The sequence below is a fragment of the Canis aureus genome, chromosome 13 (assembly GCF_053574225.1).
Source record: "Canis aureus isolate CA01 chromosome 13, VMU_Caureus_v.1.0, whole genome shotgun sequence".
Taxonomy (NCBI): domain Eukaryota; kingdom Metazoa; phylum Chordata; class Mammalia; order Carnivora; family Canidae; genus Canis; species Canis aureus.
Window position 1 is genome coordinate 59,518,302 of NC_135623.1, and position 144,179 is coordinate 59,662,480.

Consider the following 144,179-nt stretch of genomic DNA (forward strand, 5'->3'; position numbering starts at 1 on the left):
AAAAACTACACAGGACAAATTAAAAGGCAAGGAAGACTTTATTAGAGACTATTGCAATAAAAAAAAGACCATTGCAATAGAGAAGAGAGACTGAACTCAACTCTATAATATATGGTGGGAGAGGTGTTAAGAATTGGAATGAGCTAGTGGGAAAGTACTGGAGGATGTTAGGGGGGTCAATGTGATTAGTCATTTTTAAGGAAACTCTATGGTTAATGCGGGGCTCAATTTCAAGACCTCAAGATCAAGGGTGATATGCTCTACTGATTGAACCAGTCAGGTACCCCATAAGTCATTTTATTTTTTAATTGATACTTGTCAAAGTTAGGCTCCTACTCTCCCACAGACTAGGAAATAGGGTGTAATCTTTCTTGATAATTATATTTCAAAGAGATAGTTTATAGCTCCTTGAGAAAGACATTTCTGGGTTGTAAAACTGGCAGGAGGTTGGGGAAAAAAAAAACTAATCTCAAAGGGAGATAGAATTTCCAATAGTAAGTATTCTAAAGTAAATGCTTTAAGAAACAAGATTTCAAAAGTTTGGGAGAAACCACTCTAAAGTTTAGTCAAGCTAAGAGGAACATTAAGTTCATCTTGATCAGGGATAAGTAACATACACAGTAAATGTAATATCAAGCAAAATAAGAGTGCTCAGGTGGGGATGCTATTTTGCGTAATTTATAATATTTTCTTCCAGTTTATTCCTAGAATAAAGGTCTTAACCCCCCCAGTTCCTAACTTATTAGAGGAACTAGTTGGCATTAGGGAGAAATATCTTCTAATGACAGGAAATGTCACAACTGACTGACTTGATAGTTATTGGAAAACATGGCGCCAGTCTGGGTCTTTCTTCTGGTCTAGCTCTTGATCTCAGGACTTTTCTAGCCATTATTCCTAATGTGCGTCATTAATTCCAGGCATATAATTTGGCATCAGCAAATAGGCTATTATCTTCTTCCACTCCAAGTTGCCAGACCCTCTAACCCAAAGGCCTATAACCATATGCTGGGTAATGGGGCCATCCTAATTTTTCCTGAGGGAACACTTCCTTAGTAACTTAAGTCTGTTCCCTTTTACCTCTTCTAAATCTGGCACATTGCCTAATAATTCTAAACATGAAGTTTCCCCCCCCCCCCGCCCCGGTCAATAGCATTATACATGTAATCTTCAAGAACAAAGAAGTCACCTCAGCACTTCAAGAGTCATCCAGCCCATACCCCCGCCTCCTGCCCTGACTCCTTGGATAACCAAGGAGCCAAGGAGACTTTTCAGCAGGTCACTACCTGAGGCAGGAAAAGCAAGTGGTTAAAAAAACAGATTTAGGGCAGCCCGGGTGGCTCAGAGCTTTAGCACCGCCTTCAGCCCAGGGCGTGACACTGGAGACCATGGATCGAGTCCCACATTGGACTCCCTGCATGGAGCCTGCTTCTCCCTCTGCCTGTGTCTCGGCCTCTCTCTCCCTCTCCTCTCTGTCTGTGTTTCTCATGAATAAATAAATAAAATCTTAAAAAAAAACAAAAACAGATTTAATCTCCAGCAGGACACCTCTACTCCATTATATGTCCACTAGTATTTTTATGTTCTTGAAAAAGTGTGACAGTGACATTTTGTAGATAAGAAGACTGAGGCTTAGAGATTCTTCTTCAAGCCACATGAATGTTAAACAGAAGAGCTGAGATATAAACATAGGTTTTTCTAACTCCAAAGTCTGTGTTCTTTGGTATTTTTAATTCCATTATTACAAGCTACTACTAATTAAGTTTTCTTCTTGGGGATAGGGGAGAAAAAACTGAGTCCTATAAATTTTTCCCCCATGGAAAATGTAGGTATCTATAGGGATATTGGAATGAAACATGTAAGAAATATTATTTTAGCCTGTTGTAGAGTTTCTCATGAAATTCAATAATTATTACTAAGTTTTCTATTCAAGTGTTCTTCTCAGGAATAGATAATTAGGGAAAAGGCTAAATGGTATGGATGATTCATATTTATTTCAACATTAAGAGGAGCTGTTTTACTAGCTTATTACTTCCCTTTGTGGATTCATAAGCTCAATTAGTTTCATCCTTTTTAAAGATAAGAATATTGCAGAAAACAATGAGTATCACAGGGAAAATTCCAGTTAATTTGTAGAATTCGTAGAGTTCCTTGTGTTGGTTGTTTGCTTAAGAGGTTTCTTTTCTGATTAAAGAACTGTAAGTTAAAGTGCAGGAGTAGATTTTCCATTCACATTTTTTTCACAGTTTATCTCTTTTCTCTATCACTTAATATCAGAAAGCTTATTATAACCTTGGCTTAGGGAATAATAGTTGGTGCATCCCTTTGAAACACTAAGCTATGCCTTTCCATCCTCCAACTTCTCAGCCTAGGATTTCTTCTGAATATCTCAGAAAATTCAGACCACGTCTACTATAGAAAAGTGGGTTTGAAAGATGAAAATCCCAGAATCAGGTGCCGGTGCCAACGTGCATTCTTTTTTTTTTTTTTTTTTGCATTTTCTTTTTTTTTTTTTTTAATTTATTTTTTATTGGTGTTCAATTTACTAACATACAGAATAACCCCCAGTGCCCGTCTGCATTCTTGAAGATGGCACTGTGGCTGCTGTGTTTCTGATGATGCTCTCATGTTCCTGAGGCCATAAGCCCTTCTCTTTTTCCCTGGCTCATTCCTACTCAAATGGGAGGTCAGAGACATGAGAATCTGACATCCTTCCTGTGGCACTGCCACCTAACGGTACTATTCTCCATCACGTACCAGTTAGAGGAAAGGTGTGAAAACCCCTTATCTTAGGAACTATTTAAACATAGGTATTAATGCTGTATATTTGAAAGGGTGTCCTGTGGGTTGTAGAATTACATAGTCTTGCAGGAAGAAGGGGGCATAAAAGACCACTGAGTACACTCCTTGTCATTCTCAGAATTACTTAGGAACCACACAGGGATGATTGTTAGACACTGTTTTAGATTGTTAGATTCCTGTGTCATATCCCAGTAACGTTAAGGTTCTCTGAGTTGCTAACAAGGTTCCTAAATATTTCTTAGTTAGCTCTGAAACTCGAAAAGGATATGAGTAAGTGGTTAAATGATGTGATGCACCCCTAAAACCATGGAATTAAAACATGATAACAAATAACTCCTGAATGATAATTCTCATCATAATAGTCTGGGTAAAGCCTGGCCGGCCTCTAACTCTTTTACAGATTAAAAACCTATTCTGTTTTCTCCTAAATGGATGGGTTGCAACTTGATTTGATTTTGCCTCTTGCAGACATTCTGTGTCTGTGTCCCCGGGGAGAGACAAAAGAGCATGAAACAGGGGTCATTGCTGAGGACAGCTTCTGTTGCGAAAGGTACCTTCATCACTCGGACTTGAGGCAGATATCGGTCTTTAGGAGGCAATGAAAGACCTGCTCCTAGAGCCACTATTGCCTTGTCCTTCCCAATTCATGACAGAGTGCATCTTAAAGTGAAAGAAATGTTTCCCTCATGAATCCGGTATAGATGAAATGAAAAAGGATGGCTTTCTCCCAACTCCTGGGTAATTAATTTAGTCTCATGTGTCTGTTCTAGCATCCAAGTTCTGCAGTAATAGGCGCCATGTAAATATACAGATAGCTGGAGAGAGACCACTGTATTTAGACAATCGAATTACTGCTTGGTCCACCCAAAGTTAACAATGACTTAAAACTCTCATTCATTTAGTCTAACAGTATCTTACATGTTATAACAATTTTTAGCATTTAATGTATTTTTACATACACTTTGAAGAAGCTAGTGCTTAATGAACTTATTACTCTTGTTTTCATGATCTTAACATGTAGGATGGGTCAGAGTCAGGATTCAGATGTAAGCCTAGAGACGTCAAGTCTAGTTTTCTTTAAAAAACGTGAGGGCATATGTAATCAGTGTTTCCAAATTCCTGTTGTAGGGAAAATCTAAAGCTCTGGTTATGATAAAAAGGTTATTTGGCTCAAACTCTCACCCAGATCTGATGGGACTATAAAGTCACTCCTACCTCTCAACAGGGCTTGACTCTTCCTGAAAAACACTCCACAGTCTCCTTTATCTGGTTAGAATTCAGGGGCAAATTATATGATGTAGCACTAAACCCCAGCATCTTCATATGATTTATTCTCTGTAGTAAGTCTCCCATTCAACAAATATGTATTGAGCATGTGCTAGGGGGTGGGCATGGTGCTGAGAACAAAGAATATAATCAAGGGCAGCCCTGGTGGCTCAGTGGTTTAGAGCCGCCTTCAACCCAGGGCGGGATCTTGGAGACCCGGGATCGAGTCCCACGTCGGGCTCCCTGCATGGAGCCTGCTTCTCCCTCTGCCTGTGTCTCTGCCTCTCTCTCTCTCTGTGTGTGACTATCATAAATAAATAAAAATTTAAAAAAAAAAGAAAGGATACAGTCAACAAAACTAAAAGACAACCTACAGAAGACCAATTTATTGAGTCAGGTAGTTGGGAAAGGGGGAAAGGCGCTTCACTGAGCAGGCAACAGATGGGTATCTACCGGAAGCTAGTGGAATTATAAGAATTCGTGGCCAAGTACCATTTCGAATAGAACTAAAGGATGGAGCTGTCCCTAAAAGCAACAATGCTTATCAGGCCATGGAAGAATAATGATAAAATGCATGAAAAATATTTAGCCATGTGCTTAAAGTGAGCACCTAGTGGGTGCGAAAGTCTAATAGAGATATATACAGAGACACATGTAATTATAAATATTTGGCAAAAGAAGGTACAGATTTGACAGACACACATCAAACTTTATTTGTTCCTCGTGGCAGAGGCTGGCTGAGGACTGACCAAATGTCCCCCTTTCCTCCTGGGTCTACAGCAAGCTTACCTGTACAACCTCCCCCGGAGGAATGTGATGCCAGGTCGTGAGTTCCCACCCCTGGAATAGGTAGAAGGGATGCGAGTCACCACTTCCAAGCCTGGCATATAGATCATTCCATGAATTTCTCCACATCTTCTTTTCCCATCTGCCAGCTGCATGTTGGGGCTCACTCGCTAAAGGATGGAAGAACCTGGATCTCTGACTTCAGGGACCGATTGGCCACCACCATCACCATCTCCTCTCCCCGATGCTGTCTCTCAGAGTGTGAAGTGCATAAAGAATAAACTTCTACTGCATTAAGGACCCTGAAATTCAGGACTCCATCTAGTGGAGCAACTAGCATTACTTTGACTAATACACCAATGCACTAACAAATATTAAATGCAAATATTATATAAATTATGGAACACTGGTGTTACCTGTTGCTGTGTGTATAAATGGCACAAGAGTGTATCAGTCAGAATTTTGTTTGGTTCCAATCATAAAAAAACAGCAACAATAACAACAAAAATAAAAAACAAAAAACCTGTTCCCAGCAGCTTTAAATACCTAGGGGTTTAATTTCCTTACAAGGACATAGGTAAAAAAAAAAAAAGAAAGAAAGAAAGAAAGAAAGAAAGAAAGAAAGAAAGAAAGAAAGAAAGAAAGAAAGAGAAAGAAGAAAGAAAGAAAGAAAGAAAGAAAGAAAGAAAGAAAGAAAGAAAGAAAGAAAGAAAGAAAGAAAGAAAGAAAGAAAAAGAACACAGATTCAGAAGTAGCAGTTATTGCCTTATTTCGGCAGCCAACGTGTCTGGGAACCTCTTGCTTTTCCTGCAACATGACTGAGGCAGCTCACGTGCTATGATCAAGGCAGGAAGGAAGTAGAAAAGCCCAGTGCATCTGGCTCCTTCTTTCAGAAAAGTCGGAGCTTATCTGGATTTCTCAGCAGACATCAACTCAAATCTCACAGGCTTCTCTGCCAAGGTGTCATGTGTCACCACGAGCCATAGGAAGGTTGGAAAGTTTCTACTTAACCAGATACCTTGCTGTCCCAGACGTAATTATGGCCCTGTTACCAAAGGAGAACTGGAGAATAAATATTAAGTAAGTGACAATGTCTGTAATTCATAGGGATAATCATGAACTACAACCTGTTAAGTTTTAATTCTGTGTATTTGTCTAAATGAGGATTAAAAGACCCAGAAAAAAATCAGGAAGTAGTCTATTTTTACCAAATGCCAAAAGTTAACAGAAATAATCGTATCTATGCAAGGGCTATATATAACTTCTGCTTCCATGTGGAAGACCATTTGCCACATGAAAACCCAGATGTGCTCAAGTGATTGGCTCTTATTCATGACATGATAAGAAAAAGATAAAAACATATATGTGTAAAAATACTTTTAAAATAATGTGGGGAGAGAAACGAGAAAGGACTTACAAAAGTTCTCCGGGTTAAACCCTGAAAGTCTCCCATATACTGGTTTATTCAATCAAATTTTTACATTTCAATTTAAGTTAGTTTTAATTTTTAATCAAACTAAACGTCTTGTTTAGTTTGAGTGCGTGATGGCAGTGAGGAGTATATTAGCTTCTTTTTTATTTATCTTGCCAGGAGTTTCTAATTAAGTAAGTCTCCTATATGACTCATAAGTAAACCTTTCACCGGTCCTAAACATCTGGAAGTCGCATTTATGTATTTATGACAGATTTCACTTGCTGTCATGACTCATGGATGATAATAATCATTTATTTGAAGATTCACATTTCCTTCCTTTTCTTGATGTGGGGGTAGTTTCAGCTGAGACATTCAGCAACTAAAGATTTTGATGTACTAGACATGAATGCACAGTATTTATATATTCTGCTACTTTTCCTTGCAAATGTTTCCTTCAACATAAAAAATAATTGTGTGTGCATGTATTTACTTAATATATTTTCTGTAACTACATGTTAATATATGAATTATAATTATTTAAATGGATTTCCAAATAGATGTATTTGTTACTTAGGGAATTTTATCCGAAGGCATGCTTCATAAATATTTTTTTGTCCATAAATATTCCAAATAAACATTCACGTTGCCAGCTTTTATGACTGGTTAATACTTTTTTTTTTCTTTTTTTAAAACAGGGCAGAAATGTGTAACATACCTGAAAACTTTGATGGGTACCAAATATTTACGGTATGTAGGCATTGAATTTTAATTTTATTACTCAGGACATTTTTTCCTTATTAGATTGTGCTTGCTGAGGAGGAAAATACTAATATCGTGTGAATGGCATAGATAATTCTCATCTACATTAGTTGATTCCTGTACTGTCTAAAAGCACACGAGGCATAATTCTTTTTCATTTTTTGTTAAATAATTATTGCAAATAGGCTATAAATTCTCCATCTTAAAAACAAATAAACCCAGCCTTGACCCCATGTCCCCTTCAGCAATGATACCCACTCTCATTTCTCTGTTTCTAGTTACAGCAAAGCATATTATAGACAGAGTGGTTTATACTTATAATTTTATTTCTTTGCTTCCTTCTTTCTCCTAACCAGGTCTTCACCCCCTCACCCTGTTGACATCTTATTTTCAGTTTACACGGATTTCTGTTTTACCAAACAGGTCCACAGTTTGTCTCCTGATCACTTGATCGATCAGAAAGATTTGACACATCATTCCTCTCCGGAAACACTTTATTCTGTTGACTTCCTGGGAATCCACTTCTCCTGGGTTTTCTCTTACTACACTGGCTCATGTTTGTCAGTCTCATGGGCCATGTCCTTTGCCTTTCAGACCACATGTTAGGTCACCCTAGGTGTTAGTCAGTCTGAGATCCCCCTTCCTTCTTTGTTACATGGTCACTCTCTAGATGATCTTATCTAATCCCATGACGTTATACTATACGTCTGTATACTGATAACACCCAAATGTATATTTCTGGAGCTTCCCTCCTTTGATTTGAATATTCAAACTGCGTGATTTCTCCTTTTGGAATTAGTATTTACAGAAAAAACTCTTTGCTTCCTTCCCACACTTGATTTCTGAGTGTCTTCAATTTGATAAATGGCACCACCATTTGATAAGGGACACCGAGTTTGATAAATGGCATTGATTCTGTTGTTCAGCTGATTTCTTACTCTTCTATTTCTTCCCACACCCTCCTCCAGACGGTGAGTAAATTGTGCAGCTTCTCCCTCCAAACACATCTGGAATTTGATGATGCAGCACCTGCTTCAACCACTATCCATCTTTCTCCTGAACAGCTGTAATAGCTTCCCACTTCTGTGCTCCTGCCCCTAAGGTGTATTATCCATCCAACCACCTAAGGAAACTTCCTATATAATAAGATCCTATGAGGTCACTGTTCTTAATTCTCCAATTCTGTAGTATGATACTCAGAATGAAATCAAAGTCTGCAAAAAAAAAAAAAAAAAAAGAAATCAAAGTCTGCATTGTGCCCCATGACATCTGACAGGTCCAAATGCTGGTCTACAGGACTAACATGGTTTCTCATTCACTCTTTTTAGGTGTTTGCTTAGAATTATTCTCTTTAGATAGACCTCTGATAATCCTTCATAGCTTCTATGAGCTTCTATTATCCTATCTCTTTAACCTACTTAGATATTATTATACTAAAAACTGATGGGCATTACATTAAATATGTAAAAATATAAATTCTGTTGCTGAGAAAGCTATGTTCTGTATCCCTATCAGTTTCCAATTATATACATCCCTCCATTTTTGCCTGTTCAGTACAGAGGTGATGTGACAATGGCACTTAACCAGCATACCTGTAGAGTTCAACAGAAAGCCAAATGTTGCTTTGAATCACATCTGTTAAAATGGGAAGTCTGAAGATAGAAATGGCTTTATGCTTTAAGAAAAACAGAAGCAGTCACATTTCTTGGCAAGTGAAATACACCTGTGTGTTCAAAGCCATGTCAGTGTGTATTGAAAAACTGGAAATTAAATGTGATTTAGACCTAAAGAAGAAAAGGTTGATATCACATTGCATAGGCAAGGGTGTCCTGCTCCTTCCCACTGCAGGTGCAACCCCTCTGCAGGGCACTATGGTAATACCTTTCATAGTTAAATGCATGAATCCTTCGATCCAGCAATTCCAGTTGTCAGTGTTGTTGCTTGGATGGTACTTATGCGTGTATAAAATGTGCACAAGAGTCTTCTCTATATTGTGTGTAAGAAATGTGGATGCCCACCAAAGACACTGAGAGACATTACTTAGCAGGTGTATTTTATGGTTAAAAACTCAAAGTTTTTCAAAGATTCCATAACAACTGAGGTTGTTTCCTTCAATGACCTATCCGGCTGTCCAACGCAGAGTACCCCAACCGGCCCCAGCTAATCAGCAGTTTATCCAAGGACAGGAAAACATAGGTTACATATCCACGTGGTTGGTGTTATTTCCTTTTTCCTTTTTTTTTCTTTATTTTTCCTTTTATATAAATCTTGTTAGTTTATAACTTGTTAGTATATAAACTAAGATAAAATTAGTTTCTTGATTGGCTTCCCTTGTATACAAATAAATAGTGTGTTAATGTTAATGTAACTGTGTGTCTGATTTACCATTTGACGCTGTAATATCTCCAAAAGATTGGAAACAAATCCTTTGGATTTGTCTTTTAAACAAATCCTTTGTCTTTTCAAAGGCAACTATTTTTTAGTATATTATCAAATAGCCATGTAATGTGAAGGCACAGAACTCTAAATAAGAACACAATATCTCTATATACGTTAGTCTGGAAGGTTTTCCAAGGTATAAGCCCTGTGCAGCAGAGTACATGCCATATACTATTATTTGAGAGTGACACGGAGAACAAATAATTACATGCTTTTAATATAGATAATATCTCTGGAAGGACAAACAAAAAACTGTTAATAACAGTCGCCTTTTGGGAAAGGACCTTGGTGGCCCAAAACAGCAAAGGGAGACATTTTTTACTGTCTACTCCTTCCTTTCTTGTTAAAGGGAGTCTGTACCTTAATTCCAACGTGAGGAAGGTCCTGCACACCATCAACAAGAAATTCTGCAACGCCAGCTGGGTGTCCTACAGTCCAACTCCGATCTGACGCTCTGTACTCTGAGAGCCTCGGATTCCATGGGTGAAGAGCTTCATCCCACATGACTCCCCACCCCCCCCAGCCTCCAACCCCCACCACCATCACTTCAAATGCCAGTTGCAAACTCAGATTATTTATCACTTGTGCTTCTGATTGGAAGGTCCCACAGCTCCCTCCTTGGGTTCAATTAATTTGCCAGCCTGGCTCATGGAGCTCAGAGAAACATTACACTTACTAGATTACTGGTTTATTATAAAAGGATGTAGTTCAGGAACATCCTGAGGATTCAGAAAGAAATCCCTAGGGCAGAGTATGGGAAAAGGGTGCTGAGTTCCATGCTCTTTCCCGGTGTGCTATCCTCCCCAAATCTCTGCATGTTGTCCAACCTGGAAGCTCTCCAAACCTCACTCATTTGGGTTTGTATGGAGGCTTCATTACCTAAGACAGGATTGATGAAATCATCAGCCACAGGCAACTGGTTCAACCCCTCCTCTCCCAGGAGTAGGGCTGCAAGCTCCACCCCTTTAATCACTTGGTTGGGTCTCCCAGTTCCTAAAGTACAGTCACTTTATTAACATAACAAAAGACACTTCTATTGCTTTCATCACTTAAGAAATTCCAAGAGTTTTAGGAGCTCTGTGTCAGAAGCGAATATCAAATATTTGTTTCTTCTTACAGCAATATCACGTCGTGAATCTACTACTTTGTGAACCTATCCAGCGATTGGCTCTGGGGTGCAAAATTAAGTTTGCATTTGTCATTTGCTTGACAAACAGTGATCTTCAACGTGCTTATTATTATGCAGAATTGGAGAATTATTGGAAATAAAGTGAGGAAAGTGGCAGAGGGGCCACGTGGCTTCCTGAAGTAAAAACACAGAGATACTTCTCTTTCATTATGCTTTGTCCTCATGTACTGAAGAGGCTCCTGCTGAATGTGGTGAGAGAAGGCAGGAAAAAGTCTTTCCTAACAGCAAGAGAAGTGGTGATTTGCCTTGTGACTGGGCTCAACACCAGGCATGGGTTGTTTGGGGATAGGACTGCTTCCTGGTACAGATCATGGCCCATGCTTCAAGTGTCCCTTGAACTAAATAAACCTTCTGGAAATATGAGTGTGCCATGGGGTTCTGCATGGTACATGTTAAGTAAAGGGCATGCAGGAGCAAACACAAATTTGGGTCTGTCGGCTTCTCCATTCCTAATCTCTTCACTAGGCTCTGAGAGTGTTGACGTCCAGCCCTGCAGACTCATGATCCACCTCCATATCCTGCATCCTCAAATCTGTGTCCTTCATGCCTATCTGGATAAAGGGCTTCACCATCCATCCACTCACCCAGGCTATGATGAAACTCTGGTGCCATTGTTGATTTTCCCCCCTCGTATTTCATATTCTATCCACTAGCAAGGTCTATTTTTCTACCTTCTGAACGTATACCAACTCCGACCACTTTTTATTACCTCCACTGCTACAACCCCAGACCACATCTCTATCAATCCTTGCCTGGGCCTACTAAAGGAGCCTCCCAGTGTGTTTCCCCTCACATAGTAGCTTGAGAGAACTTTTAAAATTATATGTCATGCCACTTCACCTCAACTAAAACTCTTCCATTCCACTTGGAATAAAATACAGACTTTTAAATGACTCAGACTCTCTACATAACCAGAGCCTTCCTTCCTCTCTGTCCTCGTTTCCTCCCTCTCTGCTTCTTGTTTACCATCCACCATGTTGGCATTTGCCCTCCTCGAAGCCTCTGCACTCAATGTCCCTGATGCTTGGACTGTTCTTCCAACAGGTCCTCCCAGGGCTCCCTTCTCATTTCAGGTTGTCACATGTTTTTTCTTCAGAGATGCCTCCTCTTACTGCTGAAAAGCAATTGTCTACGACCTGGTCATGCTCTATCATGTTAAGCTATTTTATCTTCACAGTTTATCAGTGAGTGAAATTATTTTATTTGTATATTTGCTCAGGTGATTTTTGTTTGCTTCCTCCTGACTTAATCATAAGTTCCTTGATAGCAGGGGCTGTCTGTTATTGCCAAAGCCCTGATGTTCATGCAAGAGTCTCACAGATGGCAGATTGTTCACTGCTTGATGAACTGTTTTTGTTTTGTTTTTTTTTTAAGATTTTATTTATTTATTCATGAGAGATACAGAGAGAGAGGCAGAGACACAGGCAGAGGGAGAAGCAGGCTCCAATGCAGGGAGACTGATGCAGGGACTCGATTCCAGGACTCTAGGATCAGGCCCTGGGCTGAAGGCAGCACTAAACCACTGAGCCACCAGGGCTGCCCCTGAACTAGCAGTTTTGATATGGGACAATCAGCCTCTGGTAACCTTGTGGAGATCACAATCACACCTTTAAAGGTCTAACTCTGAGTTCCAAATCTAGTAATGAGATAAAAGTAGCCACAGAGTGACCAGGGACTCCATTCACCAGGAATGGGGGTTAACTTTTGAGTCTAGTTTCATCTTCCACACTTGGGATATCTGACTCTAAACTTTAGCTAATGGATTATTCTACCCAGATTCATGCTTTAGACTGAATGAGCAAGTGAGCCCTACACTTGCTACCTTTCCCCCTCCCTCCCTTCCTTCATTTCTTCCTTTTCATTGTTGCTGCTTAATATTATCATAGGAAGGATACCGAGAAAGAAAGAATTCTCTTGGTAGGGCTCAATCTATTTAATTGTAAATGTTAGAATATATGTGAGCTTTTCCAACTTAATGAAGTCACGTGCCCACATACAGTTTTCCATTTTTTAAATTTTTGTTTCGTTTTGGGTTGAAAATGATGTAATATTTAAAATAAAATTTTACACTATTTGCAATACTTATTATAAGACTCATTTTAAGCCATTTAATTATATATAAAACAATTTATATAATTTCATCAAATATAGGATCCTTGTTCATATATGAACTATACAGTCATTATAAACACATATGCAGTTCTTTTATATTCTATTTTTAACTTTATCAGCCAAGAAAGCTTTCCTCTTTTATCAGCCAGGAAATAATTCATCCAGACCCCACTAATAAAGTAGAAATACCAAGATGTATAAGATACTGTGCCTGCCCTCATAGAGCTCTTATTTCAGTTGGGGAAATACATTCACTTACAAAGATGAGACCTTTAATAACAATTATTTAAGGCAAGGAAATAGTGTAGAAAGTAAAGTAACTAAGTTACTCTGGATGTATGCAGGATGGGTAGAGATCACAGTGTATTTTTTCCCAAATGGAATCCATGAGCACCATAGGTTAATTTTGGGAGTTAAATAGCTCTATGTACAAAAATACAAGTGAATATTTTTAAGATTTTGTTTTTATTCACGAGTGACACAGGGAGAGAGACACACAGGCAGAGGGAGAAGGAGGCTCCCTGCAGGGATCCCGATGCAGGACTCAATCCCCGGACCCCAGGATCACAATGCCCCACCCGTTCCATGTCTTATAGTTTTGGTGATATAAAAAGATTTCTAGTTATGTTTATGAAATAACTTTTATCTATAGTGCTGATGGGATCTGACAAAGTGATCTAGGACACCTTAGTTATCTTGCAAATGCACTGCAGCAAGTTTAATCCTTAGAGTGAAACCTCCTGAATGACTATCTCAAAACCTTTATTCCACAACCTGCTGGCTTTCCTGACTTTTTTTTTTTTTAGAGAGACTGAGCAAGCAGCAGTGTGGGAGGGCCAGAGGGAGAGAGAGAATCTTAAGCAGGCTCCAGGTTCAGTAGGGAACCCAATGCAGGGCTCCTCACGATGCTGACATCAAGACCTGAGCCACAATCAAGAGTCCAATGCTTAACTGACAAGAGCCACCCAGATGCCCCGCCTGACATTCTAATATCAGATACAAAGCATTTGACTAACTCCTTAAATATTCTTTTTTCATTTTAAAGATTTAATGAGGTCCACATCTTAATAACAAGGATAGATTACATGAATGTTGACTGTATTATTTACTATAGTGAACATTTATAATGAAACAAATTGCCCAGAATAGGTTGAATTGTAGTTGCAGCATCAAAGATTATTAGAAAGGCATAATAGCATGGAAATATGTTCATTATATATTGTTGGGTGGAAAACTCTGGTAACCAAAAATGCAGTTTGACCTCATTTTCTATTTAAAATAATAAAAAGTTTGAATATATGCATATGTATTGTATTTCTATATATGGAGAGAGAGAGATATATAGAAATCTAACACATACGTATACACACATAGGTAGCATGGGAGAAAGATGCAGAAAAACAGAAAGAGAGAGGGAATAGACTCTACTTTCTTCACTCTTTGCTCAATTCCAACTACAAGAAAAAGTGCACTAGAAATTAAAGCTGGAAGAGGACAAAATATATTCATTATGATTATTTTGGGGAGATGGGAATGAGTTATTTTTGCTATTCGCACTAAGTATTTGATAATTTTATAATTACATTACCTTTGTAATTTGTGTAGTATTTCAAGTAAAAGAAGTTGAATCCAAATTTCAGTCATTTTTTGAAAAGATTTTCAGTTATTTCTAATAGAAGGTTTATCAGCATAATGATTATTTCATCTTTAAAAAATTCTGGTATAGTTAACATAGTGCTAATGTCAGGTGTAGAGCTAGTGGTCCTATAATTTTTTTTTTTTTTTTTAGGATTTTATTTACTTGAGAGAGAGAGTGCAGGTGCGCACAAGGATGGGAGCGGCAGAAGGAGGAACAGAGCAGGAAGTCAGACTCAGACTCCATCTAGGGACTCTGGGATCATGACCTCAGCCAAAGGCCAATGCTCAACCAACTGAGCCACCCAGGTGCCCAGTGATTCAACAATTTTATACATTACTCAGTGCTCATCGTGATCGGTGGACTCTTAATTCCCTTCACCTATTTCACCCGTCCCCTCACCCACCTCCCCTCTGGTAACCCTCTGTTTGTTCTCATAGTTAAGAGTCTGGTGTTTTGGTTTATCCTTTTTTTTCTTTGTTTTAGTAAGTTCTGTATGTGAGTGAAGTCACAGGGTATTTGTCTTTCTCTGACTGGGTTATTTTGCTTAACATTATACTCTCCATCCATGTTGCTGCAAATGGCAATGATTCTTTCATTGTTAGCCCACAAATAAGACTCATACCACATTCTCCAAAATCATGAAATGAAATCTGGCGCAATCAATAAATAATATCACCCAATAACTCTTGAATGGCTAACTTTAATTAAGCGTAACATGAAGTATGCTACTAAAAAGCAGACATTAAATACATCTCCTCAAGTAATTCTTAAAACAACATCCTAAATTTAATAACAATAATTTAGTTAACATTAAACAATTACATGTAACATGTTTCAAAATAATCAAATCACATAAAATTTTAAGACAACAAGAATTCAGGGCAGTCACCAGTGAAGCATTTACATAGCTTTCATTATTCCGTCAGCCAAGGTACCTAGGAAGTCGGGCAACTGATGTAGATTCTGGAAGCTCACAGGTTGGAATACATGCTAATATATCACTACTGGAATTAGAGCCAAGATGACATCGGCAAAATCTGTTTTCTGTACTAGTTTTTCATTGGGAACTACTTTGACTAACATGCAATTTCCCCCATTTTGTGAAATTCTTGTTTCCCATTGTGTGGGAAAGCCTTGTGACTCAGGGCTTGAGAACCTTCAGTACTCTCCCACCCATGAAGTAGTAACAAAGGTGCCCAGAGAGGTGCCCCAACCCTTGACCTGATGGGGTTATGGGAAGGCACTGAAGAATAAGGGACCATCTGAGAGGATCAAAATGAACTAAGTCGATAATGACCATGGTTATGGAAGTTAGAGTGACATCTTTTACCAGGTTCTCAGAACTACGTGGAGTGGTGGGCAGGTTACAACTAGAAAACTGGACACCTGATTTCTAACTCCAGATTCTTATGATTAGTGGTATGGGTTCCGGCATGTCAGTTGTCTGGTTCAACTTAGAAAGAGCATTTGAGGCAGTTTTATTAAACTATTAAACCTTCCAGATGCACTAGAGTTTTATCACTCTAAGTTAATACAACTCTGGACCTTAGCTATTATCAGCTAGTGCTTTGGCCACAGTGAAAAATAGCAGTTTCAATATCACTGAAAACAATAACATTTTCAAAATGTGATGCGATACAAACCCCTGGAATGTTATTGTCCCTGAACAACTCTTATCTTAAGAGAACTGCCTCTTCCTTCTGATCTAAAATGCCATATAGTTTCTCTTCATTTATGTAACACTGCTTTCTCAGTTGTTATGGAAAATACGTTATTCATAAAATTTGATTTCTTGTCTTGAAATGTAAATTTCTAGGCAAATTGTCTTCAGCTTTGTTTTAAAATATTCATTAACTTCCTACTTTCTTTACTCTGAAGTGTCAGCATTCAAGTGATTAATACAATTTACAAAACTAGAAGTTTAATCTGTAAATCTATAGGCTTTTAATATCCTTAATTTGAATTTTAATTCCTCCATATTATGAATTAATGAGAACTTGATGAGCAAATATATATATATAGATATTTGATACTTTTAAGGATATATGGGGACCCTTTAAACAGATACCCCTTAACAGATAAACCCTTAAACAGATAAGCACATCGAGAGAATATTACCAGGCTGGATTTGTGCCTTTAGATCTCAGAAAGTAAGTAGTACTTTACTTTCACCCAGCTCCCAAAGCCCAGTTTTATTTCTGCTGCAGAAAAGAGGATTTCATTCAACTAGACAACTGACCAGCATGGTTGCTATAAACAGGAAATAATAAGATTAATTACCATAATGAGACAAAGTTCGCCATTTGAGGGAAATGACTTGCTGGGTCTTTGCAAACACCTCAGTTTCCCTTTTCATCCTACTTTACAAGCAGTGCTAAGAAATTAGAATTTAGATATCCTTTTAGGAACTGCCTAATACGGGTCATCTCCACATTCTCTTTTGAGTGCTGGGCTGGCAAGGAAATCACAGATTTCTTCTTGTATGCTAAAAATATATGTCAAAAAACCCACCCATGTTAACGTATTCACATCCATGAAGTGGGGAAATGCAGGGCTCTTGACAGTAAAGAAATGAAAACAATGCCATGTGCTTTACATTAATTAGTAATTTCACCCAGTGCTCACAAGAATTGAGAACTGATAACAGCAGGCCACTAAACAGGATAACAGAGCAGAAAATAATTGGGAAGTTTAAATATTTAACGTGAAATTTATGACACATACATTTATGATCTCACAATCTTTTTTCCTTTTACTTCCCTGGAATCTGCAAATACCTTTTTAGCTGTGAATAGCTAATTCGATATCATAAACAACGATTCATTTGGGTGGGCACTATATACATATTTGGTGAAAAAAAAGGAGCAGCTAAATCCCATGTGGATAATACACACTGAGTATTGAGAATTTCAATTTCATGAAGTATTCTCCTGGTTCCTGGAGGTATAAAGCAGCTTTGGTTTTGTTCATAATTTTAAAACAAATTTATCTGTTGCAGTGATGTGATCTTAGAAAGTCACCCATGACACGTTTATCCTGCACACAAAGCACAAGGAAGTTAATCCTCACAGTGGAACCTCCTGAATGACTATCTCAAAGCCTACGTTCCACAGCCTGCTGGCTTTCCTGATATTCTAATACTAGATACAAGGCATTTGATGAATTCTTTAAATATTATGGGCTCTTCTTTCATTTTACAGATCTAATAAAGTTGACCATCTCTAATAATAAACAAATACTTCGTAAAGGAAAGATAATCTCCAGATAACAATATATGACTTCAAGATCTGAGAGGTAAAATGTGTTTGGAAATACAGAGCATAAAAATGAGCATATGGATTCTGGGAGGGAGAAAGACTTAATTCTAATCCCAACTCAGTCACATGCTAAATATATGGCACGTTATTTGTCCGAGTCTCAGTATTTTTTATCTGCAAAATAACACCTACAGTGAATAAGTATTAGAATGATAAGAATTCACATTTGTAAAGATCCAGCAGAGAGCATACATTAGGTGCTTAATAAATAGGAATTATTCTCATCCATCGTTGCATCACATCATTGGCTAAAGTAGTCTTTCAGCTCTGAGCGCATACATTTGGCCTGTGATAAAGTAGCTGACCAGTTCAAGTAGGAGTCCAATTAAGCAGTGATCAAATAAATAAAGGTTCTTTGGGAATTTTCTACAAATTGCCTTTCTATACAGCTATCTTCTAAATATAAACTAGAAGACTCTGGAATAAGCTAAGAGATCAAAAATTGCCTTTATCACCTTTATGGCTTTAGTCTGGAGAAAATTATTAACAGTGATAATGACCTTGAACTCTTAAGGAATTGCCATAACTTTCCTGGAAGTCTATCACTACCAAGAAATGGATATTTTTTGGTACCACTGAAATAATAAAGTGAGCTAGAATTTAGAAGACAAATTTCAGAGGTCTACTCACTATAAAGTGCCTATGATTGTCACGTTAAGTCTGGGACAGATAAAACTCATCTTAAAATAGAAGGCAAACTTCTTAAATAAAATGCCTTGATTTGAGTTCTACTGAACTACTGCCTCAACTGACCAAAACTTTTAACTTGCACAGTGCAAGGGCAACTGCTCAAGGCAAAGCTAAAGATCAGTTTTAGAAATAAAAAATATATGTGTGTGTCTATATATATATTTATATATTTATATGCATACCCCTAGTGACGATTCCCCTTGAAACCTGAATCTAGGTGCACAATCATTCACAGATTCAATTTTTTCTATGACTGTAGTACCCAGATGGCTTCCTTTTTATTCTGGGGAATAAATACACTTAAATACCATGCAAAGCTTAGTGAAAGTGATCATGGATCATCTGATTGTAAGGACTCTGAGGACATGATGAAGGGTCATTTGAATGGTAAGAGCAATCAGGTTATTAGCTTCTCATTTGAGGTAGTTTTTACCTTAGTTCAAAAAATGCTTGCAATTATTTTACCGATTAAACCTCAGATCATCTTCTCCATTGTCAGTGGAAACAGCCGGCATTTAATTAAAATAGAGTCTTTTAACTATAACTAATTGAATAAATAGTTACTAAAATGGTGAATTGATAAATAATTAAATAGTGTAAAATGAGAATTATCAAAACACTCTTGAGAACACAGTTCTGCTTGGAGGGCTCCAGGGAGGAAGTGCCTCATTTTCAAGAAAGGAATGACGCTTCTTTTGTTTTCGTTCAATTCTTTCCTGCCTTTCTTTCTTTTCCTAAAGAGAAAAATAGAAAACTGAAAATTTATATACACATGTGAACATTATTTTCAAAACAGGTTGCTTGCTGAAGAACAAAGAAATCTATTATAAGACATTTAAATGTCATTTCCTACTTAATTGAAAGGAATAACGGCTAGAGAACATTGCTCACTTATAAGTATACCACCAACAGGTATTAATGCACCACTTAATCACTTATTTTTGGATATTAAAAGTGAAAATATTTAAACAAAATTATGAAAAAATGAGAAAAGACCTATAACTGCATAACCCAAAGAGAATAATTATGAGAAGTTACTGATGACTTTCTGAGAACAGATTCTCAGAACTCAATTTCCTGCCAAGGTTGACTATGTCATGATAACTGGGATACGTCAAAATTTTTACAAATAGTCGAAAATTAAATCTCATGTTTCTTATCATTAAGCTTGAGCACATTTTTACTTCTTCAGCCCTTTTGTGGATTTTTTTGCTCAATTATCTGGCTCATCCAACTCTACGGGTATCAATGCTGTTAATGTTTAGCACTTTGTATATTTTCATGTGATAAATATTATCCTTGCAGCAAACATTTTATCTACATTCCTTTTAGTCCTTTTTAGAAAAAAAATTCAGAAATATTTCAGCCAATTGTTTGTCAAAACCTGTGTGCCCACCATCTGCCTTATGAAAAAAAAAAATCACAACCAATATTTTCAAAGTTCTCTGTGTTCTTTCCTTCATCACACTCCTTCCTCTCCACCCCACTGAGGTAGCCATTACTCTCAATTTGATGCTAATTAGTCCAGTGCATCTCTTAATACTTGTGTTATAAATGTATTAATCCCCAAACAAACCATTTTTCTTTGCATGTTTTTACAAGAGTAAAAGGTAAGAGGCTACATATTTTTTCAACTTCCTTTTTTATTCGTCTCAATATTTCTAAGATCTACCTATGCAAATTATAGCTCAAATTCAGTGATATCCCATGGAATAGTCATAGAATTCCAGCAGATCAACTTACCACCATTTGTTAACCTATTTTTGTTGCTGTCGAAAACATGATGGGGTTTTTCCCCCGCACAAAGACAATACTATACACATTCCTGTTTGATTCCTTGTACTTACAAGTCAAGATTTTCTCTCCATGTATATGCCTAGGAGTGAAACTGCTGGTTTGCATATACGAATATGTTCAACTTTCCTGGGAAATGACTGATTTTTCAAAGCAGCTGTAGGAATCCACCCTCCAAACAGCCCTGCACTGACTTTTTATGTTAATGCATTAATGATTTTAAATTCCGTTTCTATTCCTGTTTTCCTTTATTACTTCTACAGTACTTTTCAGGTTACAAAAGTAAAGTGTCTTATCTCCATGAGACTTGATAGTGTTTTATTCTTTTTTAAGATTTTATTTATTCATTCATGAGGCACACAGAGAGAGAGGCAGAGACACAGGCAGAGGAAGCAGCAGCTCCTCGCAAGAAGCCCAATGTGGGAGTCGTTCCTGGGACCCCAGGATCACGCCAGGAGCTGAGGGCAGAGGCTCAACTGCTGAGCCAGCCAGGTGTCCTGATAGGGTTTTATTTTCTTTCAGTTCTTCTATTGTTTGGCATTTTCTATTTAATGCTTTAGGGCTTTTGGCATTTCTATTGCTGTAGGGTAATTCTTTGAAGTGATTTCATGTCCAAATGTCACTCAGATAACCCAAGTTATAATTTCCTTGCTTCTAATAATTTGTGTTACTTTATTATATAGCTCATCCTTACTTGTAACCGGTTCTGAAAAGTCCTGGCGGGGGGGGGGGGGGTCTATTATTTTATGGGTATTATACCGCTTTGATTTGTGTTAATTTACTCAACTGTTAAGCCCTGAGATCCTACTCTGGGTCAAGCAGTATACTGGGGGCCACGCATAAAGTGATTCTAAAATGCAAACACATAGATTCTGTCCTTGCCCCTCAGGTTATTTTCAAAATGGGCAGTTAAGAAATAAACAACAAATGATTTCAAATTGTGAGAATTTCTATGGAATATATAACAAAATTGTTGTGATTGTTAAGGAACAAAAACACTTTCAAAGAAGAGAGGATTCAGGGGGGATCCCTGGGTGGCTCAGAGGTTTGGCGCCTGCCTTTGGCCCGGGGTGCAGTCCTGGGGTCCCAGGATCGAGTCCCACGTCGGGCTCCCTGCATGGAGCCTGCTTCTCCCTCTGCCTGTGTCTCTGCCTCTCTCTGTGTCTCTGTTTCTCTCTCTCTCTATCATGAATAAATGAATAAAATTTTTTAAAAAAAGTGGATTCAGAGAAAGTCACTTTAAAGTGAGAAAAGATGGATAAGACAAGCCCCTTGTGGTAGGCATCGAGGAGAGAATGGTTCAGTCAAGCAAACAGCATGTGTGAGGACTCGGACAAGTGGGAGAGACGTGGGGTGTGAGAGGCCACGACAGAGCCAGCGTGAGCCACCGAGACTCCAAGTGGGCAGAAGACAAGAGGGGGGACCAGAGGAGAATAAAGAGGCGGTGAGAGAGGTGCTGTGGGCGTCGCAGGCCTTGGCCGCACCTGGAACACAGGTAAGAGAAGAGAAGTCAACAAGTGACGCTGAGAAGGCAGGTTGAGAAGTGAGAGAAACCAGGACCGCGGGGTCCCCAGGGGAGAGGACAGTGCCAGAGGGTGAAAGTGACTGAATGGCTGAGAGGTCTGGGGGTGCAGCCCAAAGCAACACACGGGGTGGCTGGATGGTTTGGCAAAACTAACTTTCAAAGACGAGGCCACAGTGTGTTGAGGGTGTAAAGGGTATGGAGAACCAAGAAGTGTAAATAAAACTTTTTTCAGAAGTTCAGCTATTAAAAAAAAAAAAAAAAAAAAAAGAGCAGTGAAATGTGGAACCATCCCTGGAGGCAAATGAGGAATTACGAATTATACCTCCTGGAAAGTGATGGGAATAATCCGACACAGAAGAATGCTGGTTCCGGGACAGTGGAATGGTAAACTGATATTTTACTGCTTGATGGGAACAGTCCTACACTTTATCTCATTTTGAAAATATTATCTACCATATTCTCACATTTTTATACCAGATAAATTTTGGAACCATTGTGCTTCCCTGCACACACTCCCTTCCAAGAAATGACTATGTGAGGATTACTAAGAGACTTAAACACTAATCTAGGAATGCTTGAGATGTTAGTAAGATGTTAGTAACACTTGCTCATCTCATCCTGCAGCTCAGATGGTCTCTCCATTTCTCCAAGTCTCTGCTAACACTATAAAGTTTGGTGGTTTCCTCATTTCCTCATATTGGTGATTTTTCTCAAAGAGCAGCAGGATCTAGAAACCCTTAGACAATGTTACCTGTGGGGGCTGGATGACTTGGGAGGGGCAGCATTTTGGTAAATTGTGAGGGGTCTATGATTGTTTTACCAGCACGTGTACGAATTAATCAGTGTCACAAACAGAATACGATAATGCAATGTTTCCATTAGCATATAGTTTTCACATAGAACAAAAGGAAAGAAAAGAGGTATGAAATTCATTTTTTCTGTCTTAACATTTTGTTTCATACTTGCTACTCCTACTAAAGCAAGGACAGAATCTCCTTTTAGAATCCTGAGAAACAAACCCTCAAAACTGTAATTGGGCCACTGTCATTCATTTTAGTATCTTAGTGGCAGACCCTCCAGCGAGGGAGCAGAAAAGTAGCCACTAGGCTGTGTCCACAGAAACTGGCTGAACAAGCCTCTTTTTGTCCATTCCATTCACCATGGGGAGAGAGAGGGAAACATGAAACAAGTCTGCTTTTACTAGAAGGTGCTAAGAAAGAATAGGAGATAAGCAAGTAATTATCAACATTAATTAAGATGATCAATAAGGTTGTCTCAAATAATACTTAAAATAATCTTGGTAAATGGTCCTTCTGACTGTTGTCTGTTGGGGAGTGAATTTTTTATTCATTTTCTTATTGACTGTAACTATTAATTAATCTGGGAACCAGCATGATAAAGAGAGTCTTACTGATCTTTGGCTGTAGCTTTTCCCTGAAAGAATAACCCATCCAATGCTCATTACTCAAGCCAGATTTTATAAAGAAATTTTGAGATGTAACTGTACATTAAAATTGAAGTTCTTAAACTGCCATATAGGGGTATTTTCTTTTTTTCTTTTTTTTTTTAGGGGTATTTTTCCATTCTTTCTGCAAACAAGTTGCGATAAGAAATTGGTAAGTTGGAGAACTAGATCTGTCACATATTGTGTATGGATTTTTTATAAGTAGCATTGTATTTGTCAAAGTTCTACTACATATCAAAACAAGTTATTTTCATCTTAAGCCTTTGACTGATGAGTTTTTGTTCTCCAAAGGACTGATTAGAATGAGAAAGTGACTAAATACTGTAAAAAAACATAATGTACTTAGTGACTTAGTCATTTAGAAAATTCTATTCCATTTCAAAGAGTATGTGAAAATAAAACTGAAAGACACGTACATTTAGTTGCCCTAAGTGATCTAGCACAGTTGGTATGTGTCTCCTTGATAGAAGAGTTTTAATTTTTTTTAAAAGCAAACACTATTTGAGAGTTTAATGAAGCCATCATGAAACACTACCTTCCTCATTCAAATCTACCAACTGATTTTGATCACTTATTTTCTTACTGTTTTTCTGCATGGAATTTGCATAAAGCCGGCCTACAGTCAATACGTAAACAAGAAGAAATTCTGTTGGTATTTTTATTACGATTGCATTAAATCTGTAAATTACTTCAGGGAGCACTGACATCTATAACATCATTATAAGATTGAGTGTTCCTATCCAAGAGCAGTTTTAATCCATGTTCTCAAGTCTTCATTTGTGTCCTGCAGGAGTGTTCTAAAATTTTCTCCATGGTGGTCTTGCACATTTCTTAAGTTTATTCCTAAGTGCTTCATCTTTTTATCCTATCTTCAAATAGCCTGCTTTGTATCCTGCATGCCTATCTAGCTACTGTTGGGTTCTAAAGTTTATGTGAAAAAGTAAACAGTAACAGAAATACTTTGAAAAAAGTACTATGAGGGAAGATTATTTAAAACAGATGTGAAAACATATAAAGCCCTGATAATGAAATAGTATGATACCGGAATATGTACTGTGAGATTTGAGATTGACCAATGGAAGAGAAACGTCAAGTAACTGACCCTAAAATCTGGAAGTGGACCATATAACAAAGGCAGTACCTCAAACCAGCGAGTAAAAGAAAGGTTATTTGGAAATGCATTTGGAAAAAATAAAGTCAGAATCATATATCCCACCATTATCAAGGTAAATTACAAGCTGATCAAATGTTAATGTTCAAGATATTGGGTCATAAAGTTATTAGAAGAAAAATGGGAGCACTTCATTTAACCTCAAGTTACAAAGAAAGTCTTTTCAACTACACTTAAAAATCAGAACCCAAAAGACTGAAAGATTTGACACCAGTAAATAAATACAATTTTTCATGCCTTAACATACTATTGATGCAAAGTTGAGAGACAACAAGCAACGGGAGAAAGTCCTTGTAACTTGTACCAGTAACAGTAGGCTAATTTCCCTAGTATATAAACAAGCTTCAAAAAATCAAGAAGAAAAGGACCAACAGAAAAATGTGCAAAGTCTAAGATTAACAGTTTACAAAGAAAATTCCAAATGACCTTTACACAAATGAAAAGCTGCTCAAGCTCAGTCCCCACCAGAGAAACACAACCACAAAATACCCTGGACAGTATTTTTAACTAGCAGATTGATGGGAATTCAAAAACAGTTTGACAGGAAATCCTACTGGAAAGAAATCCTACTGGATTCTAAACCCAATGGAGCAATTGTACACGTTTTGATTCCCGCGGCACGTGATGTGCTAAGCATTCATAGGAATGCACCACCTACTCGAGTAAAATACTTATTCATATGAATGCATTACTTAGTCAAAACTTGATAATCGTGCATATTTATGATGAAATTTAAAGACAGAAAACAGTACTTTGCTTAACATTAACGAAAAGAAACTATCAACCTAAGTACACTGAAACAAAAAACATAAAAAACAAAATAATGTTAAGTCCGCCTTGACATTTCCTCCCAAACTTCCTACTGACTTTTTTTCACTTAAAAATACCAAAATGAGACCTTTTCCTTGAGGTCATCAGAAAGATCAAAAGACAACTTAGAGGATGGAACAACCTTCTCACCATTCAATTCAGCATTACTGTGTGTCGTGACCAGTCCCACCTAAAACCGTCTGGCAGACCGGCAGCATGCACTTGGCAGCGTCCCATGATTTCTGACATGACGGTCATTGCGAAGTCATTGCAAGAGTCAGTGTTTGGTAAGTGACTGCATGTGGGGATGTGGGGATGCGGTTAAGGAAGAGTATGATGCCTGAATTTTTAATTCTGACCGTTTGAGGGTAGAGTAGAGGCGTCAACAGAAAAGAGGAAATCAAAGACAATATGACAGACTTGGGGAGAGAACAGATTCCACAAGGCAGCTTCAGGTAAGAATGGCCAGTAGGCAAGGGGCACAGAGAACTGGAATTAGGGACAGAAAAGTCACAAATAAAGTGCATTCACAAGCCACAAGTGCGTTCACAGACAACACCTACCAGCCATTTTTCATATTCATCAATAGCTTGCTTATCTTTATCTTTTTTCTCTGCTCTTTTCAGTTCTCGTCTCTTCTCACTTATTTTCACTTTCTCCTTTTCTTTGAAAAAAGCATCCTTCCTTTCATTCCTGTGTAGGATAATATAAAACACTGGACAGTTAAAGGGGAGAATGAAGTTTCTCTAATATATCTTTGCAGCAATGAGATGGCAATGCATTAGTAAGTGTCAAGCATGTAATCTTTTTAGGAGCCTCAAGTGTTATTCACTTGAAATCTATCAAAATAGCTCTCACTTGACCTCTTACCATTTCTCAATGGCTGTTAGCTTATCTTTCCTTTTCTCAGCAATTGTTTCCTCCTCTTTCTGCTTCTTTGCTCTTTCATATTCTCTCTCCTTTTTATTTTTCTCTCTAAGATATTCCATCTTTTTCTCTTTCCATTGTTCAAAGGCCTGAAAAAGTTCATAATGATTCTCTTATTTACTGCGAAAAACCAATCAAGTAAAGAGAGAAACAGCTAGACACAAATGCAGGTGTCTGATATGGTGAAATGATGACTGCGGGGACTCCAAGCCACTGAGTACCTGCAGCGCCTCCCCCTTTCTGGCAGCATTTTCTTTCTCTGTTTTCTTCTTGCTTTTTTCCTCAAGCCTTTTTCGGGCAGCTATTTTCTTTGCTTCCTTTTCTTTCATAGCCTTCCAGGCCTCAAAGGATGCTAATGCTTCTTTTCTCTTAGCAGCTCTTTTCTGTTTCAAAAAAATAAGAGACAGTGAGACGTGTGTGTATAAACAGACGGAGACAGGTAGATACAACACACATGTATGGATTGTGCTGAATTCCCTTCATAGTCATCATTTCGAGACATTGTTTTGCAGAGCAGGTGACTCATTTAGAATAGTTTAGACAAGCTGATTTGGAAAAAAAATGTTACCGGAACTATTCATTGCATTTTAAAATATCCTTTTCTAAAACCATTTATCAGATATTGATCTGTTATGAGAAAGACCTCTTTTTTGGAAGCGTACTAAAATGTTATCTAAATAAACTATAAAGGCTGAGTGCTCCTGCAAAATGCTCATAATAAAACATTCCATCACAAGAAAAGGATCAGGAAAGTTACAGGTTTATAAAGTAAGTCAGAGTGGGGTAACCTGGCCAAGCCACTTAGGAAGCCAAAATAGATCTTTGCTTGAACCCGAGTTTTGGTGGACATTAAACCATAAGATTGTGACAACATAAGCGGAGCCCAAATTTTGAACCTGTATGTTGGTGAGCATACGGTAGGTATGTTATTACTTGACTTACCTCCATCTAATCCCATACTATCCTTTGCCTAATAATTCTGTGTAATGTTACACGACATAAAGCCTTACAAAGAGAAGACACTATTTAGGAGTAAAGGTACAAGCTACCTCCACGCGGTGTGAAGATCACACGGGAAAGTGTGTGGCACTGAGCACAGCCTCCTAATGGTGCCGACGTGTTGATGGGGGGTGGGGACCTCCTGGAGGGCTGCTCCACGCAGCACCATGCATGTGAGAAGTAGCCTTCTTTCCAAGTCCATTGTAGTGTCGGACAGCACAGGAAAGGCACTTTAGTTAGAAGATGGGAGGGAACTAAGCAGGTTGCAGGCCACCAGGCCTACATGGAGACTGAAGTCGGGTCAAGAGCTCACATAAGAGCTGGTCTTAAAGACACATATAAAATTCAAGATGGAAAAGAGGAAAACCGGAGGTGGATGTCTGACGACCCTTCCCATTCTTGGCTAAGTCATAAGACTGAAGTCAGTTTTTAATAGTGAAAAGTGAAGTAAGAGTTAATAGGTGGTCAGAAGCAATCACATGTTCCTAATCAGTAGTGTCAGATCTATTCCACAACAACAAAATAGAAATCTCTGTGTATCTGTTTCCTTGCGAGAGGATTATATTTATGTCAAACTGAAATGTATGGAGTACCAGAAAGGAAATCAGAAATCCATTCTTTTATATACATGTTATTTTGCCATTTAAAAACCAGTGGCTTTAGAAATGTTACTGAGAGATATTTTACTGACTTAAAAATCCAGAATAACTTCCACTTCTATATGTCAGATTACCTGTTCATTTTGGATCCTTAAGTTCTCACTTTCAATCCTTTTAATTCTGTGCATTTCATGTAAATACACATTTTTCTTTTCTAACCACTCCTGAGAAAATAAGAAAAAAAGAATAGAATGTTCAGTTTCCCAAAAGAATTAGAATTCTTATCCATTTCTGAAATACTATAAATTTTTAAAAAGGCAAACAAAATTTAGAAATTCCATATAAGCCAGTATCATGCTTCTTTTTTCTGATAATATTCTAATACGTAAAGACGAGCATGAGTTAAGAAAAATAGGTTATCTTTCTTAGTTTTAACAACAGACTTCAAAGATTGAATATAATGGCTACATAAGTTAACATTTTTTTCTCCAAAATTTATAAGTACAATTTTCTAAAGTGTACTGTTTTGTATAACAAACAAGACCAAATAAAGAACCTCTTTTGGAATTGTGAAGACAAATCAAGAAAGCCTTTTTCTCTGTAAGCTTAATGAAAATAGAAGGCCCAGAAAAAAAGTAAAACTTTTTGTTCTTAACAATATACATTTTAAGAAGAAAAAGTATAAAAACATATATAGACATTAACCACATTTGCTTCTACTGTATTTTTATAAAGTGCTGTGGCATATTCTCTTAAACAACTATGATCAGTTAAGCAAAACTTGGAAGGAAATAATTTAGTAAAAATAACTCTGGGTTGCTCAGATATTATAAAGGAAAATGTTTTTTTTTTTTAAGATTTTATTTATTTATTCATGAGAGACACACAGAGAGGCATAGACACAGGCAGAGGGAGAATCAGGCTCCCTGTGGGGAGCCCAATGTGGGACTCGATCCCAGGACCCCAGGATCATGACCTGAGCCAAAGGCAGATGCTCAACCGCTGAACCACCCAGGCATCCCTATAAAGGATAATCTTTTCCAATAGGGGAAATATTAAACTACGATGTCTACGAGGTCATTTATTCCTTGGTGAATGGGTAACCTTGTTGCGCAATCAGTTCATTTTTTGTTACATGTTTTCCTTTTACCTGATAAACAGTCGCCCTTATGCTATCTGCTCTTTCAGGTTCTGTGTTCTGTTTCTGTGAGGGCTTTTGGTCCAAGACTTTCAAAGTCCCTAAGTAGTGAGAAGAAGCAGTTGTCGATGGAGGTCTCCGTATAGAACTAGATATCTTTAAAACCTCAGGGGTCATTAATCTGAAAAAATCCAAATAAATCAAAATAAAATATTACAGTTGCACTTGGTAGAAGAAAAATTCATCAGAAAATTCATTAGAATATACAACTACTATATTTGAAATTACATTGTAAATTAATAAATTATAAGTACTTTGAAAGGGATGATAGCCTTTTTTTAGTCTACTAAGAGTTTCAAACTGCTATTTCTAGATACTTGTAATTAGAACATTTTTAAGAAAAATGAACTATATCTAAAAGTTATATGGAAAAAATAATATTAATAAAGTAGATTTTATCATCTACTTTATTGTATCATCATGTTACAAAAAATAACTCTAAATATAAAGTTAGAATAGCATCCTCTATTTCAGGAGTTGGCAGGAAAATATTGCCCATGGTCCAGGTTTGCACAGTTTGTTTATTTCGTGAGTTTATTGCACCATAGAGATTTCCCTGCCACAACAGCACAACTGAGTAGTTACAACAGAGACTGTCTGGCCTACAAAGTCTAACACATGTACTAACTGGCAATTTACAGTTAAAGTTTGCTGGCTCTTATTTTAATTCATTAATGATAATTTAAAAGAGAAGGTTTGATTAGCATTCATGAGGGAGACATTCATTATCATCAGTGTGAATGAAGCAATATAGAGTCCGATCTTTTTTTTAACTTAAGATTTTATTTATTTATTCATGAAAGAGAGAGAGGCAGAGACACAGGCAGAGAGAAACAGGCTCCATGCAGGGAGCCCGATGCAGGACTTGATCCCAGGATCCCAAGATCACGCCCTGAGCCCAAGGCAGATGCCCAACCATTGAGCCACCCAGGTGTCCCGTGTCTTATCATTTTAATAAATCAACTTAGTCCATATAATCTCAAGGTTTTAAGTAGAATTTTCATGTGTTAGACAAAGATACCTAATAGAGAAGTGTAATAATGCTGGACATTGGCTCATTACTGTATATCATCTTAGGAAAAACAGCAAAGAAACGCTATCCCATTAGGAATGTACAGAACGGGGAACCCCTAATCAACTCCTTTACATAAAAGCATATGATCAGCTGAGGCGTTTTATCATGAAGTGACTACTTCATTCATTTCATGAGATGGGAGTTTAATCAAAATCAAATAATACAAATGAAATTCACTTTACAGAAGTTAAAACTAGCTTTGTTGAACGTAAACTCATAAATGAAGGATACCGATAGTTTATTACCTGCCAGAGGCACTGGACGCTCTATTATTTGTTGACTTTTTATTCTTCATATTTCTATCTTCAACTGTTTTCTGTAAAATAGAATATATCATAGATGGATTATTCACCATAAGTATCACAGTTAGGCTTAGGGCCAAACTGCCAGGAAATCAATGTTTCTAAAGAATCTACTATGCATCGAGTCCAGTGGTCGCTGAAAACAAATAAGGATACTACATTTTAGAGAGGGTTGAGGGACATGAAACACCAAACAGATGTGAGTCATGAAGGAGATAAAGTAGGGTGAGGGGTTACGATAATGACAGTGATCAGGGAAGGCCTCCCTGAGGTTTGACAGCCACGCTAAGACAAATGATGGGAAGAAATGAGCCCTGGGAAGGAAGGTCTATGGAAAGAAAGCAGCAGCAATGCTAAGAGCCTGATAGTTTTGAGAAACAGAAAAAGGTGAACGATGCTGAAGCACAGTGAGTAGCAGTGAGAATGGACAAATAAATGGTCAGAGAAGCAATCATGTGAGGTCATGAGGAACTGGGGTGGAGTCTGCATTTTATTCCTCTGATAATCCAACCAAGAGACCTTAGCTGGGGAATGATGTAATTCAGACTTGAAGAAGATCCCCCCGGAGGGAATAAAGACAAAGCCAAGGACTCAAAACAGATGTTATGATCTCACCTGCTATATAGAGATTGCCTGTTGTTCTTAGAACTGCATCTATTAGACACTATCAGATCCTGTTACTATACATTCCAGAATACCCTTCTTTTTAAGGAGCAACTTCTCTATTTTACAATACTTTTACAATAAAAAATACTTACAATACTTTTTAAGGAGTAACTTCTCTATTTTACAAAGACAGGTGTTAGTTAGCATTGAAGTGACAGCACAGATGTAAGCACTTTGCTAACTTATCATGAGTAACTTTTCCTAAGGAAAGTGGTTACGAAAAATATACCTGGAACGTGTTTTAATGAACCTTCTCCATAAATTGCAATACAAAATGCAAATATTCTGTATTATAAATGTCCTATTCCACCACAAGTTTTCAAGTAGCACTGTTATCTTCCCCGATAGTAAGTGTACATGGCCATCAGCTAACTACAGCTATAAGGAATGAAAACTACATTCAGGAGACATAAAGACTAAAAATTCTATAGCATACATTTAAAAAATATTGTATTCTGGTACAACATAGTGACACCATCCTATGGTGTATAGGATTCACCATAAATCTGGTTCTCAAGGTAATAATGATGATGTTTCTGAAAATGATCTTGTCCATCCATTTAAACAAGCAAGATGTTGATAAAATTTCTTAAAGCTCTTCCTTAAAATTTGTAAACTGTTTAAAAATGATATCTAAAGGAGTAATTTTCACTAATTCAAAATCCCAGAAATTGTTCCAGATAGCTGCATTTTTATAATATGAAGACCTATAGAAACCTACCTACTTACACGTTTTTATTTCTGAGATGTTTAAGAGTATATTATGATCATATACCTTTGATAATTTTTTTACCTTCGATAATTTTTAATGAAATATTGACTTTTATTATATTCACTGCAAACCTTTGCTAAAGTAAAATTCTACTGACTCGATGCCTACCTGACAATATACCATTACCAAAAAAGTTTTCCACAGACAGTTCAAAAGTACATAATGTGGCGGATACCAAATATTTAGATAGAAAAAGGATAAATGTCATGTACTTGATTTCCCCTTGAATTCTGAAAATTATATCAGAAAGAAAATAACGGTATGTGTGTGTCTGAACTAACCATCTTTTTAGCGAATAGTAATCTAGCATAAAGTTGATGGCATCATAATGTAGGAAGTTTGATTTTGTTGTATAAATTATAAATTCTATTTTTTGTTTACACAATATTTTATGGCACAAAGACAGTTATTTGTCCAAAGCAATAAATAGAAACCGTCTAGGAAGCGGGCAGAAGGGCGGGAACACAGAAATGTACCTTGAGAGGGAAAGCTTTGTAGATGAGACTGGCAAGTTAGTAGCTTTTTATCCCAGTGCATTCACTCATCTGTGCAGCTCAAGTGGTAGAGAGTTGCAGCCTTACTAGACTAGTTTAAGGGAATGGAGGACAGAACTTAGGACTAAAAGATCAGCCAGTAAGTTTGAGGAAGAACTCCCAAAATTTGCATATAAAATTCACCCCAAACCCTTTGCTCATCTTGCATGGCATGGAGAAGACTTCAGAGAAGATCCTGTAAAACCAGAGTAGTTAGAAATTGAAAGAACTAAACAAAGATTTCGCTGACATCCATGGCAAAGGAGACAGAGTTGGGAATTAGAGTCCAGCCACAATATCTATATGCTAAAGCATATATTCAGAGGAATATAACAGAATCTAGAATCTCTATAACATATCGTTCATAATATCCTGTATTCAATCAAAAGGTTACTAAATAGATGAAGAACTAGAAAGTGGTGATGCATACTCTTGAAAACAAACAAACGAAAACCCCATAAAAATGGTCCTTAGGACCCAACCTAGATGACCCAGATGTTGTAATTAGCAAACAAGGATTTTAAAGTAGGTATTGTAAATATGTTCAAGGACTTAGAGAAAACGCATGCATGGAGGTTGATATAGATGGGGATCTTAGAGATACGAAAAACACAAAAAATACCAATGGACATTATAGAGTTGGAAACTACAATATTGAAATAAGAAATTTGCTGGATGGGCAACAGCAGATCAGAGATGGCAGAAAAGGGAACAGTGAACTTAATGACAGAGCAATACAAATTATTCAGTTTGAAAAACAAAGGCAATAAAGACTAAAGGGACACAAACAGAATTTTAGAGATTGGATGAGACATATTAAGGATTTCATCACTGAAAGGAGAGAAAAGAAAACTAGGGCAGGAAAAAGTATTGTAAGACTTCCCATTTTCATAGAAAGTGCCTGTTTATAGATCCTGAAAGCTCAATGAAACCCATGCAGAATAAATATTTTTTAAAAGCCTCACACCTAGTTACTCTGTAGTCAAATTGTTAGAATACAAATTTTTTAAAAAGTCTTGAAGATATTCCTGAAAGCAGCCAGAAAACAAAACAAAACAAAACAAAACAAAAAAAAAAAAAACAAAAAAAAACAAGACATATATAGAAAGACAACAAAATGAATTCTTGCTGGTTTCTCACCAGAAATAATACATGTCGGGAACAATGGCCACTCCTAAAGGGCTTAGAGGGGGTGAGAAGGGACATGTCAGCCCAGAAGTATACATTCAGCTAAGCCATCCTTCAAAAGTGAAGATGAAATAAATATATTTTAGATAACTAAGACTACAGAACCCATCACTGGTAAACTTGCATTACAAAAAATGCAAAACTAAGTTCCTTAAATTGAAGGGAAACAATACCAGAAGGTGGTCTGGACCTATCGGAAAGAATAAAGATCCTCAGAAATGGAATATATATTTAGAGAACTGTAAATATTTATTCTTTTCTTCTTTTATTTCTTTAAAAATTGAAGACAAAAATTTTTCTTTAAAGAAAAATTGTAATACTGAATTGTGGGAATTATATCATTTGTAAATGTAGTGTGTATGAGAACAGTAGCAGGATGGACGAAGGAATAGGTGGAACTACACTGTTACAAGGTTTCTATATTAAATATGAAATAGTGCAGTATTGGTCCTAAGTAGACTGATCATTTATAGCTGCATCTCATAATCCACAGAGCAGCTACTAAAAATATAACACAAATAAGTACACCTAAAAAGGCAACAGAGGAAATCAAAATTGGAAACTAAAACCTATGTTATTAACTCTCACAAAACAACAACAAAAAAAAAGGCAGGGAAAGCGTTATAGAGGAAGAATAACAAATCTGCTTTAAAAAAAATAAGTAAATAGAAAACACAGCAACAAACTGGTCCTAAGTTAAAAATAATCAGACTAAACACTCAGAAACAGACTACAGCTAAAAAGCAAACTATCAGACTTGATTAAAAAAAAAGTAGGGCAGCCTGGGTGGCTCAGTGGTTTACCACCGGCCTTCGGTCCAGGGTGTGATCCTGGAGCCCCAGGATCCAGTCCCATGTCAGGCTCCCTGCATGGAGCCTGCACCTCCCTCTGTGTTTCTGCCTCTCTCTCTTCCCCCCCCCCCTTTGGTGTCTCTCAAGAATAAATAAATAAAATCTTTAAAAAAAAAGGTGACACTAGTTATATAAGTTATTATAAAAATTATATAAAAAAGAAAAAGTCACAAATAGTTTGAAGAGAATCATAGGAAAAGATAAACTATGCAAACATCAGTGATAAGAAAGCTGAGATATCAGACAAAGCAAACTACAAGATAAGGAGAATTACCAACAATAGATACATTTCATAACGTAAATAGGGGTGAGACACAATAATAATAAATGTGTATGTGTCTGAAACAGTCATAAACTACTGACAGAACTAAAGGAAAGTAGAGACACATTCACAAACATTACTGGAGATTTTACTACCTCTTACCCCTTAGTTGGCACTTGAGTAAGCAAATTAAACCCAAAGAAAGTAATAATAATAATAATTAATAAAAATCAGTGAAATTTGAAATGACAAAGTTAACAAAGTCAAAGTTGGTTCTTGGAGAAGTTGAATAAAACTGCATAATGCCTATCAAGAAAGACAGAAAACATAAACTATGTATTAGAAATAAAAGATGGAATGTTATGATAACTCCACCATCATCAAAAGGATGAAGGAATACCACAACCTCATGTTTATAAATTCAAAATCTCAGCTGAAATGGACAAATTTCTTAATGGACATAAATTACCAGATTGATAAAATAGAAAATCTGACTACCAACATACATATCTATCAAAGAATATAGTTTACTGTCAAATATCACTCCACGATGAAAATTCCAGGCCCAGATGATTTCACCAGTGAATTCTCTCAATTAAGGGGGAAAAAAAAATGATAGCCAACTTTTGGTTTCATATGAAACAAACTTTTAGAAAATAATGGAGGAAGAGACACTCCCCTACTCATAGGATATCCAAGCCTGATACTAACATTATAAGGAAAAAAATACAAATAGTCTCTATAATATGGATGTAGAAGTCTTAACAAAATATTAACAATAAAATATTCTACTATAATCTCCTTCCTTCTCTCTCTCTCTCTCTCTCTCTCTCTCACACACACACACACACACACACACAAAGGAAAAGTGGGAGCTGAGGATGGTGAGAAAGCAAATGTCACCCTTTCAAGATGTAGCCGTGACATCTGCAGGAAGGTAAGGCAGTAGGAGAGGTGTATTTTATGGTTAAAAACTCAAAGTTTTTCAAAGATTCCATAACAACTGAGGTTGTTTCCTTCAATGACCTATCCGGCTGTCCAACACAGAGTACTCCAACTGGCCCCAGCTAATCGGCATTTTATCCAAGGACAGGAAAACATAGGTTACATCTCCACGTGGTTGGTGTTACTTCCTTTTTTTCTTTTTTTAATTTATTTTTCCTCTTATATAAGTCTTGTTTTTTTTTTAAAGATGAAATTAATTTATTGATTGGCTTCCCTTGTACACAAATAAAATAGTGTGCTAATGTTAATGTAACTGTGTGTCTGATTTACCATTTGACGCTGTAGTATCTCCAAAGGATTGGAAACAAATCCTTTGGATTTGTCTTTTAAACAAATCCTTTGTCTTTTCAAAGGCAACTATATTTTAGTAAATTATCAAATAGCCATGTAATGTGATGGCATAGAACGATAAATAAAAACACAATATCTCTATATGCGTTAGTCTGGAAGGTTTTCCAAGGTATGAGCCCTGTGCAGCAGAGTACGTGCCATGTACGATCATTTGAGAGTGATGTGAAGAACAAATAATTACATGCTTTTAATATAGATAATATCTCTGGAAGGACAAACAAAAAACTGTTAATAACAGTCGCCTTTTGGGAAAGGACCTTGGTGGCCCAAAACAGCAGAGGGAGACATTTTTTACTGTCTACTCCTTCCTTTCTTGTTAAAGGGAGTCTGTACCTTAATTCCAACGTGAGGAAGGTCCTGCACACCATCAACAAGAAATTCTGCAACGCCAGCTGGGTGTCCTACAGTCCAACTCCGATCTGACGCTCTGTACTCTGAGAGCCTCGGATTCCATGGGTGAAGAGCTTCATCCCACATGACTCCCCACCCCCCCCAGCCCCCAACCCCCACCACCATCACTTCAAATGCCAGTTGCAAACTCAGATTATTTATCACTTGTGCTTCTGATTGGAAGGTCCCACAGCTCCCTCCTTGGGTTCAATTAATTTGCCAGCCTGGCTCATGGAGCTCAGAGAAACATTACACTTACTAGATTACTGGTTTATTATAAAAGGATGTAGTTCAGGAACATCCTGAGGATTCAGAAAGAAATCCCTAGGGCAGAGTATGGGAAAAGGGTGCTGAGTTCCATGCTCTTTCCCGGTGTGCTATCCTCCCCAAATCTCTGCATGTTGTCCAACCTGGAAGCTCTCCAAACCTCACTCATTTGGGTTTGTATGGAGGCTTCATTACCTAAGACAGGATTGATGAAATCATCAGCCACAGGCAACTGGTTCAACCCCTCCTCTCCCAGGAGTAGGGCTGCAAGCTCCACCCCTTTAATCACATGGTTGGGTCTCCCAGTTCCTAAAGTACAGTCACTTTATTAACATAACAAAAGACACTTCTATTGCTTTCATCACTTAAGAAATTCCAAGAGTTTTAGGAGCTCTGTGTCAGAAGCGAATATCAAATATTTGTTTCTTCTTACAGCAATATCACGTCGTGAATCTACTACTTTGTGAACCTATCCAGCGATTGGCTCTGGGGTGCAAAATTAAGTTTGCATTTGTCATTTGCTTGACAAACAGTGATCTTCAATGTGCTTATTATTATGCAGAATTGGAGAATTATTGGAAAAAGAGTGAGGAAAGTGACAGAGGGGCCACGTGGCTTCCTGAAGTAAAAACACAGAGATACTTCTCTTTCATTATGCTTTGTCCTCATGTACTGAAGAGGCTCCTGCTGAATGTGGTGAGAAAAGGCAGGAAAAGAATTTCCAAACAGCAAGAGAAGTGGTGATTTGCCTTGTGACTGGGCTCAATTCAGACTCTCTACATAACCAGAGCCTTCCTTCCTCTCTGTCCTCGTTTCCTCCCTCTCTGCTTCTTGTTTACCATCCACTATGTTGGCATTTGCCCTCCTCGAAGCCTCTGCACTCAATGTCCCTGATGCTTGGACTGTTCTTCCAACAGGTCCTCCCTCCCAGGGTTCTCTTCTCATTTCAGGTTGTCACTCACATGTTTTTTCTTCAGAGATGCCTCCTCTTACTGCTGAAAAGCAATTGTCTACGACCTGGTCATGCTCTATCATGTTAAGCATTTTATCTTCACAGTTTATCAGTGAGTGAAATTATTTTATTTGTATATTTGCTCAGGTGATTTTTGTTTGCTTCCTCCTGACTTTATCATAAGTTCCCTGAAAGCAGGGGCTGCCTTTAATTGCCAAAGCCCTAATGTTCACGCAAGAGTCTGGCACATGGCAGCTTGTTCACTGCTTGATGAGCTGTTTTGTTTTGTTTTTTTTTTTTTTAAGATTTTATTTATTTATTCATGAGAGACACACAGAAAGAGGCAGAGACACAGGCAGAGGGAGAAGCAGGCTCCAATGCAGGGAGACTGATGCAGGGACTCGATTCCAGGACTCTAGGATCAGGCCCTGGGCTGAAGGCAGCACTAAACCACTGAGCCACCAGGGCTGCCCCTGAACTAGCAGTTTTGATATGGGACAATCAGCCTCTGGTAACCTTGTGGAGATCACAATCACACCTTTAAAGGTCTAACTCTGAGTTCCAAATCTAGTAATGAGATAAAAGTAGCCACAGAGTGAGCAGGGACTCCATTCACCAGGAATGGGGGTTAACTTTTGAGTCTAGTTTCATCTTCCACACTTGGGATATCTGACTCTAAACTTTAGCTAATGGATTATTCTACCCAGATTCATGCTTTAGACTGAATGAGCTAGTGAGCCCTACACTTGCTACCTTTCCCCCTCCCTCCCTTCCTTCATTTCTTCCTTTTTATTCTTGCTGCTTAATATTACCATAGGAAGGATACCAAGAAAGAGTTCTCTTGGTAGGGCTCAATCTATTTAATTGTAAATGTTAGAATATATGTGAGCTTGGGGATCCCTGGGTGGCTCAGCGGTTTAGTGCCTGCCTTTGGCCCAGGGTGCGATCCTGGAGTCGGGTCTGACATCGGGCTCCTGGCATGGAGCCTGCTTCTCCCTCCTTCTGTGTCTCTGCCTCTTCTCTATCATAAATAAATAAATCAATATTTTTTTTTTAAAAGAACATGTGAGCTTTTCCAACTTAATGAAGTCACGTGCCCACATACAGTTTTCCATTTTTAAAATTTTTGTTTCGTTTTGGGTTGAAAATGATGTATATTTAAAATAAAAATTTACACTATTTGCAATACTTATTATAAGACTCATTTTTAGCTATTTATATATAAAATAACTTATATAATTTCATCAAATAATCGGATCCTTATTCATAGATGAACTATACAGTCATTATAAACACATATGCAGTTCTTTTATATTCTATTTTTAACTTTATCAGCCAAGAAAGCTTTCCTCTTTTATCAGCCAGGAAATAATTCATCCAGACCCCACTAATAAAGTAGAAATACCGAGATGTATAAGATACTGTGCCTGCCCTCATAAAGCTCTTATTTCAGTTGGGGAAATACATACATTCACTAACAAAGATGAGACCTTTAATAACAATTATTTAAGGCAAGGAAACAGTGTAGAAAATAAAGTAACTAAGTTACTCTGGGTGTATGTAGGAAGGGTAGAGATCACAGTGTATTTTTTCCCAAAGGGAATCCATGAGCACCATAGGTTAATTTGGGGAGTTAAATTGCTCTATGTACAAAAGTACAAGTGAATATTTCTTTTAAAGATTTTTTTTTTTTTCCACGAGGGACAGAGAGAGACAACACAGGCAGAGGGAGAAGCAGGCTCCCTGCAGGGATCCCGATGCAGGACTCAATCCATGGACCCCAGGATCACAACCTGAGCCAAAGACAGACGTTTCAACCACTGAGCCCCCCGGTGCCCCACCCGTTCCATGTCTTATAATTTTGGTGATATAAAAAGATTTCTAGTTATGTTTATGAAATATCATTTATCTATAGTGCTGATGGGATCTGACAAAGTGATCTAGGACACCTTATTTTGCAAACACACTCCAAGATTAATCTTCAGAGTGAAACCTCCTGAATGACTATCTCAAAACCTTTATTCCTCAACCTGCTGGCTTTCCTTCTTTCTTTTTTTAGAGAGACTGAGCAAGTGGGAGTGGGGGTGGGGTAGGGGAAGGCCAGAGGGAGAGAGAGAATCTTAAGCAGGCTCCAGGTTCAGTGGAACCCAATGCAGGGCTCCTCACGATGCTGACATCAAGACCTGAGCCACATCAAGAGTCCAATGCTTAACTGACAAGAGCCACCCAGATGCCCCGCCTGACATTCTAATATCAGATACAAAGCATTTGACTAACTCCTTAAATATTCTTTTTTCATTTTAAAGATTTAATGAGGTCCACATCTTAATAACAAGGATAGACTACATGAATGTTGACTGTATTATTTACTATAGTGAACATTTATAAGGAAACAAATTGCCCAGAATAGGTTGAATTGTAGTTGCAGCATCAAAGATTATTAGAAAGGCATAATAGCATGGAAATATGTTCATTATATATTGTTGGGTGGAAAATTCTGGTAACCAAAAAATGCAGTTTGACCTCATTTTCTATTTAAAATAAAAAGGTTTGAATATATGCATATGTATTGTATTTCTATATATGGAGAGAGATATATGCAGAAATCTAACACATACGTATACACACATAGGTAGCATGGGAGAAAGACAGACACAGAAAAACAGAAAGAGATAGAGGGAATTGTATCTCCACTTTCTTCACTCTCTGCTCAATTCAACTACAGGAAAAAAAGCACTAGAAATTAAAAGCTGGAAGAGGACAAAATATGTTCATTATGATTATTTTGGGGAGATGGGAATGAGTTATTTTTGCTATATGCACTAAGTATTTGATAATTTTATAATTACATTACCTTTGTTTTTTTTTTTTTTAAATTAATTTTTAATTTTTTTTTTTTTATTTACGATAGTCACAGGGAGAGAGAGAGAGAGGCAGAGATATAGGCAGAGGGAGAAGCAGGCTCCATGCACCGGGAGCCCGACGTGGGATTCGATCCCAGGTCTCCAGGATCGCGCCCTGGGCCAAAGGCAGGCGCCAAACCGCTGCGCCACCCAGGGATCCCCTAATTACATTACCTTTGTAATTTGTGTAGTATTTCAAGTAAAAGGAGTTTGAATTCAAATTTTCAGTCAGTTTTTGAAGATTTTCAGTCATTTCTAGTAGAAGGTATATCAGCATAATGATTATTTCATCTTTAAAAAATTCTGGTATAGTTAACATAGTGTTATATTAATATCAGGTATACAGCATAGTGTCCCAACAGTTTTTTATTTTTTTTATTTTTTTTAAGATTTTATTTACTTGAGAGAGAGAATGCAGGTGCGCACAAGGATGGGAGCGGCAGGAGGAGGAACAGAGCAGGAAGTCAGACTCAGACTCCATCTAGGGACTCTGGGATCATGACCTCAGCCAAAGACCAATGCTCAACCAACTGAGCCACCCAGGTGCCCAGTGATTCAACAATTTTATACATTACTCAGTGCTCATCGTGATCGGTGGACTCTTAATTCCCTTCACCTATTTCACCCGTCCCCTCACCCACCTCCCCTCTGGTAACCCTCTGTTTATTCTCATAGTTAAGAGTCTGGTGTTTTGGTTTATCCTTTTTTTTCTTTGTTTTAGTAAGTTCTGTATGTGAGTGAAGTCACAGGGTACTTGTCTTTCTCTGACTGGGTTATTTTGCTTAACATTATACTCTCCATCCATGTTGCTGCAAATGGCAATGATTCTTTCATTGTTAGCCCACAAATAAGACTCATACCACATTCTCCAAAATCATGAAATGAAATATGGCACAATCAATAAATAATATCACCCAATAACTCTTGAATGGCTAACTTTAATTAAGCGTAACATGAAGTATGCTACTAAAAAGCAGACATTAAATACATCTCCTCAAGTAATTCTTAAAACATCCTAAATTTAATACCAATAATTTAGTTAACATTATACAATTACATGTAACATGTTTCAAAATAATCAAATCACATAAAATTTTAAGACAACAAGAATTCAGGGCAGTCACCAGTGAAGCATTTACATAGCATTCATTATTCGGTCAGCCAAGGTACCTAGGAAGTCGGGCAACTGATGTAGATTCTGGAAGCTCACAGGTTGGAATACCTGCTAATATAGCACTATTGGAATTAGAGCCAAGATGACATCGGCAAAATCTGTTTTCTGTACTAGTTTTTTCTTGGGAACTACTTTGACTAACATGCAATTTCCCCCATTTTGTGAAATTCTTGTTTCCCATTGTGTCTTTGCCTGTGACTCAGGGCTTGAGAACCTTCAGTACTCTCCCACCCATGAAGTAGTAACAAAGGTGCCCAGAGAGGTGCCTCAACCCTTGACCTGGTGGGGTTATGGGAAGGCACTGAAGAATCAGGGACCATCTGAGAGGATCAAAATGAGCTAAGTCGATAATGACCATGGTTATGGAAGTTAGCGTGACATTTTTTACCAGGTTCTCAGAACTACATGGAGTGGTGGGCAGGTTACAACTAGAAAACTGGACACCTGATTTCTAACTCCAGATTCTTATGATTAGTGGTATGGGTTCTGGCATGTCAGTTGTCTGGCTCAACTTAGAGCATTTGAGGCAGTTTTATTAAACTATTAAACCTTCCAGATGCACTAGAGTTTTATCACTCTAAGTTAATACAACTCTGGACCTTAGCTATTATCAGCTAGTGCTTTGGCCACAGTGAAAAATATCAATACTATTCAAACAATAACATTTTCAAAACGTGATGCGATACAAACCCCTGGAATGTTATTGTCCCTGAACAACTCTTATCTTAAGAGAACTGCCTCTTCCTTCTGATCTAAAATGCCATATAGTTTCTCTTTATTTATGTAACACTGCTTTCTTGGTTGTTATGGAAAATAATTATTTATAAAATTTGATTTCTTGTCTTGAAATGTAAATTTCTAGGCAAATTGTTTTCAGCTTTGTTTTAAAATATTCATTGACTTCCTACTTTCTTTACTCTGAAGTGTCAGCATTCAAGTGATTAATACAATTTACAAAACTAGAAGTTTAATCTGTAAATCTATAGGCTTTTAATATCCTTAATTTGAATTTTAATTCCTCCATATTAAAGTTCCCCATTTGAGGGAAATGACTTGCTGGGTCTTTTCAAACACCTCAGTTTTCCTTTTCATCCTACTTTACAAGCAGTGGTAAGAAATTAGAATTTAGATTTCCTTTTAGGAAATCCCTAACATGGGTCATCTCCATATTCTCCTTTGAGTGCTAGACTGGCCAGGAAATCACAGATGTCTTCTTGTATGCTAAAAATATATGTCAAAAAACCCACCCATGTTAACCTATTCACATCCATGAAGTGGGGAAATGCAGGGCTCTTGACAGTAAAGAAATGAAAACAATGCCATGTGCTTTACATTAATTAGTAATTTCACCCAGTGCTCACAAGAATTGAGAAGTGATAACAGCAAGCCACTAAACAGGATAATAGAGCAGAAAATAATTGGGAAGTTTAAGTAAATATTTAACGTGAAATTTATGACACATACATTTATGATCTCACAATCTTTTTTCCTTTTACTTCCCTGGAATCTGCAAATACCTTTTTAGCTGTGAATAGCTAATTCGATACCATAAACAAAGATTCATTTGGGTGGGCACTATATACATATTTGGTGAAAAAAAAGAGCAGCTAAATCCCATGTGGATAATACACACTGAGTATTGAGAATTTCAATTTCATGAAGTATTCTCCTGGTTCCTGGAGGTATAAAGCAGCTTTGGTTTTGTTCATAATTTTAAAACAAATTTATCTGTAGCAGTGATGTGATCTTAGAAAGTCACCCATGACACGTTTATCCTGCACACAAAGCACAAGGAAGTTAATCCTCACAGTGGAACCTCCTGAATGACTATCTCAAAGCCTACGTTCCACAGCCTGCTGGCTTTCCTGATATTCTAATACTAGATACAAGGCATTTGATGAATTCTTTAAATATTATGGGCTCTTCTTTCATTTTACAGATCTAATAAAGTTTGACCATCTCTAATAATAAACAAATACTTCGTAAAGGAAAGATAATCTCCAGATAACAATACATGACTTCAAGACCTGAGAGGTAAAATGTGTTTGGAAATACAGAGCATAAAAATGAGCATATGGATTCTGGGAGGGAGAAAGACTTAATTCTAATCCCAACTCAGTCACATGCTAAATATATGGCACGTTATTTGTCCGAGTCTCAGTATTTTTTATCTGCAAAATAACACCTACAGTGAATAAGTATTAGAATGATAAGAATTCACATTTGTAAAGATCCAGCAGAGAGCATACATTAGGTGCTTAAAAAATAGGAATTATTCTCATCCATCGTCGCATCACATCATTGGCTAAAGTAGTCTTTCAGCTCTGAGCGCATACATTTGGCCTGTGATAAAGTAGCTGACCAGTTCAAGTAGGAGTCCAATTAAGCAGTGATCAAATAAATAAATATTCTTAGGGAATTTTCTACAAATTGCCTTCCTGTACAGCTACCCTCTAAATATATGCTATAAGACTCTGGAATAAGCTAAGAGATCAAAAATTGCCTTTATCACCTTTATGGCTTTAGTTTGGAAAAAACTATTAACAGTGATAATGACCTTGAACTCTTAAGGAATTGCCATAACTTTCCTGGAAGTCTATCACTACCAAGAAATGGATATTTTTTGGTACCACTGAAATAATAAAGTGAGCTAGAATTTAGAAGACAAATTTCAGAGGTCTACTCACTATAAAGTGCCTATGATTGTCACGTTAAGTCTGGGACAGATAAAACTTATCTTAAAATAGAAGGCAAACTTCTTAAATAAAATGCCTTGAGTTCTACTGAACTACTGCCTCAACTGACCAAAACTCTTAACTTGCACAGTGCAAGGGCAACTTCTCAAGGCAAAGCTAAAGATCAGTTTTAGAAATAAAAAATATATGTGTGTGTCTATATATATATTTATATATTTATATGCATACCCCTAGTGACGATTCCCTTTAAAACCTGAATCTAGGTGCACAATCATTCACAGATTCAATTTTTTCTATGACTGTAGTACCCAGATGGCTTCCTTTTTATTCTGGGGAATAAATACACTTAAATACCATGCAAAGCTTAGTGAAAGTGATCATGGATCATCTGATTGTAAGGACTCTGAGGACATGATGAAGGGTCATTTGAATGGTAAGAGCAATCTGATTATTAGCTTCTCATTTGAGGAAGTTTTTACCTTCATTTCAAAAAACGCTTGCAATTATTTCACCGATTAAACCCCAAATCATCTTCTGCATTGTCAGTGGAAACAGCCGGCATTTAATTAAAATAGAGTCTTTTAACTATAACTAATTGAATAAATAGTGACTAAAATGGTGAATTGATAAATAACTAAATAGTGTAAAAATAAGAATTATCAAAACACTCTTGAGAACACAGTTCTGCTTGGAGGGCTCCAAGGAGGAAGTGCCTCATTTTCAAGAAAGGAATGACGCTTCTTTTGTTTTCGTTCAATTCTTTCCTGCCTTTCTTTCTTTTCCTAAAGAGAAAAATAGAAAACTAAAAATTTATATACACATGTGAACATTATTTTCAAAACAGGTTGCTTGCTGAAGAACAAAGAAATCTATTATAAGACATTTAAATGTCATTTCCTACTTAATTGAAAGGAATAACGGCTAGAGAACATTGCTCACTTATAAGTATACCACCAACAGGTATTAATGCACCACTTAATCACGTATTTGTTAATATTAAAAGTGAAAATATTTAAACAAAATTATGAAAAAATGAGAAAAGACCTATAACTGCATAACCCAAAGAGAATAATTATGAGAAGTTACTGATGACTTTCTGAGAACAGATTCTCAGAACTCAATTTACTGCAAAGGTTGAGTATGTCATGATAACTACTTACCACCATTTGTTAACCTATTTTTGTTGCTGTCGAAAACATGATGGGGTTTTTTCCCTGCACAAAGACAATACTACAAACATTCCTGTTTGATTCCTTGTACTTACAGTCAAGATTTTCTCTCCATGTATATGCCTAGGAGTGAAACTGCTGGTTTGCATATACGAATATGTTCAACTTTCCTGGGAAATGACTGATTTTTCAAAGCAGCTGTAGGAATCCACCCTCCAAACAGCCCTGCACTGACTTTTTATGTTAATGCATTAATGATTTTAAATTCCGTTTCTATTCCTGTTTTCCTTTATTATTTCTACAGCACTTTCCAGGTTAGAAAAGTAAAGTATCTTATCTCCATGAGACCTGATACGTTTTTTTTTTTTTTTAAGATTTTATTTATTTATTCATGAGGCACACAGAGAGAGAGGCAGAGACACAGGCAGAGGAAGCAGCAGCTCCTCGCAAGAAGCCCAATGTGGGAGTCGTTTCTGGGACCCCAGGATCACGCCATGAGCTGAGGGCAGAGGCTCAATTGCTGAGCCAGCCAGGCATCCTGATAGGGTTTTATTTTCTTTCAGTTCTTCTATTGTTTGGCATTTTATATTTAATGCTTTAGGGCTTTTGACATTTCTATTGCTGTAGGATAATTCTTTGAAGTGATTTCATGTCCAAATGACACTCAAATAAGCCAAGTTCTTATAATTTCCTGCATCTATTAATTTGTAAATTTGTTACTTTAATAGATAGCTCATCCTTACTTGTAACCGGTTCTGAAAAGTCCTGGCGGGGGGGGCTATTATTTTATGGGTATTATACTGCTTTGATTTGTGTTCATTCACTCAACTGTTAAGCCCTGAGATCCTACTCTGGGTCAAGCAGTATACTGGGGGCCACGCATAAAGTGATTCTAAAATGCAAACACATAGATTCTGTCCTTGCCCCTCAGGTCATTTTCAAAATGGGCAGTTAATAAACAACAGATGATTTCAAATTGTGAGAATTTCTATGGAACATAAAATTGTTGTGATTGTTAAGGAAAAACACTTTCATAGAAGAGTGGATTCAGGGGGGATCCCTGGGTGGCTCAGGGGTTTGGCGCCTGCCTTTCGCCCGGGGTGCAGTCCTGGGGTCCCGGGATTGAGTCCCACATCGGGATACCTGCATGGAGCCTGCTTCTCCCTCTGCCTGTGTCTCTGCCTCTCTCTCTCTATCATGAATAAATGAATAAAATCTTAAAAAAAAAAAAAAAAAAAAAACCAAGAAAAGTGGATTCAGAGAAAGTCACTTTAAAGTGAGAAAAGATGGATAAGACAAGCCCCTTGTGGTAGGCATCGAGGAGAGAATGTTTCGGTCAAGCAAACAGTATGTGTGAGGACTCGGACAAGTGGGAGAGACGTGGGGTGTGAGAGGCCACGACAGAGCCATCGTGGGCCACCGAGACTCCAACGGGGCAGAAGACAAGACGGGGGACCAGAGGAGAATAAAGAGGCGGGTGAGTGAGAATCCTACTGGATTCTAAACCCAACAGAGCAATTGTACACGTTTTGATTGCTGCGGCATGTGATGTGTTAACCACTCATAGGAATGCGCCACCTACTCAAGTAAAATACTTATTCATATGAACGCATTACTTAGTCAAAACTTGATAATCGTGCATATTTATGATGAAATTTAAAGACAGAAAATAGTACTTTGCTTAACATTAACGAAAAGAAACTATCAACCTAAGTACACTGAAACAAAAAACATAAAAAACAAAATAATGTTAAGTCCGCCTTGACATTTCCTCCCAAACTTCCTACTGACTTTTTTTCACTTAATAACACCAAAACGAGACCTTTTCCTTGAGGTCATCAGAAAGATCAAAAGACAACTTAGAGGATGGAACAACCTTCTCACCATTCAATTCAGCATTACTGTGTGTCGTGACCAGTCCCACCTAAAACCGTCTGGCAGACCGGCAGCATGCACTTGGCAGCGTCCCATGATTTCTGACATGACGGTCATTGCGAAGTCATTGCAAGAGTCAGTGTTTGGTAAGTGACTGCATGTGGGGATGTGGGGATGCGGTTAAGGAAGAGTATGATGCCTGAATTTTTAATTCTGACCGTTTGAGGGTAGAGTAGAGGCGTCAACAGAAAAGAGGAAATCAAAGACAATATGACAGACTTGGGGAGAGAACAGATTCCACAAGGCTGCTTCAGGTAAGAATGGCCAGTAGGCAAGGGGCACAGAGAACTGGAATAAGGGACAGAAAAGTCACAAATAAAGTGCATTCACAAGCCACAAGTGCGTTCACAGACAACACGTACCAGCCATTTTTCATATTCATCAATAGCTTGCTTATCTTTATCTTTTTTCTCTGCTCTTTTCAGTTCTTCTCTTCTCTTCTCATTTATTTTCTCTTTCTCTTTTTCTTTGAAAAAAGCATCCTTCCTTTCATTCCTATGTAGGATAATATAAAACACTGGACAGTTAAAGGGGAGAATAAAGTTTCTGCAGCAATGAGATGGCAATGCATTAGTAAGTGTCAAGCATATAATCTTTTTAGGAGCCACAAGTGCTATTCACTTGAAATCTATCAAAATAGCTCTCACTTGACCTCTTACCATTTCTCAATGGCTGTTAGGTTATCTTTCCTTTTCTCAGCAATTGTTTCCTCCTCTTTCTGCTTCTTTGCTCTTTCATATTCTCTCTCCTTTTTATTTTTCTCTCTAAGATATTCCATCTTTTTCTCTTTCCATCGTTCAAAAGCCTGAAAAAGTTCATAACGATTCTCTTATTTACTGCGAAAAACCAATCAAGTAAAGAGAGAAACAGCTAGACACAAATGCAGGTGTGTGATATGGTGAAATGATGACTGTGGGGACTCCAAGCCACTGAGTACCTGCAGCGCCTCTCCCTTTCTGGCAGCATTTTCTTCCTCTGTTTTCTTCTTGTTTTTTTCCTCAAGCCTTCTTTGGGCAGCTATTTTCTTTGCTTCCTTTTCTTTCATAGCCTTCCAGGCCTCAAAGGATGCTAATGCTTCTTCTCTCTTAGCAGCTCTTTTCTGATCAAGAAAATAAGAGACTGAGACGTGTGTGCATAAACAGACGGAGACAGGTAGATACGACACACACGTATGGATTGTGCTGAATTCCCTTCATAGTCATCATTTCGAGACATTGTTTCGCAGAGCAGGTGACTTATTTAGAATAGCTTAGACAAGCTGATTGGAAAAAAGAATGTCACCAGAACTATTCATTGCATTTAAAATATTCTTTTCTAAAACCATTTATCAGATATTGATCTGCTATGAGAAAGACCTCTTTTTTGGAAGCGTACTAAAATGTTATCTAAATAAACTATAAAGGCTGAGTGCTCCTGCAAAATGCTCATAATAAAACATTCCATCACAAGAAAAGGATCAGGAAAGTTACAGGTTTATAAAGTAAGTCAGAGTGGGGTAACCCGGCCAAGCCACTTAGGAAGCCAAAATAGATCTTTGCTTGAACCCGAGTTTTGGTGGACATTAAACCATAAGATTGTGACAACACAAGCAGCACCCAAATATTGAACCTGTATGTTGGTGAGCATATGGTAGGTATGTTATTACTTGACTTACCTCCATCTAATCCCATACTATCCTTTGCCTAATAATTCTGTGTAATGTTACACAACATAAAGCCTTACAAAGAGAAGACACTATTTAGGAGTAAAGGTACAAGCTACCTCCACGCGGTGTGAAGATCACACGGGAAGGTGTGTGGCACTGAGCACAGCCTCCTAATGGTGCCGACGTGTTGATGGGGGGTGGGGACCTCCTGGAGGGCTGCTCCACGCAGCACCATGCATGTGGGAAGTAGCCTTCTTTCCAAGTCCATTGTAGTGTCGGACAGCACAGGAAAGGCACTTTAGTTAGAAGATGGGAGGGAACTAAGCAGGTTGCAGGCCACCAGGCCTACATGGAGACTGAAGTCGGGTCAAGAGCTCACATAAGAGCTGGTCTTAAAGACACATATAAAATTCAAGATGGAAAAGAGGAAAACCGGAGGTGGATGTCTGATGACCCTTCCCATTCTTGGCTAAGTCATAAGACTGAAGTCAGTTTTTAATAGTGAAAAGTGAAGTAAGAGTTAATAGGTGGTCAGAAGCAATCACATGTTCCTAATCAGTAGTGTCAGATCTATTCCACAACAACAAAATAGAAATCTCTGTGTATCTGTTTCCTTGCGAGAGGATTATATTTATGTCAAACTGAAATGTATGGAGTACCAGAAAGGAAATCAGAAATCCATTCTTTTATATACATGTTATTTTGCCATTTAAAAACCAGTGGCTTTAGAAATGTTACTGAGAGATATTTTACTGACTTAAAAATCCAGAATAACTTCCACTTCTATACGTCAGATTACCTGTTCATTTTGGATCCTTAAGTTCTCACTTTCAATCCTTTTAATTCTGTGCATTTCATGTAAATACACATTTTTCTTTTCTAACCACTCCTGAGAAAATAAGAAAAAAAGTATAGAATGTTCAGTTTCCCAAAAGAATTAGAATTCTCATCCATTTCAGAAATACTATAAATTTTAAAAAGGCAAACAAAATTTAGAAATTCCATATAAGCCAGTATCATGCTTCTTTTTTCTGATAATATTCTAATACGTAAAGACGAGCATGAGTTAAGAAAAATAGGTTATCTTTCTTAGTTTTAACAACAGACTTCAAAGATTGAATATAATGGCTACATAAGTTAACATTTTTTTCTCCAAAATTTATAAGTACAATTTTCTAAAGTGTACTGTTTTGTATAACAAACAAGACCAAATAAAGAACCTCTTTTGGAATTGTGAAGACAAATCAAGAAAGTCTTTATCTCTGTAAGCTTAATGAAATTACAAGGCCCAGGAAAAAATTAAAACTCTTTTAGTTCTTAACAATATACATGTTAAGAAGAAAAAGAATATAAACATATATAGACATTAACCACATTTTTGCTTCTACTGTATTTTTATAAAGTGCTGTGGCATATTCTCTAAAACAACTATGATCAGTTAAGCAAAGCTTGGAAGGAAATAATTTAGTAAAAATACCTCTGGGTTGTTCAGATATTATAAAGGAAAATTTTTTTTTTTTTAAGATTTTATTTATTTATTCATGAGAGACACACAGAGAGGCATAGACACAGGCAGAGGGAGAATCAGGCTCCCTGTGGGGAGCCCGATGTGGGACTCGATCCCAGGACCCCAGGATCATGACCTGAGCCAAAGGCAGATGCTCAACTGCTGACTCACCCAGGCATCCCTATAAAGGAAAATCTTTTCCAATAGGGGAAATATTAAACTACGATGTCTACGAGGTCATTGTTCCTTGGTGAATGGGTAACCTTGTTACGCAATCAGTTCATTTTTTGTTACATGTTTTCCTTTTACCTGATAAACAGCTGCCCTTATGCTATCTGCTTTTTCAGGTTCTATGTTCTGTTTCTGTGAGGGCTTTTGGTCCAGGACTTTCAAAGTCCCTAAGTAGTGAGAAGAGGTAGTTGTCGATGGAGGTCTCCGTATAGAACTAGATTTCTTTAAAAACTCAGAGGTCATTAATCTGAAAAAAATCCAAATAAATCAAAATAAAATATTACAGTTGCACTTGGTAGAAGAAAAATTCATCAGAAAATTAATTAGAATATACAACTACTATATTTGAAATTACATTGTAAATTAATAAATACTTTGAAAGGGATGATAAAAAAGGAAAATGATGATAGTCTTTTCTTAGTCTACTAAGAGTTTCAAACTGCTATTTCTAGATTCTTGTAATTAGAACATTTTTAAGAAAAATGGACTATATCTAAAAGTTATATGAAAAAAATAATATTAATAAAGTAGATTTTAATTCTCTTGTATCATCTTATTAGAAAAATTACTCTAACTATAAAGTTTCAGGAGTTGGCAGGAAAATATTGCCCATGGTCCAGGTTTGTACAGTTTGTTTATTTCGTAAGTTTATTGCACCACAGATTTCCCTGCCACAACAGCAGAACTGAGTAGTTACAACAGAGACTGTCTGGCCTACAAAGTCTAACACATGTACTAACTGGAAATTTACAGTTAAAGTTTGCTGGATCTTGTTTTATTTCATTAATGATAATTTAAAAGAGAAGGTTTGATTAGCATTCATGAGGGAGACATTCATTATCATTAGTGTGAATGAAGCAATATAGAGTCCGATCTTTTTTTTTTAATTTAAGATTTTATTTATTTATTCATGAAAGAGAGAGAGGCAGAGACACAGGCAGAGAGAAACAGGCTCCATGCAGGGAGCCCGATGCAGGACTTGATCCCAGGATCCCAAGATCACGCCCTGAGCCCAAGGCAGATGCCCAACCATTGAGCAGGTGTCCCGTGTCTTATCATTTAATAAATCAACTAGTCCATATAATCTCAAGCTTTTAAGTACAATTTTCATGTGTTAGACAAAGATACCTAATAGAGAAGTGTAATAATGCTGGACATTGGCTCATTACTGTATATCATCTTAGGAAAAGCAGCAAAGAAACGCTATCCCATTAGGAATGTACAGAACGGGGAACCCCTCATCAACTCCTTTACATAAAAGCATATGATCAGCTGAGGCGTTTTGTCATGAAGTGACTACTTCATTCATTTCATGAGACGGGAGTTTAATCAAAATCAAATAATACAAATGAAATTCACTTTACAGAAGTTAAAATTAGCTTTGTTGAACGTAAACTCATAAATGAGGGATACCGATAGTTTATTACCTGCCAGAGGCACTGGACGCTCTATTATTTGTTGACTTTTTATTCTTCATATTTCTATCTTCAACTGTTTTCTGTAAAATAGAATATATCATAGATGGATTATTCACCATAAGTATCACAGTTAGGCTTAGGGCCAAACTGCCAGGAAATCAATGTTTCTAAAGCATCTACTATGCATCGAGTCCAGTGGTCGCTGAAAGCAAATAAGGATACTACATTTTAGAGAGGGTTGAGGGACATGAAACACCAAACAGATGTGAGTCATGAAGGAGATAAACTAGGGTGAGGGGTTACGATAATGACAGTGATCAGGGAAGGCCTCCCTGAGGTCTTGACAGCCGCACTAAGACAAATGATGGGAAGAAATGAGCCCTGGGAAGGAAGGTCTATGGAAAGAAAGCAGCAGCAATGCTAAGAGCCTGACGGTTTTGAGAAACAGAAGAAGGTGAACGATGCTGAAGCACAGTGAGTAGCAGTGAGAATGGACAAATAAATGGTCAGAGAAGCAATCATGTGAGGTCATGAGGAACTGGGGTGGAGTCTGCATTTTATTCTTCTGATAACAATCCAACCAAGAGACCTTAGCAGGGGAATGATGTAATTCAGACTTGAAGAAGATTCCCTCGGAGGGAATAAAGACAAAGCCAAGGACTCAAAACAGATGTTATGATCTCACCTGCTATATAGAGATTGCCTGTTGTTCTTAGAACTGCATCTATTAGACACTATCAGACATTTCTAGGATCCTGTCTATACAAATCAGAATACCCTTCTTTTTAAGGAGTAACTTCTCTATTTTACAAAGACAGGTGTTAGTTAGCATTGAAGTGACAGCACAGATGTAAGCACTTTGCTAACTTATCATGAGTGACTTTTCCTAAGGAAAGTGGTTATGAACAATATACCTGGAACGTGTTTTAATGAACCTTCTCCATAAATTGTAATAGAAAGTGCAAATATTCTGTATTATAAATGTCGTATTCAACCACAAATTTTCAAGTAGCACTGTTATCTTCCCCGACAGTAAGTATACATGGCCATCAGCTATAACTACAGCTATAACTAACTAGAGCTATAAGGAATAAAAACTACATTCAGGAGACATAAAGACTAAAAATGCTGTAGCATACATTTAAAAAATATAGTATTCTGGTACAACATAGTATAGTGACAAGGAATCCTATACACCATAAATCTGGTTCTCAAAGTAATAATGATGATGTTTCTGAAAATCACTTGTCCATCCATTTAAACAAACAAGATGTTGATAAACATTGCTTAAAGCTCCTCCTTAAAATTTGTAGACTGTTTAAAAATGATATCTAAAGGAGTAATTTTCACTAATTCAAAACCTCAGAAATTGTTCCAGATAGCTGCACTTTTATAACACGAAGACTTAGAGAAACCTACCTACTTATACGTTTGTATTTCTGAGATGTTTAAGAGTATATTATGATCATATACCTTTGATAAATTTTAATGAAATATTGACTTTTATTATATTCACTGCAAACCTTTGCCAAAGTAAAATTCTACTGACTCGATGTCTACCTGACAATATACCATTACCAAAAGAGGAGTTTTCCACAGACAGTTCAGAAGTACATAATGTGGCGGATCAAATACTTAAAAGGTCTACTTTGAGTTTTAGGCTGTAGTACAAAATGCATAATTTCATATAAATACCTTTGAAGACTCAGTTGTGTCAGTAGATATTAAGATACTCTGAGATTTAAATAGTGGGTCAACTGTTAAGTCATTCATAATCAGTTCAGCTTTCTCCTTTTCTTCTTCAAGGTCATCAGTAATCACTTGACTTTCCTGGGATTTCTCGATTGGCGTAGTAACAAAGTCTATCAAAAATGAATTCCCTTCATTTTCATTTGATTTCAAGGAATTGTGGTTTTCAGTGAGTTCTTCATTCTGATCTATTTTGAGACAGAATCACAAAATTAAAACTCCCTTCTTTTTTTTTTTTAATTTTATTTATTTATTCACGAAAGACACAGAAAGAGGGCCAGAGACATAGGCAGAGGGAGAAGCAGGCTCCATGCAGGGAGCCTGATGCAGGACTCGTTCCCCGGACCTCGGGATCATGACCTGAGCCAAAGGCAGACGCTCAAACACTGAGCCACCTAGGTACCCTAAAACTCCCTTCTGAACTAGTAAGGTGGATAACAGATTCATTTGCTTTCTACTGAATGAGGATTGTTTATAATCTCTTTGTCTTGCAGAATAAAATACAAGGAGAGCAATTATATTCATCTTGAATAAACTTTTCTCCAAAGTGATCTATGAAAGAGAAAATGGCTACTCAATCTACTAAAACATTTGACATACCTAATACTTGGGGAAAAAAATCATATTGTAAATGCAATGGAATAACTACCCTAAACCAAAGACATACCAGAAGCTCCAAGTAAGTAGGATAGCAATATCTATTCTATTCAAAGCTAGTATTTCTTAGCTGAAACAAGAGGCTGTGTAAGCAGGAGTCATACATCTCTGTTACTATAGGTACAAGTGGTACAGTTGTAAAATTGTATATTCAGGAGAACCAAGAATTCATGTAATTTTAGAAGACTCATCACACAGAATAAAGCCATCCTACAGACCGTGCTATTCCTGCTAAGATGCAGTGTTGCCTCTGATATACCATAGGCGCACTAAAGGCAGGCCTATTACTCATCCTTTCTGTGCTCCAAGGGACAGTCTCAAGCTCTGGCATGAGACGATTCAGTTTTGCTATTACAGAACTATTTCCATTATTCTGTCTACCCCACTTTGGAATTTTCAGCAGAAAGAAATCAATGATCACCAACTTCAGTTCCATTGGGAGCCACCTACTGGCTAACCTTGTCAAAGATTTTAATTCTGCTCATTTCATTACACCATTTTTGAAACCCATTTTGAAGTAAGCAGGATTTAAAATAATTTTGTAATAAGAGTTTCATCTTCATTTGGAGAGCACTCATGACTCCAAGTATCATTAATAGATTCTTTAGAGCTGCTAATCAATGTATTCAGTAAAAAGAACAAGGACTTTGGAGCCAAAGATTCAAATTATGGCTCTGTCACTGACCTTGGGTATGTTTCCCAATTATCTTTGCACTTCAGTTTTTCTCATCTGTAAAATGACAAAAATTATACTACACGGTAAGCACTTAATAAATGTCATGTATCTCGGTCCTTAAAAACATCCATGCCTTTTAGATCTCATTAAGCTATAAGTCACAGGGCTAAGGAAAGAAAGAAGTTGACAACTCACACCTCACACTTATTCCGTGCTTACTGTGACACTGTTCTCAGTGCTTTACATGTATCATTAACTCATTTAATTCTCACAGCCACTGCTTGGGGTAGGTTGCCCTTACGATCCCCATTTTAAAGAGTATACAGGGCCAGAGAGATTAGCTACTTTGCTCTTAGAACTGTGTCTAGTTCTGCATCTAAAAACCACATGGTTAGTAAATAGCAAAGCTGGGACTAAAACTGAGGCAAATGCAAACATGTGTCATTCCTATAACTATGTAGTCTTTCTTTTACAAATAAGATTCTAAGTAATACAGAGTTCACACATAAACTAAGATGTAATAATTTGATAGAACCACCTTCTACTGATGCTTTTCCCCCAGATCCTGGTGAAAAGGAATCTCCAAGATTTTCTTTAAGGGATGATGATGATAGACTTGTTAACCATGGATCCTGTTTAAAAAAAAAGAAAAAAGAAAAAGAAAAAGTGTTTACCATGTAAGTTTAGTTCTCAAGATTTGTGGCAGGAAAATAGCATTATTAAGACTTTTAAAACTCTGAAATCATCATTATTACAAGTTTGCTAGTGCAACACCAAAGCATTAAGCCTATGGAAGCTAACATGCTTTATTTTCAAGCCTTGATGTCTTGGATCATTAAAAGGGTCACTAAAGAGCTATTCTAGTACGTTCACCGGCATCTCAATATTTGTTTTCAGTCATTTTCCAAACTCTTGCTCTCAAATCAAATCTCATAAATATTTGATACAAAGATTTGGCATCTTTTTCTCTAATTCTTATTTCTAAGAAAGCATAAAGGAGACAATAGGCAAAAACCCTTGGTGTCAAGTATTACTAGTTGTCCAAAAAAAAGCAATTTATAAAAACCAAGTAGACAGCTACTACCAAAGATTTAGATAGAAAAAGGATAAATGTCATGTACTTGATTTCCCCTTGAATTCTGAAAATTATATCAGAAATGAAATAACGGTATGTGTGTGTCTGAACTAACCATCTTTTTAGAGAATAGTAATCTAGCATAAAGTTGATGGCATCACAATGTAAGAAGTTTGATTTTGTTGTATAAATAATAAATTCTATTTTTTGTTTACACGATATTTTATGGCACAAAGACAGTTATTTGTCCAAAGCAATAAATAGAAACCATCTAGGAAGCGGGCAGAAGGGCGGAAACACAGGAATGTACCTTGAGAGGGAAAGCTTTGCAGATGAGACTGGCAAGTTAGTAGCTTTTTATCCCAATGCATTCACTCATCTGTGCAGCTCAAGTGGTAGAGAGTTGCAGCCTTACTAGACTAGTTTAAGGGAATGGAGGACAGAATTTAGGACTAAAAGATCAGCCAGTATGTTTGAGGAAAAACTCCCAAAATTTGCATATAAAATTCACCCCAAACCCTTTGCTCATCTGTGCATGGCATGGAGAAGACTTCAGAGAAGATCCTGTAAAACCATAGTAGTTAGAAGTTGAAAGAACTAAACAAAGATTTCCTCTGACATCCAATGGCAAGGGAGACAGAGTTGGGAATTGGAGTCCAGCCACAATATCTATATGCTAAAGCATATATTCAGAGGAATATAACAGAATCTAGAATCTCTATAACATATCGTTCATAATATCCTGTATTCAATCAAAAGGTTATTGAATAGATGAAGAACTAGAAAGTGGTGATGCATACCCTTGAAAACAAACAAACAAAAACCCCATAAAAATGGTCCTTAGGACCCAATCCACAGATGACCCAGATGTTGTAATTAGCAAACAAGGATTTTAAAGTAGGTATTGTAAATATGTTCAAGGACTTAGAGAAAACGCATGCATGGAGGTTGATATAGATGGGGATCTTAGAGATACGAAAAACACAAAAAATACCAATGGACATTATAGAGTTGGAAACTACTATATTGAAATAAGAAATTTGCTGGATGGGCAACAGCAGATCAGAGATGGCAGAAAAGGGAACAGTGAACTTAATGACAGAGCAATACAAATTATTCAGTTTGAAAAACAAAGGCAATAAAGACTAAAGGGACACAAACAGAATTTTAGAGATTGGATGAGACATATTAAGGATTTCATCACTGAAAGGAGAGAAAAGAAAACGAGGGCAGGAAAAAATGTTGTAAGACTTCCCATTTTCATAGAAAGTGCCTGTTTATAGATCCTGAAAGCTCAATGAAACCCAAGCAGAATATTTTTTTAAAAGTCTCACACCTAGTTACTCTGTAGTCAAATTGTTAGAATACAATTTTTTTTTAAAGTCTTGAAGATAATCCTGAAAGCAGCCAGAAAAAAAAAAAAAAAAAAAAACCAAGACATATATAGAAAGACAACAAAATGAATTCTTGCTGATTTGTCACAAGAAATAATATAGGTCGGGAACAACGGCAATTCATAAAGGGCCGGGAGGGGGTGAGAAAGGACATGTCAGCCCTGAAGTATACATTCAGCTAAGACATCCTTCAAAAGTGAAGATGAAATAAATATATTTTAGATAAGTAAGACTACAGAACCCATCACTGGTAAACTTGCATTACAAAAAATGCAAAACTAAGTTCCTTAAATTGAAGGGAAATAATACCAGAAGGTAATCTGGACCTATCGGAAAGGATAAAGATCCTCAGAAATGGAATATATATTTAAGTAAAGAGTAAGTAAGCATAAATATGTAAATATTTATTCTTTTTTTTTAATTTTTATTTATTTATGATAGTCACACAGAAAGAGAGAGAGAGGCAGAGACATAGGCAGAGGGAGAAGCAGGCTCCATGCACCAGGAGCCCGACGTGGGATTCGATCCCGGGTCTCTAGGATCGACGCCCTGGGCCAAAGGCAGGCTCTAAACCGCTGCGCCACCCAGGGATCCCTCTTCTTTATTTCTTTAAAAGTTGAAGATAAAAAATTTTCTTTAAAGAAAAATTTTAATACTGAATTGTGGGAATTATATCATTTGTAAATGTAGTGGTATGAGAACAATAGGAAGGACGAGGGAATACATGGAACTACACTGTTACAAGGTTTCTATATTAAATATGAAATAGTGCAGTATTGGTCCTAAGTAGACTGATCATTTATAGCTGCATCTCTTAATCCACAAAGCAACTACTAAAAATATAACACAAATAAGTACACCTAAAAAGGCAACAGAGGAAATCAAAATTGGAAACTAAAACCTATGTTATTAACTCTCACAAAACAAAACAAAACAAAACAAAAGGCAGGGAAAGCATTATAGAGGAAGAATAACAAATCTGCTTTAAAAAAAAATAAAGTAAATAGAAAACACAGCAACAAACTGGTCCTAAGTTAAAAATAATCGGACTAAACACTCACAGACTACAGCTAAAAAGCAAACTCTGACTTGATTACAAAAAAAAAAAAAAAAAAAAAATGGGGCAGCAGGGTAGCTCAGCGGTTTAGCACCTGTCTTCCGCCCAGGGTGTGATCCGTGATCCTGGAGACAGGGGATCAAGTCCCATGTCAGGCTCCCTGCATGGAGCCTGCTCCTTCCTCTGTCTATGTCTCTGCCTCTCTCTCTCTCTCTCTCTCTCCCTCTCCGTGTCTCTCGAGAATAAATAAATAAAATCTTTTAAAAAAAAGGTGACACTAGTTTTAAAAGTCATTAAAAAATTATACAAAAAAGAAAAAGTCACAAATAGTTTGAAGAGAATGATAGGAAAAGATAAACTATGCAAACATCAGTGATAAGAAAGCTGAGATATCAGACAAAGCAAACTACAAGATAAGGAGAATTACCAATAGATACATTTCATAACGTAAATAGGGGTGAGACACAGTAATAATAAATGTGTATGTGTCTGAAATAGTCATAAACTACTGACAGAACTAAAGGAAAGTAGAGACATATTCACAAACATTACTGGAGATTCTAATACCCCTTATCCCTTAGTTGGCACTTGAGTAAGCAAATTAAACCCAAAGATAGTAATAATAATGATAATTAATAAAAATCAGTGAAATTTGAAACGACAGAGAAAGTTAACAAAGTCAAGTTGGTTCTTAGAAAAGTTGAATAAAACTGCATAATGCCTATCAAGATTTAACAAGAAAGACAGAAAACATAAACTATGTATTAGAAATAAAAGATGGAATGTTATGATAACTCCACCATCATCAAAAGGATGAAGGAATACCACAACCTCATGTTTATAAATTCAAAATCTCAGCTGAAATGGACAAATTTCTTAATAGACATAAATTACCAGATTGATAAAATAGAAAATCTGACTACCAACATACATATCTATCAAAGAATATAGTTTACTGTCAAATATCACTCCACGATGAAAATTCCAGGCCCAGATGATTTCACCAGTGAATTCTCTCAATTAAGGGGGAAAAAAAATGATAGCCAACTTTTGGTTTCAAATGAAACAAACTTTTAGAAAATAATGGAGGAGGAGACACTCCCCTACTCATATGATACCCAAGCCTGATACTAACATTATAAGGAAAAAAATACAAATAGTCTCTATAATATGGATGTAGAAGTCTTAACAAAATATTAACAATAAAATATTCTACTATAATCTCCTTCCTTCTCTCTCTCTCTCTCTCTCTCTCACACACACACACACACACACACAAAGGAAAAGTGGGAGCTGAGGATGGTGAGAAAGCAAATGTCACCCTTTCAAGATGTAGCTGTGACATCTGCAGGAAGGTTAAGGCAGTAGGAGAGGCGTGGTATCAAGTGAGAGTGTACACAAAGTTAAAGAGGCTTGAGCATAGCTGAATCTGCATGGAAACAGACCCTGACAGTCTTTGACTTTTCTAGTGAAGAGCCAAAGGTAATAGATATAGGAGAGAGAAGAGTTGAACCAAAAAAATAGATGGGAAATTCCTGTGAAGGTGGGCTTAAAAAAGATTCAGAGCACAGTCAGGAAGATTTTTATAATGAGAAATATGGAACACTTATTAGATTATTAAAAATAAAAGTATCCAAGTTTTATATTATGGGCTATGTTTATAATCAGTAAGGGGAATGTACTCTCAAGATCACCCAGCTATATGGAAAAACTTCATGACCTAAAGCTAAGAGATGAGGAAAAAGCATGATACAAACATTATGTTAAGATGACAACTATAAAATCAGGTATAGAAAGACAGCCTAAAAGGGAAAAAGAATGATAAACATAGTTATTACTAGATGGTAGGATTATGGGTTGATACCATATTTGATTAAATTTTGTCATAATATGATGTTACTTTAAAAACTTTAGGAATACTTTTATTCCCCCTTAAATCAAAGGATACAGAAATGCTAGCAAAGAGCATTTAAAGTTCGTATCAGCACTGTATTCAATAGTGTTCCCTCAAAATTCATGTCTATCCGGAACCTCAGAATGTGATCTTATTTGAAAATAAAGTATTTGCAAATGGCATTAGTTAAGATGAGAACATACTGGAATAGGTAGGCCCTAAATCCAATGACTGGTGTCTTTTTTATAGAAAAGAGAGGGACACATTGAGATGCAGGGAAGAAGAAAATGCCACATGATGAGGCAAAGGAAGGTAGTGACACAGCTAAAGCCAAGGACCGCCAAGAATTTCGGCAACAGCCAGCAGCTGGAAGAAGCAAGGAATGATTCTTCCCTAGAGCCTTTGGCGGGAACATGGTGCTGCCCATAACTTGATTTTGGACTTCTGGCCTCCAGAACTCAGAGAATAAATTTCTGTTTTAAGTCATCCAGTTTGTGGCAGTTTGTTATAGCAGCTACAGCAAAACTAACACAAAATCCATCTGACCAGATAATTTTACTAAATAAAAAATAACCAGGTTTGATGAGACCCCCTTCTCTTGATTTCCAGAACAAATTAGAAAATGGCACATTGTGGTCAGATAGACTTGTATAAAATTTTCAGCTTTACTGGCAAAGATAACTACAAAACCAGATCTGAATCTGTAGCCTACTGCGCTCATATTTCCCGTTGGAAGTGGAAGCGTTTATTCATTTACTCATAATAGGAAGAAGCTGCCCCCAGTTCCCTTTCATGCCACCTCCCAGGGACCAGATCCTGGGAAGAGTGGGGGGGGGGGGGAAAGGAAGCTTAACTAGGTACACATTCAGTTCCTTTTCCCCCCATCTGCTCAAGCAGATTATGGACAGGGAATGTTCTTTCCATACTGACTCCTGAAAGGTGAGTGGAAGTTCACTAACCACACTTACTCCCATCCTGGCAGATGTCCCCAAAACACAGGACAGTGCCGTGATCATTCAATATACGTGTGTTGAGTGAATAAAACCAAATGAACAAAATGACACTGGCTGAACTGTCCTTGGCCATAAATTATAGAATTCAAAGTGAATAAAACTATAAATTCTTAGAATTAAAGACAGATAGCATTGCATAGATTCAGAAGGGCAACATTTTTTTTTTTCACATTTTACTTTCTCTGAAATCGGATGGTCCATTTTATAATTACTGGCATATTGTGGATTAAGTGGCAGAGTTTTCTTCTTTCTCAGCAGTACATAAAAATAACACTACATTTTTGCTGTATCCCACAGTTGGTGAAGTTTTAGACTCAATGGAATACTGTACATTAAAAAAATATGTCTTTAGGTTATTTCCTATCAATTGCTGTAGAAAACATGTAAAAACGCACAGACCTACAAAGACACACACGCACGTGCACACAATCTCTTTCTCATAATCAGATGCAAAGACCTCAGGTCGAGAACACAGTTCAGCAGTAGTGCTAACCTTAGGATCTAGGTTTTCGGAGGCCAATTTTTTCTCAGCTTCCAGTTGTCCGTCGTTTAGCTTTGGAAGGGGAGAAGGAGCGGAACGTGCTTCCAATTCCTCACGGAGGGCAGAGGTTTTACCTTCTTCTAGCCCATCTTTCTCCTCCCCGTGGCTGTGTTTTTTCAACATGCTCCGTGGCCGAGGTGAAGGCTTAAAGTGGTTGTTGGCTTCAGGGCTGCTGTTGTTTTCTGTTGAAAAATACCATGTTTCAAGGGTGAGCATACCAAAGAACGCCCACGTCTTCAACGACTACCAGGATGCCCTGATACTTCCCTCTTGGGCCTGTGTACCTTGGCCCCCTGTCTCGCAGAGTCCAGAAGCCCCACAGCCCTTCTCTACACCAGTACACAGGCCTGTGTACCAGTAGGCCCAGATAAGCAATAGTTGATCATCAGTTTGTTTTTTGTTTTTTTTTTTAAGTAGCTGCCATCCTGGAAGCACCTAGTATATTTGAATTTGTGAGAAATTAACTCTTCAGCATTCAAAAGATAATAAAAAACAAAACACCAGCAGTGGCCTGGTTTCTGCCTCAATGACCCGAAGGGGCTCATCTGTGGGCCTTTGGTGAGCGTCTGCCACCAGGCCCTCCACACATTACTCACATCGCTGGACCTCCTAATCGAGACGGCGACAATGGCCCCGTCTGAGGATTTTACAGGTTGGAAGGGGAGGGGATTCTAAACAAAAGAAATTACTAGAGAAAGGTAAGTTCTGCTACAAGTACGAAGATGATGTGGGTACAGGGGGCACAAGTGCTCACTGACGGGGCGGAGGCATGAAGAACCACAGTCATGAGCTGCTGTTCTTTTGAGTCCATGAAACTTCTCTGGAGTTATTAAAATTTCCCAGTTACTACCTCCATTATTTCCAAGTTTAAAACAACAATCGACCGCTGGTATACTCCAGCCCTCAAAACAGAAGACAGTTTTTACATACACTTTTTGCCCAAGTTGTACCTGCTACACACATTCATTTCTCCATTGTTCTACCAGTGTTTGCTTCCAACCCAAACTTCAAAGCTGAAATAATCAACGCATTCCTCTTTATCTATAAATGGGTTTATGAATGCTGCTAGAAGGTTCCACCACCATACCAAGCTGGCGCCGCTATAGAGGTGTCCCTGCCAGCTTCAGCTGTGTTCTAAGCTCTGGCCAAACGCCCAAGCCACCCCGATTCCCCCCTCTGTTCCCTCCAAATGCAAAGTGTCAGGACACCCTAAGAATCCTTCTAGCTGAATCTCTCCTGCAGCCCACATTCCACGGCCCCACCGTGGGCTCCACCCCTGCGAGCCACACGAGGTCTCCTGGTCCCCCCTCCTGGCGCGACCCTGTCCCCGACACACGCCCTCGGTCATCCGCGTGCCGACGGGCGGGCTCACTGCTGTCGACGGGGCCACCGTCTCCTCCTGCCGTACCTTTGCCCACGCTGGGCCCTCCGCCTAGAACGTCCGCTCCCTGCTCCTTCTCCTGACAAACACGTGCCATTCGAGCCTCAGTAGAAGCAGAATATTGTACGACGCCTGAAAGGTGTTGAGTCACTTGGTGCGTGTGGTTTTGTTGTTGTTTAATCGCGGTGAGGACACTTACCCACACACGTACCCTCTTAACCAACTTCAAGCACACCGTTGGGCACGGACAAGCTGCAGGACCAGGGCTGTACGGCGGATCTAGAACTGCATTCGCCTCGCGGAAGGGAGACCACAGCGACCCCCTCCTCTCCGCACACCCCTAGCCAACACCACTCGGCCCTCTCTCTTAGGGGGTCTGTGGTGGAGAGTTCCCATCTGGATCGGGGCTCTGACACTTAGCAGCATCGTAACCGCCGCATGCCTCAGTTTACCCATGGGTACAATGAGTTAGGAATTCCTAAGGGAATCTCACTAGGGGCCTAGTGAGAGAGAGTAAAGTACACAGTATGGTACTGGACTCATGGCAAGTGCTCACTGAGCATTAGTAACTGTGATGGACTTTTCCTTTCTCCTCTTTTTGTTTTTTGGGTTTCTCACTCCTGTTTTCTTCAGGGTCGTCTCTCCTCTTCTTCCTTGTGAATTCTAGTGGGTTAACAAATATCTCCTCCATAGCTCAGTGAGAAGAGTGGGAACACAATGCACACCACCCTCCTGGCTCATCACAGAAACTTCACTGGCCCACTGCAGGTGGTCGGTCAGTATTTTTTTTTTTAATTAGAGTTGGAGGACATGCCTTTAAAGTCATGAAGCTGGAAGGATAAGATTTGGGGACAACTTGTGGCATTCCTTCCCGCCAAGGGAAGGGATGTCGGAGACAAAGAGACCAAATGACAAAAATAGAGGACCAAAGGATGGAGAAACTGGGCTAGTGACAGGGGTGGGAGGAGACAGCGAGAAGTTCTAGGAGTCGGGGAGGGAAGACAGAAGTTGAGAATCCAGAAGACATAAATACTGTTTCCAAACTTAATCACACCTACCAAGAGGTCTTCTGACATCTATGCTCAGTAAGGTGATAAATTCCTCCTTCCACAGAAGTCTGAGTCATTTGCAGCCAACACTCTTGACTACTGGTACTATTATTTGTCAGTTACAACTATTATTGCCATTTCCTCTGGGAAGCCTTCCCTGATGTCCTGAGGTAAACTTAGGTGCTCACTTCCCTGTGTTCTTACTCTACCTTTTATTTACCTTTCCATTAAATTGTACAATCTTTGCTATGGTCTGTTTGTGTACGTCCACATTCTTAGGCTGAAATCCTAACCACAAAGGTGATGGTATTAGGAGGTAGGGGGGTGATCAGGTCAGGAGGGTGGAACCTTCATGAAGGGGATTAGTGCCCTTATAGAAGAGCCTCCAGAGAGCTTCTTGCCCCTTCCATAATGTAGAGACACAATGAGCAGTCTGAGACCAGGAAGAGGGCTCTCACCTGACCATGCTGGCACTGTGATCTCAGACTTCTAGCTTCTAGAACTGTGAGAAATAGGTTTCTGTGGTTTAAAACACATCCAGTCTATGATACTTTGATACAGTAGCCCAAATGGGCTAAGACAGTCTTAGAATATTGGTACTATGCCTTTTTTTTTTTTGGTATTATGTCTTTTTAATTTGTCTTCTTAGTTATCATCACAATGAACATAACATAGTGAAATAGACTGTATTCATAATAAATACGTGTGGAAAAATAAAATGATCTGCTTGTGAGTAAATGCTAAATAATAAAAGAAATAATAAAAGCAATTAGAAAAGTGCTTGATTTACACCAGATTGTTCTAAAATCTTCAAATGTATAAACTCATTTAATTGCCTCAAACCTCAAATCCAAGTTCAACTATTATGCCCACTTTACAAACAAACAAAATGAGGAACAAAGAAGTTCTGGGCCCATGTTAATAAACTTTAGTTTGTGGGATTAAAGCAAGAGCACCCAAAGTTTATGACTTTAGTCATTTAAATGTTAAAAGCAACATACCCTGTAAAAATTACTTTCTGCAATCACTACCCATGTGACAAGTTGCTTAAAAAAGTGAAAGAGTCTAGTTATTGCACTTTTAACAAAAGACAGCCAAGAACAAAGGAAACTTCCAGGTTCCAATATTTTCATAAAGGATTCATTGCTACTCAGCAATGTCTCACCACATTAAAAACATTAAGTTCCAAACTTTGTAGGAAAAAGAAAATGTCTAAAATTTAGGGAAGGATAAAGCTTAGCTTGTGAATCACACTCTTTCATGAATGAATCATTCATTTATTCATTTATACATTAAAATATCTGTCAAATTGTATATGCCAGGCACTAATCACCAGCCTCAATTTTTTTCTTCAATCTGAAGAGCCTAGGAATAATGCCTTTAACATATTTTATGTGAAAATTCCACTTCCAGAAGTATTGTCAAGTTTTCAAAAAGAAAAAAAATCTATACATTTTCAAAATGCTTTCTTTTATAACTAAATGTAAATGATTACCTGTGTTTAGTAATTATTTTTATTTAACATATAGTGAATGGTAAATGGCTTATGACTTTAGAAATATAGTATTGCACATTTGGGTATAGTATTTAGAATCCTGGTGCCATCTTGTGGTTTAAGGACAGTATTTCTCTGTTCATTTTAATTTGTCACAGCTTTTTATTTTTATTTATTTTTATTTATTTTTAAAGATTTTATTCATTCATGAGAGAGAGAGGCAGAGACACAGGTAGAGGGAGAAGTAGGCTCCAATCAGGGAGCTGACGTGGGACTCAACCCTGGGACTCCAGGATCAGGCCCTGGGCTGAAGGCGGCGCTAAACTGCTAAGCCACCCGGGCTGCCCTATCACAGCTTTTTAAAAAAAGGTATTAAATAGGTGGATTATTGATGATTATCTACCATAAAGCTCTAATTCTAATTATATACTTCTACCCATATCAGACCAAATTTTAGCTTCTGTATGCTTACATTTTCTTAATGTAAGATTTTCTTACAAAAAGCTTTTCAGAATCGAGACAAACAGGATAGATATAATACACAAAAATAGATTTCTGAATTCATGGGGATGAGGAAACACTGTCTGCTCTATCCTTCTTGAAGATTCCTCATTCATATTTCCTTTTTTTTTTTTTTTTAAGATCTTATATATTTATTCATGAGAGACACAAAGAGAGAGGCAGAGACATAAGCAGAGGGAGAAGCAGGCTCCATGCAGGGAGCCTGATGTGGGACTCGATCCCAGGATCACCACCTGAGCCAAAGGCAAAGAGTCAACCACTGAGCCATCCAGGTGCCCCTCTTCATTCATTTTTCTTTAATAATGGCTCCAAGAAGTTTTCTCATAAGGAAATTACTTTAAAATTTCTATGATTCTGTATTTTTCCAATATACCAATGAACCAACTGCTGAACCCTGAACTCTGTACTTAGGGAAATGGTGAACTACTGGATTATTCACCAAGTTCCACTATGTTCCCGTTCTCTCCATCTCAGATCCTATTCAGTACGCTGGGAAGGTTCACTTTAGCAACTTAATTCTGTTTCATTATGTCTCATGCTTATATTTTTGGTAGAACTGTATAGTTTCTGAGATACACTTCAACAGATTCTGAAAACAATTCTGTAGAATAAGAAGAGCAGGTTTTATCCTCCTCCTCATAACAATAAAGCTTACCCTGTTTGCCAAGGTCACATATAATTAACATACAGCAGCTTTTTTCCTAGTGGTCCCTGCTCTGTTCATGTTTGAAAGTTAATGAGATTATTGGGGAAAGACTGGTTCCCTAATATACGTGTGAAATAATGTTCTATCTGACGTTACCAGTGATATCTAGTATGTGGAGTATGTAATATTTACCAGTAGAGTATTTAATGATGACATAAAGGAAAGAGATTTTTATGATTTTATTTTTATAATATATTTTCTATAATACAGGAATAATGACTAGAAGACACCAAACCCTTAAACCTCTATGCCTGTGTTTCTGTGTGGTGGCCCATGGGACCTCAGAGAGGCTGGTTCCTGCTTCACTCCATCTTTGCACCATTGTGCCTAGAGCTCAGAATTGTGGAGAAACCACTGTACTCCCAATCACACCAGGAGCTTCCATGAGAAAACGGTTTCAGTAGATTTTCCCAGGGAACAGAGAAACTAAATGGAGATTCTCTTTTCTTAAGAAAAGTTGGAGGCTTAAATAACAACACCAACAATGAAACTCTCTCCCTTCACATACTCAAATATAAAAAAAAAAAAAAATTTCTGGCAAATGATGACATGGAAATGATTGTTTGAAGGACACATTCCAATGCTGCTGTTACTCTAATTACTGGAGTGTAAGATGGATTAGAAAGGACTGCATTGCAGCCCCATCCTTAAAAACAAAACTGAAGCCCAAAGGCCTTGCAAGACTGGACCCAGAAGTTTCAGGAGACACAGCCGTGGAGGACAAGGCACTCTGGCCTTCTATCAGGAACCAGTATAGATGCAAGACTGACATGCAACTGGACATCAGAACTGTGAGTTTTCTCTATGGTTCCATTATTTTGACTTATAACTCTAAAATTAAAACGTTAAGTCTATTTTAAAAATTTTACTAGCTACCATATAAAGATATTTTATGATTATCTTAAAATTAGTTCTCAATAGGCATCTGGGTGCCTCAGTTGAGTAGGTGTCTGCCTTTGGCTCAGATAATGATCTCAGGGTGCTGGGATCCAGCCCTGTATCAGGCTCCCTGTTCAGCGGGGAGCCTGCTTCGCCCTCTGCTTCTGCCTCTGCCCCCACTCGTATGCTTGCACTCTCTCAAATAAAGTAACTAAAATCTTAAAATAGATAAATAAGTTTCCAAGAACTGCAATTATAGTAACGTAAATTACCTGAAGACATGCTTTTGACTGGAAGAATTCTGGGCTTAGGTTTCATCTTAATTTTGTCTTTTTCAATTTCTTGGTCATTATTTTGAGATTCAGATAAGGGAGTTCCAACCATGTTTCCACAACCATCAGGTGCCATTTCCTCATCGTTTTTGGTGGAGAATACTGGCTCATCTTTCATTATGTCACTGTTTGATTTCTTGGTTTTCAAAAAAGACAGTTTTGGAGAATTCTTTTCTTCATCATCTGATATATGGAAATCATTCATTTTTTTCTTATTTGAATTTTCATCTACTGAGGTGTCCGAAAAATCACCTAAGGAAACTGAAAAATGGAAGAGAAAAAATGTTTTCAATAGCCTCTTTTAAAGTTGTGAAAGTTATATGAATCAAAAAGATTACCTTAAGAGACTAGAAATGAATTTACAACCATGAATGGATGCAAGTCTGTTTTACAAATAGATCTGCAGCTCTAAAACACAGCTAACTTAGGCAGTTTTCATTGGTATTTATGAAATAAAAATTTCAATTTCATAAATTTTTTCAAAACATATTTATTGAGTGTGAAAAGTGTGCCAAACCCTCTGCTTTCTCTGAGAAGTCATCCAAAGGTTCCTCAAAATAACAGTGACATAGGATATTTAAATTAGGTTTTGGACTATAGAGCTTTTATTTTCAAATGACTTCATCATATAAAATAAAAAGAAACACTGGTAAGTGGAGAAATTTTACTAGTTATTTGCTAATTATGTTTTTTCCATAAAAATTTCACAACTACAATTTCATCCATACCAGAGTATTCGATTTTACTGTGAGAAGAATAAAGAATGCTAACTTAACAATACAGCAATGTTTTAGCTATTGTTCTGATTATTTTTACAGAGAACATTAAAAGTTACTCACTGAATATTAAAGAATAAAACACAGAATTTCAAGTTTAGAATTCTGTGTACTTAATACTCTTACATAATCAAAAGAGACCAGATTAAGTCATACCAGCACTGATATACCAGGTTTTTAAAACTGAGCCTGTATTACAACAGCCAAAAAAACCTGATTTACAAAAAGGACTACAAAAGTGATTCTGACATGCACCAAAGTTTAGTTCTATGGGCCCTAGTTTCTAATTCACTATAGGGTCTCATTGACATTGTGTCCAACATGGTTTACAACTGTCAGGCATCCTTTTACTGCAAACCTGATATCAATTAATTTATATTTTCTGTATACACGTTCAGAAATAAACAAAGACAATTATACAACTTCTTGAAGATTACGACTTTTTACTCATTAAAAAATTGGAAATTTAAAACCAGTTTATTTATAGGTATTATTTTAACATAAGTGATTGTTTTTGAAGGGATGGGCTAAATGCAACTAAGGAAGCAAAAAGAGAAAATGTTTTTACTTTTCCATATTCACACATACCAATTTCATCACTGTCAAAGTCATCTGAGTATTCAGAACTCCTTTGCCTGGCTGAGCGAGCTGTAATTGCTTTTATTAGCTCATCCTGAAAGGAGATAATGAAGATCAATTTCCCCCCAAACACTGAAGACTCCTATCTAGAATTAATTCTTTAAACAAACAACGCTGGATTAATAATTGCTTTCAAACTCAGGTTTCATTCATATAACAAATATTCAATGAAAGCCTACCTTATGCCATGCACCCAAGCCCTCAGATTCAATGTGTAACATCACAGACAAGATCCTTCTCCTTATGGAGCTTACAGTTAAATTGAAGGAGACAGGCAATAGCAAAGAAATTAATTACAGCGTGTATTTAGGGCAGGAGAATAATAAACAGGACTCCATTTAGACAGATTTATTACGAGCTACACTTTGGAAGAAACTGGCACTTTTAAGATCTTTTGTTTTAGCACATTGCAGTAATAAAGGTAATTAATACTGCAAACTTAGAGGCTGAGTTTAAAATTGTAGTGACCTGTACTGAGAAAACTGAAATGTTATTATGTTACAACAGGAAAAAAAAAAAAAAAAAAACCTTAAAAAATATGTAAATTTAAAGTTGCTAGGTGATTTAAACTTTTAACTTAGTAAAAACCTAGTACTGAAGCTAGGTTAGTGGTCTGAAAGCCACAGAGAAGAGCTGGTAATACTTGAGCCCAAATGTGATCATCTGCAAAACTTCCAAAATAATGTAAGATTTATTATTCCTGTATTATACACAGCCGTTCCTAGAATCATTTCAAGCCCAACATCCCTAATACAGTGCTTATCTTGTAGAATCACTCAAAATAAAAATGTCTTGAAATACTTTACCTGGAAAGTAGTCCTTTTGGTGACTTTCGGACTCTTTGTATAAGCTAAAATTGTGCTAAAAACTTCATCAGACATAGTGTCTTTTTGGTTTTTGTTTTGCTTTTTACTTTTTACCTTTATAAAACAGCTAAGAGATTCAAACTCTGACCGGGTCTGAAATATATAAAAAACAAATGAGAGTTTTTTTTTTTTTTTTGCATATTGGAGAATTTCTATTACTACCCTTTAGCGCAAAAAAAAAAAAAAAAAAAAAAGAGAGAGCAAACAAACAAAAAAAAAACAATTAAGAAAAACATCTATGAACACGGCACTACATATTCACCTCAATATGCAGAGTTCCCCTAAAGACACATAAGATTCTCACGAGTTTGTTATCAAAACAAGAGAAGTCAGATTTAAGTCATCCTCAGAGTTTTGCGATTGTTTTAAAGATGAGCCAATAAATGCCCGCAACAGCTTAATAAAATGTTGCAAATTAAAATGCAACACCTTTATTCTTCACCTCTCCTCCGTTCAAAATCTAAACCCTGGCCCAGGGAACGGTGCCACCGTGAGAGGCCTGCCACGGGGACCGGCCCCCACCGGCCGAGCCGGAGGCCGAGCCGGAGGCCGACGCCCGCACAAGCTGCGGTGCCCCAGCAGGACCGAGCTGCGGTGCCCACCTGCAGGGGCCCGGGCGGGCGGCCGCGGCAGCCGTCAGGTCACCGCACCGGGCGGCCCGCACAGTGCTCCTGCCCGAGCCGAGGCCTGGGCCCCCCGCCGCCCCGCTCCCCGCGCCCGGGACCCTCCAGCCCGGGGACCCTCCCGCCGCCCCCGCCCGGCTCCCCGCGCCCCGGGGACCCTCCCATCCGCCCTCCCCGGCCCCCCGCGCCCCGGGGACCCTCCCCCCGCCCGGCTCCCCGCCCTGCAGGCCCCCGCCGCCCGCCAGGCCCGAGCGCCGTCCACGCCGCGTCTCCCCGGCCCCCGCCCCGCGCTGCCCGTACGCACCGCAGCCGCAGCCGCAGTCGCAGCCGGCCCTGGGGCGGACGCCCCGCGCCCCCGAGGACCGAGCGCCGGCCTGGGCGGGAGCCTCTCGCCGCGGCCCGGGGCTGCCCGAGGACGGAGACGGACCGGGACTGAGCGCAGGGGAGGGACGGAGAGCGGACTCGGGAGGCGGTTGCCGGGCAACAGCGTCTCCGGGAGGAAGTGACTCCGCCCGCCGCGTCTCTCGCGGACCCACCGCGCTCTCCCGCAGGACGCGTCGCTGGGGCAACGGCGCAGACGGAGGAAGTGACGTCACCCCCGGGCTTCGGGGTCTGAGCCGCGTTCCTGTTGCCCGGGAGACGCGACCCGCGGCCCCGCGCTGCGAGGGGGCCCTACCTGCACCTGCTGCTTGAGCCCGGAGCACGGCCCCCGTCTTGCCGCCGCTACGGTGGGAGATCCTGCGGCTCGGAACCGCGTACGCAGCGGCGGGCGAAGTGACCGAGGCGCCCGCAGAGCCGGGGGTGAATCTGCAGGCTGAGGACCTGCCCGCGTGGATCCTGGCGCTCCTTCCCCCTTGCCCGTGTGACGTCATGCATGCAGATTATGCTGCAGTTTGCTCTTCTGGGGGGGAAACAAAGTCACCTTACGGGGTTGCTGTAACTGAACGAAATGACGCAGGCCGGATACCTGCAAGACTGCCCGGGATTGCATCCGGTCAACTTTACAGAGTCTTTATGCAGCTCCGTCACAAAGACCTGGGCAGAGGTCGTCCCCTGTTGACACGGCTGGAAACCTATTCCAAGTGTTCCTTTAATGCACAGTTTCCTCCTTTGCATCCGAAGAGGATACTACGGTTGGAGTCAAACTAGTCAATAAACAACGTGGTCTCAGACTGGAGGGCCACGTGCTGCCCAAGTAATCAAATCAACCTCGTTTAATTAGCGAAGGGAATCCTGAAATAAGCAGAAGACAAGAACACTTCTCTAAAGACTTCAAAATAACACGGATTTCTACTATTTTTAATCGAAAAGATATTTAATCCTAGCTAAATTGTCCAAGTGAATTCATTGACTAGTAATTAAAGTTGTCCCTGGTATTTTTTTTTCCCGTATCTCTAAAGTTCATTCATTTTTCACTTATTCAGCAATTATTCATACACAAATCACACTGACATATAGATTTAATAAATTAACGTCTTGAAAACTAAACGTGCATAATAAGTATGAAATTTAGTTAGGATTATGCTTTTAGCAACACTTACAACATTTACAATTCAATTTTTTCAGAATTGTGTTTGGTTCATATTCAACTTGTTTGGAAAAGTCAGTTTACCAACATTTGCTTGATTTTGATGTATTCGAATATTTTTGAGTGAGTCATTGCATAAGACAAAGATTCCCCATTCCTACCAGTTACTGTTAACTTTCTAATTCATGTAAGTTATCAATAAACAAATGTGATTCCATCGTGGTACCTGTGCCCACAGTGAGAGGATAGAATCCACATCATCCTAATATGTGAAATCCTAATTTGGTCATGTTGGATATTTATATTCATTCAAAAGACTCTGTTCATTTTTTATCCACCTAATATGTAGTTTTCATCTAGCTATGACTTTTAGATTCATCTATTCATCTAGATATTAAGAAAATAAAATTCACAAAAAGCATTAATGAAAAAACCTATAAGAGCCTTTCTATAGAACCTACTAGATTTTTACTTTTTACTTTCAACTTAGAACAAAATAATTAATAAACGATGTCAAGCTATGTCTTGCAAAGCTACAGTTAACAGAGACAACCTGAACTCAACTCTATTTCTACACAAAACCTAAAGCACAGTATTTTTCTACTATTTTTTTATTTTTTATTTTTTGTATTTTTCTATTACCATAAGCAGCAAAATATTATGCACTTTATCAAGATTTTCAGGTAGCTTCAGGATATGGTAATAATAACATAATATCTGATTTAATGCTATGATTTTATCTAACACATAGTTTGTAATAAATACATAATTGTTGAATGAAAGAAATCATGAATAGCATTTTAACCTGAAAAATAATTTTTAGACTATTCCAGAACAAAGTCACATATATTCAATTAAAAAAGTAAAAACATGGGGTGTGTGAGTGGTCAGTCTTTTAAATATCTGCCTTCTGCTCAGGCCATGATCCCATGTCCTGAGATCGAGCCCCACATCTCTTCTCCCTCTCCCTGTGCCCCCTATTAGTGCATGCTCTCTCTCTCTTAAATAAATAAGTAAATAAATGAATGAATAAATAAATATTAAAATAAATATTAAAATAAAAATAAAAAAAAACACTACAACACAAAATTTCAGTAACTCAGGTAATATTTTTTCTTTGTTTTTCTTTTTTCAAATATACATTTGAACTCAGACTTACTTGCTTAGCAATATTTTTTGAGTTTATGCCCTTTAATTTCTCAACCTGGCCTTCATTCATTCATTCATCCATACACCCATATCAGTAACATTCTGGATCAGATTTGGGGAGTTCAAATATCAACTACACTAGTTCTCTGCCTAGGGATCTTATAGAACAGAGACAGCTGGAGGGTTGGGTAAACACACGATGATTATACATTGTGCTAATTTCTCTGTAGAAGTACAGAGAGAGAAGGTCTCAGGAGACAGCACAGAAGTCTTCCTGGAGGCACGACAAGGTTTTCACAGAGAAAGCTAAATGTGACTTGATTGGTGAGTTCAGGAAATTGGAGGGATCAGAAGTATATGTTAAGCAGAGGGAATGGTCTGTGGATACGGAGTCCATCTCACTGTGGATTTAAGCATTCGAACAAAGTGACTGTGTGCTGCCTTTTGGGTGACGAGGGGGGTGAGGAGATCTATTTCCAGTCAAGAAGCAACTGAGGAGTGACTCTTTTTCAAAAGTCCCCCACTCCCCTCATCAGACAAATTGTTTATTGTCCTGGGACTGGCAGTTAAAGAGAGACGAAGGATCTTGTACTCACAGCCAGCCCTGGGTGGATAGATAAAGCACCTGTCTAACATCTTGAGAAGTGCACTACAAAAAGCAAATCGTCATAGGTGCCAATTGATAAAAACTAAATATACACTGAACACTGAATGCACATGTCAGAAGAGAGAGAGAGAGAGAGTAAGCACTCAAGATACAGTGCTTTTCTCAATACCTGTGCCAACTTGTGGGGCGAGAGCTTATAGAAGGGAAGTCTTAGAATCTGGAGGGAAGCCAGCAACAACCAAATACACTGATTAAAAGTATTTACCAGCTTCTGATAAGTGAAGGAAGCTGGCCACTTCTAGTCAATTATACCAGAATGTATATTGTAACATTGAAAGTTTGAAAAAAATATTATTCAATGTGGTAACCAGGTGACTATTTTCACCGGTGAAAAGTCAGACAAGACTGGTTTATTATACAGACTTTATGATGTGCTATCTTCAATTTTAATAATGTTTTCAGATACACAGTGACCTTACTCTTACTTAGGAAGTTGAGCTAGTGTATTCTTTCTTTTGTGATCTCTTAGCCCACGCTGTGTAAGATAATTTTACATTTCATTTCTTCCAAGTGTAGCTCCCTCTTTCATCTACCTTTTTGGAATTGCTCGGAACATTCTTGCTTTGTGAACCTTCCCCTTAAGACAAATCTGGTTTGGGGTTAGAAGAGACAAACTATTAATGTTTTTGCACAAAAATTTTATGAGTTTTCGTGGAATTATGATGCAGCATTAAGGAAAGCCCAGCCATTGCAGGATTTTCAAAGAAACTGAGGCCAGAATCCAGCTGTAGGTAATATGAATAAAACAAATTCTTCAACACTATGCAGCAAATCTGATTTTGCTTTAGCATTGCACTTCTGTGAGAATGGAATTTTTCCTTGTTTTTCTACTTTCAGAAGTCTTTTCCACATGCATTTGTAACCTACTTCCAAAAGATGGCGGCAAAGGATTTAGCACCTGGGAGTATAACAGGAACATAATCATTAATGTTTTGGGGATATTTTACTATGCTTAGAGTGATTACAAATTACATCGAAAAATAAACTATTTTTAGAATAATTTCATAAAGCTCAAAGCTGCATCATAATTCCACAAAAACTCATAAAATTTTTGTGCAAAAACATTAATAGTAAATGATCGACTTTTTCCTTATATTAGAATGTTAGGAATTTAATGACAAGAAAATATTTTTTAATAAATATTTTTTAAAAAGACTCATGTAAGTGCTCATATCCCAAAGTATTCTCTACTCTCCTGAACTCAACCAAAGTCATTGTTAATAGTTGGCATTCTTTTCTATACTACTTTTTCTGTTCACATAAAAATGTCCAGGTTACACGTATTCTTCTATCACCTGGTCTTTTTACACGTATTCTTCTATCACCTGGTCTTTTCAGTTGAATATCTTTTCATGCCAATTAAAATATGAATTGTGCATTCCTTTATGGTTATGTAATGTATTCTAAAGTTGTTATTGATGGTTCTTTAGATTGTTTCCAATTTTTATGAACAGCAGTGAATAAATGTTGTAGCATACTTATTTAATTTGAATAAAATCCTAGAGGTGGAATCACTGGTTCAAAGTATATATACATTAACTGGCTTTATATTTTTTGCCAAAATGACTTCCAGAAAAGTTTTTACAACATATGCACGTGAATATAAGAACATAAGAATAGTTTTCATCTAAATTTATTCATGAGTTAGATACCCTTTTGCTCCCTTATAAAATGCAATTTTTTAAATTTATTTTTTGATGTTACTTAAATTCAATTATTAACATGTATCATTGGTTTCAGAGGTAGAGGTCAGTGATTCATCAGTCCCATATAATACCCAGTGCTCAGTACATCACATACCCTCCTTAATATCCATCACCCAGTTACCCCATCCTCCCACTGGCCTCCCCTCCAGTAAGCCCTCAGTTTGTTTCCTATGAAGAGTCTGTTACGGTTTGTCTCCCTCTCTGATTTCATCTTGTTTTATTTTTCTTCTCTTCCCCTATGATCTTCTGTTTTGTTTCTTAAACTCCAGATATGAGTGAGATCATATGATAATTGTCTTTCTATGACTGACTAATTTCACTTGGCATAATACTCTCTAGTTCCATCCATGTCTTTGCAAAGGGCAAGATTTCATTTTTTTTGATGACTGAGTAGTAGTCCATTATATATATGTACTACTATGTGTGTGTGTGTGTATATACACACACACACACACACATATATATGTATATATGTGTGTGTGTGTGTATACGCCACATCTTCTTTATCCGTTCATCTATTGCTGGACATCTGGGCTCTTTCCATAGTTTGGCTATTGTGGACATTGCTGCTATAAACATTGGAGTGCAGGTGCCCCTTTGGATCACTACTAAATTGCAACTTTTTTGCTAAACTTTTCTTCTCATTTAATTCTGTGTAACTCCAGGGTTAATTGTCTCTTTTTTAAACAAATCATATATTGACACAAAATAAGAAAAACTACATATCAAATAAAAAATGAATATAAAATATTTTCTTCAGTTTTTAAAAGGAAACATGAGTTAAAGAAGTAATTATTTAAAAATATAACAGGAAAGTATTCTTCTGTGGGTAAAAATAAAACATTCCAAATTTCCTGAATTCTGTAAGTATTATTCCTAGCATTAGGAAGGCATTATTTAATATAGTGCTCTTAAGGAGATCCATTAGGTCGCAGGAACTAAAAATAACATAAATTAAAGCTCTTCATGCTTGAAACAGGCAATGATGAATGTTAAGGCATTATTAAATAGTTTATGTAACTTCAAAGGCACTATATTTGCCCAATCAAGGATTCAATTTTAAGCATTTTATATACATATACTATAGCCAAACTTAGAATAAACTTTCTTTTTTTTTTTTTCTTTATTTATTTATGATAGTCACACACAGAGAGAGAGAGAGAGGCAGAGACACAGGCAGAGGGAGAAGCAGGCTCCATGCACCGGGAGCCCGACGTGGGACTCGATCCAGGGTCTCCAGGATCATGCCCTGGGCCAAAGGCAGGCGCTAAACCACTGCACCACCCAGGGATCCCTAGAATAAACTTTCATAAAAACCTTCTATTATGCAAGTTTCTTAACCTTAAAATGAACTTTTGTGATTCCTGAGTAAATATGTAAGGTGATGCTTTTATTCTTTGGCTTGGATCCAGATGTCAACTTTTTGTTTTAAACAGCATGGGTGGCTCAGCGGTTTAGCGCCTGCCTTTGGCCTAGGGTATGATCCTGGAGTCTGGGGATTGAGTCCCGCATCAGGCTCCCTGCATGGAGCCTGCTTCTCCCTCTGCCTGTGTCTCTCCGTCTATCTCTCCGTGTCTCTCATGAATAAATAAATAAAATACTTTGAAAAATAAATAAACAGCATGTCCATACAGCCTATAGCAACTGACTTTTTCTATTATGGAGAAATAATAAAGTATGTACTCTAAAAATTCAATGGACATTTTTTTTTCTGCATTATCTATTATAATATCTCTTTTTTTCTATACTTAAAGCCTGCAAATTTTTCCCTTTAAAGCAGCCAATATAAAAAAATAAAATAAAATAAAACAGCCAATATTATATCTGTTAGATAAGACAGATTTTCCCTATTAGCTGCCAGTGTATCTGGTTTTTTTTTTTCCTGTTTTTATTACTTTTGTTTTATTTTACATTTGGAAGTGTGCGTCAGGAGTTGGTCAAAATTAGTGATATCTGAAAGTTACAGATAGCACAGACATGGTATTTATTTTCTTCTTTTTTCTCTTCTTTCTTCTTTTGAGAGGGCTAATATTGCAAAACCTAAGTCTTTTGGAAGTTTGGACTCACCTTTTTAAAAAGGAAATCTTACTGTTTTGATGGAGTGAGACAATGAAGTAATGAGACATAATTTGGCATCTGGTTTACAAATATCAGTTTTAAAGTTTATATTCGAATATGTTTTAGATTCTTTTCTGTTAGACAAAGCAATTCAAGAACATTATGTCTCACCTAGAAGACTCTACTGTCTAAATGAAACTGTGCTACCCTGAAAGAATACAACTAAAATTCAAGAATGCCATAGAAATAATAACAATTCTTGGCATATGAATGCCTTTGACAATATTAAGGGAAAACATCTGTTGGAATGTTCCCAATGATATAGAGGGAATATCCGATGTATGTTTTCCATTGTTGGACAGTTTTAATTATCACAATTTTATTCTTTATGCTTAATCAAAATGTGCTACCCCACTTTATATACATTGATTCTAGTTCTATTCTGCAGAATTTTGGAGAATAAATCTAATCCTTCTTTTATATGACAAAACTTCCATTTTGAAAAGATTTAGCATAATCCCTTTCCCTATTTACCATTTTCCTTTATTGCTATCTTTCATAGTTTCAAAAACCCATTATCATCCTGAGTATTCTTTTCTGGACAGTATAATTTGATTTTATCTTTCAAGATTTGTGTCTAAAGATAAGCAAAATAACCTAAATGTGGTTTAATCTGTGCAAAGAAATGATTCCTTTTATGGTCTGAACACTGCTCACCCTTATGTTAGCTTCTTTCTAGGAGATGGGTTCCACTGTTGGTTCATGTTGTGGACTTGCACTCAGTCAAATGCTGTGATTTTCTAGGTGCCATATAATTCAAAAGAGTCTTTGAATCTAATTGTAGGATGTGTATTTTATTTTTTAAAAAAACTTTATTTCTTCATGAGAGACACAGAGAGAGAGAGAGAGAGAGAGGCAGAGGGGGAAGCAGGTTCCCCCCAAGGAGCCTGATGTGGGACTCGATCCCAGATCCTGGGATCACACCCTGAGCCAAAGGCAGAGGCTCACCCGTTGAGCCACTCAGGTGTCCCGTGTAGGATATGTATTTTAATGTGTTAAATACCATTGTCCGGTTTGGGGCATCTCTTTTCAATCTTTCAATGTATAGAAAACTCGAGTTCTTATTTTGTCATCTAGCATACAATTTTTCACTTTTGTGTTATCTTTAAATTTAACAAAGCCAGGCATGTGGCAAGGATATTTACTGAAAGTGTTACTAGAACATTTAATTTATCCACATACATGGAAGTCTTTCTAACCAGAGTTAATGCAAGTTCATTTTGCTATCTCCCCTTTGGCAATAGTCTGGAGAAATGGAATCTACTTCTGAAACATAATCTTCTTTCTCCTTCCTAAGGCAGCAATAGTAACATCAACACTCCCTTCATTTGGTTCTCTCCTCCTTCGGTAGCAATTGCCAATTGCAGTTATAATTTTTCTTTATATGATAGTCTGTTAATGGGTTCAGTAGTCATGTAATATGATTGAAACCTAAAACATGCTATAGAAAATCATAAATGTCCAAGAAATGTTTATTTGAATGAAGCCTCAATAGAAATGAATATACTACATATTTACTCTAATCTGTCGTTTGTCATTTCTCTCTGCTGTGATTTATTGGAAATTGTTTCTCCTTTCTAAAAATTCCTCCACGCTATCTAGTAGGAAGTTGCTATGGCTGATGTCAAAGAGGTTGCTACCTGCATTTTCCTCTAGGAGTTTGATGGTTTTCTGTCTCACATTTGGATCTTTCATCGATTTTGAACTTATTTTTGTTTATGGTATTAGAGAGTGGTCCAGTTTCATTCTTCTGCATGTGGCTTTCCAGTTTTCCCAACACCATTTGTTGAAGAGACTATCCTTTTTCCATTAGATAGTCTTTCCTGCTTTGTCTCCTGAGGCATGGAAAACAGAAGCAAAAATAAACTATTAGGGTCTCATCAAGATAAGAGGCTTCAGCACAGAAAAGGAAACAATCAACAAAACTAAAAGGCAACCTTTGGAAGGGGAGAAGCTATTTGCAAATGACATACCTGATAAACGGTTAGTACCAAAATCTGTAAATAACTTATCAAACTAGGGTCACTTGGGTGGCTCAGTTGGTTAAGCCTCTGCCTTCCGCACAGGTCATAATCTCAAGGTCCTGGGATTGAGCCTCTCATTGGGCTCCCCGTTCAGCGGGGAATCTGCTTCTCCCTCTCCTTCTGCCCCTCCCCCTTGCTCATTTTCTCTTTCTCTCTCTCCATCAAATAAACAAATAAAATCTTAAAAAAAAGAAATAACTGATCAAACTCAACACCCAAAACCCAAATAATCCAGTTAAAAAATGGGCAGAAGACACGAATAGACATTTTTCCAAAGAAGACATCCAGATGGGCAACAGACATATGAAAAGATGCTCAGCATCACTCATCATCAGGGAAATACAAATCAAAACTGCAATGAAATATCACCTCACACCAGCAGAATGGCTAAAGTTAATAATATAGGCAACAACAGATTTTGGTGAGGATGCAGAGAAAGGGGAACTCTTTTATACTGTTTGTGGTAATACAAAGTAGTGCAGCCACTGTGGAAAACACTATAGAGGTTCCTCAAAAAGTTAAAAATAGAATGACCCTATGACCCAGCAATTGCACTATTAGGTATTTACCAAAAAGATACAAAAATACTGGTTTGAAAGGATGTGTGCACCCTAATGCTCATAGCAGCATTATCAACAATAGTCAAACTATGGCAAGAACCCAAATGTCCATTGATTGATGAATGGATAAAGAATATATATATACACATATATATGATATATAATCATATATATATGATTTCATTCATATGTGGAATTTAAGAAAAAAATAAACAAACATAGGGAGGGGAAAAAAAAAACAGAGAAAGGCAGACCACAAAAGAGATTCTTTTTTTTTTTTTTTAATTATTTATTTATTTATGATAGTCACAGAGAGAGAGAGAGAGAGAGAGAGAGGCAGAGACACAAGCAGGCTCCATGCACCCGGAGCCCAATGTGGGATTCGATCCCGGGTCTCCAGGATCGCGCCCTGGGCCAAAGGCAGGCGCTAAACCGCTGCGCCACCCAGGGATCCCAAGAGATTCTTAACTATAGAGAACAAGCTGATAATTACTAGAGGGGAGATAGGTGGAGGGATGTAGTTTAAATGCGTGATGGTTATTAAGGAGGGCACTTGTGATGAGTGTTGTATATAAGTGATGTATCACTAAATTCTACTCCTGAAACTAATATTATACTGTATATTAACTAACTGGAATTTAAATAAAGACCTGAAGGAAAAAAATTCCTCAGCACTATTACATTAAATATATTCAATAATTAATATAATTAATTTAGTTATACATAATTAAATTATGCTTAATTTAAGACGATTTGGGGATGACTGAATTATACTACAAAAATTACTATTATCAGACATGTCAGTTATTGACCTATTAAAAGAGATATTAATAATTTTCTTTTATTTTGGCAAATAGAGATTTTAAACAGTGTTAGCATGAAAACAGAAATAGTACTAATAGCTCTAAGATTAATTAGGAGACATTGATAGACTAGGCTAAGTAAATTTTTAAAATATAACAATTTCTTTTTTTTTGAATATTACATATGAATTATCCAAAATCCTAGGATAAGCTACATTTCTAATATAGGAAACATCAATAGACATGTTTCCATTTATTGTATTTTTTAACTTAGACATTTGGTTATGGATGAGAATATTTATTTCTGTTTGATTTTATGGTTAGACTTTTGTTGTGCAAACACATAAAAACACACACACAGACTTTCATAGCTTTTGAATAGGATTCAAACTATTGTTGAATAAAGAGCTTTTGTCACTTTGGGTATTGCTTTTATTTTTTTGGAGTTAGATTTTGCCCTATTTCTATCACACCTCTCTCGCCATAGTGATCCTAACAAAATCTCAGCCATATTTCCCATATCCATGTCAATAGAAGGCTAGATTTTAAAAGGGGGGAATATAGGAATCCTTAAAAAAAAAAAAGTGTTTGTTTTTTTTGTTTTTTGTTTTTTGTTTTTGTTTTTGTTTTTTTTTTTTGTTTTTTTTTACCACTTGCAGTGTGAATAGAGTTGGTGGGCATGCAAGGAGGACCACAGGGCGGTTGCTGCTTCTGCTTTCCGGAAGAGAGAACTAGTAGAATCAGCAGAGTGGTGAGATCATGCACAGGAAACAAGAAATAGGAATGGGTAATTGCCTCACCTGTTCAGCAAACCAGTTGGAAATTAGATATGTCTGTCCATTTCTAAAATGGAGGGGATAGGAATATACATAAAGGGAAGAGTATTAAAACCAGGGAATGCTACACAGAAGATGGAGAAAAGAGGTACAGGGATAGGGGAGGGACTAGAAACGGCTTTCAACAACATCCGTGACTGTGTGTGAGGAGGGGCTGCATTTTCCAAACTGTGAGTGTGACCCACTAGTGAGTCATCACTTTAATTTGATTGTAATCAAGATTCAAAGGAAATTCCTGACATAAACTGGACTGGAATAGTACAAAAATACACAGACATTACAAATTGGAAAAGTATGGGCTATTTCAGAAAACCTATATTCCCCCATATATAATGAGTATGCTATATATGGAAAATATAGAACAAATATTTATATTACACAATATACAGACATGTATAGAAATGCACTTATGGTGAAGTGGCAGGATAAAATATATTTTTTACCACTATCTATGGCAAAAATCTTGACAGTCCCTGAAATGTTGAATATAGTCTGTTCTTTTAGGAAAGAGAATGGGAAGAGAAAGATAAGAATTTCCTATTCTCACACAACCAGAAAACCAGCTTCCCTAAAACCATAATATTTAATTTGTCTACCACTACTGGAAGACAACTCCAACTTGTACGACAGCTTTACAATTGGAAATGGACTAAGCACACTGAATAACCTATCTTGCAGCAGTTGATACAATTAATAGCATCAAAACATGTGAACAAGAGTCAGAGAAATACAGAATTCCAGGACTGCACACCTGCTCCCAAGCCCGCCACCCGACTCTGTTCAGACAAATCTATGTTTTATATTACACACACACACACACACACACACACACACACACACTGTGTTTTGGAAGCATCTTTTAAATACAAATGTCATTTCTTCCAATCCTCCCACCTACCATCATTCAAAACTCTTTCCCACATTTACTGCCCCCACAAAAACTTCCATTATTAACCAAATACAATGTGATAATTACTCTCTACTGTCCAGATCTTAAAATAGAGAGATTCCATCATTTAATCTCTATTATATGTGGGCATTTATAGAATAAAGTAAAAGAATTCTTATATATAATTTCCATGGATGGAAAGTTAGGGTTATTGTGTGCTCTGTGTGTGTGGATGTGATATAAATCTTATATAATTAATTGTATTTCTTTTTAGTTAAGTGTTACTTCAGATAACAGTTGCATTTATTTCAGTTTTTACGGTTTTTAGTGGAAAGGGATGAAATTTGTTTGATACTCTTTTCGGAGACACTTGGGTGACTCAGCGGTTTAGCACCTGCCTTCACCCCAGCGCTTGATCCTGGAATCCAGTCCCACATGGGGCTGCCTGCAAGGAGCCTGTATCTCCCTCTGTCTGTGTCTCTGCTTCTCTCTCTCTCTCTCTGTCTCTCATGAATAAATAAATAAAATATTTTAAAAAGAATCTTGTCCGAGGGCAGTGGAACGAATATAAGAGAATTCAGCTACCTTTAGATTCTGGTAATGATAGTAATGGTGCTGTTTTTGTCCTGAAGAACAGATTCTTTCTTGAATCAGCTACTATAACTTCTTTCAGTAATTCTTATTCCATATCTCTTTCAGCAAAGAGTATTTTATAACTTTTCTTGCTATGCTCCCCAAAGAGTGAAAACTTGGACAATTTTGTAATATATTAAAAGTCTATGCAAAGGTGATATTCAAAAACAGCACAGAAGACCCTGTTTCTACAGTTGCATGCATGTGTGTTGGAATAAGTCTGTGAACTCACCTCTGCTTATCTTCTTCTATTCTGGCTTTTTCTTATTGGCCCAAGATATTTAACAAGATTAAATTGGATGCTTATGATTCAGAGATGTCACTATTTGCTGATGTTCCCTTTAAGTTTAGAATATTCTTATTGTTGAACGTGTATAAATGGAAGATAAATAGAGAAAAATAAATTTTGAATAAATAAATCAAAATATATTTTAGAAAGGAAAACATCAGAAACAAAGGAATAGGCAAGGTTGGAAGTCAGTTCATTGGGGGCATGACTCTTGATTAATTAATAGGAATAATGTTGTACATACCACACTTGCACCTCCGGCTCTGTTTATCAACCCTTTGCTGTAAATCAGTTGGCAGGTCTCATATATTTTCTCGATGCCTATTGAAACTAGATATAAAGCTATCAAATTTTATTCATTTATATGAGTAGCTCTTAGAGTTATGTACCATTTTTGTGTCCTTATTCATTTATTTCTTCTATTTGCTTATTAAATTTAAATCTTCTGTATTCTTTGTTTTTTCTTTTTATAATTTTTTAGTTAAACATTTGTTTCATGTGTTTGCCTTTCTTTACATCTTCAATTTCAGTGTAAATGTCGAAAATAGATTTTGCAATTTTGCACTGTGTTCATGTATCTTGCATAGTGGCATTTTGTCTATTTTAATTTGTCAATTAAATTTGGGCATTAGGATGAGAACTCTGTGTTAAAATCCTGGCTCTTCCACGTAATAGCTTTGTGACTTTCGGTAAATTAGTCAACCTTTCTACAGTGTCCTCCTCTGCAAAACAGAAAAAAAAATGGGAATACTTATCTTTGCTGTTGAGAAGATTAATAAAGATAATATGTAACACATTTATCCTAATGCTAGAGTCAATGATGGAGCTGTGAATATATATTTATATGTGACATATCTTTCAGTTTTATATTACATATTCTATCACATATTATATGTTATATAATACATACTATATGTTCCAAATAAATTCCTCCTATCCATATTGTATGTATAGACACAATCCAGTTGCTTCTTAATTAAGATAAATTACTCTAGTAGTAGTAAAGGAAGCTCAAAACACCCAGGTCAAAGTCTCAATTTTTAAATGAGATCATTGTTTTATCTCCTCGGGGAAGCATTCACTAATCTTTTAATCGTTTTTGTTTTTTCCCTCTCAATAACCAGTTGTAGGGAATTCCCAAAGTAGGTCTTTGTTTAGGTTGAGGAGGAGATGAAATACTGTTGGAGTAGATGCCTCAAAAGTATGAAGCTCCTGCTCGTGTAACTTGACTTTTGCTTTCAGGACTTACTTGAGCCCAATCTTGTATGGCCTGCTTCCACTTGATAATTAGGTGTTGTTATATATCTTCAACTTCACAACTTGGCAGTTTCAACAATACATGTCTTATAAGATGATCGGTTTCTATCAGGAGCCAGGCCAGTGGCTCTTTCTCAAAAAGAGATTATCTGCAGAAGTAAGCATGGCTATTGGGTCTGTGCCATGAATCTTTATCAAGACTTACCAGAAGCTCAATATAACCTATCTACTTGCCTCAGATTGGAGCAGAAAACTCGCTTGCTTTACATGTTCCTTCCAAAATACAGCCTTTTATTTTTTTTAATTTTTATTTATTTATTTATTTTTTTTGGTGGTAAAGGGTATAAGATCCAGAAACATGTCTTTATGTTGGAAAATAACATCTCAGTATGTCCAGCATACTTGGCCTCTAGACATTTTCTTGAGATGGGGAATATTCATAGAGATATAACATTTATCTTCTTGTATGCATGTGTCTTAACCATGACATCTAGGGTATTTGACATTTCCTGTTCAAAAGGTCCAAACATCATGAATTTATCAATATGGTGGACAATAGTGGGTAATCTATATGAAGGTGGACCTGTCAATTATCTTGAGCATTAGAGTATGACAGAGATAGAACATATATCCTTAAGTTATAAAAGAGAAAGTATAGTGTTCTCTCTGCCATGTGAAAATAAACTGTTCCCAATGTTTTTTGCTAATCAACATATATTTTTAAAAAGTTTTTTTTTTTTTTTAATGCTCAGTAGCTTCAAAAACGCCCCATAAGCTCTGTGGACTTATTTCTGTAATGAGATCATATCTGAAACAGAAGCTTCAGTTGGAGACACCCCCTGATATGGCTACAATAAGCCACTGTTATTTATTTGTATTTTTTTAGGTAAGTCTGTCTTCCACGCAGGCTAAATATGTGAGTTAAATGAAGATTCAACCAGAATCACTACTCCTGTAACCTTCTAGTCTTGGGTGGGTACCATGATATTCACTATTATGTCAGGTAGGCAAGTATCATTTTTTATTTATGATTTGAAAAGGAAGATCTATACCAGGGTTTCCTCTTAACACTTCCTACTTCAGTTACCTATAAGCTAGTCTCAGTGAGCCAAAGCAGGTTTTTGCAAGTTTTAGGGTATGCCTATGCCAACTGCAAATTCATTTATTAGCAGAGGGTTGATTCTCAGACCAAATAGACCTACAGTGAAACTGACTTGAGTAATATATTCATTTATCACCTGACCTCTGAACCTCTCTTATGATGGTGTGCCATGACATTTTGGACACTCAGATATTAACTTTACCTCAGAGCCAGCATTCAGTGTTTATCTCCCCCTAGTGCCTCCTAAAATGGCTTTAGGTCTCTTTCAGGGAAATTTAGAGCTCATACTTGAGATGCTTTTGCCTGGTCCTCAGTGCTATTCATCCACTACTCAACTCAAATGAACTTGAATCTGTGGACTGGGTCAGGTCTGGGCATTGAAAGAGAAGACGTTTTGGCACCACATGTCTTTAGAAACCTAGAGCTCTGTGTGTTTGTGTTTGTTGTAATTGTAGAGATCAAGTGAGACTTCTGTAGGCTGCCCATCTGTCTAATTGGCATCACCGATTAGCTGCGTCTAAAGATCTCTACAAGTTACTTCATTCTCATTACTGCTCCGACTTTCCTGCTTATTACAGAATCCATGCCCACCTCGTACAGAAATTAAGTGCCGTTACTTGGTCTCTAGCATTCTCAGATCCTACTCCCTCCCCAGTAAAATCAAAGAGTGTGTTTTATGGTAAAATTTTTGACATCATTTCTGGCCTGCAAAAACAGGTTAGAGCTCTTCAAGGAAACTGGAGCTCCCCTCACCAATATACGTCAGTGCTGCAAAGGAGCGTCCTTTGGGATTCTTCAGGGTGTGTAGTAGGGGCTGGTTGAGTGAGCTACACATAACAAAGCTATTCCAACATTTCCATTTCCTTATTTTTTAGATTCTTCTTTGAGTTCTACAAAGGAAGTCCTGGAATCTAAAGTTCATTAAATACACAACACCATTGAGTCCAGATTTCCATCAGACAACCAACTATGAAAATGACTCCTAATGCTTGAGCTAGCACATTAAATACTCTCTGATAAATATGCCATCAAAAAATTCCAACTGACAGAGTGCTAAGCTAGTTCCTTCCCAGTTTAACACTGATAGAATCCATTCCCACAAATATTCTCCAGGTTTGTGCTGAAATACATTGGAAAATATTGTGATTATTTTGGTCTTCTTGCTATCTTTTCCTTTCCCTTTTCCATACTTTTTATTTGTTCACATAGAGCATGTAGGAGTCTAACTCTAGTTACAGACCTAGAGCTATTAAGAAGTATAGAGGGGCATCTGGGCGGCTCAGTTGGTTAAGCGTCTGCCTTTGGCTCAGATCATGATCCCAGAGTCCTGGGATCTAGCCCCTAGTCTGGCTCTCTGCTGGGTGGAGAGCCTGCTTCTCTCTCTGTCCCTTTGCCCACTCATGCTCTCTCTCTCTCTCTCTCTCTCTCTCTCTCAAATAAATAAATAAAAATCATATAAAAAAAAAGGTGCAGAGAACACATTTTGAGGGATAAGAAAAATACCTCAAATAAAGACAATGAAGGATTTCCAAGAAAGGAAATCTAACAGCCTGAGGTTAAGAAAGTCATGCTCTTTCTCTGGGGCAGCCACAGTGGAATTTAAAGGATAAAAATCCGCAGATTAATCTGAACCTACCCATATTTCTCAAGTCTGGTTCTTTAGGACCCACACTCTCTCCAACCATGTCCTGACTTTCATAAAGATCTTCTCAGACTATAAATTCAAGTAGCACTATAATTAAATTTGTGCTGTAATTACAAGCAGAAGGATATAATTTGGATTTGTTTTAGTAAACAGTGGCCTTGGGGCTGTGAGGGAGAAGATAGCCTTGGGTAGTCATAGAAGGTTTCTGAAGGGCCCAGAACTACTTCTGGCAGCAAATATTGCCTGAGACAGGGTGCAGTAAGAAGAGCAGAAACCATCCCAAGTATTTAACACCAGAAGTGATATAATATAGAGAATTAGGGACTAAAAGGCTATAGAAAACCCTTCGGGTAGGAAGAGCAGGGAAGCTACTACAAGTGTTAGGGAAGTCAAGAGGTAGAGGAATCATCACATCAAGAACAATTGCTCATGCTGCGTGCTGCCCACCGCACCATAATGGCTGGCTCACTGGAGGCTCCCGAAAGCATGTCAGGCGGTGTTCTTTGCCACATACTGTCTAGTACTTCAAATAATGTGCTCCAAAGGAATTACTTCAACCATGAAATGTCTCTGCTTCACTTCCTTTAATGAGGTAATCAAGACTATCATATGCCTCCAGGAACAAACACATAATTTATTTTGATTGATGAAATAAACAAGAAAACTAAAAATAAAAAAGAATTTGAGAACAAAAACCAAAGACACTGTAAACATTTTTTTACTTGTGATCTGTTTTTGTCTTTAGTCCCTTCACTCTTACTCCTATAGTGCTCTTAAAAATGTCAAATCTGGGCAGCCCGGGTGGCTCAGTGGTTTAGCACCACCTTCAGCCCAGGGCCTGATCCTGGGGATCCAGGATCGAGTCCCATGGCAGACTCCCTGAGTGGAGCCTGCTTCTCTCTCTCTGTCTCTCATGAATAAATAAATAAAATCTTTTAAAAAATGTTGAATCTGATAGTCAACGTCTTATTCATTTTGAGACTGCAACCTAAAACACAAAATGAGAGGGACTGTGGGAAACCTCACCTTGATATTTAATAAATGCCAATTTTACATCATTAAAATAAAGAAGCGATTTTAAGATTAAAATGAAGAAGTGATTTTAAGATTAAAATGCTTTTATTCTGATGGTTCAAATAGGGAGTTGATTTTTCCCCACTTTCTGGTTCCCAAGAGGAAGAATTTTCCTTATTAATGTATTGTGGTCTCTTAACCCATGCTTCATTCCTCTCCACAGAAGTGAGATGTATTACGTTATCAAAGCCATTGATCCATATTTATCTTGTGGCTGGAGCTAACCATTTTATTTTTTAATTTTTTAAAAGATTTTATGTCTTTATTCATGAGAGACACAAAGAGGGAGGCAGAGACACAGGCAGAGGGAGAAGTAGGTTTCCTGTGGGAGCCGGATGCGGGACTCGATCCCAGGACTCTGGGATCACACCTGAGCCAAAGGCAGACACTCAACCACTGCGGCACCCAGGAGTCCAGGAGCTAACCATTTTAAAATCTGAAAGTAGGGGATCCCTGGGTGGCTCAGCGGTTTGGCGCCTGCCTTTGGCCCAGGGCGTGATCCTCATGAATCTCTCATGAATAAATAAATAAAATCTTAAAAAAAATAAAATAAAATCTGAAAGTAAGATATCTTTCTCCTCACTCCATTTAAAACACTATGAGGCAGTAATCCTGAATAAAAATTTCACCCTACCAACCCATACATGCTGGATGAGCTGGTGCAGGATCTGGACTGGAAAGGGGGCAGGGAGTCATTCCGCTTCACTCTCACACTTCAGCTCTAGCCTCCGTTATGGCTACTTGGCCAACAAGACAGATCTGCCTTCCTCTGACATCTACCTCATAGGTGGTCCTGACATCAGTTTTAGAAAAGGAGTGTGCAAACTGAGGCCAACAACAAAAGGACAAAGTGCCCACTTTAAAACAATGGGCTAATGTCATGTACAACTTGGTGACTATAGTTAATAATACCGTATTGTATATTTGAAAGTTACTAAGAGAGGAGATCTTTTTTTTTAATTTTTTTAAAGTTTTTATTTATTTATGATAGTCACAGAGAGAGAGAGAGAGGCGCAGAGACACAGGCAGAGGGAGAAGCAGGCTCCATGCACCGGGAGCCTGATGTGGGATTCGATCCCGGGTCTACCAGGATCACGCCCTGGGCCAAAGGCAGGCGCCAAACCACTGCGCCACCCAGGGATCCCAAGAGAGGAGATCTTAAAAGTTCTCATCACAAGAAAACAGTTTGTAACTCTGGGTGGTGATGGGTGTTAACTAGACTTATTGTGAGGATCATTTTGCAGTAATATATACAAATACTGAATTGTTACATTGTACATTTGGAATTGATATGTTTTATGTCAATTATATTTCAATTAAAAAAATGGGCCAAAGACTTGATGAGACACATTTTCAGAGAAGATAGCCAAGTAGCCAATAAATACATGAAAAAATGTTCCACATCATTAGCCATTAGGAAAATTCAAATTAAAACCACAAGATACCACTTCACACTATTAGGGTGGCTATAATTTTTTTTTTAAAAATTGGAAGAAAGTAAATGCTAATGAGGGTATGGAAAAATTACATGGCAAGTGAGAATGTGAAAGGGTGCAGTCACTGTGGGAAACATTTTGGCAGTTCCTCAAAAAGTTAAACATAGAATTACCATATGACAGAGTAACTCCACTCCTTGGTATACACCCAAAAGAACTAGAAATGGGTATTTAATCAAAAAATTATACACAAATTCCATAGGAATATTATTCACTGTAGCCCCAAAGTAGAAACAACCTAAAAGTCCAATAACTGATGAATGGATAAACAGATGTGGGATATCCATACAACGGAATGTCACTCAGCCATAGAAAGAGGGAACTGTTAATAAATGCTATATAATATGAATGAACCTCAAAAAAAAAAACTACCCAATGTGGGGAGAGCCAGATACAAAAGAGCATGATACAATTTCATCTTTGTGAAATGTCCAGAATATGTGAATCCCGAGAGTTAGAGAGGAGATTAATAGTTGCCGGGGAGGGGGGGGGGGCTGGAGAAAGGGGAGAATAGAGAGTGACTGGTCAAGTGTATCTGAGGCTTTTTCTGGCTGTTATGAAAATGTTTTGGGACTGTATGGAGGTGATGGTTGCAGAGCACTGTGAACAGACCAAATGCCACGGAATTGTACATTTTATGTTATATTAAGAAAAATAAAACCCTACATGTGATTCTTTTAAACCTTATGAACCTTGATAATCAGACTAAGTAAATTTTGTGAAACAAAAGGACACACGGAGGCTTTGTGGCATGGGCATATACAGCTTTAGACCTCAGGCTTTAGCTAGTGGACAATGTGGGGTTTACAAAAGGCCCATCCTGGCCTGAAGCAAATATGCATGAGTTTACTGAGCCTTAATAAGGTGAGACAAGGATTGTATTATAAGAAAATATAAATCTCTGCACACCAGCCTGTTTAGTTTCTGGGAGTACATATGGAAAAGGGATTTCACTGGGCATTTGACCAGGGATTCTCAAACTTCAGCTGCTTAAAATGTAGATTCTGATCCAGTAGGTATGGGATGGAATCCGAGCTTCTGAATTTCTAACCGGCTCCTACCTGACACAGATGCTGTTGGTCCAGCATTTCATTTCTTGAGTGGGGTTAACCAACATGTTTAGATCTGTCATTTTTAGAGGGCCAGGGCCAAATAGTGACTGGAGTGCAAGATGAATGGACATTTCTCCTCTGGCTCCCTGTGGACAACTTTGTCCCCACAGGCTTTCTCTTTCTTATTTAACTATTATGGATTCTCATGACAAATGTCCAGGATAACATTATTTTCAATAATCTTGGGAACTGAAGTGATAAAATCATGAGGATCAAAGCTTATCTGCACTTTTCCTTCTTGGCTTGCCATGGGTCTCTCTTTCTTTTCTTCCCATCTGTCCTCTTATCTACCTATCACCTTGCCTTTATTCTCTTTCTCTCTAGCCCACTCTGTGACCAACTCTGCCTGCATCTCTATTGTACACTTGGACAGTAAAGGGACTAAGAAAGAGTAGACCAAAGGTTAGAGGGAGACTCTTGCACTGTCAAGGATCAATTGACTGATAGACACAGAGATAGAACTCAAATTTCCAGATGTATATTTCATTTAAAAATTGCACTTTTACTAAACTTTTTCAGATATATTTTAACAAGACATCCTATTTATGTAAAATCACTTATTTTAAAAATACAACAATTAGTTCACTGCCCCTCTTTCAATTCTATCAGGATGATTTAATGTCCCTGGTATGTTTTTCTAATCTGGAGGATAGAGCTAGTGTAGAACAGGGAAGATGAGAGAAGAAAGTCAAAACTTCATGGCTATTCCTGCCCTATTATCTACAAAACTACAGAAATGACCCCAATTCTTCATCCTTCCCTATATTCATGCCCTTTGCTGTGTGACTTCTTTATTCCTTTCATTAAAGGCAGAGTTTACTTGCTTCTTAATTTTGGATCACCCATATGACTTGTTTTGACCATTGGGGCGGTTAACAGATTTAACACTGTATAATGGTTAATTTAGGTTAACATAATATAAATATAACATAACATAACAAGTTTTGAAATTTACTGTTCAGTAGTGCATTTACTAAAGTTATCAGTATACATTTTGTAAGCTTGAAAATTATCATTAGACTGATATCATTTCTTGTTTCTGATATTTATTTCAACAAAGACCATTATGTTATACTCTACAAACAGATCATCTATGAGAGTTTGGGGCAAAATATTACCAAAGTCTTATCTATAACAAATTGTCCATGACCTTTAGAAAATGAGTATAATTAAATTAGGATAATGACTTCTTCTCAGATATTGTTATGATAATGTTCTAATTCTGTCAAGTGCATAATTATAACATATTTAGATTCTATTGGATACATTGGATATATTTTTTAACAATTTCATGGTATCAGTATTTATAAAAACCTGGAAACTGTATCTAATTGAAATGAACAAAAATTTTTGAATGCTCACTTAAAATGTTTGTGACAGAAACATAATTTATGACTATTCATTTTGGAGATTATGAGTAAAGTGTTTAAAGACCACCAAGCTGGTCTAATTCAACTTGGTTCATGTGATTGTTAGCGTATTTATAATAGAACTTAGAACCCACCAATAGTTGAATGCAGATTAGGGTCAACTATTTTCCTATAATCTTGTCATGAAGTTACAATGAAACGGGAGTCTTATAGACTAGATTCTTCTACATTCTTCCACAATTAGCTATTTACTGGCAAGCAAGAACAAAGCAATCATATAATCTTTTCTGTAAGCTCAAGAATTCCCAGCTTTCTGTCTTTCTTTGGAGCTTCAAAAATGCCCCATATGAAAATTCTACTTCAGAAAAATAAGACCTTATTTCAATGTCAGGATATGGCCCATCAGCTACTGAACTCAAGAAACTAGAACTCGTCTGAGGACGAGTGGCAGGATATAAGACAATTTAGGGACCAAATCTTGGGCACCAACTATTAGCATACAGTCTCCTTGACATAAACTCTTAATCCTATTTATGCAAGAACGAGAAGAATCATGACACTATTAATTTTACTAATGAAAATAGATTCCCAACATCTATTAAACTTAGTAAATCCTTTAGTGTTAATGGAAGGTAAAAATCTTTGAAGTTTTTGTTAACTCTAGAGCATGGCTTCCTGATTAGCATTCTAACTCACCACTAACATTACCAATTAAAATTAGATTCTCAATTAGAGTCTGTGTTCCTAATTATGGCATTGATCCCACCTAGAGTACCACTGAAATTGGCATATGCATAAATTCATACTTTCTGTGCTTTCTGTGTTCTTAATTATATGCATCATAAATCATTGGGTATAAGCATATATGATAACTAAATCCTAGCAGATTGTTTTCCAAAATGACTGTGCCAGTTTATATTTGCCGTAGCAAAAATGAGAATATCAAAGCCCCACATTTTGCCAATAATTCTTATTATCTAACTTTAAAATGTTTTATATTCTTAAGAATTTTAATGTGTGCCTTTCTCATTAATAGAGAATTTGGACATTCTTCAGACCATATTTTCAAAAAAATGTGAGCCTTTTGGGCTTTCCTTTCTGTAAAATAAGTACATATTTTACATATTTATGTGTAATATATATTCATATATTTTTATTTATATATGTAAATATTTCAGTTATTTAAACATATAAAAAAATAAACATATATATATATATATATGTATATCAACTTATTTAAACAAAGAAAATTACCCTGTTCTCCCACCCCCCACTTCCCACCACCATACCTCTGACAACCACCAATCTGTTTTCTGTATCTATGAGCTTGGTTATTTAATTCTTTATTTAGATTCTACTCTCTTGAATTAAGAGACATCATAGGGTATTTGTCTTCCTCTGACATGTTTCACTTTGCATAATGCCCTTGAGGTCTATCCATGTTGCAAATGGCAAGGTTTTGTCTTTTTTATGGCTAAATAATATTCCATCATATATATACATATGTGATATATGTCTCTGTATCACAATTTCTTTATCCATCCACTCATATCCATCCACTTAGGTTGTTTCCTTTTGTTCACACCTCTATTGGGTTTCCTGTCTTTGCCTTGTTGACTTACATTCATTAATAAATATTCCATGTTACGTAGGCTCTTCATATTTCAACAGAGACTCTCCCAAGTTCTATTAAGAGAAAAATACATATGAAAATAAAGAAGGTAAACATCTCTCGAACTCAGCCTCTTGGGAATCTAGGAACAGTGAGATCTTACTTTATTGGAATCTATTTTTACAACCAGAAAACTCTTTTAGGTCCAAATAGCTTTGGAGATAGATTAACTGCTTGTCTCTTAGCAAAATATGTTGATAGTGCTCGAGCCAGATTTCATTGTTTTATTCATTTGTCACCTTCCCCTCCTTTAACTTATTTTCCACATCTAACAGCCAGAACTTAGAACTGTTCCTCAGATGACTATTTTGAGCAACTGAATCCTTCTTTGTTCATGTGCTAGAAGCCCAAAGACCCTAGAAATAACATGTTCTTTCAAGTCAGCCCTTAAAAAGTGACAGACTGGCCTGTGCTTAGGAGAGTCTTAACTTCCTTGCCTACCATCAGATGACTGAGGTTTAGTCTACACTCCTGACTGAGTTCCCCTGCCAGAGCAGTCTGAGACAGGGGAATCAATTCGTCCCAGGTTGCTGACATTTTCTATTTTAGTACTGAAAACGCTGTGTCCAGGAATTGCCCTCAGTTCTGGGCAAGCCTACTTTGGACTTTGCCTGGCCTCACATTCTCACTTATCATCCTCTCCTCTGTCCAGTTTCCCACACCTCTCACTAGTTCCTTCCTATTCTGAGTAATTCCTTAATAGAGGACTTGCACGCAAAGTTGTCTTGGTGTCCCCTTCAGGGGAAAGTGACCGAAGACACCCTCCTAACTCTAATGACTTATAGTTATTATGACTCAGCTAGTTCCCCCCCCCCCCCCCCGCCGTTTGGCTCTTTTTCTTGCTATTACTGATGTTTATCTTCAATTTTTCATTCCCATGAAGACAACCATGACCTGACTGGTCCAGTTAGTCAGCATGATCATATTGGGAAGATTTTAGATACCAAAAACCTTGTAGCAGATTTAGCAGATTTCTATGTCATAAAATAACTCCTACTAAAAACAACCTCCCAAACCCCTTTATTTTATTATTATTTTATTAAATGCTAAATATCTTATGAATTTATGAATCTTTTACAATGCTACCCAAGGGAAATTTTTTATGTAAAAGTATTAAAATAGGTTTAAACTAAAAGGCAAGGCAAAAAGTAGTGGCATAGGAGGCACACAATAAGAAGAACGTAGAAGTGGCAATATTTTCTAATAATTGCATTTCATTCATTAATGTATACTTTATAACATCACGTTAGACAAATAGTTCCTTATACTACAGCTTACAAATACATAAGCATTAAATATTTTATCTATTTGCATGCTTTTAGGCAAATCTACTTAAAACATTTGTGGTTTTGATGTGAGATTTTGCAGCTATGAAGCTTGATTTCTTTTTCAGCTCTGCAATTTGCTTGAACTTATTTGTATGAGGAAGTAAGCTTGTTAGAGTCATTCAAGTATGTCCAACTTGCATTTCTGAGTTTGAGTCCTACACACTCAATTGAATTTTTTTCCATTGCTTTCTCTGGCTTCTTTAAAGATAAAAAATGACATACATATTTTTAGATGTTTTCAAGCTATGCTTCTTAGAAAATTTACCTAATTCAGAAGATTTTACCTTTTATTTTAAGCCCATTTCCCTTTTCTGGATGATGATGAGATTCTGCAGATTTAAACATCTCTAAGGATTTTGCATCTATTCCAAAGTCTCATGCTTATAAGGGCAACTCTTAGAGTGTCTATTGTTTTAAAACAGGATCATACTCATACCTTTAGTATGGGTATTGAAGGTACTTCTAAGAGATTTTTTTAACCTCTTTTTTGGAGGGGACATTAATATGATCCTGGATAGCCCTTCATGTTCTTCTGTAGGCAGCTCTTCATATAGTCAGGAAAATCCTTTATTTTACTTAATAATTGTTTAGATGTTTACTCTTCTCTATACAAATTCTGGTATATTTCAGCCTGAAGCCACAGAGCTTCTGCTCTTTAAAGTAACTTTGGTCAAAAGAAAATTTAAAGTCGGATACAGTGTGCCTTTACGCCATGTCTTCCCATATAGCCCATGGCTTTTTTTTTTTTTTTTATCTTCAAGTTTTTTTTTTTTATTTTCAAGTTTTTAAAGGAATTAATATGTAATACAAAAATAAAATAGTTATGAAAAGCTTGCAATAAAAAGAACTGGCTCCCTTTTCTCTCAACCCATCATTCTTTTTTTTTTTTTTTAAGATTTTATTTATTTATTCATGAGAGACACAGAGAGAGAGGCAGAGACACAGGCAGAGGGAGAAGCAGGCTCCCTGCAGGGAGGTCGATGTGGGACTCATCCAGGACTCTGGGATCACACCCTGGGCTGAAGGCAGATGCTCAACCATGCTCAGGGCATGTCCCAGAGTCGTGGGATGGAGTCCCACATCTCCCTCTGCCTATGTCTCTGCCTCGCTGTCTGTGTCTCTCATGAATAAATAAAGAAAATCTTAAAAAAAAATAAGGGATGCACATGCAATATTCCACTGTTTGTATTAATCATATTTTCTTTATTCATTCATCCTTTGACGGATATTTAGGTTGTTTCCACAACATGACTATTGGCTATTGTAAATAATGCTGTATTTAACATGGGGGTGTTAATATCTCTTCTAGATGCAGATTTAAAAATTTTTAAAAATCTGGTGGGTTGTTAAGACTTATGGTAATTTTTTTTTGTTCTGTTTTGTTTTTAAGGTAGGCTCTATGTCCCATATGGGGCTTGAATTCGTGACCCCAAGATCAAGAGTCGCATACTTTACAGACTGAGCCAGCCAAGTGCCCCTTATGGTAGTTTTACTTTTTATATTTTTATATTCCATACTGTTTTCCATTTCAGCTGCACATTTTGCATTCCCACTAAGAGTGCACAAGGGTTCCAATCTCTTCACATCCTCATCAACAACTTGTGTTTTGTTTTGTTTTGTTTTTTCTAATAGCCATCCTAGTAGTTGTGAGGAGATATCTTATGGCTTTGATTTGCATTTCCCAAGTGATTACTGCAGTGGCATCTATTACCTGTTAGCCATTTATATGCCTTCTTTGAAAAAATGTCTAATCCTTAGCCCAGTTTTAAATTGAGTTATTAGTTTTTATGCTATTGTGCTGTAGAAGTTCTTTATTGATTGCTAAAATTAACCCCTTATCTGATACAGGTTTGCAAATATTTTCTCCCATTCCATAGGCTGTCTTTTCACTCTGTTGATTGTGTTCTTTGCTATGTAAAAGCTTTTAAATTTGACCTGGTTCTACTGGTTTGTTTTTGCTTTGTTCCCAATGTTTTTGGTGCCATAGCCATGAAATCATTGTCTAGACCAACATTATAAAGATTTCTGCTTTGTTTTCTCCTAGGAACTTTATAGTTTCAGGTCTTATATTTAAGTGTTTAATCCTCTTAGAATTGATTATTATGTATGGTATAAATAAAAATTCTATTTTGTTCTTTCGATGTGGATATCCAGTTTTACCACCACCATTTGTTGAAGAGACTATCCTTTCTCCAATTGTGTATTCCTGATAATGTTGTTGAAGATCAGCTGACTGTATACACATGGATTTATTTCTGGATTCTTCATCTGTTCTACTGGACTATATTTATCTCTTTATACCAGAACCATCATATTTTAATTACTTTAGCTACATAATATATGAAATTGGTAAGTATGATGCCTCTAGCTTTGTTCTTTTTTTTTTTTTTTTTAACTTTGTTCTTTCTTAAGATTGATTTGGCTATCTTTCGTGAATGAATTTTAGAAGAGTTCTTTTCTATTTCTACAAAAAATACCACTAGGACTTGGGTATTACATTGACTGTAGATCATTTTGGATTGTGTGGACATTTTAACAATGTTAAGTCTTCTTATTTATGAACACAGGGTATCCTTCCATTTATTTGTGTCTTTTCAACTTTCTTTCATCCATGATTTGTGGTTTCCAGTAAGTCTTTCATTTTCTATTTGTTGAAAGTTTCCCATAGAAGGGTATCACATTTTACTATACTTTTTTGCCATCTAGTGAGATGATAGTGATTTTTACCTTTTATTCTGCTAATGTGCTGCATGGCATTAATTGATTTTCATATCAATTGAGTCGTTCTTGCATCCCAAGGATAAATTTCACTTGGTCTATTTAATGATCCTTTTAATGTGACCTCGATTTGGCTTGCTAGTATTTTGTTGAGGATTTTTGCATCTATTTTCATCAAGGATATTGGTCTGTAGTTGTTTGTTTTTTGTAGTGTCTTTGTCTAGCTTTCGTATTAGGGTAATCCTGACTCTGTAGAATGAGTTTGGAACTCTTCTGTCCTCAATATTATGGAACAGTTTGATAATAATTGGAATTAATTAGCTTTTTTTTTACATGTTTGATAGAATCCCTCAGTGTAGCCATTTGTCCTTGACTTTTCTATGTTAGAACAATTTTGACAATGATTCAATCTCCTTGTTAGATATAGGTGTGTTCAGGCTTTCTATTTCCTCATAATTCACTCTTTTTTTTTCTTTTAAGATTTCATTTATTTAGGAGAGACACAGGGAGGGAGAGAGAGAGAGAGAGGCAGAGACACAGGCAGAGGGAGAAGCAGGCTCCATGCAGGGAGCCTGATGTGGGACTCAATCCCGGGTCTCCAGGATCAGGCCCTGGGCCGAAGACGGTACTAAACCTAAACCGCTGAGCGACCCGGGCTGCCCGTGATTCACTCTTAACAGGTTGTATGTTTCTAGGAATTTATCTTTTTCTTCCAAGTTAACCAGTTTCTTGGCATATAATTGTTCATGATAGTCTCTTATGATCTTTTTTATTTTTCAGGTAACAATTATAATGTGTCCTTTTTAATTTCTGATTTTATTTATTTAGTATTTTCCTTTTTTCTTAGTCTAGTTGATAGTTTGTCAATTTTATCTTTTCAAAATCCCAGCTCTTAGTTTTGATGATTTTTTCTATTGGTTTTCTATTTCCTATTTGACTTCTCCTATAATATTTATTGTTTCCTTCCTTTTAACATTGGACTGAGTTTGTTCTTTTTCTAGTTTCTTGAGGTGCCAAGTTAGGTTGTTTGAGATCTTTCTTCTTTTTTAATGTTGATATTTATTGCCATAAAATTTCTCCTTAGTCTACTTTTTCTGCTTTCTTTAAGGTTTGATATTTCGTGTTTTCATTTTCATTGGTCTTAAGATATTTTCCAATTTCTTTCTTGGTTTTTTTTTTTTTTTTTGGCCCTTTGATTGTTGAAAGTGTATTTTTTAATTTCCACGTGTGTTTGAATTGTCCAATTTTCCTTTTTGTTGATTTCTAGCTTTTCCATTATTATTGGAAAAGATACTTGGTGTGATTTCAAATTACTTAAATTTGTGAAGATTTGTCTTTTATTTAACATGTGATGTATCCTAAAAAATAGTGTTTGTATTCTTGAATATATTTTGCAGCTGTTGGGTGGAAAGTTCTGTAAATGTCCTTTAGGTCCACCTGGTCTATAGCATTGTTCAAGTCTGCTGTTTCTCTGTTGATGTTCTGTTTGGTTGTTTATCCATTATTGAAAGTAGGATGTTAAAATCTATTTTTTTATTTCTGTCAATTTCTCTCTTCAGTTCTGTTAATGTTTGCTTTGTGTATTAGGTACTCTGATGTTAGGTGCAAATACAATGGCTACATCTTTCTGTTGAATTAACCTTTTGTCAGTATACAATGTCCTTTTTTTTTATTTTTATATTAGCTTTTGACTTTCAATGTATTTTGTTTGGTGTGAGTATCTTTTTCCATCTCTTCACTTTCAGTCTGTGTCCTAAAATCTAAAGTAAGTTTCCTGGATGGCATATAGTTGTATTTGTGGTAGTGCAATCTTCTACTCTTTGTTCTTAGTGGACCTTCAGTTTCTACAGCATGCCAGCTTCCATCCTTGCTCTAAGATAGGCCAGATAAAACATGGTCCCTTGAGCAACTCCTGGAAAAGTTGGAACATTTGAAATGTGGGGCCAATTCTTTCTCTTCTGAGGGAGAAGCTGGGAAATATATATATTTTTTTATATCTACTCCCTCTGTATTAAGCCAGGAGGACAAGCTATAATGAAGGCCCACATGCAAGTTCAAACTGCTGCCTTTGTTCTCTGTAGTCCCCAGGATCTGGTATATGCCAGGCCCTACTAGTGCTCTAGACAGGTGAGATAAAAGCCATCTCTTCAAGTAGTACCTGAAGAAGTCGAAAGTTAGATGTGCGATCCAACTCTCTCTTTTCAAAGAGAAGCTGAGAACTGAAGTTTTCCTCCTACTCCTATGGCACTGTGCCAAAGAGGGGGCAGTTATGGCAAAAGAATGTCTCTAATTTTCCTTCCAGTTTTGTTGTGGCTGGTTTTGGATCTGCCCATTGTGCAGGAGTCTCTCAGCTAGTTTCTGGATTTCTCACAAATTGAATTAATCCACGTATTGCTGTTAAATTGGTACACCCATGGAAGGAAGAATAGTCCAGGGCTCCTGTTCTGCCATCTTGTTGATGTCACCTACAAGACCCTCTTAGGATGATGTACAAGGTATAAATTTTTTTCATCTCTGTATGTAAAAATTTTTCACAATTCAATAAAATAAACCTATATTATGATGAGAGAGAAAGAGAGAGAGAGAGAGAGAGAGAGAGAAAGGGGCTGGGGGCAGGGGAAGAGAGAGAATCTTAAGCAGGTTCCATGCCCAGGATGGAGCCCAACATGGCGCTCAATCTCACAAAGCTGCAATCATGAGCTGAAATTGAGAGTGCCTTACATTATGATTTTTAAATAAGAAACAATGTATTTTTTTGGAGTTGTAGAAATTGTACTTACCTCTTCTTTTATCTGATTTTGTTGTTAAGAAATGTAACTTCTCTTTTTGTTATATTTTTTCTGAAAGATTTTAGAAATGATGGCTTTATTCCTTGTATTTTTAAATTTACAATAGTGTGCATTGAAGTACATATAATTTCATTCTTTGGTCTTGAAATTTGGCCTGCTCTCAATCAAGATAACGGTCTTTCATTTTGGGAAAGCTATCTTATTATGCTTTTGATAATTTCCTTTCATCTTCCATTCTTTCTTTCTAGAAACTTCTTCATTTAGAAGCTAGGCACTATGGATTGATCTTTCAGTTCTTTCCTTCAACCCCTCCCCTTGCTTTTAGTCTTCTATTACTTGTTTTTCTATTTTACTTTAAAAAGATAACCTAAAATCTCTCTCTCTCTGCCAGCCAATCTTTATTTCTGCTTACTTCTACTACACTTCTTTTTTGACTGATATATCTTTTCATATCACTGTGAAAGTAATAATTATCATTTTATGTGTGTGTGTGCGTGTGTTTAATTTGTTTCTGGGTCTACTGATTTTTTTCTCTATTTTTTAGTATTTATTTTTTTTTTCAGATTAGAGGATTCTCCAAATATGTATAATTAGCGGTCAGCTCCATTCAGAAGTGAATCTCTAAAAATCTAATTGGAAGCTCTACGGGCATAAGTGGAGCTTTCCTACTGCAACAGTTTATCTGCAGTGTTTTAGATAGGTGTCAGCAATTTAATTTGGTAAACCTGCAACTGACAATAAAATGCTGCAATGATTTACGTAGAAGGATAGCTGAGAATCTTTTATGTATTTGTGTGTGTGTGGACATGCACGATTGTGTGTGTATGTAGTAAGTATTAATCATAGAGACATTTAGAATATCAGGAATGGTATAATAGTTTTTTAGGCTTATTTATGTATTTATCTCAAAGTAATGTATATTTAATTTTAATTATTTTTAGAAGAAACAATGTAACTATATAATTTTTGCAATTAAACTTAACTTAAAAGTGCTAAACATTAGATTTGTTTAATTTCTAATTTGTTGATATCTTAAACAAATTTGATTCATTGCTTTTTTATTTTTGAGCCAGAAGAGGTAAAGCAAAGTGAGATTATTTTCTCACTGTTTCTGTTGAGTGCTCACTTGGGCAGCACATATACTCACTATTTCTGTTGAAGAATTTGATCTCAAAATTGGTGAGTAGTATAACTCTATTACTCACATCTGGACACTTATCAAGACTTTAATGTTAAAACTAACAAGTATGTTTTGTTTAATAAACCAAAATCTAGTGATGTTTATGACTGAATATTCAAATGAGGGTTTCTTTCTAAATAATCAGAGAAGTATAAAAATTGAAAATAGCAAGGATTAGTAAAAATTACATTGCTGTTCAAAATTTAGCTTTATGAAAAACAGAATATATATTCCTGTGTTTACAACTATAATTTCCTTGATTTAGTCTAATCAGAGGAAAAAATGACCCTCTATTTATAAGTTAACTTAAGGCCAATTGGAACCAATATGCCATCACCATTGTTGTCTTCAATTATTGTTTACTGAGCATCCATGAAATATATAACATTGGCTTAAGTTTGAGCAGTCCTGGTTCCTGTCATTGGAGAGCTTTTGACCTACATTAAGGAAAAGTACTACACAGGATCAGGACATGTATATAGCATATAGTATATACTTGTGGGGGGGGCAGGGATGCTGTTTGTGAGGCTTTGCCATATTCTTGCCTGTCACAGAAATGTTCATACCATAGTTTTGACACATGGGAAGTTAGGGTTTTAGCAGAGGTGGAAAAAAGATTTTAAGCTATTTCAGATGTTGGAAGGACAGTTAGATGTGGTTTTGAAGCCATAAAAGAGAAAAATCCATGCGGCTGGTAGTAATAGCAGCAACTTGACTCAAACAACACATGTTTACAGATCATTAGTAAACTAAAAGGAGGCTTTGCCATGGTTGATGACAGCCTGGAAAATTATCCTACAAAATGCCCTAGAAATAAAACAAAATGAAAAAGCACAGATAAGATATTTGGCATGAATGTATGAGTTAGAAAGATGAATTCCCTAATCCAGCATCTAAGAAATAAGAACAAAAGAAGCATTCATTAAAAAAAAAAAAAAAGAAGGCATACTGGAAGTCCACTATGTAGACTTCTTTCATTAAAGAAAGGAGGAAATCATATGCAGAAATAGAGAGAAGCAGTATCTTAACGTCTAATATTTTCAGGGCAAGATTGCCAAGGAAAACATGAGAATATGGTTTCAAACTCAAAGTGGTTGAAAGCAGAGATGAGATAGGGCAACATGCATTGCATGGTTTGGCATAAATTTGCATGTTTCCATTGGCATATCAATAAAAGGGATTGTATTGAGAGGTAACCATGGCACAACTGGTAAGAGTTCAGATAATGAAGCCAAATTATCTGAGATGGGATTCAGATTCTCCAATTTCTGGTACCTGACCCCTGGGCAAATTGCTTCACTTCTGTGAGCTTCATCATAGTACATAACTAAGAGGAGTTTTGAAAATTAAATGAGTAAATATATGCAAAGCACTAGAATAACTCTTGGTTCATAGCCTTAGCAGTTATTTTCATTGCCATTATTACCATTAATTTTCCTTTTTTCACTGCATGTAAGGAATTTTTACATATTTCTGAATATTTATTTTTCTTGTCTTGGCTCTATTCATCCATTCGGCAAGTCAAGAATACTAGTGAGTGCCTGGCTATGGGAATATGTAGGATGTATAAATCTGTGCTGATGGAGAGCTTATATTTAGTTAGTGAAAAAGACATACTAGTAGAGTAAAATTTTGATTTTAAATAATGTGGTTCTCAATGTCTTTTGCTACTACCCCTTCCTCTATCATTCAGGCTTCGTTAATGGCTTTTTATCTGTACTGCTTTCGGTATAGGTTTGCTACTTCATACCTGAAGACAAAAGAAAAAACTTAATGCTCAGTTATTAACTTGAAAACCTTAGTATTGATTAGTAAGAGCAAAGTCTGAAGGATTTAGAGAGGAGGTTTCAATCAGTAAACTAATAGATTAGAAAAGAACGTAGGACAAGGTAAGACAGTTTGATTTGCAACACATTAATAGAAAAGACCTTTTTTAAAAAAATAATATAGGAGGTAGGAGTGGAGCTTGGTTAAAAGGAGAAAAAGTATTTATAGATTAATGAGGAATTCCTCCCACTGTCTTCTCAGGACACATTCTGTGCCTTGGAGGGAAATGATAAGGCAGCAGATATTTTTTTAAGGGGGACCCCAGGGGAATATAAACATTAATGAAAGGGAAAGGAGAGAAAATGAGTGAAAATATCAGTGAGGGTGACAAAACATGTGAGACACCTAACTTTGGGAAATGAACAAGGGGCGATGTTGGGAGGGAGGTGGGCGAAGGGTTGGGGAGACTGGGTGATGGGCACTGAGGGGGGCACTTGGCAGGATGAGCACTGGGTGTTCTATGTTGGCAAATTGAACTCCAATAAAAAAAAATTAAAAAGGGGGGGGCAGGGCATAGAGAATCGGTGTCTTTTTTCTGAGATCATGGTCTAAGGGCACTGCGTGCCTCACAGAGAAAGCTCAGTGTGGAGCCAGAGTATGAATAAGCAAGAGAGAGAGGACAAGGAGCAAGGGAGGAGACTAGAGAAAGGAGTCTGAGATGACTTCCTGCTCTCCTAAAGCCAGAGAATTTGGGGAGAGTTTTCATAAAGGGCCCAGGAATGAGAGAGCACGCCAGAGAACTGAGCAAGTGTTTGCCATTTGAATGAGGAGGGCCTGAGTATGTCCCCTGAAAACAAAGTCTCTGGATGTCAGCTGCCCGTGTAGTCAAATGGTGAGAACTGACTGAGCCATCACATCACTGGGCAACCCTGGGAGCACAGAGGAGGGCCCCGACCCAGCAGCCCCTCTCGTCTGCAGCCCTTCCCTACCTTGACTTCTATGACGCTACCTGAGACCCTCCCAGAAGCTGCAATTATCCAGACAGGAGGGAAGGGGGTGGGCGTGGGGGGAGGGAATTCTGCATTGACTATGAGAAGCTACAGGGGGAAAGAAGGTTTTTTTTAAAAAAATCTGGAGTTGATAGGTTTTCTAAATTTGTAAGATTAAGTGATTTTTGTTTCGTTTTGCTACTGGAGAGAAATGGAAAACCATCAACAGTGCAGCATTCAGTTACAGGGAATTTTAAAAAATATTTTATTTATTTATTCATGAGAGACACAGAGAGAGTCAGAGACATAGACAGAGGGAGAAGCAGGCTCCCTGTAGGGAGGTCGATGTGGGACTAGATCTCAGGACCCTGGGATCTTGACCTGAGCCAAAGGCAGACGCTCAACCCCTGAGCCACCCAGGCGTCCCCAGTTACAAGGAATTGCAGGTGCATCATCTTGCATCCCACTTCTGCCAGTACAGATTACCCCAGCCACACTTAACAATGAACACTTCAACAGCAATACAAGTAATATGACCCTAGAGTCGATGGTGGAGAAATAAGCTCTTTGGGGAAAACACAATAGGAGCCAGAATGATCACACGGTGCGTGAGTTTTAAATAGACAGGGAGTGGGGGAATGGCATTTGGGATCAAAGCAAAACTATTACACAGAAACCATCATTTCCCAAAGAGGTGAACAAAGCCCTTTTTCTCTTCTGTGCTGGAACCCATTTCCCTCCACTTCTGGCTTTGCAACTCTGGGCACATGACTTACGCCCCTTGACTTGAGTTTTTTCGTTATTAAGTAGGGATGCTGTGAGTAATTACCTCATATGCTTGTGATAGTTACACAAGCTACCATGTGCCTGGCACAAAGCACACAAGCCTTATCTATTTTTAGCATAATATTTGTTTTACGGAAACTTCACCACCCTCGAGAGAACTAAGTACTAAATATTCTAGTACTTCCAGGTTTCTGGGTTCAGTAGAAGATACAGAACCATGATTCCAGGTCTGGGCTAACGAGGGTATGTGAATAAGAGATCGGAGGGCTTTCCATATAACTCTGGTTTGCAATTATAAATAACATTTCACTGCTGCCCCTTCTTTGTTACAAACAAGGATTATATTTGGCAACTATGCCTTCCCAGGAATTTTCTATTTTGAGGTTTTCTTCCTGGTTTTTCTATTTTGAGTGGGTTCTTTTCCCCTTCTGAGTGTCCCTTGGAATTTTTTTTTTTTTTCGGACAAGCATTTCTTATTGTATAGATTTTTTTTTTCACTGATTTTAGGATTCTTTGACAACTAAGCTTTTAGCACCACGTTCAAAAAGCAAGTGATCACATAATCCTACTTTTTGCTTTTCAGCATTTCTACTTTCACAGTCCTTTACCTGTTAGTCATTAAAGAAAGGACTTTGAGGTATCAGTATATTCATGAGAAGACTTAGAAATTCACTATTAGTTCAGAGAGACCCTTGTTTCACCTGGATCATTGGGACTGCCTCCTATTTGACCTCCCCTTTGACCTTCTCCAGCACGCTGGCCTCCTTGCATTTCCTGACTGTGCAGAGCGTCTTGCCTCCTCGCATCCTTTGCACTGGCTATTATTCTCTCTGAAAGACTCTTCCTTCAGATGGTCACACGACTCGCTTCACTTCCTTCACGTCTTTAGATAATGGTCACCTTCTCAACAAAGTTTGGCCTGATTACCTCATTTCAAATTTCTGATAGACACTTCCTCACTCTTAGATCTCATTCCTCTGACAGTGATCTGCCTTTCTGCCATAAGAGTTTCACCCTCTCATATACTGTATAATTCATGTGTTTATTAGATATTTGTTAATTTTCCGTCTTCTCCTCCATCTTCAAGATACAAATCCTCTCCTTCCTTTATCCCCTTTATCTCAGGAGCCTAAAACACTACCAGGAACATGATAATCTCTGAGTAAGTGTGTACAGAATGAATGAAAGACAGATACCTTTTGTATTGAACTAAAATAGAGAGAGGTGATTTCAGTTTTTGGACATATAAACTGGGTCCTTTTGTGCAATCTTATTATGGCTCAGATATCACATTACTTAGTCCTATAGGAATTAAATTATATGCTAAAGTTTTTAAATATTTATTTATTTTTAGAGACAGAATAGACAGAGGAGGAGGGTAGGAGGGACACAGAGAGACAGAGAGAGAGAGAGAGACTCTTAAGTGGACTCCAACCTAAGCATGGAGCCTGTCAAGGGACTTGATCTCATGACCCTGAGATCATGACTTGAGCAGAAACCAAGAGTCGGATGCTTAACCAGTTATGCCCCTATATGCTAATATTTTTGAATGTATACAAATAGGATAACTGGTAGAGAATGTAGTGATCAGATTTAGATGCATTATGTGTCTCTCAACTTTGAGTTCCCTTCTCTGTCATCCTCTTCTCCCAGGGCTAATGTGATTCTGTGTGTAGATTGTGACCAAACTTAACCATTCTACTTAGATATAAAATTGGTCTTGATAATCTGATGAAGTTTGCAAATCCAATATTTTCCTGAGTAAAAAAGCGAGTACAAATTAACTAAAAAGACAACTCATAAAGCATAAGTCACATCATCAGGCAAGATTCTATTTTATGTGAATTAAATAAAGTCCTACTGATTTTCATTTTCTTTTGCTGCTTATAAAAATGATTTGAAGATAAAGCATGTCTTAGACGTAGGAATGTTTGAATGTGGGAAGTAAATCCTTCTGTAAGATTTTCCAAGTAAGCTTAAGTTGGATAGGAGGAGAGAATGGCCATTTGGTAGAAATTGTGAAATCCTAAAGGTATGAGTGCGGGTGGATTTGGGAGAGATTTAGCTCACTGATCAGAAGCTCTTTGAATAAATCTGTTTTGTAGACTCAGATTCTTGAATGTTTGCCATATGACAATATTTGTTCCATTTGGGAGGGATGGATTTGGCAAACTCTTACTATTGTTTCTCAGGAATGGTGTACAAGGCATTAAAGTTATATTCTATTGAGAAAATATGTCCAATTTATAAGGTAAGGACATAGAGTTTTGAAATAAATAGAATTTTTTATATTTTTCCTTTCTGTAAAAAAATGCAAGGTAATTACTTACTAATATTTTTAACAGAAGAAAATTGTCATTAAATGCCTCCAAGAAAATAAGACAGGTTATGGTTAGATGCCATCCTATCTAGGTTATAAAAAAAGAGCAAGGACTCAAGTTTCTGCCTCACTTTAGGGAAGTGTTACCGTGTCTTATCAATGGAACTTGGCTATAGACATGTTTCTCTTTTCTTCTACTTTTTCTAATATAAGAGGACCTTATCTGTTCAGAATTTCTGAAATTAAATGACAAAGTCTCACCAGAAAGTGACTGAGAAATTAGTGTGAGTGATACATCATTATCACATGAACTGTATGAATTTAATAGGAATTTAGAAAAAAAGTCACACTATGATTGATTTCTACCGGTTTGAGTTCTGATTATTTTACTGCTCTTGAAAAGATTCAATTAATGAATAGGGACTTGTATAAAGAAAAGAGTTTTCCTGATTTTGGCAAAGATTTCCAAAGAGGAACTTTGTTGTATAAGAACTTGGGTAATATGGGTATATTATAAATTATACCTGATTCACGATGAGCTTTTAAGATAGTTTACTAGACTAACCAAGAATTTTAAGAAAGAAAGGCAAAGGACAACTATCTTAATTGTAGATCTATGTAGTTATTGGGGGATTTTATTTTATTTTTACGGAAAGCAGATTTTATTTTATTTTTTATTTTAAAGATTTTATTTATTTATTCATGATAGTCACACAGAGAGAGAGAGAGAGAGAGAGAGAAAGAGAGAGAGAGAGAGAGGCAGAGACACAGGCAGAGGGCGACACAGGCTGCATACAGGGAGCCTGATGTGGGATTCGATCCCAGGTCTCCAGGATCGCACCCTGGGCCAAAGGCAGGCGCCAAACTGTTGCGCCGCCCAGGGATTCCCTATTGGGGGATTTTAATATATGACACATTATTGGGTAATGTGGAGTGATTGTCTCCCAGGAGGCACATTCTGAGACCTCATCAGAATTGTAAACACAGCTGGCATGAGAGGAAACATATGTTGTTAAAAAGTTACATTCAACATTAGAATATCATACATTGAATGAAAAACACAAATGTATTTTGAAAAATATAAACTATAAAAAACTAGCTTGGTAATAGTTTAGGTAGTGGAAATACACAGCTAATATGGGAGTAAAATATTTGGGGTGAGCCATGCAGTTAACAAAGTCAGCGCCACATGTCTATGGCTTATTATTTTCTTTGTGTGCATGTAAGGAACGATATGCAGAGCTAACTCAATTGTGTACCACAAATATTAATGAAAATGAAATCCCAAATCTTTGTAAGAGTTTATGATACCCTACATGCTCTGGCCTTGGGCCAGTAGTAGCTCTTCCCATTTTTCACTCTGTTTCTGATTCACCTTTACATTGCAGCCCCCTGCCTGCAATGGTCTGGCATCATCATTGCTCGCTGCTTATTCACCTCATTCAGATTTCTGCTCAAAAGCCACCCATCAGGGCAGCCCTGGTGGCTCAGCGGTTTAGCGCCGCCTTCAGCCCAGGGTGGCATCCTGGAGACCCGGGATCGAGTCTCACATTGGGCTCCCTGCATGGAGCCTGCTTCTCCCTCTGCCTGGTCTCTGCCTTTCTCTCTGAATAAATAAGTAATTTTTTTAATAAATAAAAAATGTTAAAAAAAAAACAAGCGACCCATCAGAGATGCCAACGTGAAGTCCTCTATCTCAACCCTTTTCACTGGTCTCTCGTCCCTATCCCTACTTTATTTTCCTTTATGCACTTACTGCACTAACATACTAAACATTTAATAGGTTTTTAAAAAAAATAATTTTCTGTCTACATGAACGGAATATGCAAGAGCAGGAACACTGTTTTGGTCAGTGTACTATCAGAGCTCAGAACAGTTCCTGGACCAGGGTAGACAGTCGATAGATACTTGCTGAATCAATGGATAAGCGAGAAATGAGTAGCCTTTGGGATATCTTGAAATCAACACTTGCTATACCATCATTCAGATAATCTGATTACATCCTTCTTATTTCCCTTTTTTGTCTTCTTTAATTATTCAAGTTTTTCTTTAGATAATCTGAATTTAGCAACCAAAACAAAGTAAATAAACAAAAAACAAACTCAAAATGTTTTATGAGACTTACGCCAAGTTCAGGCTTATACATTTTGTAAGGGATGGCATCCAATTTAATATTATGATCTACATCAAAACTGCTGAGCAATACCTCGAACTAATCTTCATATATAAGCACTATTTGAGGTAAAAAATGGGGATATATTATTTTTAAAAGCAAGATATTTTTCCAGGTTAATCATTTGTTTTTCAGGAGTTTAGATATCCTGAAATATACAGTCAAAATTCAAGGGCTTTAAAAATTAATTGTAGAGAATAGAAAAAAAATGCCTCAAAATGCAGAAGAAAATTTTCAGAAGATACGTTTTTCATAAGAATATTTATTTATCTGACTTTTCTGTCAGATTCACAACTGATAATGTAGCTGACAATTTTTTTTGAATTTTGTAGGTACTCATGACTTTATATCATTCTTGGTTCTGATGAATCTTCTGATGAAGGAAATTGTGCTTAGCTATTTATTTGATCTAGAGAAAATAATTTGTTTTCTCAATTATTGGGGTCAAAATTTTTCAAGTAAAATGAGTTAAACTAAAACAAAACAGAACAGAACAATAGAGTAGGCCTGTGGTGTTCTGGAAATGCTACTCCCCACATCAGGATTCATATTTTTACAATATTAGAGGAAATATCAGGTATTGGACTCCTTAAAAAAGGACAACTGCCAACAGAGTCAGACTTATTTTACATATGAATTGGAGACTTTTCAGGGCATTAAATCCTAGATGTCATGAAAAACTCCATTGTATTTTCACTCTAGCAGCTATACCTGAACTTTGAGAAAAATCAGGTCTCACAGAAAAGCTATAGCTTTGAAAGAAAAATCTCTTGAAAGGCATGTCTTAGGAAATAATTAAACCTGAATTAAAGCAATTTAAAATTATTAAAGTGAAACTATTTTATAGATAAAAATGTTAATTAGAAGCTTTTTTGAAACACACTTTTTGTGGGAAGACCTTTAAAAGAAGTTTTTATAATTTAATAAAATTTTGGGTACGAAAGTAATTTTCAGAAAATCACCTTAGAAAATTTTACAGTAAAATTTCAGTTTATTCTAAAATACGTGAACTTGTTTCACATCAAATTTTCCCATTTTTAACAACTCTCATTTGTAAATCTTGTTTTTCTGCACTTTTGGCTGTGAAAATAGTGCAACAAGTTTGATGGTAAAAGTGTGTTCTAGCTTCAGATTTACTTTGAATTGAACATATTATAACGAACACCTGACTCAAATTTGTGATTCCGCTCTTATCTTGATTGAAGTAAGAGGAAAATATTTCTTTTAATATTAAAACAATGTTTTCTTTTTATAGTTATCATTGCTCTGGGCTTAGATTATCCTGAAATTTTAAACAGCGTTAAAGGAGAGTAAGACTTTTTCATCAGACTTAAATATTATACAAAAAGTTAGAAAGAAAATGACATATGGAAGTACTTCTTGTGAATTCAAATTCATCTTGCTTCACTTGTTACTGAGAGTAAATGTGTCATAGCAGAACTCCAAATCTAGAGGTACTCTGAGATGTAGAAAGTCTAGTCTTTTTTCTGGAATCTTCTCCATTTCTTAGTACTCATTCTGTCTGTAGATACTGAGGAGGGGACTAGCTCACACATAAAAATAAATGTGAAAGTCTGTCTGAAGCTTGTTACTTCCCCTGCTGTGGTTTCCAGAGGCTTTGCCATCCATGTGGGGCTCACCCCACCTCCCACTGGCTGCCAGCCCTTTTGCTAAGCCCTCCAGGGGTCTTCTATCCCTCTTGCAGAGTGACTCCTGCTTTTCTTCCACCATCTCTTAGACACAATTCTTCCCTTCATGATATAGTCATCTCCTTCCCAGAGCTTGCATACCTGGAGATGCTGAAGTGAGACAGCATCCCTACTGAGGGAGCAGGATGGATGGAGAGTTGGCCAGGATGGGCAGGTGTAGTCGAACTCTGTACCTGGAATTAGTCCCCTTCTCTCCCTGCCTCCACAATATCCATGCCTGCATCTTGGACTGGCCACTTCATGCTGTAATTTTTCATCTTCTTCCTTCCTTCTGTCCTTCGTCCCTCCCTCCCTTCTTTCCTTCTTTCCTCCCTCCCTCTCTTCCTCCCTTCCTCTTCCCTCTTTCATCTCTCTCTCCTTTTCTCCCCATTTCCTCTTTTCCTTCCTTCCTTTCAATATATTCTAAGCCCTTATGTGCTAAGCCTTATGTGAAATATTTCATAAACTTATTACCACAGGTGCTTAACAATCTAAATATGCATCTTTCTTTTATTAAAAAAAGAAAAGATTTATTTATTTATTCATCTTTTTAAAAAAAGAAAATATTTATTTATTTATTTATTTATTTATTTATTTATTTATTTATTCATGAGAGACACAGAATGAGAGGCAGAGACATAGGCAGAGGGAGAAGCAGGTTCCCCGTGGGGAGCCCAATGTGGGACTCAATCTGGAACCAGGGATCACGCCCTGGGCCAAAGGCAGACGCCCTGCCACTGAGCCACCCAGGTGTGCCTGCATCTTTCTTTTACTAGTATCCATGTTCTTTTCCATCAGATTTCTGCATTCATCCGGAGCACTAAACACACTGCAAATTTGAGAAGGAGGAAACCTCTTATCTACTCAATAAACATCAGGAATTCTCATGCTTTATTCTTTTGCCATCCCAAGATTTGAAAACAGAAAAAAAAAAGATTTGAAAACAAGAAATGAAATCTTCCAAATCAAGGCATGTGTCTCAGCAAATGTTTGGATGTGTCTGAAACACACAAAACCTTTTATTTCAGGGACACAGCAGTCTGCTTAGTGCCCAAAACGACCTCCAGGGGGTGGTATGACTCAATGCTGCAGCTCTCAAGGTTGTTAAACGTGCAAAATCTCAGTTTATTTGTGGGTTAGTTTCTATCCGGCTAATGAACTGTTTCTAGGGAAAAGTCACTAAGAAGAAAGCAAATGGTATTATTTTATCATTCCCTCTTTGTCTTCTGTTTCTAGCATGGATAAATGGGAAGGCAGCTTTCAGGACAAAGAGTTCTACTTAGTTTGGGAGTAGGAGAGTAGAATTTAGGATTCACGGCAGAAGGAACTGGATTCAGAAGAAATGCTGGATTGGGAGATTTATTTTCTTGTCAAGTCTCACTGCGGAGACAACGGGGGAAGCATGGGGGTGGGTGGGGAGGTGATGGTGGTCCTGATATTGGTTGAAACCATGGTTGGCTTCCCTCCCCTAGATTTTAGAATGAATTGAGAGCTTTACATGACTTAGAAAAATTCTTAGATGTGTGATTATTTGCTGTGCAGCATTAGTGAATCAACCCTGAGGAAAAGGGGTCCAACTAGAGGGCTATGAAGAATTGAAGGAATAGGATGGGGTGCAGAACCAGATTAGGTTCACTTCCAAAATCCAGAGCTGAGAGATCTAACCCCTCATGATACTCTCTGTGCAAATTCAAACGCTATGGGGCATTGTTGGACTGTTATTATAATATGGATATTTTAGCTCACATAATTTTGGTTCATATTGCGTTATTTTGAAAATCTTGAAATAATTTTTAGGAATGAAGAGCCTTAAAATATGGGCAATTTAAAGATAACGTGACTGTATAATACAGGAATTTTCATGCCATCAGTTCATTTAACAAAAGGTTATATTGTCCCTTACTGAAATAGCAGTCCTTTTTAATATAAGAAAGGAAAATGTGAAAGAGTTCTGTAGACAACTTGACATATTTTGAATATATATAACTGTATATTTATATAATTATATAATTATTATAATAATACATATAATACATATAAAATAACAAGATATATATATGTATATATATATATCTTGTTCTAGTACAAGTTTTGAAAGCAGGTGAAGTCAATTAATTCTCTTGTATTTATTTACTTTTAAATATTTTATTTATTCATGAGAGACACACACACAGAGAGGCAGAGACACAGGCTGAGGGAGAAGCAGGCTCCATGCAGGGAGCCTGATGTGGGACCTGATCCTGTGACTCCAGGATCATGCCCTGAGCTGAAGGCAGATGCTCAACCACTGAGCCACCCAGGCATCCCAATTCTCTGGTATTTAGAAGAAAAGTTTTGAAATTTGATTGTCTTTGGTTAGAAGTGGTGAAAGGGCTAGGGGTCCTATAGATAATAGGAGTAGAAACAATGCCTTTGAGCAAATCGTATTTTCAAGAAACATCAATTACTAAAAACTTGAGGAAGCTTTGCAAAATTACTTTATCTATGATATAAAGCTCAAATCAGTGAAACAATTTTGTCCCTCTTTCCCAAGAAGGTGTTACTAACTTGAATTACCACCGAGCTTTGTGCTCTCTAGTCATCAGGCATCTCACTCTGCCTCACAGTAGGACTTGAGGAATGCTTGTAATTTGATATGAGGATTTGCTAACTGATGCAACTGAGGCAGGTTCACTCTAAAGCTAAGGAAGCTTAAGCTCTGAGGTTCCTCCCTTGCCCAAACCTCTGTAGGAGTTTCTCAGAGTTTCAGGTGTTCTAGGCAAGAAGGGTAATTGGAGCTGTAACCAGGAAGCATTGTGTAACAAATCCTGGTAATTGCCTAAATGGGCCTCAGAAGAAAATGACCTAAATTTAAAAGGCTTCTATAATTTTGGAGGATTTTCAATTTCATCCTAAGTGTTTACTTGTGTGAATTTTGTCTTTGTAACTTGTTTATTTTTCATGAATATGGCCTCTTAAACTGTGTACGTTTAAGTTTGACCAAACCTGGATTCATCCCCAATTGTAATTAGTAGATGCAAAATGTATAAAAGCTCAAATGTAATGCAGTGCAGATGGTTTTGTTTCATTTTCTTTTTGTCTTGAGTTTTTTGTTTGATTTTTTGCTCACAAAATACTATAGAATAGGTGAACAGGCTTGTGGGGAGCTCTTCTCCATACAGTCATTCAGGAACCCAGGGGAATGGACAGTCTACCATCCCCAATATGGCTTCTCAGGCGACTGTGGGTTCATCAACATCCCAGAAGTCAGAGGAAGGAAAAAAAAAAAAAAACTGGTGCAGGGGAGGATTCTGGGGACCAGCCTGGGGAGTGATGCTTTTTACTTTAGTTCACATTCCATTGGGTCAGTCATATTCCATAACCAAATTTAAATGAGACAGGGAAACATCACCCAGCAGGGCACTCAGGAAGGAGAGGAGAAGAAGATGGATTTGGGGTAAGTCTTCTGCAATAAGCAAATTCCTTTAATGTTCCTTATGGTCTAGGTACACAGATTGTATAGATGTACCTTTTTGTATACAACCAATTTGCTGAAGCATGAGAAAAACTTCCAAAAATATATGGACTGAGATTTATTTATTTAAATTTTAAAAAGATTTTATTTATTTGTTCCTGAGAGACACAGAGAGAGGCAGAGACACAGGCAGAGGGAACAGCAGGCTCCCCATGGGAAGCCCGTTGTGGGACTCGATCCCAGGACCCCGGGATCATGATCTGAGCTGAAGGCAGAGGCTCAATGGCTGAATCACCCAGGTGTCCCTGGAATGAGATTTAAAATCTCAGTCTGGAGCCATATTTACCTAGGAATCATTTAACGAACACACATACACTTAATGCTTACTTACACCCTAAAATGGACTGGTAGCTGAGTCTTCCAATGGGAATTATATATTTTAGACTTTAGAATCTAAAGAGATTGTTCACAATGTGGCACCAGGAAACAAGAAGATTAAGGGCCTCTTACCTTCTTTCAATAATTGAGGTCAGGTAAAGACATGGAACAATAGCATCAGTGTAGTTACTTAATCGCCAACATTCTATTAAACTAGGGGAAACACCTTAGGAAATCGAAATTAATTGTGTGATACTTTTTAATATGTTTGCTTAAAACGAAGGTGCAAATATCATAAGGATTGATGGTACATGTGAAGATGTCATCTCACATGGAATGAGGATTTAGAACGCATAGAAAAGCCATTGGTAAGCAAAGAAAATGACTTTCAAAGAGAATGCAGAGGTCCCTAAAATGAGAATTGTAATGCTTAATATACAGAATTTTTTTAAGAATCAAGTTAATGAAATAATATACATAGATGATCTTTGTTAATTATAAAGCTCTACAGAAATTCAAAGAATTTTTATTGTTGTTTTTAAGTACTGTTTCAAAATTTTTGTTATGATCTCCTCCTAACCCAAGCTGTATGTAACAGATGTCTAAAAATGTATTTGTTTTAAAATAATTTTATGACTTTAGATTTTTTTAGTGATAAACTTCTAAACTTTATAATTTTTAGTGGAGAATATGATTTGATATATATTTGCTTTGCACATGACTTTCCGGAAAGTCAGCTAATGCTTAAGAGTAGAGCAAATTGAGCCTGAAAACTGTATTTGCTCTTGAGGAGTAAAATACTTCTTGTTCCTCAAGCTGTTTTCTCCTTTTCCCTTTAAAAATTCCCATCAAACTCAGAAATTCAGCTTTATAAATCAGTCTGGTTTCCATTTTTACAGGTGCAAATTTTCTGCTAGATAGAAGGTAAGTAATCCTTATGTGTTTTTATTACTATAACCTGGAAAAATGCTAAAAATTATAAAAGATGGGCAAGAACATGAAGTTTAAATAATAAATAAGGAATCATCAGATACCCAAAGCTGGAAATATAAGAAGCAGCTTAATAATTGCAAAATCTTTACTAGGATTTTTATAGAGAGAAGCTAATAATATGCTCCAATAAGAGCCTTGATTATACATTTCAATCACTAGTTATTGGCTTGGTTAAGGAGATAATATATGGCCAGTAAAACTTACAGATAATTACAGTTCCTCATCCTTTTTCTTTCTAGCTGATTCTGTCTGCCTAAAGCTTCCAATTCTCATTTATGCAATGCAAACATTAACTAAGAGGCAGTAACTACTAGATTTTTTAAGGGCTTAGAGGCATTAGGAAGCTCTGTGCACTCTGCTAATGCTGTCCTGGAAGTTTCAGATTTATGTTTAAGGAACTTCTATATACGTAAAAAGAATATTTACAGGAGTTCAGAAACTACTGCACCATTTATATGAAAGCAAACAAGATTTTAAAAATGTTTTAGTTAAAAAAAAAAATGTAACACAAAGGACCTTAGAACAAAATCTCTATTTGAGGTCAAGAAGATGGTGGGAAAGTGGGCAGCCCGGGTGGCTCAGCAGTTTAGCGCTGCCTTTGGCCCAGGGCGTGATCATGGAGTCCCGGGATCGAGTCCCACGTCGGGCTCCCTGCATGGAGCCTGCTTCTCCCTCTGCCTGTGTCTCTGCCTCTCTTTGTGTCTCTCATGAATGAATAAATAAAATCTTTAAATAAAAAAAAAGAAGATGGTGGGAAAGTAAATAACAAAGTCACCAAATAGCACAAGGTCACTAGATAACAAGATAAATGATAAAGAACAAACCAATAGTATAGATCATGACTATTATAAGAATAGTGAGAAGTCACTCTAGGGTTAGCTAGGGGTAACTTCTTAGAAGAAGTGAAGTTTGTGTGAGCTTTGACACACTGATCAAGTTTGCTTCAATACAAACAAGGAGCAGCAAAAGGCTTTCACATGTAAGGCTCAAAAAAAGCAAAAAATAAATCAAAATAGGAAGTATTAATTATTTTTAAGGATAAGTGGAACATTCTTTTCCAGCAGAGCAATAAAAAGATTAATATAATATGTAAATTGAGCTATGCTTGTATGCCAAACAGAGCAAGGGGGGCTTTATTCCTTAAAACAGTGGAGCTGGTTTTCTGCTTCCAGAACAATGGAGTAGATATATTTTTCTTGATTTCTCCTGTTAAGTAAAACCTGTATGTTTACATATACAGGAAACGTATGAAGACTCTGAAAGGTGGAGAAAGGAAGGCACACCAGATACAAACCTAAGGATCCAAGGAGTGACATGGTAATGAGTTACTTGGGCAAATGAATTACTTGGGTTACTTTATATATCCTGGGCTTGGAGATGAAGAAGCCAACAATCTGGAAACACCAGGAGACACGGAAGAAAAACAACCAAACAGAACACCTCTGATAAATAGCCTGCTCTCTCTCTAGTCAAAGAATCATGAGAGAAGCTGAGCAAGACAGAAAACTATTAGTCAATAACAGGTCTACTTCAACCAGTCACCCAGAAGAACACTGTGGCTTTACCTCTATCCAGGCCAGTAGAGGTCAGGTGAGGAGCTTAGCCTTCTACCCTTGCCAGACTGTGACAAAGCACCCAATCTCCCTTCCATGTGATGTCAGAGAAAGCTGGGTGAGGACCTGGGGCTTTCATTCTACCAGGTGGTAATGAGTCCCAATAATGTTAGTAATGTTGGCTATTACTGGTGTTGATAGTTAGTAGTAGAGGCCACATAGGGAGTGATCACAAGGTGTTTTTTATCAGTCCCAGGCAGGGAGTTTTCAGTGGAATCCTGGTGGAGAGCTGGAACTCCCAACACTGCCCACTCCCTATATAGAGAGGACCAACTCCCACTCCCTCTTCAAACTTGGGAATTAACAGGAGCTGAGTGGGAAACCTGGATTCTTGAAAGTTTATCCCGGAGAAATGAAAACTTATAGGGTCCTGGGTGGCTCAGTAGGTTCAGCATCCAACTCTTGATTTCAGCTCAGATATATGATCTCAGGGTTGTCAGATGGAGCCCCATGTTGGGCTCTGCACTGGGCATGGAGTCTGCTTGGAATTCTCTCTTTCCCTCCACCCCTCTCTTGTTCTCTCGTTCTTCGCTCTCCCTCTCTATTAAAAAAAAAAAAAAGTAAAAAAAAAAGACAAGTTATATTCACCCAAAAACGTTTACACAAGCATGTGTAGTAGCTTTATTCGAAGTCACTAATCACTAGACACAACCCAGATGTCCTTCACCTGGTGAAAGTGAACAAACTGGTACATCAGTGCATCATTAAACCAACCGGTACATCAGTGCATTGGAATATTAATCAGCAATAAAAGCAAAAGAACTATTCATACATAGAAAAATCTGGATGGCTCTCAAGAGATTTACTCTGAGTGAAAAAAGCCAATCCCCGAAGGTTACAACCTGTAATTTCATTTAAATGTCATTCTTGAGATGATAAAACTACAGAAATGGAGAACAAACCAGTAGTTATCAGGTGTTAAGGAGATGGTGGAGTAAGTGAAAAGTGTATGTGGTGGGGTGCCTGGCTGGCTCAGTCGGTAGAGCGTGTGACTCTTGATTTTGGAATTGTGAGTGTGAGCGCCATTTGGGTCTAGAGATTACCTAAAAAATAAAATCTTAAAAAATGTATCTCTGGATATTAATTGCAATGCAACACATCCTTGTGATGAAATGTTCAGGATCTTGATTATGAATACCAGTATGCTCTTTGTGATATTGCATTGTGTTAAATTTTTTCATCGCCATAATTTTCTCCTTGTGGACTTTGGATGAAGGACACATGGGATCTGTCTGTATTATCTCTCATAGGTGATGAGGTGGCTGAGTGGTTAAGGTGATGAACTGCTAATCCATTGGGCTCTGCACATGTGGGTTCAGATCCTATTGTCAGTTTTTCCCCCTGAGTGAAGTTTCAATGCTTTGTGAGTGAGAAGATTCACCAGTACTTGCTGGGAGCGGTTATAGGAAAACAAAAAAAAAAAAGAATGGGAATGTATTATTTCCTAAAATTACCTATTAAAATTTTAATTTTAAAAATGTTGAGCTAATTGGGCGGATTTATTTCTTAAAAAGTTGCAGCATAAGAATGAATTGGAAGTAAGAATCTGAAGGAAGGCAGCCAAATAGGAGCCCAAAGTTAAATTATTAGGCATTAGTTGGAAAACCAACTCGTCATATGTATTTGAATATTTATTCAATTAATATCATACTATTCATAAGCATTGACTAGTGACAGGTACACAGGTTTATAGCACTACCACATTCCAAGATACTGCTGTCCGTTACCAAAGAGAGCTCCATCTTCCCTGGGATGAGGTTTCCTGCTCTGTAGAACTCAAAGACCAGCAGAATGGAAACACTGATTGAAACACAAATCATATTTAGCTCAATTATTGCCGCAGTAACAGAAACAGAGTGGGTCATTAGGATGATTTTACCATACACATATTTTTTTAACCAACAGGAAGTATGTATGAAGCAACTGTACGTCAAGTGGCACAGGTTTACCTTAAAACATAATCTAATCTTAAAGCCAATTCCAAGATGGTTAGTGTTTGACTAATTATCTGTGAATTAAAGGAGGAGAAGAGGAAAAGTGTGAGAAAAGCTTGTGATATTTCAGATAAAGAGTATATTTTAAGTATAATTTAAACTTGGAAACAGAACAATTGTGTCTGCTGTTTGCCTGTATTAGCAACATGCATTATAACATTAGACAATGTATGTTAGCAGACATGAAGGAATGCAGAATGATGGCTTTATAGCATCAGGCTAAATATATGATTATTTGCACACAGCAGATACACACGAAGACAATCACATATATAGTTTTCGATTTTGCTTGATGGCACTGAGGGGAGCATCCATCATCAAATATAGGAGACTTCGTCTTTGATGTTCAGAAGAAGTCCTCAAGGAGACCAAATTGAGAATATAGAAAAAATAAAATAAAACATAAATAAGATGCCTATAGCCTAGTAACTGAAGAAAACTAGTATTAAATATTGGCACATTTCCTTCTCCAGTCACTTTCAAATGTCCATGTTTGCTTTGTTACTAAAATGTGTCTATGACCATACTTTTTATACAATATTATATTTTTTTCCTCATGTAAATTCCCCATTTGTGCTAGAAGTTAAGCAGATAAAGAGAAAATCTCAGAAAATTTCTGCTTATAGCTAGAAAATCTCTAGCTACCAGATTTGCTGCTTGGCTCCCTGCCTTTGAATTTGGTTTTAGTGTCATCTGTAGAAGCCATATTGTGATTATGAGATGATAAATAAAAAAAAAATGAACTGTCAACATGATGCTCATAACAGAGAAGAAAAAGTGGAGAGCCTGACTTTGGATGTCTTTGTTGAGCAGCTGGACCAAAGCCAGCCAGCAGCCAGCTACCTTGGACAACTTTTTTGACAGAAAAATAGGTCAAAATTTCTTTAAGTCAGTAGTCATTGGGTATCTGTTACTTGCTTTGAAACAAGTGTGGCCCTTGGTGTAATGACACACACTACTGGTTAATCCTCATGGATATAATTATAAATGCTATGCAATATTGCAGAGAGGATTCACCATAATTTGCTTTTTTATTCCTTTGGTTTATTTGCTATTATTGGACTGGAGATGTTTATTTATCTATTTTTTAAGATTTTATTTTAGTTTACTTGAGAGAGAGCAAGCATGAGAGAGAGAAAGAGCATGAGTAAGGGGAGAGGGATAGGAAGAGGGAGAAGCGGACTCCTTGTTGAGTGGGGAGCCTGATGTGGGACTTGATTCTCAGGACTCTGGGATCATGACTCGAGCTGAAGGCCGATGCTTAACCAAATGAGCCACCCAGTTGCTCTGGACTGGAGGTCTTTAATTTTTACAGATAACATAAGAGGAAACATCCTGTGCATTCAGTTTCTGAGTCTTACATCCCTGGGTAACTTCACTGAAGTGAATTTTCTAGTTTAAAAGATATGATGAATTGTAAGGTGTTAGATACATTTGAAGTAGTTAAGTTAGAGGGTCTTGTCTACATAGTATTATAATAAAGAATTAGCAGTTTTAAGGATATTAGTTGATTTCTTTTAGTCTACAAAGAAAATCAGGACTTAAAGCCAGACGATTAGTTTCTGATTATTTTCATCTTTCAAGTATTCTACACCCTTCCTCTGTGAGGTCTGGATGATAGTACATGGAGAAACTCATGTATGGAAGATAGTAAATATGAAAAGCTTTTCTTTTAACAGCTTCTCCCTTTTGCTAATTTCGTGGACTCCATCTGTCAAATATTTTCTGCTAAGGACTCCAGGAGGTCCAACCAGGACCCCTTGTGCTCAGGGTAATGTGATGAATTATATCTATCTGAGAGTATTAGTCTCATGGAGTAGCTCTCAAACTCTGACCACAGAACTCCAGGACCATGGGTCTGTGAGATCATTTTAAGAGATCTGTAAGGTTAAAACGAATTTTATTTTATTTTATTTTATTATTTTATTTTATTTTATTATTTTATTTTATTTTATTTTATTTTATTTTATTTTATTTTATTTTATTTTATTTTATTTTATTCTGCCTTCTTCACTATTTCATCTGCAATGATGTAAAAGCCATGATAGATAAAACTGTTGACATCTTCATCTAAATTAAAAGAGTGATGCCAAAGCTACAATTTCTCTTTATATTTTACTGCCACAAACTGGCTATTTTTTAAAGTCAATTTCATTTAAGAATGTCCTTGATGAAGCAATAAACATTATTTATTTTATTACATTTAGGTCCTTGAGGGAAAGTCTTCCAACATCCTGTGTAACAAAATGAGAAGTTTGCATAAAGAGCTACTGCATTCCAAAGTAGAATGGTTGTCTTTAGAATAAACTCTTGTGTGATTAAACTGTGAGCTCAACAAGCAGCTTTTTTATTAGAGCCACATTTTTATTTGAAAGGATATCTGACAAACTGGTAATTCACACTTGGGCATTTGACAGATGTTTTTTTGTGAAAATGAACAGAGTGAGGCAAACGGTTTTGTTGTCGATGATAAAATTCAAGCTCTCAAGCAAAGATTAGAGTTTTTGAAAACTTGTGTCAGCCCTTGAGAGGCAATTAGCTTCCTAATACTTAAAAGACTTTCCCGATGAGATTGATGGTGATATTAGTGAATAGCATGCTCTGATATTGTCTATTTAATTCGGAAGTTCTTTACAACTTAGCAAACCGATATTGGTCAAATGATCATTGTATGGTGTTACGAAATAAAACATGGGAGAAGACCTATTCAAAATGCAAGAGAGAACAATGGATTGCAATGCATCAGAATGCAAGAAGTTGTTGGTATGGCTTCAGATTCCTTATTTTGGCCACTCTTCAAAAAAATACAAGTTGTTGAGTTTCAGTGTCATATCAAAAATTATATCCACAATTATCTGAAAAGACTACTAAAATACTCCTCCCTTTTCCAACTGTATCTGGGAGACCTCAATTTTCTTCGAATACTTCAATCAAAACATCACATCAAAACAAATTAAATGTAATAGGAAATCAGAGAACGCAGCTACAATTTATTCAACCAGACACGAGAGACACTTGCAAAATGTAAAATGCCACTCTTCTCACAAATTTTTTATTTGGAAAAATACAGTTACTTTGCATAAAGTATGTGATTTGTGTTAATATTTAACAAGTTTGTTATTTCTATTCTAAAACACATTAAGAAGTATTTTTAAATTATCTCAGTTTTAATTTCCAACACTATATATTTATATCCTACACTTAAAAAAAAAGTCTTTTTGGGGTCCTCAAAAATTTTTAGAGTATAAAAGAGTCCTGAGGTCAAAATCATTAAAAAAAAAAAATTGGTCTAGCATATTTATTCTCCAAGATAACGTTTGCATTTTACCACCTTCACAATTTTTTTAACCCAGAGTAGAAAGGTGTAGTGGTCTTTCAAATGTCATCACTGGGGATATGAGGGAAATTGCTTTCACTAAAGAAAATTTTAATGCCTCTCAGAAACACCTTTTTCTGCCGAAGCTTGAAATGATTCTTTGTAACAGAAAGCCCCTCCTCTCTGAACTAAGCCTCAGGTGGGTTCAGGACTAGCAGGATTTACCTGTCCCTCTCTAGAGTTTCCAAAAAAGAGATGACATACAGCTAGAACACTGGACTTATATTTACAAAAAGAAATGCTACATATAGAAAGAGACTTAGCAAATACGCAATCCCACTCATTTGCTATGTAAATGAGGAGACTAAGGCCCAGAAATGCTGCGTGACTCCTTTAAAGTTGGTGACAAGTTGGCACCTCTCAAACTAGAAACCAGTTTCCCTGACCCTTGTTTGTTCCTATTGTTCTGTAAAGCTTGAACAGAACTTCTGTTTTAAAATCACATTTTTGTTGTGTAACAGTATGATAGGGTTGACCTTAATCTCATCTCATCTTAATGACTTCATCTTTCACATGATTTCTTGTGGGTAGAATTATACACAATTACTGGTAGTACAGCACAAGCTCCAGAGCTATTGTTAATTTGAAATGATGAGTAAGTGCAGAATGACCTTTGCTGATCAAATATAGACACAGAAGAGGCCCCCCAGATCATGGAGAGCGAGAAATTGCTCAATGTTTTCAGGCATCTCTAATGTGTGTGCAGGTCTACTGCTACCCGTGAACTTCACAAACTCTGGAAGTCACTGTGAGTTCATATCAATGGCTAAGTCATGCAGCCTTTGGTCTGACTCTTCACTTTTTATTTCTTTCCATATTTTTCTTCCATGATATAAGCAAGACTAAAATGTCTTTGCAGAAGCTATGTCACATAAAGCATGTTCCTAGTTCAAAGTTATGCAGTCTTTATCCCTGAATGTTTAGTGTGCTGAAGAATAAACTCATTTAATTAAAATAAGGCCAATCACTTCAGTTGTAGATTTCTTTTTATATGAATCATTCTTATTTTTGCTGGCTTGTGGCCATATATTAGGTCCTTACCCTAGAACAAATTCTCACAGAGGCCTGTAATTGATCATTAAATGAGTAAACCAGGAAAATGGAACAAAATAGAATACATATAATGCCACACATGGCAAAACAAAACAAAACAAAACAAAACACCTCACTAATAGATTTCCCAGTGTTTATGCGGCCATTCAGCACCTCTTCACACATGCTAGGGAGTGTGACCATCAGGGAAAGGAGTCTGTAGCACTACACAATGTGAATCTTTGACAATCATCTTTTGATTTTATTCGTGTTGATTATTCAGTAATTTAATTCAGAAGACAGATCTACTTTGAAAACTAAAAATTCAGTATCGTGTGTGTGTGTGTGTGTGTGTGTGTGTGTGTGTGATGGTAGGGAGGTGGTATATGTAGCGTGTATACTAAAAAATTGCCAGCATTTCACCATATGTCCTCAAAACTCAGTTATTTTGAAAAACTGAAAAAAAAAATTCTGGAACCTTCAGATAGCTGAATGATCTTCTTATATTGCAGCTGATAAATAAATCACTTGGAGCTATTGTGGGCATAACTATATAAAAATAACTGGCACTCCTCCTACCTTCCCTTGCCAACACACAAATACCCATAGAAACTCAATATTATCATGGGATGAAAACCAACACATTTTCTCTAAGATTATTTGTATTACTTATATGGTCAACACTTATTTATTTATTTTTTAGTAAATATTCTTAGTTATTTTTAGTGATCAGCAGGCTCATTCTGTTCCCTACAAGAAAGTTCTTTTCAGACCTCTGCGATCTCCAATGGATTCCTCACACATTGGAAGAGGGCAGTAATACTTTTCCCTCAAAGTGGAGAGTGACAAAGTATATTTGGACTGCACTGTAGAGGAATCAATTATCCAAATGATAAATAAAGGCTTTTTATAAGGCAATCTCCCTCCATAGAGTTATTGCTAGAATTATAGAGAGGCTTTGAGCACACATTATTAATGTGTTTATTTCTGTCCTTTAAAATCAGATTTTTAAAGCTATGAAGATCCAGGTGAACACATTTGCTTTATTATTAAGGATAAGGATGATAAATAGAAAAGCCTACTCTGACTATAGGTTCTTTTCAAGTTTAGTTACCTAAACACCTCAACAGCATTGCCAATAATTAGGTATGTCTATATTCAATATTAATGAAGGTGTGTGTTTTCTACAAGAATCAGAGTATGATGTAGATGCTCCACTGGGTTGCTATGTTCAAGACTCTGTTTTTCAATTAATAGTACGATTGTTTAGGGTTTTCAGAATTCTCAAACATTTTACTAATCTTGAAGAAAAACAATATAAAAATGAACTATAAAATGTCGTGTTTTATTCATTCATTTGAGCATTTGCTGTCCACTTACTTTGGGATAATTACTCCTTTAGACAATGTAGATCAAATATAGATTTTTTTTAAAAAAAGATATGGTCTCTGCCCTCAAGCAGCTTACAGCTGAATACAATCCAGAGACCACAAGAGCTAAGGAATTAACTTGCCAGGCTGCTTCTTGGTTTATGTTACTGGGAATGAATTTGCCAAGGCTTAATTAGAAGAAGCTTAAAAGAAGAGTAGTGAGGACTGAATAGAGTTCATTTATTTATCAATTTTACCAAGACCTAGCCCTAGGAATATTCTCTGCCATCTTTGGCCTAAAGCTGGTCAGAAGAAACCAAAAGCCAGAGAACAGAAATTTCTTCTCCTCCTCCTCCTCCTCCTCCTCTTCCTCCTCCTCCTCCTCCTCTTCCTCCTCCTCCTCCTCCTCCTCCTCCTCCTCCTCCTCCTCCTCCTCCTCCTCCTCCTCCTCCTCCTCCTTCTTCTTCTTCTTCTTCTTCTTCTTCTTCTTCTTCTTCTTCTTCTATATGGCTGTCAGAAAGATGTATATACACTGCTTGGGACACAATTATGAGAAGATATAGTTCCAGTCCTAAAATTATTCTGTTCAGAAAAGCAAAACAACACACCCGTTAAAGGTCTTTGACATGAGAACAACATGAAGTCCTGATAAAAGTTTGAAGTTCTCTGATATTTTGTATACTGATTGAAAGCTATCATATCAGTCCCAGACAGTCCTAAACAGCCCCAAAAGTAGGGGAAGAGAGGTGTGTGAATACAATTCACAGAACATAGTCTTTCTGTGAGCCCTCTGGTGCACGGTAGCCTCTAGAACCAGAGCATATGTGTTCCCTTGTCACCTCTTACAAGTCATTCTTAATGCAATTGTTTAGGTAAAATGAGCTACTCTGAGGCTCTGTGTATTAGTGTTCACAGCTCTTTCTGATCTGAACGGGGCAAAGGTCATAGATGTTGTAGTGTGTGTTTTGATAGACATTGGTAATCTTGATGTAAACGGTAGACTTCTGAGGGGAAATCCAGCATGTCCATGTGCTGAAATCTCAGTATGAAGCAAATAAATACCAAGACCCCTATTAAGCTTCTAATGCCTGTTTAAAATGAAAAGGGTAATCGTAGTGGTGGTGGTGGTAGCTAAGACAACAGGAAAGAGGAAGGATCAGGCAATCTTTAAAAAAGAAAAAAGTTTCATGGAGAACATGTGTTTTTTCAAGGAAGAACCAGTTTTTAGTTTAGATTGCAAGCAAGAAATTTCTTATCCCTCCTAAAGACTGTGGAATAACCCCAAACCTCCCCATTCTTATACTCTACCCAATGTAGAAACTCTATTCTTAGAGAGCTGGGGAATTTGTAACCTGTGATCTTCCAACTATTGAGCTTCAGGAAATACAGAATCCTTTGTTTTGGTTGGTTTTAAAGATTTTATTTATTTATTTGTGAGAGCTTGAAAGTGAGTATAAGCATGAGGAGCAGCAGGCAGAGGGAGAAGCAGACTCCCCACTGAGCAGGGAGCTGGATGCAAGGCTCTATCCCAGGATCCTGGGGCCTGAGCCTAAAGGAGACACTTAACTAAATGAGTCACCCAGGCACCCCAATATAGAATCCTTTGAAAAAATAGCCAAAATATTGTGTGTGTAAATGTGCATTTTCTATTGAAAAAGTTTACAGGTTTAATTACCTTCTCATGAAATCCTCTGACTTCAAAATGTTTAAAACACTCTTGCTGATAAACCACTGTTATCAGAGAACACCGATATAAAACAAAAGATTTACTATAGATCAAGAGTATTACGATATCACCTAACCAGATCAGAATATAATTTTGACGGAAATGTTTGCATAAAGAGTAATTGCCTAGACACTGCCCTTTGAATACTACATACACAACTCGTCAGAGTTCATGTGAAGAGCTCCAAAGCAGGAAGTAGTTACAGATGAGCGATAAGCATGAGAGTCAGGGTATTTGGGACCTAGAATGTTAGATAAAAGATGATCAGATCAAGTCCCTTACTCACATTGCATTCTTGGGTTTCAAGTTACCATTTACTGGGCACCTACTATGTGGCAGTAACGGAACTAGACATAAATTTATAATTTATGTGTTAAATTTATGTACTTATAAAAGTACATAATTTACATAAATTTAACACATCATTTTCATATATAAAAACATATTCAGTAAGTTTCTTCTTGCTATTTGAGTGTTTTCTATGGGTCTCTGATATGTGTCCCTGGGGTCATAAGAGGGTCCATAAGAGACAGTAATACTATTTCATCTGCTCACACTGCTATAACAAAATACTGTAGACTGGGTGGCCCTACAAGCCAAGAACAATGAGTAAATAGTCAATGGTACCCACTTCCATAACCCAAAACAAAGGGCTGGATCACTTATGTAAGACAGATTATGAAATAGTGGAACCAACTCTGCTAATATTTGCCAATCACTCATCTCTAGCCTATATAAAAGAGCTAAAGAAGCCAGTGATGTCAGTGGGGTTTATTTTAGAGAGTGTGGCTGATGTCCTATGGACTTTCAGTGCCTCGTCTTCATGACTCCCTATAGAGGAGGGTGGTAGTTTGCTTTACTCTCAATTGTGCCATGTGACAGAGAGAAGTTTCAAGACTACTCTTTAGAGGTTTTGGGATGCTTTCCTCAAGACCAGGGAGATGCAGACTGGGTCTGTTTTTTACTAGGACAAATTTAACATAAGAGGTTGTCTGGAGCTGGAAATCAAGAAGATATTCTTTGAAGAACAGGGTACAATTCCATCTATGGCAGAGTGAAAATGGGTCTTCACTATGGACCAACTCTGGACTTCATGGAAAAGACATAGACTGGAATTTTTTGGAAGTGACCCTGCCCAACAGTACTGTCTAGAGGTATGATGGATCCCACAAAGGGAAGAAACACCAGAAGCTCAAGTGCTATGTGCGGAGCCATAAATGCCCTGATGGAAGAAACACTTTGCCTACCACTCTAGAACTACAGTCATAAGTCCCCAGTGTGAAATCAATAAAGCCTGCTTTGGACCTCTGTTTGGTCTAAAGAGTATCAGCACCATATCACAACTGTATCGACTAGGAAAGACATTTTTCCCCTTATCTTTTCTGTCTCTTATCTATACTCTACCTTAGAATATACCAAAGCCACATTATGCAAGTGGAGAAGAAGGTAAACCAAGGGGGAAAAAAAAAGAAGATGAAGGTACCCATGCTCCCTCCTCTGTAGATTTCCTGAAGCAAGTTTGTGTTGGTGGAGTGGAGAAAAGTAATTGGGCAATAATTGAAATTTTGCTATTATGGTGAATGTAACTGGAATTTTTTTTAAAAAGGATTTTATTTATTTTGAGAGAGAGATCGAACCTGTGCGAGGAAGCGAAGTTACAGAGGGAGAGGAAGACAGAGAATCTCAAATGGACTCCACACTGATCACAGAGCCCAACATAGAGCTCAATCCCATGACCCTGAGATTATGACCTGAGCCAAAACCAATAGTCTGCTGCTTAACTGACTGGACCATTCAGGTGACCTCTGGATTGGACTTTTATATTATATAAAAGTAATAGGACTATACATAATTATTTGCATAGGACAGCCTGATTTTTACCTTGTGCCTTTGTGTAGATAATATCCATCCCTCTCTCTTTCAACAATGACATATTTTGAATGATAATCTATGTAGTCTCCCAATCCAAGAGTGACCCAAAAATATACAGTACCTAGGTTGGAAGTTTCATCTACAGATGAGAAGAGCAAGTGAATCTTTTAGGTACAAAGGGGAGAAAGGGTTGTTTGTTTCTTCTATGGAGAGTAAATATAATGGGAAACTGAATGAGAACAAAGAAGAAATATGTTCCTGTACATTGTATGAAAATATTTACAGTAAACTCTACAATTATACTTGTGGGTTGTAAATACATCATACTTCAGAGATTTTTAGAGTTTTGATCATGTCTCCAGGTAAATGTTACCTTTTTTTAAAATTGTTACACAGAGATATCAAGATGTATATGGAACCTACGTGACTATTACAACCAAGATTCTGGTGACCAAAATGGACAAAATCATGTAAGCAGATTGTGTTATGCAATTTTTATGTAAAAGAGTTATTTCTATCTGGGTGCATTTCTCATTACATAAGAGACAAGAAAACCAGAGAAAACTCTACCAGATAAATTCTTGCCCAAATAAATTATTCTTAGAAAATATTTCTGTCTAAAAATATCTTATTTGGGATGTACGGCTGTTTTGCAAAAAAAAAAAAAAAAAAGCATTCAATTAACGGGTTTTAAAATTAAAATATTCATGTGAAACCTTAATGGGAAATACATAAATATTTTAGTTGTTTATTATTTGTGAAAGGAAAATGTATCATAGAAACCATTCACATCCATCAAAATAGTCTAAGGAAACAGGTGTAGAATAGATTATATTCCATTTAAAACACTGCTTGTTTTATTGTTTTTAAATAGGCATATGTGAAACTGCACCCGCTGGGAAAAAATGAAATCAGAATGAATCACACACCCCAAAGGTCATTGATCTAAAAATATAGGTCCTGTGAAATGGATAAACATATTCTATTTAGTGAAAGTCATCAAGTGAGAGGGCTTTTGAATCCTTCCAAACCAGGTGGGCTTCCAAGGCTGTTAATTTATTTATCAGTAACAGAAAAGGCAGCCACTGTCCTCACAGGAGAGCAGAGCAGATAAAAAGTGATCCTGCTGAGGAAGGATAGAGATCAAGGGGCTTAACCTCTCCACAGGAGAGAGAGAGAGAAGCATATGTGCAAATAGGCAAAAAAGCCAAGCCTTAACACTTGGCTTCTTACAGCGAAAGTAGATGGAGCAGAGCCTCAAGAGATACTGTTTGTGATGACGGCGCTCTCCACTCTTGGCACAGAACAGAACACCAAGCGATGGAAACAGAACCAGCATTTGTTGTCATCCAGATAGTAAACATAGTTCCTAAAAGGAATGAGAAATTGTCAGACATTTTTCATGTAGCTGTTTCTACAATTATTATGGAGAGAAAGAATGATGTTAAGGGAAACAGGAGTCTATTTGTAGGCAGAGAGGACATGGGAATGTAGTGTTTGTGAATATTTTTAACTTAAAAAAATAGTTTTAATTGAGCCCCTAACCAGGAGACAACTTTCTTTCTTCTTTTTTATTATTTAAAAAAATTAAAGAGTTTATTTATTCATTTGAAAGAGAGAGAGAATAGAGAGAGAGAGCACGAGGAGGCAATGGAGATAGGGAGAGGGAGAAGCAGACTCCCTGCTGAGCAGGGAACCAGACAAGGGGACACCATCCCAGGATCCTTGGATCTCTGGATCATGACCTGAGCCAAAGGCAGATGCTTAACCAACTGAGCCACCAGGTCCCCCAGCAGACAACTTTCTTTGATAAAGTACGAGAAGGCATATTAGATGTATATTTCAAAGTTTTAGATAGCTTGACATAAAAATTGTTACCCTGCCTCACTGAAAGCTAATGAGATAAATATCTCTTTTATACTGGTGCTTTGGTGTGAGAACACTGTGTTGTTGATACTGCTTATTGGTGAATAAATACACAATACAGAGATGGAACTAATGATGGGGGCAGTGAGATCTGTTCACCCATAAGTGCAGGCTATTTAGGAACATGTTGTCATTAGAGAATTAAAACAATAAAGTCAATAGAAGTCAAGCTGACATTTATCACTATGTGCTGGCAATTATGAGCATTATCAACAATGTTCATCTTCTTCCCTGCCAGAAAGAGCCCCTCCTTCCATTGACTTCCCCACACCACAGTGTGTATATGTATGTGCATATACACAAAAAGCTTCCACGCGCTCTCACATACAAACTCCAGATACATCAAAGTCTTCCTTTATTGAGAAATTTATTCACTTGTAAATTGGTAAAATGGCCTTTTGAATTTCAAGTATTAACTGGCCTAGGACTCAGTGCTACTTTGCCACAAAATTCTGTTTATTATGTCATTGGATATGATTTTGAAAAGATGATTTTTTAAAATAATACTTTCTTTTTTTCACAGAGTCTCCCCATTGACTTGATCTCTTAAGTCTGTGAGTAAGGTAAATCTCCAATTAATGGATAGGAATATCAAAAATTATGCTTGCTAATTTTCCCAGTATCATAGTTTGTAAACTAGTTAGTAAATAGAAATGTTATCCAAGTCTTCTGAATCTAATACTTTATTATAACTATAATAAATTTTTATTTGAGTAAGTTTTCATACACAGTAAATTACCTTCAATTAAAATACTATTATCTCTTAATATAGATCAGTGTTTAAAATTTACCTAATTTTTTTGACTTATGTAGAACCAAGGGAAAACTATTTTAGAATCAATTTTATTTAAATTCTAATCAAAGTTTTATTTGCCCAACATGTGAGATCTATCAAATTGCAGATGCCCCAAAATAATTTGGGATTTGTCTTTGTTTATGCAGATGTGAAAATAAGATACTCATAATCAAGTGTATAAATACCTGCAAGTGTGGTTGTGTGTATATACGTTATATTTCTTTCTGTTAAGAAACACATTTTCAGAGACATTGCCAGAGGATAATTTCTGAAACATCTAAATGACAAATGCAAAAATCTAAAATTCTTACTAATATCAAACTTGTCTTTAATATTGAATTATTTTGAGCTAAAAATGAGGCCTAAGTTAATTAGTTTTAGAATAAACAGAGGGATAATTTTGAATGTATTAAAAGAAGCATTATCTTACATTATCCTTGCAATGAAAAGACTGTCAGAGTTTACAGTCAATGAGGAAATAGACAAGTAAATCTAAGTCTGTATATCATTTTATTCAGTGGGGTATAGGGAAATTTCTATATATCATTTTGTACAAGGGGCTGCGGGAACACAGCCAGAGGTTATGCACATCTGATCAGATATCATGGAAAGTGGTCTGAACTGGTCAATAAAGGTGAGGATTTAGCCAAAGGAAAGAAGGAGGAGTAGAGAGACTGGTGATTAGACCCGGAAATACCATCATGGATGCCATGAAGGTCTAAGTGAGCATAAGTTTGCAGAAGGTAAGTTGGTTATAGCAAAAGCATAGATTGATGGATCAATGTAGAGCAGTCAGTGCTAGGTGACATAAAAAGTAGAGAGATTAGTATGGTAAGAAAAGGAATTTGAATTTATTTTGAATCCACGGAGAAATAAAGCAAAAACTGATAGTTCTCAACCAAAATCTCTTTTTTTCTTCCTGGGTTATAGCTTGATTATATTTCAGCCTCTCTCAGATCAGAGTGTAGCCAATGTGATTGAGCTCCAGAGTGAAAAGTGAGCAGTGATAGGTGCTTCCTCTATGGATATTTCCATTCTCTTTTTTAGTTCGGGTCCCTGGAGTGGTGAGATTCTGGATAACCTTGGATGCCATGTATTGAAGGTGCCAGAGGCTCTATCAGCCTAGAGGTTAACACTTGATCTAAACTATTACATTATAGATGTTTGGGTCATTACAACATAACCCCTAGCTGTTAATGTAGTTTGGATGACCCTAACTAGATGGCAACACTTTGAAATATTTTAATCTGTTTTTTATTTTATAATCACGTTTCTATTTTATAATTATCTTTGGCAGCAATGATAAGGATGGGAGAGAATCATTTGGAAGGCTATTATAATATCAGATTTGATAAGGACCTGGACTAAGGAAGATAGAGGATTATAACTGGTAAAGGGAAATTTCTTTCCCCCTCCTTCTCTCCTTCCTTTCTTCCCCCTCTCCCTTCTTTCTTCTTTCTCTTCTTTTTAAGTCTGAGAGATGTGATTATATATATATATATCAAATAAATAGGCAATGGCAAACAGCATAAATAAGAAATTTACCCAGGACCTTTAGAAGGTAAATCTCTATGAACTGGTGATTGTTTAGATGATGATGAATGACACAAAAGTTCTACAATGACCCACACCCACATGTGCATGGCTTGGGTAAGTGGTTAGATGTTTTTTTTTTTTAATTTTTTTTAATTTTTATTTTTTTATTGGAGTTCAATTTGCCAACATATAGCATAACACCCAGTGCTCATCCCCTCAAGTGCCCCCCTCAGTGCCCGTCACCCAGTCACCCCCACCTCCCACCCACCTCCTAGTGGTTAGATGTTTGTGGGGAATTTAGAGAAGGAACATGAATAGGAGGAACAGTAAATAAATTCAATATGAAGCATGTTGGCTTTGATTTGGCTATACACCACTGAGGAACTGAGGAAGACACATCCATAGGATAAGTCGATTTGGAATTAAGGCAAAAGTTCTGGTCTGTTAACAACTTTGCACTGTCATTTTTGTCTGAAGCAGAAACCAAACAAAACAAAACTACATGAGGAGATGTCACAGCCCCTCAGGATAGTGATGAGAAATATGATTTGGAGATGGACAGGAGAGAAAGAGAATGAGAAGGAGTAGCCAGAGAGATAGAGAAGAATCATCAAAGCTGAAGAAAACATTTCAAAGCTCAAAATTTCACAAAAATTAAGATATGGACTGAAAATAACTCATTAGATAATACATCAAGGGTGTCATTGGTGACTTTACAGAGAGCAATTGGAAAGATATGGCAGGGACAGAAGCCTGATGGCAATGAACTGAGCAGTGGATGGATGGGAAAGGACACCACAGGGACAGCTGTTCAACAGCTGCCAATAGAGCCATGACTACTACACTGGGCTGTTGAGTCAAGAAAGAGATTAATTTTTTTTGTTATGAATTAAGAATATTTTATCATACTTAAACTATGAAAGATAAGAGCAATTCTAAAGATATGGAGGGAGAGATAATACATGGTGAACTGAAGTCCTAAAGACATGGGAGGAGAAGGGTGGATAGATTTAATTTGGACAGGAAGTGATGCCTCTTCCTCTACGGAGAGGAGGGAAAGTCAGAAGAACTGAAGTTTATGCAGACTATGTAGCAAAGCATTCAAGGGAGACCTCCTGGGAAGTGTTCTTTTTCTGTGATAAAGAAATGAATGGAGTGAAATGAAATGAATGAAGTGATAATGAAATGATAATGGCAAATATATAATACAAATATAAGTGACAGAGAACGTGATAGGGTAATTCTATTTAGACACTGAAGTCAGAGTTTGAAGAAGGCTGCTGAAGACAATGGGAAATCACACTGACCAGGACACGGAGTGTTGCTGGGTTACCCCAAGGCCCCAGATGGGGTGGGAGCCCATGACTCTGCAGAGGTATCCATCCCTACTCTTGCATGATTTTTGCCAGCCTTGCAGCTGGAGAGTATACCAGCAGAACACTCAGACAATAGGTTCAATTCAGGCTTGAGGCTTGCAGGGGTTTTTTAAGTCTGCAATAAACAAGACAGCAAAAAGCAGTAAGCCATGATGAGTGGGATCCCTGCTAAAATGTCTCAGATGGACGTGCTTAATTTTAGCCAAAAAAATTGCTTTAGATTGTGTTACATGTAGTGTGGAAATAATATGTTGGCGCACAGTGTGAAAATTCAGTACCAGAGGGATAAAAATAAAAGCATGCTTTAATGACTGACTTATAGTCCACAAAACTGTATTCAAAATACAAATGGATTGCCAAAAAGAAAAAATAGAGAGGGATTGCCAATGTATTTTACTGCATTCTTTTAGCGGGGCATCCAGTACTGCCCTAAACTAACGTTTATCTGCCTAACAGCTCTTCCAAAAGATGACAGCTAATTCCATCCTGATGTGTTGGTTTGCCTTCCTATGAAAACAACCGAACTCAAAATGGTGATAACATATTTTCACTTTTCACATGTCATGGGTTTTATTTAGCTTCATTTTGCTCTCAGGAGAGGACAAAGTACCAGAGGGAATACATATCTACTAGAAAATTCTTCTCTTGGCTTTCTTAGTTAATCTACTGCTCATGATACAAAATCACTCCGTGTGATTTAAAATCATCAGAATGCAAAACTTCATAATCAAAAAGAACATGGTGCTAAATTTAAACTGGGAAAGTACTTTATAATCAGAGAGAGATTCTATTTTGTTCTCTTACTAATAACAGAGAGTGACATGTCTTTGCCACTAGCTGCCTTTTCTGTGTTGCTTCTGATGCCAATAGCCACAGGGTTGTACGTTGATTTTAATAGATGGTGACACGTATTGTTAATTATGTTGACATGAATTCTCTTGACCCCGCTTTGTGAGTAAGGGGCAGGATAGGGATGTTTCTTGTAGCTTTAGCTATGTGTGGAAGCTGAATATTCCTTACGTTCTTACTGATTACATGAGGGTCTATTTACATTTGTGATGTGGCTGCTTAGTGTTTTGTGTGTTTCTAAGCATACTTGTGAACATACATATGTGTATATATGTAAGTAGGCAAGTACCTAACGTCAACAAATTATAGCAATTGTTAAAAATAATTGAGCAGTTAATAAGCTTTTCTGTGTCAGTTATAGTGTAAGGTAAGCAACATATGATAGAATTTAGTCCTCAAAATAGCTCCAACATTTCAACTTTATTGATGTGGAAGCTAAGACTCCGAAGTAATGCATCTCTCAAAGCCATACACTATTAGGCATATGAGGGCCAGAGATGACCCTACAGTCCAGGCTTTAAACATACAATCAATCATTCTTTTTAAATTGTTCTCAAAAGAGCTTATAAGATTGATTGCAATTAATTAAGCAAAGAAAATTTATCCCATTTCCCAATCTGGATATATTTGAATGTAATAATCTATGGTATTAGACAAGCAAAGCCTTGTTTACGTGTGTCTGCACCAAATTATACCATCAATCTTTCTTTGGGAAAAATAACTGTAAGTGTAAATAATAATTTAAAGCTATGCTCTTTCACATTTCGTAAAAGCTTAGTTGATATTTAGTTAGATGTGTCACTTATGTTTGCCTTTTATTTCTAAGACACATGGTCAAAGATTAGGAAATTGCACATGAGAGTCAAAAGTCAAAAACAGCTGACTATTATCTTGTCAATGTCACTGTCATGGTGAAGTCTTTAGAGTGGAGTCCTAATATCTTCAATAGAAAATTGCTTTCTGAAAGGGACACAAGTAAGAAATAACATTTGGTATATGCAGTTTATCAATACAAAAATACTCAACAATAATCTAGGACTTATAGCTACATTGCTGGTTATGATTTGGATATATAGAAAAAATAAGATGATATATGGTTTTGCCCTTCTGACAGGAATGCATGGGAATATCACTGTCAGAAATAATGTTCTGCAAAAGGATAGAAAAGTGCTTTGTTATACGTTACCTTTGCTGTTGAATTTAATATTCTCAAAACTCTGCTAACAAAATATTATTACTTCCATTTTAGGTGAGGAAATTGAAATTGGAATCGAGTTTACTCGAGATAACAATAGCAGAGTTTGACTCTAAAGCTTTTGCTCATGGCCCTATATCTATACCACCTTTTGTGGATCATATAAAAGGAACATTTGTCAATAAACATTTTTTATTGTTATCTTTAGTACTGTCCTTTAAAAGTATTCTAATTTGCTTAGCAGCCTTATCCTTGTCACATTAAGAATGAATACATAATGTGAATGAATGAATGAATGAATGAATGAATACATACATGAATACATTGTGTGTCAACTATACTTCAATAATAAACAAAAGAGTATGCATAGTTTCTGATGAGCTTGATGATACTGTCATTTATGTCACCCCAGTTCTCTATTCACAAAACAACCTTTAGATGGTAATTTCATGTTCACTCCATTAGAGGAATGCATGAACCATATACATGAGTAAAATTGGGATTAGCTTTATGTGACAGTGTTTTATAAATTTGGATAATGTGTCACTGTTCCTTTGCCTGATCACCTCTATGTTTGATGGCAGTATGTTTCTAAAAGCCATCTTCTGAACCATCATGGCCATCAAGTTGCCCTGTGAAAGCTGACCTACATTGGCCTTTCCACATTTAACTTCTTTGTCAACTCAACAGTTCACACAAATAGTAATTGAAAATAGTCATTTTTGTTAGTCAAAGATGAAAAGTATGTGAGAAAGAAAGAGCATTAAGGATTATGCTTGGCCAGAAAAGCAAAAACCAGTGTAAAAGTCCTAGGTCTCTTCAGATCCAATTATGAATCATCAGCTCCTCCAAACTGGAATTTCTCACAACATCCTGAGAAGTTCCTTGGTGATAACATATCTAAATGTGCTATTATAGGAGCAAAGCCTCCTTTAAAAATGGTAATTTAAGTTCTTGTTGAAAATTGAGAAATTTCGTTTAACTATTAACTACTTATTTAAAAACAAAGAAGCATAGAGGAAGAGAAGGAAAAATAAAACAAGATGAAATCAGAGAAGGAGACAAACCATAAGAGACTCTTAATCTAGGAAACAGACTGAGGGTTTCTGGAGAGGAGGTGGGTGGGCAGATGGGGTAACTGGGTGACAGGGATTAATGAGGGCACATGATGTATGGATACTGGATGTTATATACACCTGATGAATCATTGATCTCTACCTCTGAAACTAACAATACACTGTATGTTAATTAATTGAATTAAAGTTAAAAAAAAAACACTTTTGTTTATCAAAATTCCTCTGGTAGACAAAAAATTCCCCAATGAAAATAAAGCTCAGGATGACATTGAAGACAATTTTTCTTAAATGAGGCTAATGATGCCTAGCTTTGGTTTACTTTTCATTCTCCAATTATAAATAAATTATAATAATTTACATGTATTTTTTTCCTAATACTGGAAAGAAAACAGTAAGGAAAAATAATTGAGTACAATATGCTTGTCCACTTTAATTTCAAATGATATAATAGAGGGCAAATTAGATTAAGAGTAGGATAAGGTTTATTAGTATTACTATCCTTGAACTCTCAAATTATTTTTACCCTGATCCACCTTATTTCCCCTATTCCCTTAAAACCAAACTAAGCTACTAAGGCAGGAGTAGCAGTGACATATGGAGATGTAGAGCCCACAATTCTCAATGTCATCTTGGCCATGTTGCTTTCAACATCTCTCTGCCTTAGTTTCCTTATATGTCAATAGGAATAATACTAGAGATGTTGTGATTTTCATATAAATAAATATTGTGGATTCAATGTCTGTGTCTCTACAAAACTGTTGAAATTGTATTCCCCAATGTTATGGTATTAGGAGACAGGGCCTTTGGGACATGATGAGATTAGCTGAGGTAATGGGAATGGAGGTTTCATGAATAGGATTAGTGCTTATATTAGAGTCCTAAGGGTTTGCTTCCTCCAGCTGTTCTTTGGCAAGTGAGGATACAAGAAGTTGGCAATCTGCAACACAAAAGAGGTATCTTACCAGAATTGGACCATGATGGCTCTATGACTTCAAGAAAAAAGTAGCAGTTGTTTATAAGTCACATAGTATATGGGGTACTTTGTTAAAGCAGCCCCAAGCTAGCCAAGACAAATACTTATAATGTATCTAGAACAGTGCTTGACACAAAAAAGTGTGCCACTAAATATGAGATTTTTGCCTTGGTAGCTTTACTTCACTGGCAATAGTACAGCATTTCTCTCTGATCTTAGTTTGTCTATTAACATCACTTTCCTGGAAGGCCACCTGGGTGGCTCAGTTGGCTAAACAACTGACTCTTGATTTTGGCTCGGGTCATGATCTCAGGGTCATGAGATCGAGCCCTGAGTGGGGTTCCTTGCTGGGAATGGAGCATTAATTCCCCTCATGTGCTTGCTGTCTTTCTAAAACAACAGCAACGACAACAAAACCCACATCACTTTCATGTAATTAATTGACCTAATAAATATGAAATTTGACTGACTGAATTCTGCTCCTGTTACTGACTCTGTCTGCAACACTCTCCTCTACCCTCCTCCAGGTTCCCCTATCAGCCTCCATTTCCATGTGAATATTGCATTACTGTGTGGTTTTCCCTATTGCTTATTTAAAGGCTGTATTAGTTTCCTGTGGCTGCTTTGACAAGTTACCATAAGCTTGGTGGGCTTAAAACAACAGAAAAGTATCTTCGCACAGTTCTGGTGAGAGGGATGAAACCAGTGTCAGCAGAGACACACTCCTTCCAAAGGGTAAGGATAGAACCTTCCCCTTATTTCTTCCAGGTGGTTCCTGGCATTTTTTTTGGCTTGTGGTAGCATCACCTCAATCTTCAAGGCCTCCATCTTTGTTTTGCTTTGTTTGCTGCAAAAAGCTTTACTGCTTCCATTTGGTTCATGGCTTGGGAGAGGACTCCACTTTGGTTAAAAGCTGTCCAGTGGCTGCAGGGAGGGGCTCATGTATGAGCCATGGCACTAGAGATCCCAGAGGGGCCCCTCCAAGGTTGCTGGGCTTCAAAAACTCCTAGTCATGCTTGAGGATGAGCATTTTGAAGAGATACTCACTCAGCCTGGGGGCCAGTCAGCCTGCAGAGGTTAGTTAGGTGGTCACCCATGTTCTTGATTAGTTTTACCTCTTCATCTAGGAAGTGGCTCTCCAGGAAGGCATGGAGAGAGATAAGAGTCTACCCCAGGGAAGCACCATGGCTTGCAGATCCAAAAGGGCCTAATTCAGATTCTTCTCCAGAACCAGGGCAGCTTTCATAGCATCCAGGGTTTTTGTTTTGTTTTGTTTTTTATTTTTTATTTTATTTATTTATTTATTTTTATTTATTTATTTTTTTGTTTTGTTTTTTTTTTTACATCCAGGATTTTAACTTACTAATTTTGGGAAGGCTACTGCAGGTCCCTGAAGGGGGCACCCCTCCCCCCATACTGGTTTTGCATTTTCTAGATTCTCAGCACCCTCAATGCTTCTCCTCAGCCAGCTCATGGAACAAGTGGCCTAGCCCTCCAGAGCTACCTCGACAAGTTTGAGATAGAAGCTCAGAGAGATGGGTGTAGGAGGCCCACACATGCATGTTGGCCAGCCGGTTGATAGCAGCCTCCATTTTGGTGGAATAATTGTAAGGATTCTGAGAGGTCATGGTTGATCCATAACAAGGAGTTAGGCTCAAAGTAAGGTGTTGGCTGGTCCTGGAGGGCTGCCATTTTTAAATCTCTCCCTGTTGGTCTTCATATCACCTTCTCTTCTTCTGTGTAACTTCCTTCTGTTTCTCTCTGGTAGCACTTGTGATTGAATTGAAAACCCATTTATTCAATCCAGGATAATCTCCCCAAATCAATCATTAATCTCATCTATAAAGGCCCTTTCTCCTTATAAAGCAAGATTTATATATTCCAGGAATAAGTATCTGACATCTTTGGGTGACTATTATTCAGAGTACTACATAAATGATCTGTCCTGTGAATCTACAAATTTTTTCATATTTTTCTAATGGCACTAATTTCATGTTTTTTTTTTGGTCTCACATATGTAGTGACCTATTACACTGTAGATTAATCAAAAAATAAAAAGATACGGGTTTTTGTGTATCTTTTTTTATCCTCTGTAGCAACAAGTTCATTAACTTGAACATGACTATCAACTTCTGTTAAAATAATTTAATAATTATCTATAATTACTAATTATAGATAATTATTAAATTATTATAAATTATAATTACTATAAAATAATTATAAATTAATTATTATATAAATAATTTAATTATTATGATTATACATTACTTATGGTGATTGCTACTATTAAAAATACTAAGAGTTCTCATTTTTCAATGTACAGTAAATCTGTTCTTTTATTTTATTCAAGTGCTGGATCTTAAGGTTTCCAAAATAATACTTTGCTCTTATATGCAAAAGCTTCATAGCTTAGTTGGAGAGATGAACAATAAGAAATAACTACAAACAAATGCAAGAATGCTAACTACACAAAGGGAAAACAGGGAGAGACATTGTCCTGGGAGTCAGATATTACCTCTGAACATGGTGGAGCTAAAATTGCTTCTATTATAGAGGTTATATTCAATTTGTATATTTCTGATCACTAAATGCTGAAATCTTGATTGATAGACTTTGAATATTATTAATCTGAACTGCATGTGATGTATAATTGACTTAAAATTTTAGTAACCTTGATCTTAGCTCTTTGATATATTATGCAGAATAAAGTCATCCATACTTTCTTTTAAAGAATAATTTGACTTCATTTTACTGTTTGTGTTTTGTTTTTTTCTGAGATGATAAGCAAGCATCCTGTATATTGGTTTATTGACTTCTTTAATTCCCCCTTCTAAAAAAAATAGTTATGCCGTCAAAGGAGGGCACAATTTCTGCTCTATCTCCTCAACCTGTAAGTGGCAGAAATAGCTTTGATCTCTTTTATTCTGACCCTCTAGTAATAATTTTTCTGATATGGGCCAATAGCAGCAGTTTTCTTTTCATGATAGGCTTTCCAGAATTTTTTCTCCTGGGACTTACAGGGCATTGAATTGAGCTCAGAGGCATCACAGACCTATGGGAATCATAGTCTGGTTCCTACTATATTTTTATGTATGACAATTTTGTCTCTCAATAATTTATTCTAAATGTAATCTTTTTATCTGTAAGATTTTATTAATCTTGGAGCACTGATGTGGCTCAGTGGGTTAAGCGTTCAACTTTTGGTTTTGGCTCAGGTCATGAGTCCCATATTTGCTCTTGGCACCCAGTCTGCTTATATCTCTCCCTCTGCTCCTTTTTCTTTCTTCTTCTTTTTTAAAATTTATTTATTCATGAGGGACACACACACACACACACACACACACACACACACAGAGAGGCAGAGACACAGGCAGAGGGAGAAGCAGGCTCCACGCAGGGAGCCTGATGTGGGACTCGATCCCGGGACTCCAGGATCACACCCTGGGCCAAAGGCAGGTGCCA

At 37.1% G+C, this 144,179-nt stretch overlaps 1 protein-coding gene and 1 long non-coding RNA gene across 6 annotated transcripts; one reads left to right on the forward strand and one right to left on the reverse strand.

Moving 5' to 3' along the window:
• The first annotated feature begins 5,702 nt into the window (after positions 1–5,702).
• LOC144282593 (uncharacterized) lies at positions 5,703–15,151 on the forward strand. The gene is made up of 3 exons (XR_013351086.1): positions 5,703–5,931; positions 6,961–7,012; positions 14,554–15,151. It is a non-coding gene; the product is annotated as an uncharacterized LOC144282593 (long non-coding RNA).
• MAP9 (microtubule associated protein 9) lies at positions 15,084–72,366 on the reverse strand. 5 transcript variants are annotated; one of them, XM_077846473.1, is made up of 20 exons: positions 72,191–72,366; positions 70,832–70,984; positions 69,975–70,059; positions 68,551–68,871; positions 62,199–62,428; positions 55,811–55,904; positions 53,886–54,127; positions 52,200–52,270; positions 50,851–51,019; positions 49,834–49,923; positions 48,327–48,488; positions 48,049–48,194; positions 47,752–47,884; positions 30,219–30,289; positions 28,851–29,019; positions 27,835–27,924; positions 26,324–26,485; positions 26,046–26,191; positions 25,739–25,868; positions 15,084–19,144 (listed from the first exon to the last, which is right to left on the reverse strand). In XM_077846473.1, the coding sequence occupies exons 2-20, from the start codon at positions 70,904–70,906 to the stop codon at positions 19,022–19,024; spliced, it is 2,709 nt and encodes a 902-aa protein (XP_077702599.1). In that variant the 5' UTR covers positions 70,907–70,984; positions 72,191–72,366; the 3' UTR covers positions 15,084–19,021. The 5 variants fall into 5 exon arrangements, with proteins under 5 accessions (XP_077702599.1, XP_077702601.1, XP_077702600.1 ...); XM_077846475.1 differs by lacking the exon at positions 72,191–72,366 and adding an exon at positions 71,819–72,027; XM_077846474.1 differs by lacking the exon at positions 72,191–72,366 and adding an exon at positions 71,154–71,525.
• Between the last annotated feature and the right edge of the window lie 71,813 nt (positions 72,367–144,179).

Bases quoted from the DNA above. Each gene is read 5' to 3' on its own strand.
- MAP9 (XM_077846473.1), bottom strand. From the start codon at position 70,906: ATGTCTGATGAAGTTTTTAGCACAATTTTAGCTTATACAAAGAGTCCG. The intron at 52,271-53,885 runs GTATTTATATGA...TCTATTTTACAG, and splicing joins ACACAACTGAGTCTTCAAAG to AAAACAGTTGAAGATAGAAA. The intron at 25,869-26,045 runs GTAAGAGGTCAA...TATCCTACACAG, and splicing joins CTAACAGCCATTGAGAAATG to GAATGAAAGGAAGGATGCTT.